Below are 104247 nucleotides of genomic sequence, written 5' to 3'. Positions count from 1 at the left end.
AGGGACTGGAGGTTGAGTTAATGACCAATCACGTCTACCAACAAGGTGAAGCCACCATAAAAATCCCAAAAGTAGGGGGTTAGGAGAGGCTGTACATTGGGGAACACATCCATATGTTCGGAAAGTGGTGTATCCCCAACTCTATGAAGACAAAAACTCTTGCTCCCTGGACCCTTCCTGACCTCGCCCTATATACCTCTTCATTTTGCTATTTATTATAAAAGCCAGTAAACCCAAGTGTTTCCCTGAATTCTGCAAGAATTCTAGCAAATTATTAAGTCCAAGGAGGAGGTCACAGGAACCCCAATTTGTAGCCAGTAGGTCAGAAGTACAGAAGACAACCAGTACTTATAATTGGCATCTGAAGGAGAAGCAATCTCATGGGACTGTGTCCTTAACCTGTAGGGTCTACACTAACTCTAGTTGGTGTCAGAATTGAATTGAATTGTAGGACATCCAGCTGGTGTCTCAGAGAATTGCTTGGTGTAAAAAAAGCCACAGACTTTGTGTCAGAAGTACAGGGAGTGTGACAGGAAAGGCTCATTCAGTCCCCTAAACAGGAGATATTGAAGTCCCAATCCCAGTCCCTCAGAATGTGACCTACTTGGAAACAGGGTCTTCTTTACAGAGGTAATCAAGTTAAAATGAGGTCATTGGGGTGGGTTCCAATTCAGCATGACTGGCGTCCTCGTGGAAAAAGGAAATCTAGAAACAGGACAGGCACGCACAGAGGGAAGACCGTGTGAAGACACAGGGAGACACAATGTGCAGGCTGCAATGATGCCACAAGCCAGCGAACATCTGGGGACACCGGGAGCTGGGAGAGGCAAAGAAGGAGCCTTCCCTCCAGGTTTCCGAGGGAGCACAGCACTGCTGACTTCTGGATCTTGGAATTTCAGCCTCCAAAGCTGTGAGACAATACATTTCTATTGTTCCCAGTTACCCAGTTTGTGTCACTTTGTTACAACAGCCTAAGGAAGCTAATATAGAATGTTGCTTGAGATTCAAAGTAGGTACCACAGTAAAGGACACAGAAACAGTATCAAATTGCAAATTAGGCCAGAGTATACATTTTAGCCCAGAATAGTTATTTTTCAGTTCCTGCTGTAGACAAAGGCGTGCCTGCTACTGTAGGCATGCTGTCTTTGGAAAACCATGGGCCCAGAGCTAGAAATCTGGGTTGAGGATCCAGCCTTGATCTCTGTTAGGCTCTGTGGTCTTTGGCCAGTAAGTTCACTTTGGGCGCTTTAGTTTTAACTGCCTAATGGGCATAATCTACTTAATCATGAGAATTCAATGAGAATGCATGTGTATGAAAATCATCGCTCAGTACAAGTGAAATAAATGTGTACTTTTAGGTGCTATTTGCAATTCCATTTCCTATTCCCCCCCCCCCCCCCCAATTTAAGCAATGATGAGATGGAGACCCAGAGGTAACAAAAACCTTTGTGAGGTCACAGAGCACCTTAGACATAGAGGGTGTTCAATAAATATCAATCTTATTTTAAAAAGGGCTTCTAAACATGTCACGTAATTTATTATTAATGCCCATTTTTACAGATGAAGTAACTGAAGCTCAGAGAAGCTAAGCTGAGCAAGGTTACAGAAAAGTAGAAATTCCAACTCAGGTCTGCCCGTGAGGGACATCCTGGCTCAATGGGAATGGGGTGAGCACTAGTGATTTCCTAAGGTGTTCTAGGTTCCTTTACTACTGTTATTTCAGGTAACTGTTATTTCAGATAGCTGTTACCTGCAGGCTGCCTTCCTTCAGGGTCAGTGCCTCAGGAACTGCTTCCTTGGATCCTTGGAACACTGGTTCCTGGCCACGGCCTCAGAAGTCTTAGGTCCCAGGGGCGCCTGGGTGGCTCAGTCGGTTGGGCATCCGGCTTCAGCTTGGGTTATGATCTCACGGTCTGTGGGTTTGAGCCCTGAGTCGGGCTCTGTGCTGACAGCTCGGAGCCTGGAGCCTGCTTCAGATTCTGTGTCTCCCTCTCTCTCTGACCCTCCCCTGCTCATGCTCTGTCTCTCTCTGTCTCAAAAATAAATAAAAACATTTAAAAAAATTAAAAAAAAGAAAGAAGTCTTAGGTCCCAGATCACACTGGGCCAGGTGATATTAATGAATCAAATCACCTCCCTGAGCCTCAGGCTGCAGACAGGCCAAAACCTCTTCGTTTGGCTTTTAATCCCCACCCTGCTCCCAAAATAATGTGGTGTAGCTTACAAAAATACATCTGGAACATCAGTCCGATCGTGAGAAAACTTGAGACAAACCCTAATTGGAAGACATTCAACAGACACTTGGCCAATACTCTTTAAAAGGTCAAGGTTCCTGGGTGGCTCAGTCAGTTAAGCGTTGGGACTTCAGCTCAGGTCATGATCTCGTGGTTCGTTAGCTCAAGCCCCATGGCAGGCTCTGTGCTGACAGCTCAGAGCCTGGATCCTGCTTTGGATTCTGTGTCTCCCACTCTCTCTCTCTTTCTCTCAAAAATAAATAAATGTTAAAAAAAAAAAAAAGGGTCAAGGTAGTGAAGGACAAAGAAAAGCCGAGGAACTTAGCCCCGGCTGCAGGAAAATCAGAGAAATAACCCAATGTTATCTGGAATCCTGGATAGGATCTTGGAACACAAAAGGGCAGTAGTAGAAAAATTGTAAAATTCGAATATGGTCTGTAGTTAATAGTAGTACATCAGTGTTAATTTCTTGATTCTGATCAATATACTATGATTAAATGATGTGTTGACATTAGGAAAAGCTGAGTGAAGGATATGGAGAAACTACTATCTTTGCAAACTTTAAGTCTGATGCTAGTTTTTAAAAAGTTAAGGGGTACCTGGCAGAGCTTGCAACCCTTGATCTCAGGGTTGTAAATTCAAGCCCCACATTGGTTGTAGAGATTACTTAAAAACAAAATCTTAAAAAAAAATGTTTAAAATAATAAACATTAAGGGGCCCCTATGTGGTTCAGTCAGTTAAGCGTCCTACTCTTGATTTCAGCTCAGGTCACGATCTCACTGGTTTGTGAGTTAGAGCCCCACATTGGGCTGGCTGCTGTCAGTGCAGAGCCTGCTTCAGATCCTCTGTCCCCCTCTCTCTCTGTCCCTCCCTAATCTCTCTCAAAAATAAATAAGCATTTAAAAATAATAATAAAAGTTAAAAAATTAGATGCATGTTGGGGCACCTGGCCAACTTGGTGGGTGGAGCATGCAACTCGATCTCAAGGTCGTGAGTTCCAACCCCACGTTGGGCATGGAGCCTACTGCAAAAAATTAGATTCATGTGGAACACCTGGGTGGCTCAGTTGGTTGGGTATCAGACTTCGGCTCAGGTCATGATCTCTAAGTTTGTGAGACCCGCATCGGGCTTTCTGCTGGCAATGCAGAGCCCCTTTCATATCCTCTGTCTCCCTCTCTCTGCCCCTCCCCCACTCATGTTCTCTCCCTCTCTCTCAAAAATAAATGAACATCAAAAAGAATTAGATACATGTAAACAATACTTTGGTCATATATATACTGACTTAAGAAGAATAACCAAAAGAGCCTTTAGGTAAAGGATCCATAACTGAATAAAAATATAATAAAGAGTGAGAAAAAAAAAAGTTAGTGGGTGGGAAAAAAGTTACTGCGGAGTAAGGAATAAGAGCAGGAAAAATAAGATGAAGGCACAGACAAGCAAGCCCTGGCACAGTTGCCAGAAACAGACTGCAAATTTGGCTCTGGGCTTCCTAACAGCAAACTCCAAGAAGAAAACATGATTGGTTACATGATTCACAATGTGTGTAATAGAGAAAGGCAAAATTAGATCAATACACAGGATCCTATGCAGCCCCTAGAAGATTTTATTATAGAATATGTGATGATATGGAAGAATATTCATAACATATTAACAACAATCAGCAAATCACAAAACAATACGGGCTATATGAAAACAGTAAGTCAGTGGATTATGCAAGTTAAAATTTCTTTCTGCATCTGCCTGCTCTCAGCACCAGCCCAGGACCCCTGAGGGTGTCCTGTCAACCATGCAGGCAGGGCTACAGTGTCTCCCACCTGGTGGAGACTTGGCTGTGGTTTTTTTTCGAGTTTTTTTTTTTTTTTAGTTTAATTTTTTTTTTTTTTTTTTTTTGAGAGAGAGAGAGGTTAAGCAAGTCAGATGCTTAACCATGGAGCCACCCAGGCGCCCAACTTGGCTGTGTTTTCATAGCAGCTATGCAATTTACCAAAACAGCAGCTTCCTGAGGTATTGACATGCACATTTTCTGAAATTTAGTTTTTTTAATCTTTATTTTTGAGAGAGAGCACGCAACACAGGGCTCAAACTCATGAACCACAATATCAGGACCTGAGCCGAAGTCGGATGCTTAACTGAGCTGCCCGGGAGCCCCTGAGATTATTTCAGTTTTAATCAAATACTGCAAACAAAATGAAAGGGGGAAATTGTTCCATTCATGCAGTAGCAAAGGAGTAACTATCATTCACTTGTTAGTTTAGCCAAACATTTTTGGGGCAGTGAGAGGGAGTTTGGGGTAAATTAGCCTTTATAAGATTTAGCAGTTTGTACTTGCACGTTTTATATCATTAACTGTAACTTAATTCTGCTGGGTGTTGCTATGGGTTTCTGATCATTGAAAAAGCCCGTTTTTTTTTTTAATTTTTTTTTTAACGTTTATTTATTTTTGAGACAGAGAGAGACAGAGCATGAACAGGGGAGGGGCAGAGAGAGAGGGAGACACAGAATCTGAAACAGGCTGCAGGCTCTGAGCGGTCGGCACAGAGCCGACGCGGGGCTGGAACTCACGGGCCGTGAGATCATGACCTGAGCCGAAGTCGGCACTTAACCGACCAAGCCACCCAGGCACCCCCCGTTTTTTTTTTTTTTTTAAGTTTATTTATTTATTTTGGGAGAGACCAAGAAAGTTCGAGTGGGGGAGGGGGAGAGAGAGAGGAAGAGAATCCTAAGCAGGCTCTGATTCGGGCTCAAGCCCTGAGACCCAAGCCAAAATCAAGAGACTTGATTGACTGAGCCACCAAGATGCCTCAAAAAAAACCCTTTGATCCTGGTTGCAGCCTTGGCTCTATTTCTAATGTCCTTGGTTGCAGTGCCATCGAGGAAACTGGGTAGAAGGTGTGCGTGGGGGAGGGGGCTGATTATTTCAAAATAAAACATTTTATTAAAACAATTTTTTTGTCAGAGGCACCTGGGTGGCTCAGTCGGTTAAGCATCCAACTTCAGCTCAGGTCATGATCTCACAGTTTGTTGAGTTTCGAGCCCTGCGTCGGGCTGGGTGCTGACAGCTCAGAGCCTGGAGCCTGCTTTGGATCTGTGTCTCCCTCTCTCTCTGCCCCTCCCCTGCTCACACTTAGTCTGTCTGTCTCAAAAATAAATAAAACATTAAAAAAAAAGATAAATTTTTTTTTGTTTCTCTCTGTTGGTATCAGTTTTCTATTGCTGTGTTTGCAAATTACCACAAATTTAGTGGCAATTACATTTATTACCTGACAGTGTTCATGGGTCTGGAATCCAGGCATGGCTTAGTATGATCTTCTGCTTAGGGTTTCACAAGACTGCAATCAAATTGTCAGCCATTTGCATGGTTCTCCCCTGGAGGTCAGTATACTCAGGTCACTCAGGTTGTCGGCAGAACTTAGCTCCCTGTGGTCGTGGGACTGAAATCCCTGATTTCTTGCTAGCTTTCAGATGGGGACCACTCTCCACTCCAGAGGCCATCGAGAGTTCCTTGCTCTGAGGCTGTATAGGCAGCTCACCACATGGATGTTTGCTTTCTTCCAAGTCAGAAGGAGTTCATTTCCTGGACTTCCTTTATCTCTGAACCCTAAATCTCCTTTTAAGAGTTCACCTGGGGGGTGCCTCGGGGGCTCAGTCGGTTAAGCATCCAACTTTTGATCTTGGCTCACAGACTATGAGACTGAGCCACACCTTAGGTTCTGCACTGACAGTGCAGATCCCTGTGTGGGATTCTCTCTCTCTTTCTCTCTAACCCTCCCCTGCTAGTGCTTTCTCTCTCTTTCTCTCTCTCTCAAAATAAATACATAAAAATAAAAACATTTTAAAAGCATTCATGTGGGTACACCTGGGTGGCTAAGTTGCTTCAGCTTCAATCTCTTGATTTTGGCTTGGGTCATGATCTCACGGGTTGAACCCCACATTGGAGTCTGCTCGGGATTCTCTCCCTCTCTCTTTGCTCCATCACTCGCTCTGTCTCAAAATAAATAAATAAAACTTAAAAAGAGTTCACCCGACACTACATTGTACATCTGAAATTAATATAACACTGTATGTTAACTATACTGGAATTAAAAAAAAAAAAAGAGTACACCTCATTGGGTCAGTGTCTACCTGGGATAATCTCCATTTTGATGAACACAACTGATTAGGGCATTATATCTGCAAACAATCCCTTTTGCCATATAAAGCAACATAATCACAGGAATAATATCCCATCATATCTATTTATCTTGCCAATGCCCAAGAGGGAGGATTATACAAGGCTGTAGATAAATGAGGGGTATTTTAGAATTATGCCTACATACTGCTTATGCAGTTTCCATTTCTTTTCTTTTTTTAAAGTTTATTCTATGAGAGAGAGAGAGAGAGAGAAAGAGAGAGAGAGAGGGGCAGGGAGAAAGGGAGAGAGAGAATCCCAAGCAGGCTTTGCCTTCTCAGAGCAAGGCCTGACAAGGGGCTTGATCCCATAAGCTGTGAGATCATGACCTGAGCCGAAAGCAAGAGTCAGAAGCTTAACTGAGCCACCTAGGTGTCCCTCCATTTCTTTTTTATAATGCATATGGATTACTTATAAGATAAGGAAAACACAATAAAACTTATTAAAAAAGAGAAAGCAAACCAGTCTCCCATGAGAAGTATAGGTGCTAGAGTTTAAGGGATATTTCTTTTGTGGGTCTTCATAGAAAGAGAGCTGTGTATCCCTTAGTCAACTAAATCTCTACTGTAAAGACAGAGTTCCACATGGTTGTTTCTTATCACATTCATGGTGTGGGATATTGGCTTCATGCCAACGTATAGTAAAAGTAATTCCAAAACCAACAAAGTCCAGTTTTTGGCAGACAGGTTCCAATCTAGAATTCACATGCAGCATCTGGTACAGGTTGATTCAAACCTTGGCAATGACTTCATTTAATCTGGGGCTCATAGATATGCTTTGGAGGACTCTTTCCATGAACCTTCTAAAACCACGTGCAAAATTTTGTGCATGCATGTGTGTGTTCCTTTTTTTTTTTTAATCTTTATTTTTGAAAGAGAGAGAAAGAGATAGAGTGTGAGTGGGGGAGGAGCAGAGAGAGAGGGAGACACAGAATCCGAAGCAGGCTCCAGGCTCTGAGCTGTCAGCACAGAGCCCGATGCGGGGCTCGAACTCATGAACTGTGAGATCATGAACTGAGCTGAAGTCGGACGCCCAACCGAGCCACCCAGGTGCCTGGGGTTGTGTGTATTCCTCTGTGGAGAAAATCCACTGGTTTCATCAGATTCTTGAAAGAGTATGAACAAAACGAAACAAAACAAAAACAATTAAAAGAATCATTATTGTAGAGCAGGATTTCTTTAGCGTGGCACTATTGATACTTTGGGCTGCATGTTTCTTTGTTGTGGGAGGTTGTCCTGTGCACTGTGAGATGTTTAACAGAATCCTTAGCCTCTGCTATAGTGTACAGGAACATCCCCTAGTTGCAATAACCAAAAATACAGGAACAACAACAAAAAATCTTTAGACCTTGCTAAATGTCTCCTGAAGGGAACAGACTTCACTTTGAGAGGAACCACTGATCTTCTGGAAGAACGGAGGAACGAAATATAACTAAGGTGACATCTAGTTTAAAACAGTCCTAAATGCAAATTGAACCACTGCTGTTAGGATCTTGGGTAAATTAGCTCATTTCAGCCTTAGCCGGTTTCCTCATGTGTAAACTGGGGATATAGTACCTACCAAATAGGGTTTCAATAAAGATCAAAGGAAATAAAGCATGCAAAGCCCTTTGTGGGGCATCTTATATGGTAAGCACTTAATATGTTGTAGCAATTAATATTGTTCCCATAGTTGAGACCATTCAGTATTTCCCTGTGTCCCTATTACCCTGTCATTCAACAGGTATTTATAAACCAGTGTCAATGTGCCAGATCTTTCTTTCTTTCTTTTTTTTAATGTAATCTCTACCCCCAACATAGGGCTCAAAGTCACAACCCTGAGATCAAGAGTCACATGTTATACTGACTGAGTCATCCAGGCACCCCTTAATTATTAAAAAAAACCCACAAAACTATATATATATATATATATATATATACACACACACATATATACATATATATGTAGTTGTTGATGTTGTTAGTACAATCTACCTCCCAATGTGGGGCTTGAACTCATTACTCCAAGATCAAGAGTTGCATGCTGGGGTGCCTGGGTGGCTCAGCTGGTTAAATGTCTGACTTTGGCTCAGGTCATGATCTCACAGTTCATGAGTTCGAGCCCTATTATCAGGTTCTCTGCTATCAGCACAGAGCCCACTTCGGATCCTCTGCCTCCCTCTCTCTCTACCCCTCCCCCACTCGTTTTCTCTCTCTCTCTTTCAAAATAATAAAGAAATAAACTTAAAAAAAAAAGTTGTGGGGCACCTAGGTGGCTCAATCAGTTGAGCGTCCGACTTTGGCTCAGGTCGTGATCTCACAGCGCTTGTGAGTTCGAGCCCCACATCGGGCTCTGTGCTGACAGCTCGAAGCCTAGAGCCTGCTTCAGATTCTGTGTCTCCCTCTCTCTCTGCCCCTCCTCCGCTCATGCTCTGTCTCTCTCTCTCAAAAATAAATAAAGATTAAAAAAATTAAAAAAAAAAAAAGAGTTGCATGCTATACCAACTGAGTCGGCCAGGCACCCCCACATCTTTCTTAATGAGCTCTGCTTGAATTATTCCTTCTCACACTCTTATCTGGTAGGTACTATTATCACCTGTGTTTATTCTTTGTGAATGGCACTTTTAATGCTAGAATAATATTCCATTACATCTATTTTTATTCCAGGTCCTGGCCTCCCTTCTGAGATCCAGACCCATGTGTCTACCTGGGTGTCCCCCCAAGAATGTTTAAATTTGGCATCTTTGGCCAATTAGCCCAGTGCCTAGCACCTAGTAAGCCTTCCATAAAAACGAGCTATTACTGGCCATCAATGTCATTTTGACCCCTGCTGTCTGATCTACATCCTCTTTCTACTCCTCAGTAGGATCCCAGAATCACCTATTTTCTGTCAGCAGTCTTGGCTCTGGGTTAAAGCCCTGATTTGTTGCCCCTGTGGGGAGCTCTTAGGAGAGTCCACCCTAGTTCTCCCACCTGCAGAGAACTGAAGCAATAAAAATGAAGACACTCTCACTCCAAGCCCACACTGCCCTGAACAATCATTTTGGTGGGGAGAATTTGCTTGCAGTAGACAGGACATAAAGTTCCCCCACAGCAGCTTTCCTGGGTGTGCTAGCAAATGCTGGTGATTCATGGCACCACAGGGGCCTGTGGGGAAGCGGGAGATTTGTGCTATTGTATAGTTACAGCAACAGTGTCTGCTGAGTGCTAGGGAACTGTGGTTCATGGTACTTGGGGCTACAACAGGCAGCAACTTGGCAGCCACAATCAGGGAAGCAGGGCAGCACAATGGTAATGCCATCAGGCTCTGGGTGGGAGAAATCTGGATTTGATTCCCATCTTTGCTTTTTCTATCTAGGTAATAGCAGGTGTCTCTGTCATGCGGCACCTCTTTCCCATCTGTAGGGGAGGTGATGCTAATGATGGTTAATATTTGTGGACTGCTTCCTGTTCAGTCAAAAGAGAAAATTGTCTCTACTCAATTATTATTTAAAAGCATGGTTTATTTTTTAAATACAGAAAGCTATATTCCCCCGCCTCACAGTACACCCATTATAACTTGATGACATCTAAAAAATAAAAACATGTATGTGACTCGAAAATGTAAATCAGAGTACAAAGTGAGAAATGCTTTCATGTTTCGACCATTTTGTATCTACAAAAATAGCAATTCCATAAGATTCAACCTAGTATGTGACCTGTCTACTATGTCCTAGTATTTACCCTAGATTATATGTATTAACTTCCTTAAATTCCTCAACAATCCCACGAGGCAGATACACTTATTACCCTTCCTTGGTAATAACGCTATTTCTCCTAAAGGGAAGCACAAGGGTCTGGGGGAATGCCGGCGATCTAAGCGGCCTCCACGTGATTTAAAAGTTTGAGAAACACAGAGGTCAGTATATGCAATTAAGTGCCAAGCTGGATTATCCGTCGGGTGTCCGGGAAACACGATTCCCTGGGGCGCCACACGGGGAGCGCATTTGGTTCAAAGTGCGGTCCCTTACCGACCAACCGCACCCGGCGACCAGCCTCTACGTGGTTCCCGGGGAAAGGCGCGCCGGACTCCGGTTCCTCAACCAGTCTTGCTAGAGTAGGCGTACTCCTTTCGAACAAAAGCGCTCGGAGTGACTGCCGCTATGACCACTCAACGCCGAGCCCAAGCCCGCGCCTCCAATCACAGCGGAACTTCCAGTTGGTGGAGTCGTTCTGAAGCCGGGCGAACGGAGGAGAAGTCCCGCCTCCCTAGGAGTGCTCAGCCAACTGCGGAGTCCGGGCGGTAGCCGCGGGGTTCGGTTGCGCTGTGTGTAATGATCTGGGGGCCTGAGGGCGGGGCGGGGAGCAGGCGGGGGTCTGCGGGGAGGGGACGCTTCCCGCAGGCGCGCGGAGCGAGGACGGTGACAGCCACGCGCGCACGTGCGCGCCCGGCCGCAGCGCTGCCCCGAGGCCTCTGTTGGCCGCTGAGAGGCGAGCGGGGGCTGGCCGGCTGCCGTCTAGGGGCCCCGTGCCGGGGCGTCCCCAGCGTCCCCGGCCCGAGTCCCTGAGCGCCGGGCCGTGTCCACCCCGTCGGTCCTGGCTCGTGTTTCGTCCCCGTGGCCGTAAGGGCCCGCCCCCCGACTCCCCTTTACGCTCCCGGGGCAGGGTCCTCACGGCCCATGCTGGCCGCTGGGGGCCCGCGTCGCCCAGACAGTTCCTCGGCCGGCCAGCCGGCCACCATGGTGGCCCTGAGGCCTGTGCAGCTCCTCCAGGGGGGCTAACCGGTCCAGAGCGCAGGTCTCGGGGCGCGAGGGTCCCGGGCCTGAGCCCCGCGCCATGGCTGGGGCCATCGCTTCCCGTATGAGCTTCAGCTCGCTCAAGAGGAAGCAGCCCAAGACGTTCACCGTGCGGATCGTCACCATGGACGCCGAGATGGAGTTCAATTGCGAGGTAACCGGCTGGCAGCCCCGACGGGCTGCGGTAAGGGGGAGCCGGGCGGAATCCGGTGGAATCCCCGCTCGCCGGGCCCTGCCACGGGTCTGGCACCGATCGGGGCGCCCCTGCGGCGGTGACAGTCCAGGTGGAAGCTTGAGGGATTCAGCTTGTATCATCTCTGAGCGTAGACAGAGTCGACCAGAACCGGAAGGAGCCATCTAGGCCCAAATCTTCATGTTAAGGATGATTGCTGCTCCCCCCCCTTCTCCCCCCCCCCCCTCCCCGCGCCGTAGGGTTTTTGGGTTTGGAAGCACTTCCTGAAGGTTCTCATTCATTGTTACTGCAAGAGGCTGGAACCATCCGTAGTGGAGAATTCTGGTTTTCATTGTCAGGCTTAAGCTCCAGCTTTATGGTCTTTTTTACTTCATTAGATATTATTATGTGCCCCAGGTATTAAAAGTTGCATTTTGTAGAGTGGAAACTCTATACCTATTTCCCTTTTCCAAAGCTACCATTTTCTGGGAAAAAAACTCTTTAAGGAAAGAGTTGATGTCTAATACTTATTTTTCATGCAGTTTATTTTACATCATGATGATAACAGTTAACCATTTGTTGAATACATTCTAAATGTCAGACGTTCATACATTTAATTCTCACAACAACCCAATGAGGTAGGTACTCCAAGCCATGTATCTAGTAAGTGGCAGAGTGGGATTTTAGGTCAAACTTTTAGCCAAAACAATACTGCCTTTCAAGAAATGCAAGTCCTTTCTAGTCCAAAGTGTGTTCTATGAACCAGCAGCATTGGCAACAGCGATCTAAGTCAGGAGTTGGGAACTTTTTCTGTAAAGGGCCACATAGTAAATATTTTCAGCATTGCAAGCCATGGGATCTCTGTTACAACTACTAAGCCCTTCAGCTCTACTAGTGTAGTACAAAAGCAGCCTTAGGATCGACTTCCAGCCTGACAGCGTGAGGAGCTCCATTGAACTCCCTGATAAGACTGGTGAAAATCACTTAAAAAAACTCAACTATTTAAACCCTCTGGAAATGGTTTTAAGCGCAAACATTCATGAAATGAATAAAAATCTATTCAAGGAAATCTATGAAAATTTGCTAAGAAAGGTGAGAGTCTATGGTGTTTGAACCAAGGCTACTACCTCCCTCCCCACTTCCAACATACCAAGGGGGAGATCCACTCCAGACTGCTGCAACACAGAACACAGGGCTCCCTCTTCCCCTGGGTCCCTGTCAGACCACTTTCTTCCCAGGAGGAGCAGGACTGAAGTGCTTCTTATCCTGTGCAAGGCTTCTTGCTGTTGAGACTAAGTCCCAGGTGTGAATAGTTGAAAGATGGGGCTTCTGTCTTTTATCCAGCTCCTACTTACAGAATGGGAGCTGTGCCTTGGGCATGGCATACTGAGACTACTGGGACCCCAGTTGCTCTTTTCCCAGCCCCAGCTTGTGCAGTGGTGGTTCTGTGCCAGGAGAGGCAAACTGAGAAAACCTCTGGCTGGTATCCCTCCCCCGCTGCCCCCCCTCCCCGCCCCCCCTTTAGAGATTTTACCTGTAGTGAGAAGAAGTCTTTAAAACCTGTAGCTCCTGCTCTCTTCCCAAAGGTAGTTAGTTCATTTGCAACAAAATGTGGAGAAGTTTATGCCTAAGGGAACCCTTACAAGCAGTAGAGGTTTTGGTGAAGGGCAATTGGGAGGAGATTGTAGATTTAATGAAGATGCTACCTAAACTATAGTCCAGCTAGTTTGCAGGAGAAAATCAGAATAAGACAGCTGGAAAGAACCCGCATGGGATTGAATAAACTGTTCCCTCAGAGGAGCAGCCTTTGATTGAATTACTTTGTAGAGCAAATTATGCCCCAGGGCATAATGAAATAATAGAATAGTAAAACACTATTAATGGAGTTTAACAGCTGGGTGCAATCAGGGGAAGGAGAAGGAGTCCTACTATACACTGTCACTCCAGGATGACTGTGGCCATAACCAAATTTGTGCCTTCCTGAGGAACAACATCATAGATCTTAATACTATGTGAAAGAAATAGATTTCACTAAAATATTCCAGCCCATCACTAAAGAAACAAACAAATAACAATAATAAGCCTTGGGGCTGGGTTGGGGAGAAACAGTCCAGTATCTATGTTATTTAGATAATATATTATCTAAGATGTCTGAGTTCTAACAAAAAATTATGAGGCATACAAAGAAACAGGGAAATATGACCCATACAGTGGAAGATTAGCAACAGAAATTGCCCGTAAGAGTGACCAGATGTCAGATTTAGCTGAAAAGATTTCAAATAGCCATTACAAGTATGTTCACAGAACTAAAGGAAAACATGATTAAAGAAGGAAGATCTAATGACATTTTTGCATCAAGTAGAGAATATCAGTAAAGTGACAGGAATTATAGAAAAGAAGCAAATGAAAATCATGGAGTTGAAAAGTACCATAACTGAACTAAAAAATTCATTAGAGGGGCTCAAAGTAGATTCAAACTGCCAGAAGAAATAATTACCCTGTTTGAAGAGAAAATTGTAAAGATTATGCAAGCTGAAGAACAGAGAGAAAAAAATGAAGAAAATGTACAGAGCCTCAGAGAAATCATTAAGAGCATATGTGGAAGAGGAATACCACAAGAGGAAAGAGAAAAAAAAATATTTTAAAAAATAATGGCAGAAACTTTCTGAATTTATGGAAAAACAATAGTCTTGACATCCAGGAAGCTCAATAAACTCCAAAGAGGATAAATACAAAGAGATCCACAAACGGAAACATCATAGTAAAAATGCTGAAAGTCAAAGACAAAAAATCTTGAAAGCAGTAAGAGAAAAATGACTTGTCACATACAAGGAAACCCCAATAAGATTAACAACTATCTATCTTATCTGCAGAAACTGTGGAGTCCAGAATATTCAAAGTGCTCAAAGATAACATATTCAAAGTGCTCAAAGAAAAAAACCTGTCAACTTAGAATCCTATATCCAGCACAGCTGGATATTTCAAAATGGCTATTTCAAATATGAAGGTGAAATACTTTATCAGATAAACACAAACTGGAGATGTCGCTCAAAGACCTGTCTTACAAGAAATATGAAAGGAAGTTCTTCAGGCTGAAAACAAGTGCCTTTAGATAATAACTCAAGTCTACATGAAAAAAAAAAAAAAAAGCACCAGGAAAGGTAATTATATAATTACAAAAGACAGTAGAAATGCATATTTTTCTCTTCTGATTTATTTATTTTAATTTTAGAATGAGTGCATGTGCAAGTGGGGGAGAGGAGCAGAGGGAGAGAGAATCCCAAGCAGGCTCCACACTGAGGATGGAGCCCAATGCAAGGCTTGATCCTACAACCCTATGGTCATAACCTGACTCAAAATCAAGAGTTGGATGCTCAACCAACTGAGCCACCCAGGCACCCCTTCTCCTAACTGACTTAAAGAGCAATTGTATAAAATAATACCTATATAATGTGCTGTTGGGCCTATTACTACAAACGTAATTTATGGGTGGTATACTTGCCAATAACAGCACAAAGGAGGTGGATCGGAGCAAAGCTGTAATGGGCTAAGGAAATGGCCACAAATGGTAAAGTAATAACTATAGCAATGTATTGTTGGGTTTATAATTTTAATAGAGGTCACGTGTGTGTGTGTGTGTGTGTGTGTGTGTGTGTGAACAATATGTATATTTATATATATGCAACAATGTGTATATATTTTATATATGTAACTATATATATAATTTTAGTAGATGTCATACACCCCCCCATATATATATATGAACAATAGTTTACAAAAAAGAGGGAAAGGACCTATATAGGAGTAATATTTCTATATATCACTGGAATTAAGATAGTATAGTCTGGGGGCTCCTGGTGGCTCAGTCAGTTGAGCGTCTGATTTCGGCTCAGGTCATGATCTCACGGTTTGTGAGTTTGAGCCCCGCGTTGGGCTCTGTGCTGACAGCTTGGAGCCTGGAACCCGCTTTGGATTCTGTGTCTCCCTCTCTTTCTGCCCCTCCCCCACTCACACTCTGTCTCTCTCTCCTTCAAAAATAAATAAACATTAAAAAATTTTTTAAAAAGATAGTATAATCTGAAGCTGATTTTGGTTAAGTCAAGATTATCTGGTAAACCCTAGAACAACCATTAAAAACAAAGCAAACCCCAAACACTTAAAAAGTATAGTGAAGGAAACATTAAATAAATTAAAATGCTTCATTAGAAAATATTCACTTAATGAAAAAGCAAGTAGTAAAGGAGGAATAGAGAAACAAAAAAGACATGAAACACATAGAAAACTAAACTAAAATGGCAATTGTACACCAAATAATTAGATAACTTAATGAAATGGACAATTTCCTTAAAAGATGCTATCTACCAAAATTGACTCAAGAATAAACAGACAATCTGAATAGACCTATAACAAGTGAAGAGATTAAATCAGTAATAAAAATACCCACAAAGGTCCAGGCTCTAGGTAGTAGAGGCGCAAATGGCTTCACTACTGAATTCCACCAAACATTTCAAGAACAATTAATACCAATTCTTAACATACTCTTCCAAAAAAAAAAAAAAAAAAAAGAAGAAGAAGAGGAGGGAATACTTCCCAACTCATTTTATGAGGCTGGCATTACCCTAATACCAGAACCCAACAAAGCTATCACAGGAGAACTAGAGACAAGATCTCTTATGAATATGGAAGCAAAATGGGGCACCTGGCTAGCTCAGAAATTACTTTAAAAAATACATGGAATGGGACACCTGGGTGGCTCAGTTGTTTAAGTGTCCAACTCTTGATCTCGGCTGAGGTCATGATCTCACATTTCATGGGGGGCTCTGCACTGGAATTGTGGAGCCTGCTTGGGACTCCCTCTGTCTGTCTGTCTGTCTCTCTCTGTCTTTCTCTGTCTCTCTCTCCCCTTCCCCTTGCTGGCTCTCTCTCTGTCTTTCTCAAAAAAAAAAAAAAAAAAAAAAAAAAAAAAAATATATATATATATATATATATATATATATATATGGAAGCAAAAATTCTTAACAAAACTATTAACAAACTGAATCCAACAACAAATAAAAAGAATCCTACATCATAACAAGGGAGATTTATTCCAGGAATTCAAGGTTGGTTTAACATCTGAAAATCAATTAATGTGATACATCGTATCAATAGAATAAAAAACAAAAATCATATGATCATCTCAATAGATGCAGAAAGAGCATTGACAAAATTCAGCAGCATTTCATGATAAAAAACACTCAACAAAATAGGATTAGAAGGGAGCTTCCTTAACCTGATAAAGAGTATCTGTAAAGAACCCACAGCTAACTTAGTGAAAGAAGGATGCTTACTTGCTAAGATCAGGAACAAGACAAGGATATCTTGCCACTTCAATAGTCTAGCCAGGACTATTCGGCAAGAAAATGAAATAAAAGGTGTCCATATTGGAAAGGAAGAAATAAAAATATATTCACAGATAACATGATCATGTATATAAACTCTAAGGAATCCCCTAAAAAAACTATTTGACCTAATAAACAAGTTCAGCAAGATTGCAGGATATAAGAGCAATGTACAAAAATCACTTGTAATTCTATATACTTGCAATGAACAATATGAAAATTAAGAAAATTCTATTTATAATAGCACCAGAAAGTATAAAATACTTAGGAGCAAATTTAACAAAAGAAGTATAAAACTTATACTCTGAAAGTTGTAAAACATTGTTGATGAAAATTAAAGATGATCTAAATAAATGGAAAGACATCCTTTGTTCATAGATCACAAGATTTAACATTGTTAAAATGGCAGTATTCTCCAAACTAATCTACTTATTCAACACCATCCTCATCAGAATTTCCATTTACTACTTTGTAGAAATTGATAAATATTCTAAAGTTTATATGAAATTGCAAGGGATCCAGAATAGCTAAAAAAATCTTGAAACAGAAGAGCAAAGTAGGAGAACTCATACTTCCTTATTTCAAAACTTACTACAAAACAACCATAACATAACAGTACATAACAGTGTAGTACTCACATAAAGATAGAGATGTTGATCAATGGGGTAGAACTGCGGGTCCAGAAATAGACCCATGCTCTATGGTTACCTGAGTTTTGACAAGGGTGCTAAGACTATTCAGTGGAGGAATGAATAGACTTACCAACAAACAGTGCTGAAAACTGGACAGCCACATGCAAAAGATTGAAGTTGAACCCTTATTCTGCACCACATACAAAAATTAACTCCAAAGACTTAAACGTAAGAACTAAAACTGTAATACTCGTAGAAGAAAATGGGGATAAATCTTCATGACTTTGGATTTGGCATATGATTATTAGATATGACAACAAAAGCATGGGCAACAAAAGAAAAAGTAGATAAACTTCATTGAGATTAAAAACATTTGTGCTTTGAAAGACACCATCAAGAACATGAAAAGAAAAAATATTAGCAAATCATAGATCTCATAAGGGTCTTATATCTAACACATATAAAGAACTCTTATTGCTCAGTAATGAGAAGCAAATAATTCAAAAGTGGGTAAAGGAGGAGTGTCTGGTTGACTCATTCGGTAGAGCATGTGACTCTTGATCTTGGGATTGTGAGTTCAAGCCCCACGTTGGGCATAGAGTTTACTTAAAAAGATGGGCAAAGGATCTGAATAGACATTTCTCCAAGGAAGATATACAAATGGCTAATAAGCACATGAAAAAATACCCTCATTAGTCATCAGGGAAATGAAAATAAAAAACACAATGAGTTACCACTTTACCACATTGAGAGCCAACCACTAGGATGACGAGAATAAAAAAAAGGCATATAATAACAAATGTTGGCGAGAATATGGAGAAATTGGAACCCTCATACACTGCTGGTGGGAATGTAAAATGGTGCAGCCACTTTGGGAAACAGTCTGGCAGTTCCTCAAACTGTTGGATATAGAGTGCCACATGACTCAGCAATTCACTACTAGCTATCTACTCAAGAGAAATGAAAACATATGCCTACAGAAAACTTGGACACAAATGTCCGTAGTGACATTATTCATAATTGCTAAAAGGTGGAAACAACCCAAATGTCCCTCAACTGATGAAAAGGTAAACAAAAGGTGGTATATCAATATAATGGAATGTTATTTGGCACTAAGAAGGGATGAAATACCAATACATGCTACAATATGGATGAACCTTGAAAACATGCTAAGTAAAAGAAGCGGTCACAAAAGAACACATATTGTTTCATATATTTCACATAATTATTCCCTTGGAAGGATATCTAGGGAAATAGAAAGTAGTTTTGTGGTTGCCTAGGGCTGGGAAAAGTGCAGGAATACAGAAATGATAGCCAAGGGGTACAAGGTTTTTTTTTGAGGTGATGAAAATACTCTAAAATTTACAGTGGTGATGGTTGCCCAACTCTATGAATATGCTAGAAACCATTGAATTGTGCACTTTAAATAGGTGAATGTTAAGGTACATGAATTATATCTCAGGCTATGTTAAAGAAAATGCAGCCTTTGGCAAAATGGAAACAAAAGACATGACTATTCCAATAAAACTATTTGTGAACATTGAAATTTGAATTTCATATAACTTTCACAAGTGATGAAATGTTATTTAAAAACTTACATTTTGTTAAAAATGTAAAAATTACTCTTAGCTCTCAGATTGCACAATAATAGATGGTGAATTAGGTTTGTGTTGTGGACTGCAGTTTGCTGATCCCTAATCTAAGTTTCTTTTTTTTTTCTTTAATTTTTTTTAATTTAAAAACTTTTAAAGTAATTTCTACACCCAGTGTGGGGCTCAAACACACAACTCTGAGATCAAGTGTCACATGCTCTACTGACAGGGCCAGCCAGGCAACCCCTGATCTAAGTTGCTAGTTGACAAATGTTGTGAGGAGGGGTGCCTGGGTGGCTTAGTCGGTTAAGCATCTGATTCTTGATTTTGGCTCAGGTCATGATCTCGCGGTTTGTGGGTTTGAGCCCCGCATCTGGCTCTGTGCTGTCAGTACAAAGATGCTCTCATGGGGTTCTCTCTCTCCCTCTCTGCCCTTCCCTCACTCTAGTGACAGTTATCTGTCTCAAAAATAAATAAACTTAAAAAAAAAAAAAGATAAGTGTTGTAAGAGATTGTGAGAGACTGACCAGTAAGGGAAAGGATTTTGTATGAGATTTCTTCAGCCATAGTTTTACCACGAAAATCTCTTCTTTTTTCTTTAAACAGACCCCAGACCCAAAGAGGATGTACAATATTATCAACTATAGCAGTGTTCTAAACACTGGCACTGTTGACATTCTGGCTGGATAATTCTTTGTTGTGGTGGGGGCTGTCCTGTGCATTGTAAGATGTTTAGAAGCCTCTCTGGACTCTATCCACTAGATGCCAGTAGCACCTCCCCGTGCTCCCCGTCATGTCAACCAAAAATGTCTTCAGACATTGTCAAATGTCCCGGGGGGGGGGGGCAGAGGGGGAGGACACCCTTCTTTCTGTCCCTCTCCCTGCCACCATATTGAGAACCACTGGTCTATAGAAGAAGATAAGAGTAGTGATATTCAGGGAGGCATAATGGTATAGTATAGTCTGTCAAACTTATATATGCCAGCAAACGGCCTAGCATCTTGGTAAAATGAGAATTCTCATTCTGTACTTATGCAGTAGGACTGAGAATTCTGCATTTCTAACACATTCTCAACTCTCAAACAGTGATGGTGCTGCTAGTCCAGAGAGTTTCAAAGCATTAGTGGAAAGTGCATAGGCTTTGAAATAAGTTAGACCTGGACTTGAATTCCAGCTGAACTTCTAGCTTGGGTAAGATACTGAAGCTCTTTGGACCTCAGTTTCCACATCAGTAAAGTGGAACTAACACTATTGACCCTGCAAGGTTTTATAGGGATTCCTGGAATACATAGTGCCAGACAGAAAGGAAGAACTAGAAGGGAGTATAATTGGCCTACAGTAGGAGGTGCAGGTCACTGTGGTCACTGCCCTGTTGCAATTTGTCAAACAGTTGCATCTCATTGACTTGCCAGTGGAAATACCTGTTTGTAAACGAAGATGTTCAGATACTCTGTTGAAAGTTATGGTAGTTTGACTTATGATGATAGAGCTCTGAGAAACTATTAGACTTTCTCCTGCCCTATTTTTATGTTGTACATTAACTGAGCAAGGTGCCGATACCAGGAGATGGCAGATGCATTTTGAAAAAAAAAAAGAAGAGGAGAGATGGTACTTGAGGAATTCTTCATTGAGGCATACAGGTAGGTGGTGGTCCAAGGAGGACTCAATTTCAGAACCAGTGTTAGTTAACATATGAATCATGTTACCTTATGCTAATAAGTTCAGACTTTTTTGCCGCAGAGGTAGGAAATAAATCTCTTGCACTACTTGCTGCATTGCACAATTGGCTTGATGTTTTAGAGGATTTTTCCACTTGAAATATTTGATATTTGTCATTTTGAGAAAGTGGGTGCTGAACGTAATTTGCCAGGAGGCTAAACGGTTATGTTATTTCTTATCTAGGCTGGAATTTTACTCTAATAATTCAATCTATCAGTAAGAAGAGCCAAATATGAAAAATTTCTCAAAATTGAGTTGTGAGAGATTCTAATACCATCTTACATTGGAAACAAAGCCGCCTTCTTCTGTTGGTTGTTGATATCCCAGATGTTTTCACATACCCAAATGGGATTGTGATTGGATTAAACACCAACATTACAGATCATTCCAACATACAAATGGACATAAAGTAGAAACTTTGGAAAGAGGAAAACAGAAAGAACAAACTCTGGTGTTTTCAGTAAGATGTTACATCCCAGACACCCCAAAATATAGGTAAATGCTTCTCTTCTAGGATGCAAATCCCCAAAGGGCAGTGGTGGTCATTTCATTGCTTAGTTGTATATAGTAATGGGACTCTATATGAGGGCACCGAGAAACTTCTTATTTCAGAAGAAAGGTTTCTGCCTTATCTGTGGGTTCTTCATGGGGGTTAAGCAGTCCCCATGGATGGCATGGGTGCCGCACATCTAGGAGGTGGGCAGTCCGAGGTGAATGATGGATGCAGTTGTGCTGGTGAAGGGTGAAAGAAGCAGGGTATATATACTGGCTAGTGCTGCCATCTGCTGGACCCCATATCTGCTCTTTTGTAGGAGGAAGGACTAGGGAATAGCAGCTACTGTGTGCCAGGTGCTGTGCTAAATGCTTTACAATGTACTATCTCACTTGATACTTGGAATAGATTCACTTACTCACTCAACAGATATTTACTGAGTACCAGTGTGGACCTAGTGGTGATCAAGACCTGCTTAGGATGGAGGTCCTGTCATTGGCTTCATTTTCAGAGTGGGAATTGGAGGCTCCAACAGGGCAAATAGCCTGCATAAAGTCCCAGCAGAGCCACTGTTTGTTCTGAGAGAGAAAGAAGAGGACAGTGGGAGAATCTCAATAATGACTGATGAGGGGCACGTGGGTGGTTCAGTGGGTTAAGCATCGTCTTTTAATTTCAGCTCAGGTCATGATCTCACAGTTCATGAGTTTGAGCCCCATGTTGGGCTTAGGAGCCTGCTTGGGATTTTCTCTCTCCCTCTCTCTCTACCCCTCCCCTGCTCATGCGTGGCTGTCTCTCTCTCAAAATAAATGAACATTAAAAAAAATAATGACCAAGAGGCTAGCAGTCACTTATTTGAACCTCACAACTAGGTTTTCAAGTCAGTTGGGAAGGTCTTAGCTCAAGTTCTAGTTTCCTGTCAGGGCTCTGAAGCAGCACAGCCTAGAGGTTATGAGTGTTGTCTGGGGAGAGCATGGTCTTAGGATCCTGATCCCTGGTTCTGCCCTAACCAGTTCAGCACCCTTAGACAGGTTCCTTAATCCTTTCAGATGCCTGTTTCCTCATCTGTAAAATGGAGAGCATAATAATTCTTCCTGTATGGGGTATTGGTACTGGGATTAAAACCGAGTCATTATTGGTAAAGTGCTTAGACTAGCACCTGGCACAGGTAAGTTCCATATACAGGTTATTACATAAAAGGAAGTAAATCCAGGGCCTCTCAGCATTTGGCTCCCTTTCCCAGGCTCTCCCACACTTCCTCACTTACCCTTTTTGCTCTTGGCCTGTTGTCCTGGTTGCTGTTTCTGGAAAGTACCTCTTTTCATACTGCTGTGCCTTTGCATAGAATGTCCTTCTCACTTGTCTGCTGGCACAGATGTTCTCATTCTCCTTCTAGGCTCTGCTCAAGTGCCCCCCCCCCCTTTTTAAATGTTTATTTTTGAGAGAGAGAGAGACAGAGTACAAGTGGGGAAGGGGCAGAGAGAGAGGGGGACACAAAATCTGAAGCAGGCTTCAGGCTCTGTGCTGGGGGCTCAAACTTACGAACCGTGAGATCATGACCTGAGTTGAAGTCGGAAGCTTAACCAACTGAGCCACCCAGGCACCCGAGTGTTCCCCCCTCTTTGTGCCCAAGACCACCACATAGCTACCAGTGATGGGGCTGAGATTCAAACCCAGGTCATCTCTCTTCCAGGCTGGCTGGCTCCTTTTCTGTTAAGCTATGCTACCCACATAGGAAGCTCCAAGTAGAAAAAGGAAAGAAACCATTAGAAACCTGGAGAGAACTTTGATATTTGGTAAACAGGAAAAAGAAAGTAGAAATAAGACATTTTACAAAGAACTTCCTAACTCAACTATTTGTCTATGGTATTATTTTATTTATTGCAATTGTTGTAAGATACCATTTCAAAACCATTTTGTAAACTTGCCAGTGGGCTTAAGTTTTTGGCTGGTAGATGATGTGACTGACAGCCTCTGCTAAATTGCCTCAGTGTCTGGTTTGTCTTTGAATCAAATGTACATTTTCCATAAGTGAATCCTTTTCACTTGCCATGATGTACTTGGAATTCCTTGCCTTTGGCTTAAGATGAAGCTTATTTTGCAACAGTTAAATATTTTCTAGTTGCATATTTAACAAGCTTTGTGGTCAGAATGTTCTTCCCTATATTCAGCCTGATGTCTTCTCTTAATATTTGGTGTGTCCACATGAATAACAATTGGTTAACCCCTCTATTCTGAGGCCTTTTCATGTACTTTGAAAAGTCAGTTATCTAACTTCTTTGAAGTCCACCTCCTTCTCCATCCCCTTTCCCCTGTGCAGCTCAGTTTTGGAGTACCTAATATTTAGGGGATTGGAGCACGTAGATATTTAAGAGGGAAGGTCCCAGATTTCCAGGGTGCTCATAATCGAGTTAGAGAAACAGGATACACATGAAAAGATAATGCAAAGGAGTCTGTCTATCTATCTATCTATCTATCTATCTATCTATCTATCTATCTATCTATCAGATGAGGATGTGTTCCTGTTGAGAGAGAGAAGAAAAACCCTGCAGTGGGGTAAATAGGGGAACAACTGCCCCCAGGGATTGAAGGCAGGTTTGTGTCCACAGATAAAGGGGAAGAGTGTACGGATCAGTGGATGTGACCTGAGCAAAGGCAATAGTATTGTTTTGTTTATTGCAATTGGTATAAGATACAATACTGTGGTTTGAGGTAGAAGAGAAGAGAGATGTGTTTAAATTCCTAGGTTCAGGACAGATATTAGAAGCCTTTGAAGGCCAGATTAAGGAGCTTGTATTCATCAGATGCAGCAGGGGAGCTTTGAGGTTTTTACTAGGAGAGTGATTTAAAGTGGTCTTAGGGCACCTGGGTGGCTCAGTTGGTTAAGCATCCGACTTCGGCTCAGGTCATGATCTCACTGCTTGTGGGTTCGAGCCTCGTGTCAGGCTCTGTGCTGACAGCTCAGAGCCTGAAGCCTGTTTTGGATTCTGTCTCCCTCTCTCTCTGCCCCTCCCCCACTCGCATTCTGTCTCTCTCTCTCTCAAAAATAAACGAACATTTAAAAAAATAAATAAAGTGGTCTCCACGCAGAATGATTTGAAGTATTTGGGGGTGGGGTTGGGAAGAGTTTGGAAACAAGGAGCCCGGTTAGAAGACAACCTCTCTGGGCTAGGTGTCACATGGAAACCTGAACTAGCTGGAGCCTGGGACAAAACTAGGCTGAATCCAAAGGCGTGGGCACCAGGAGGATGAGGCCAGGGCTCAGGGTCTTCTGTGACAAAGAGTGAGCAGGAGATCTATTAGGCCCAAGATTCAGGAGGTACTGAAGTCTAGAGCCAGTCCTTAGTTGTCAAGGCCAGCCAAGCAGGAGGCAGTTCTTGGGTGAGACGTGGCCAGCCTTGGGTTCAGGAGGTCAGCTCACTTTCCTGTGTCTGGTCCGGGGCTGTAGTCAGGGTGTTATTGTATAAAACCAGGGAGAGCCCTGAACTGGTGCTTGAACCCCTGGCTTCTAGGCAGAGCTGCTCTGTGTGATCTTGGGCATGTCTCTTCTTTCCCCCAACCCAGGCCTCAGTTCTTAGGGTGAAAAATGAGAGGAAAGAATTTGATTTCAAAGGCCCTCTGCTTTAACATCCTATTTTAGGTGATCTGGGCAGAAGCAGCTCATTGCACACCTCCCCCTTTCATATTTCCTTCTTAGGTAGGAAGCCATCTCAGGATTTGAGTATGTAGGTGTGAGAAAAATCTGCTGGAGGACAGGAACAATATTCCTTAGGGAACAAGAGCTGACATCCCGATAGAAGGGGTAAGTTGGTGTGGGTGAAAGCCCTGCCACTGCCACCTGCTGCCTGAGTGATCTTGAACTCCCTTCTCTAAGCCTCAATTTCCACATCTGTAATATGAGGAGAATAATAGTATTTTACTTACAGGATTGTTTGAAGGCATGCGTGCAGTGGACCTTTATAGAGACTTAGCCCAGGGCCTGACTGTAGTAAGCACTTGGTAGACATTAGCTTCTCATGTGATCACGAGTTGGGGGTGTGGGAGTAAAGAGGAAGGGTCCCACGCTGGAGGCACTACAGATTTTCTCCTTTAATCATTTTTATTTTCTTTGAATCTTCTTCAGGTTATCCACACCTTTGTAAATGTAGGCTCTCTTGACTCCAGAATTAGTCTAAATATAATGAGCTTTGTCCTACACCATATTTCTGTTTAAGGATCTTTTTTTGGTAATGTGATCTTTTTTTTTTTGTAATGTGCTATATGATTGATCTCTTGATGTCCACTGTGATAACAGGATTCTTTTCTGATTTCTGCCATATTTGTTTTCTGTTCTTTTGTCCCCAGTGTGTCATTTTTCTCTGTTCTTTGTTTTTGACGACTTCTCCAATTATTCATGCTAGTTTTGCATTTTGTCCAAGAACATTTTTGGCGCTTGTTTATTTTTAATTTCAGAAGTTAAAGGCATTTGAGGTCTTAAAAACCCAGAGTTGAGTTTTCTCAGAGCTGCTAATCTTTTTAGCCAGCTGGTGATGAGGCTTCTCTGGTTTGTTACAGGATGATGTGTGCCATCCTCCTGTCTTTGCTTTGTCTAATTTAGATTCTAAATCCACATGTTTTAGTAAATTTTTAGCACATAAAAATTTATTACCAAACTGGTGCTGACCTCAGGGGAAAAAAAAATCTTTAATCAGATCTTCAGTCACCAGTGCGGAGACTCAAGGTGCTTATCCCAGCCTAGAAATCACTCCGGCCACCACTAGGTGGGGTCAGAGAACATCATTTCTAAAGGCATCGGGTCCTTTTTCTCTTCCAGCCCTCAACACTATTTGACTTTTTGCTTCTTTGCAAAAAAAAAAAAAAAAAAAAAAAAAAGAAAAAAGAAAAAAGAAAAGAAAAAAGAAAAGAAAGACTGAGCTTTGGAAAAGTCACAAAAGCTCCCTGTGAGTTACATTACTTATGGTTCCCCCATCCACCTTCCCAGTTTCAATCTCCTAGTTTTAGGCGTTTTGATAATTTGACTTTCAGATAAAACTTAAAACTGAAGCCCAGAGTAATTACTGAACTTATCTGAACTGATCTGGAGTTTTAAATTCAGCAACAGTGTCTTTATCTAGTGTCCTACTCATATTGACTGGAGATTAAATCAGTCTCATAAATATGTTAAAGAAGTCTTCAACCCACAGTTGTCCTCATCCACCTGCAGACATTTTTACCAGCCCTGTATGCTCCTACCTATACCTTCCAGTGTTGTTAAATCAGTGTCCTAATCACTGACCACTGTGACAGGTCAAGCTAGAAACAGAACCCGAATGTTTACAATTTCTTTCTAGGCTAGAATTGGGGTTCTCCATGAGCTCGTTTGCACGGACGGATTATGCTCCAGCTGTTTTGCCAGGAGCTTTTTTGAAAGAGTGTGCTTTTAAATACAAACTGTAATTTTTGTGATATCCTGGGGCAGGAGGAGTTAATCGGCTGGATAATACTTAGTCATGGGTTGTGTTTCGGTCTTCTAGTTTGTTTGTTTGTTTTTTGATATTTATTTATTTATTTTGAGAGACAGCGCGCACATGAGCAAATGTGGGGGAGGGGCAGAGAGAGAAAGAGAGAAAGAGAAACCCAAGCGAGCTCCATGCGGTGAGTGCAGAGCCCGATGTGGGGCTTGAACCCACAAACTGTGAGATCATGACCTGAGCTGAATTCAAGAGTCAGATGCTTAACTGACTGAGCCACCCAGGCATCCCTCAGTCTACTAGTTTTACCTCATGTTTAGACATTTAAGATTTTGCTCTGTGTCTACCTGCACCAAGTGTTTCCTGTTTGTAGCTCTCTGCAGAATTATTATTCTCAGTATTTCAGCATTTTGTGATTATTGACAATTGCTGCGTATCAACAGTGTGCTAGGTGCTAAAAAAGTTATTTTTCAGTAACATTACAATGACCATTTTTGTTACATTAGAGAGTTTATTATTTTTTAAAAAATTTTTTTTTTTCAACGTTTATTTATTTTTGGGACAGAGAGAGACAGAGCATGAACGGGGGAGGGGCAGAGAGAGAGGGAGACACAGAATTGGAAACAGGCTCCAGGCTCTGAGCCATCAGCCCAGAGCCTGACGCGGGGCTCGAACTCCCGGACCGCGAGATCGTGACCCGGCTGAAGTCGGACGCTTAACCGACTGCGCCACCCAGGCGCCCCGAGAGTTTATTATTAATATAGCTCTTGATTATTAGGAGTAAGGAGCACAGTAGCAATGGCAAACCCTGAGTAAGGAGAAAGAATGTAGAAAGCACACATAAATTAAATGTTAAGTGTCATTTACATCCCTGAAAATGATTTTAAGATATAGAATGGAATGTTAAAGGATTAAAAGAAAATTATTATAACAGTGGAAAAAGTGCTACATGGTTTATACAAAACCATCTCAAGCTCATAGACTCAGAGGGTGTTAATCCTCAAAGACCACTTGATGATTGTGGAAGCTGAGACCCAAAGAGGTTAAGTGACTTTCCCAACACAGCAGGTTTGGGTGTTTTATAGCTATTTGACAAGGCTATGATTGCTCTCATGTTGTGAGCTAAATTCCAAAGATAGAGATTGTCTCCTTTGCTTTTGGGGGACTCTATTGCTTTTATAGCACCATAACTGTATTGTTTCTTTTTGCTCTGTCAGCTGACTTTGAAATGCCTCATCTTTTTTCATAGCATCATAAAATCAGGACCTTGCACAGAGGTCATAGGAGATTGACAGAGAAGAAACTGAGGCCCAGTGGAGTTGCATGGCTCACTCAAGGTTATATATAGGCTTGTGTATGGTAGAGGTAGAGTTTAGGATACAGATCCCTTCTCTGGGTTCACTGCTGCTCCCATACCCTCTTTCCACTGTAGTGGGAAACATGCCAGAAGCTACAAACATAAGGACTTTTTTCCCCCAGAAAACTATAATTCACTTAGTTTTGAAAGACTTAGAGTTTAAAACCTCCATTTTGTGGCTTCCCAAGGTGCTGTGATTTGTTTCTTAGTAGTTTCTTTTGTTCTATGGAAATTTTTCTTGGTTGGCTCTCCAAGATTTGGATTTCTTTGCCAAGGTATTTTTAGAGAAAAGAAATCAGTGTGTCACCAAAGGGGGAAAATGTATACCTTAAGGCCCAATTATGCAATTAGAATTTTAATAAGGAGTATCATAAATTCTTGCTTCATTGCAATCATTACTTAGAGAAGACTGTTCTACTCAGAAGCCTCATCTACTTATCATCATCATTATCATCAACATCATCAGCCAACCACAAGCACTTATGGAGTGGCCACAGGTTATGCAGTACTTGCTTGTGTTCTGGGAGACTTACAGCATGGTGTGTGTGTGTGTGTGTGTGTGTGTGTCTGTGTGTGTGTGTATGGTGTGCATACTAAACCTTGCCTTCAAGGAGTTTGTGATCTGTAAGACTGGAGGAAAGATGGATCTTGGAGAAAGACAAACACCTCATTTTCCCCGTGTATATAAAGTACATACTGACTCATGTACCTGGCGTTGTATAGGGGAAGGGGACAATGGTGAGATAAAGGAATGGACCTTAGTAAGGTCTGGTTCTGGATAAGTGGAAGCAATAGGTTTGCTGACTTGGGAGGGCACAGGCTGGGTTGTAACAGTCAGGGTAATTGGTTGGAGAGAGGAAGTAATTGGTGGAGGGCCTTTAAACCATTAATTTAAACTTTTTTTTTTCTAATTTTTTTTTAACGTTTTATTTATTTTTGAGACAGAGAGAGACAGAGCATGAATGGGGGAGGGGCAGAGAGAGGGGGAGACACAGAATGGAAGCAGGCTCCAGGCTCTGAGCCATCCGCCCAGAGCCCGACGCGGGGCTCGAACTCACGGACCGCGAGATCGTGACCTGAGCTGAAGTCGGACGCTCAACCGACTGAGCCACCCAGGCGCCCCTAAACTTTTTTTTTAAAGGTTTATTTATTTTTGAGAGAGACAGAGATTGAGAGCACAAGTGGGGAAGGGGCAAAGAAAGAGAAGGAAAAAGAGAATCCCAGGCAGGCTCCATACTGCCAGTGCAGAGCCCGATGCAGAGCTCGAACCCATGAACCATGAGGTCATGGTCTGAGCTGAAGTCAGACGCTTAACCAACTGATCCACTCAGGCATCCCTTGAAACCATTAATTTAAATATATTTGGCATACTAACAGATGACTGGGGGATTAGGAGAGGAAAATTACTGGCTGCGGTTGATTATGGCAGAAACTGACAGGCAAGAGGTTGGAGGTGGTCTTTTTTGCAAAGAGGTTTTTGCCCAGATTTAGATGAGAAATATAGGGGTTGTGTTTGGTAGAACAGAGAAGTTGATCTCTTTTTTGGAGTGTTCCCTTTTCCCTTGTGTTGGGAAATAATGGCTGATTAGGTGTGAGGTGTCCTTTAATCATGACAGGAAACGGCTCAATAGTTTTGCAATTTCGGTTCATGAGACACAAGAGCCCACTTCTGTGGTGTGATGGATGATACCACACCTTGAGTCTGGGCACGTCAGTTTTACACCTGCATTACTATACTTGTTTATCCTCTTTGATTAACCAGAATAGATTAAAAAAAATTTTTTTTTTGATGTTTGTTTATTTTTGAGAGAGAGAGACAGAGTGCAAGCGGGGGAGGGACAGAGATAGGGAGACGCGGACTCCAAAGCAGGCTGAGCTGTCAGCACAGAGCCCTATGCAGGGCTCAAACCCACAAACCATGAGATCACAACCTGAGCTGAAGTTGGACACTTAACCACCTGAGCTGCCCAGACACCCCAACCAGAATAGATTTTAATGGAGCCCATTATTCACTTACTGCACAGCAAAACCATTGTTACCACTTTTTCCATTGTGTTTATCTTGTAAGTATTTGGTATCTATTTGGTATTTGGTATCTATTTTTTTTCAAAATGGACAAATAGAAGTTATATTTAGATTAGCATCTTAAATTCTTTAGACTTTTTAAAAAATAAATGTTTATTTATTTTCAGAGAAAACAAGAGCGTGTGCCTGCACATGCATGACCATGAGAGGGGCAGACAGTGAGGGGAGAGAGAATCCCAAGCAGGCACCATGCTGTCACTGCAGAGGCCAACGTGGGGCTCTGTCTCACCAACCTTGAGATCATGACCTAAGCCAAAATCAAGAGTTAGACGCTTTACCAACTGAGCCACCCAGGCGTCCCTCTAGACTTACAAACTGGTTCTTGTAGGCCAGCGATGACGGCAGAAGTCAGTTAGGGGTAAATGCTAAGAGAGGAAATCACAGTTATCCTTGGTTTTCCATTTCTGAAATAGTGGTAAACACATGGCCCATGTCCTGAGCCTGGGGAGGCACAGTTCCTTCATTGCTCTATCTGCAAGGGGGCTAACTTTTTGACAGTTTTTATGGCAAATACTAGGGCAGCTTGTGAGTTAAACCCTAATAAGCAAATGCTGGGTTTGTCACTTCTCTTTCATCTTCTGGAAGAGACAGCTAATCAAATAGCATGCCTTGTGCGGCTAGTCCCCCAGACCTCTATGAAATGGAATGTTGTTTTCCCTGGTTGCTTTTTCCAGATTTGAGTCTTCTTTATAAAGCCAAAGTTTCTCTGTTGTCTTAATTCTTCAACACTTCACAGATGGTGGCCAAATTCAGTTCTCTTTCTTTAAGAAAGTTGTCATCTTCTAACTGTGGCCGTTCCCCATCATGCAGCTGGTTTCCTACTGACCCTCCCCGGGTTTATCAGTGAGTAAGTGTGATTGTTGGTGGCTGCATGACCCAGAGAAAGCAGTGGGATAAATGCAATGTGAAGTGTCGAAAGTAAAAAACAAATGGTAGTTTTAGGGTTGTGAGTCTAAACCTGGCCAAGGGATGTTATTCATAACATTTCCCCAGTTAATAGACCCCAATCAGCGCTGTAGGTTATTGGTGCCAGTTGCTTCCTACAACAGAGAAGTGCTATGTTCCTGCTGTGGAGGGTGAGTGCTTAGTGCTATTTACCTAAAACATTCTAGGTTGATAAATTACAAGCACTTCACTTTGGGTAAAGCTCATAAATCCCGCCCCTACAAAAAATAACAAGCTGACAGCACTTAGTCCCGTTTATAAAGTTCATACGCATCTATCTTTGATGCAGGCACAAGTATATATCTATGAAATAGCACTGCAGCCTGTTAAAGTAATGGGAGAGCACAGCCACAGAGCGAGCAGCATTGTCCTTCCAGGCTCACTACCATCAGCCCCTCTGCTTGAAGGGCACCTCGAGGACAAGGCTTGCAGAGCAGGAGCTTGCACACCATGGAGTCCAGATTTGTGCTTCTTCCTGCCTTCTCCCTGCAGATCACCTCTCTCACTCCTGCCGCCTCCCTTTTCCTGTCTGCAAAATGATCGTCTGCCTGTTAGCGTCCCTGCTCTTCATTAGGCCGAGATGAGGCACAGAGCTGTGCCGATGTGTGGGGAGCAGTTTGAACACTTAGGCCAGGTGGAGAGACATGGGCCTCAGTGAACACTAAAGCATCTGTTCTGGAAAAAGGACAGACCCTAACAAAAAGACCTTTAAGTAGTGTAAGGGCAAAGCCTGGAAGGCTTATGTGCTATCAGGTATCAGAAAAGGAAATATTTTAATAAAAAAATAAATATGAGACTCATCCCACTGGCCGTGGGATCTTCTTAGAGATCTGGCAGGTGTCATTATGGGATGCATGGCTGTTTGGAACCTGTGACTGAGCAACCTGCTTCCTAATCAACTTGTGGAGAGTCCGAAGTGTCACATGCATCGGGCGTAAGCTGCCTATTCAGTACCGCATTGAACATTCAGTACTGCAGATAGTGTAATTATGCTGCTTGTCAGATACTAGAAAAGTGCAAAGAACATTCCTTCACTTTGCAACAGCTTGGACCCAAGTGGCAGACATGCTGTTCCCTCTGGCTGGCATGACCTCCCTTTCTTCAGCCCCTTCACCAGAGTATCAACTACTGCCTGGCTTCCAAGACCCAGCTCAGACCGTGTCTCCTCAGGGAAGCCCCTCACCCCAGGCCCCCAGGCCCGAGCTGTGTTTCCACAGCACCGTGGTCTGTTAGCATTTACCAGGTTGCATTTTTGTTATCTGTTTACCTACCTGTCTTCCCTGTCAGACATGAATGGGGACAGTGTCTTGTCCTGAATTCATCATTTATCTCTTGTGCCGAACATAATGACTAGGATGTAATGGGTGCTCAATAAGTGTTTGTCAAATGAGTGATAGCATGGTTAGCTCGATGAGAATTGATGGTGCCCTTTCTGATCTGTCATCCATCATCCATGGAGTGAAACAGGACCAGGAGGCTTTACATGGCACCACTTGAGAATGTAAGGAGAGGAGGTGGGATTAGAATGAATAATGACCACCCTTTATTGAGTATTTACCATGAGCGGGGCACTATATTTACTAAAGTATTTAGGCTTTTAAAATATATTAATGTACTTAATCCTTAGATTAATCTGCTAAGACAGGGTCTGTTTATTATCCCCATTGCGAAGCACAAGGAAGTTCAATAACCTGCCCGAGGTCACACAGTGACAGCACGGAGATTCATACTGATGTTAGACAGCTATCTATCTGTGCCTCTTAGACTGGTTCCTGGAAAGAATTAAGCCCTAATGTACAGAGGCATCCATCTTAGGTAATGATTCGACTTCTGTATATCTGGAATGATACGGTTATGTTTTCTCCTTGGGGAAAAGGGAGAAGACAGTCACCCGGATAACTTTTTGGGTTCTGTGGTTAAAGTGAGAGAGGTGGAGTTAGTTGACAAAGAATTGGTGTTAGGTGGCAGTTTGGGTCCTTGCAGAAGCACAGCAGTATTCTCCAGTCAAACTGAACTACAGTGCTTTCATTTCCTACAAGGACCATCTAAGCTTTTTTGCCTCTAGACCTTTACATATGCTGTTCCCTGTGCTTGGATCACACTACCCTGTTCACTGTTTCTTCCTCAAGCCCGGTCTTCACTTGGCTCCCCTCTCCCACCATGAGAGTTAATTTAGATGCCATTCTTCCCTGCCCTCGAAGACAGTGTCCCTTCCTGGGGGTCCCTATTGTGGCACTCACAAGTGTTGTAGTGCTAGAAACCACGCTTGGAGTTGATTATTGTGTGTAGGGTGAGGGAGGTGACTGGCTCATGTCCTAAGCTCATTTTGTAAGAGCAGAGACTGTTTCTTTTGTTCCTTATTATCTTCTGTACCTTGAGTGGTGCTTGGACACAAGGTGTGTTCATGAAATATTTGTTGGAGGAGTGGATGCGTGGCAGCTAATTTTGCTTTACGTTTTTGAACCTTGTTTTTGTTTGTTTTTTTTTAATATTTATTCATTTTGAGAGAGAGGGAGAGAATGAGCTGGGGAGGAGCGGGGGTGGGGTGGGGAAGAATCCCAAGCACGCTCTGTGCTTGTCAGTACAGAGTCCAGTGTGGGGCTTGATCTCATGAACTATGAGATCATGACCTGAGGTGAAATCAAGAGCCAGATGTTTAACCGACTGAGACACCCACGTGCCCCGAGCCTTGGGTTTTTGAAGTAGGTGAGTCTTCTGTTTGACACCATTGTTTACTGTATCTTTTTAAAATTTTTATTGTTTTTTTTTTAATGTTTGTTTATTTTTGAGAGAGAGACAGAGACAGAGTGCGGGAGGGGCAGGGAGCGAGGGAGACACAGAATCCAAAGCAGGCTCCAGGCTCTGAGCTTGTCAGTACAGAGCCCAACATGGGGCTTGAACTCACGAATCGTGAGATCAGGACCTGAGCCGAAGTCAGAGCTTAACTGACTTGAGCCACCCAGGTGCCCCGTTTGCTGTGTCTTTTTTTTTTTTTTTTTTAATTTTTTAATGTTTATTTACTTTTGAGAGAGAGAGAGAGAGAGTGTGAGTGGGGAAGGGTCAGAGAGGGAGGGAGACATAGAATCCGAAGCAGTCTCCAGGCTCCGAGCTGTCAGCCCAGAGCCCGATGTGGGGCTCGAACTCACAAGCCGTCAGATCATGACCTGAGCCGAAGTCAGATGCCCCACTGACCCAGCCACCCAGGTGCCCCTGCTGTGTCTTTTATGTACAAAGTCAACTGGGCACTGTGGGCAACAGAGAGATGACTGATGTCACTATTGCTCTGAGGTGCCTCCAATCTTAGGAGACACTCATGTTCAGATCACGTCACAGCATCAGCACAATGCAGTGGATCACTGATAAAACTGTAAAAAGGGACACGGTCACATTCTGGTGAGTCATCTGGCGCCAAGGAAGCCCATTCACAACCCAAGACCTCCTTTTACAGAGTGCCATGGGAATCACCTGGAACAACTGTAACCAGTGGTTCTTGTTTGTAAAGAAGTAGAAACCCAGGGCTTCTGAGTGGCTTAGTTGGTTAAGCATCCAACTACTGATTTTAGCTCAGGTCATAATCTTACATTTCACGGGTTCAATCAAGCTTTGCGTCAGGCAGAGCCTGACCGTAGGGGGACTGCTTGGGATTCTCTCTCTCCTTCTCTTTCTGCTCCTCCCCTGCTTGCATGCTCACACACTCTTCTCTCTTTCTCAAAATAAGTAAAATAAAAGAAACCCAAATTAAGAGGACTAAACAAGTCTGCATACACTTAGGGAAGGGCTGTTGAAAAGTGGAACCTCATGTAGGTACACAACGTGTTGGAGGTTAGATTGAACCCAAAAGAAGAACCTTTTCTTCTTCTTTTTTTAATGAAATGTTGATTTATTTTTGAGGTGGGGGGTAGGGCAGAGAGAGAAGAGAGAGAATCCGGAGCAGGCTTCCACTGTCAGCACAGAGTCTGATGTGGGGCTCGAACTCCGGAACCATGAGATCATGACCTGAGCCGAAATCAGGAGTCAGAGGTTTAACTGACTGAGCTACCCAGGCACCTCCAAAAGAAAAACTTCTTAATTACTTTATGATAGAACATTTGATTTTATAAATAGAGCTAATAAATTGAGTTCAAAAATATTTATTAATTTTTGAGAGAGAAAGAGAGCATGCATATGCGTGAGCTGGGGAGGGACAGAGAGAGAGGGGGACAGAGGATCTGAAGAGGGCCCTGTGCTGACAGCAGTGAGGCTGATGCAGGGCTTAAACCCTCGAACCATGAAATCATGACCTGAGCTGAAGTCGGACGTTTAACCCTCCGAACCACCCAGGCGCCCCTGAGCTAATAAGACTTTAAATCAAATGTATTTAGGACATCTCTACCTGGTTTTCTCTGACATGGTAACTTATCCTAACAGTTGTTCACCTATTCCCTCTGAAACATGCTGCTCCTCCTGTATGCCATCTCTCCTCTAGTGGAACCACCTGCTGTTCAAGCCAGAAATGCAGGTGTCCCTCTTCATTCTTGATCCCTCAGTCTCTACCAGCACTCAGGTGCCAGCTCTGGGACTGCCTTCTTTCCAATTCTCAGGCTGTCTTCTCTCCCTCCCACTGCCTTAATCAAGGCGGGAGTTGGCCTCCTTTCTGCCCTTCTTGATTCTAGGCTCCTTTCCTCCAACTTATTGTCCGCCCTGTTGATGGAGTGCATTCTGGAATGCTGATCTGATCCCATTACTCCTCTGCCCCAGAGCCTTCAGTGACTCCCAAGACGAGCCACCTGGCCCCACATGGCGCCCCAGTCTCACCACGCCCCCTCTTGAGTTCAGGCTGTCTCAGCTCTACCAGATGACTTGCATTTCACTGAGATTATCATGATTTTCTTTTTTAAGAATTCTTTGTCTCTTTCGTCTAACCCTCATTTGTTCTCTCAAAGGTGTCTCAAGGACACCTTTTCTGACTTAGGTCCTTGCTTGTGTCTCCCATAGGGCCCATGCATCCACCATTTTGCGTCCTCAGTGTCTGGCATTTCTGGGCATATAGGATGTGCTCTGTAGTGCTTGTTCAAAGAATGAGCTGTAGCAGAGGCTTTAATTCACACTGAGCTGTAAAGGAGCAATATCTGGCTCTTCCCAAGAATGGGTTTGGTTTCAGGGCGGGAGAAGAGTGTTAAGACACGTTTCTTACTGGAAAAGGTGGTTGGGGAGTGCTGGTGGAAGGCAAGACAAATGGAAAGGCTCCTAGCAGGAAAAGAGGCCGTTGAGAAGCTGAGGAGGTTGCCTACCTTAGATCGCCAGGAAAAAGGCCAGCGTCTGCTTCAGAAGGCTGCTAAAGAATCTGTGACTCGGTTTCCTTATTTATACTTAAAGGGGAGGGGTCTACAGTAGCTAATGACTCCGGCTCACATCCAACACTGACATTCTATGATCCTTAGAGTCAAAGTTAAGAATCTAAATAAGACACTGTGAATTGGTGTGAGATTTCCCCCCCCTTCTCCTCACTTTTTTGCAAGCTTCCTGAAAACAAAGACGTCTATTTGCATTCAACAGGGGTCGTTTTGCATTTTAAAAACAAAGAAGTAGAAAGGAATGCAGGAAAACTGCTTTAATATGATACTATGTTTGAGAATTTAAACTCCACCCCCTCTCCCCCCAGTCAAGAAATTCACTATTCTCAGCTTTGGTTGAGATGTGCTGCACGTCCCACTTGCACCCGGGTCCTCCGTGGCAGAGCCCGGCCCCTCCGTGGCTGTGAGTTATGGCAGCCTGGGAATCCATACTGTGATCTTCCTGGCCCTTAGGTGTTCAACTTCTCCAAGTTAATGTCTGTTCTTTAGCCTTACATTATCTCCTAGAAAGGTAGTCATTTATAATTTATATACTATGTACCGGCTTAAAATAGAGACAAGAGGATAATCAGCATCCTGAAGCTCCTAGCTTTCCAAAATAACATTTCTTCAGTGAAGTCTGCCTGTAGGAATTAAAACCTGCCTTGAATTAAAAAATCCTTTGTGCTGTTGTCAGACTGGGGAATGGGTGTGCCCGCAAGCGTTTAGCAAGCCTTGCAGAAGGGGAAGGCCATCATTTTTTTTTTTAAATAAAACTTGTCATTTTATTTTATTCTACTCAAAATAATTTCTAAAGACCTCATCCTTTGTAGTGTTACAGGGGTCTCACTAAAGTCACAGAGAGGAGATGGGGCAGAGCTAGAAGGACATACAGGAGAAGTGGCCCCCGTGAAGGACAAAAGCCATTTCATACCTCAGCCACTTGTCTGCTGCGGTTTTGGTGCCCTTCCATCTGGGTCGCTACTTTGCTCTTTGACTGTAAACATGGAGAATGGATGGGCTTTCCTGCTGAGTACCTCCCAGAGAACACACTGTTCATTCATATATATTAAAAATAGAAGACCTACTTGAAAAATGCTCTGTACAATCAGGTTTTAGCAAGAGCCAATCAGATATTAGAGGTCTAACTTATTTTTTTCCTTCTTGCTTTTATAACCTGTCTCTAAACCCTAACTTTTTCTCCCATTCCTTTTCGTTATGCATCTTCCATGTGCCAGGACATTGGGAGAAGATTTCTAATGAGGGCTGGAGAAGGATAGATGCTTCTGCAGTCCAGTGGTCTTGTCCTTCGGGTGTCTGGCGACTTTGCATTTGAATCCCAAGATTATTCTTACTGTGACCTCCATGTCTGTGATGTGTCTCGTGTGCTCACAACTGTCCCTGGTGTACAGTTGAATGTCCACCTGATACCTGGGGGCCAGCAGGGGTGGGGCTTGGGGGCAAGCAGCAGCTGAGGGGCTTGTAAGGGAACACCCTGGGTGATTTAACTTGGAAGCCACAAGGTGGCAACATTTACCAAGCGGCTGGGCATTTTTTCCCCTATTAAGATGTTGAACTTGCTTTTCCATTTTCTGAGATTGAAAAGCCGAGAAAAGGGTTTAGCAGCCATTGCTTTAGGTCCTTTTGAAAGTGAAGCTGTAGGTTAAACATGCTGCAGTTTATTGGTGTCTGTTCATTCCCTGGGTTTAGATACCGAGAATTTGAAATTGCTCCATGTGACCATGGGTGAGTCACCTCTCCTTTGGCCTCAGTTATGCATCGGAATAGGAAGGATGTGTAGTTGGGCTGACTGTACGTGATTTATGGCTTGGGTTTTAACTTCCTCCCCTGTATTGCTTTAAAAAAAAAACTTTCAGTAAAACTAGTCTTTATAAAACAAAAACAAGAAAACACTAGCTTTTTATCAAAGGACACTGTCATGATTTAAAAAAAAAAATCAACGACTGTGGCTTCCGACTTCAGCTCAGGTCATGATCTCATCATTTGTGAGTTCAAGCCCTGCATCGGGCTCTGTGCGGACAGCTCAGAGCCTGGAGCCCTTTTTGGATTCTGGGTCTCCTCCCACCCCCACCCCACCCCTCAAAAATAAATAAACAGTAAAAAAATTTTCTTTAAATCAATGACAAAGTCTCAAAGAAATCAATGTCCCTAGAAGCTAGCCATCTCCCTGGGTTAACTCAAGAGGCTAGACTCTCCTAAATGAGGATGCTTATTTACCAGCTTTCCTAAATTAGCAGCTTTGGGGATATTAAGATCTGTAAGGAACTGTCCAAGGGAGGTATTGTGTATGCTTTGCAGTGATTAAGCCATTAAGCTCTAATTGGTATTTTCCCACTCATGGTTTTGTGTAGGAAGCTTTAAAATTATTTAGGAATTCTGTGCTCATCAGCCATCTTAGTGCCATCCCCACATTTTGGCACCTGAGAGTAGGGAGTACAGAGAAAACGTTTTTGTTCAAGTGGATTATGACTTTTTGCTCACGCTGCCCTTCCTTATTGGTCTGTTATATTGCAGATGAAGTGGAAAGGGAAGGACCTCTTTGATTTGGTGTGCCGGACCCTGGGGCTTCGGGAAACTTGGTTCTTTGGACTGCAGTACACAATCAAGGACACCGTGGCCTGGCTCAAAATGGACAAGAAGGTTGGGCTGGAACTTGATGAAACCAGTGAGGCTGGTGTGTGCTCTGGTTTTTCCCTGAGCATGTGCCTAGCTTCTTTACTCATCATGGGGCATTATGGATGCACAGTAGAGAAAGGGACATGTCCTGAGTAAGTCATGTAGAAAACAGGTTCTGGAGATGCCACAGGCTTTCTGCCCCTCACACGCTCTCCTAGGTGAGCAGAACCAACGAGCATAAAACTGTTGCCATCCCTGGCTTCTTTATTCATTGTCACCAGGCTGATTGCTTCTGGCTTTATGCTATTCAACTTACTGAACCACTAGTCAGGCTTTATGAATAAAAATTACTATTATATTATTATGCCCTTTTTTTTTTTTTTTTTTTTTTAAATACAGTTTATGTCTTTGAAAGATTTGCTTGGGACTCATGTTCTTTAGGGAATGTTTTTAAGTCTTTTCAAGAAACACTGTGGCCCAACTCAATTTAATCATTAACACGATCTAAAGAATAAAGAGTGCCCTGGTCCCTGTGGTGAAGACAGAATGACCGTTTTGTCTTAAGTCTTTATGATTCTCTGGGGCTTCTGAGGCCTGGATGACAAGTTGGGGCTCCCGGCAGTTCTAATGTGGCTTAGAAATGGATATTGCCTAGGGAAACTGCCTTCTGCGTGGATTCACATGTGCACACAAAGCCACACTTACCTACTTACCTGCCTATCTAACCATGAAGACATTTGGGAACAGGGCCATCTGCTTTTGTTAGTAACTCCTAAAAGACCCCTAGATCTCAAAATAAGTCAATGTCTAATTCTTACTCCAAATGGTACCCCTTGCAATTGATTTTATCATCTGCTGCATGGCATGATAAACAATGAACACCTCCTGTTTTTTACAAGTTTGACTCTAAGCTCAAGTGTTCAAATTGTGTTTCCATATGTACACAGTAATCTGAATCTTCGTTGTTGGGATCTCTGCTGGTTATAAATTTCATATGGTAATTCCCATGATCATGAGCATTGAAGGGCCACCACATGCCAGTGTCAGTGAGTGTCCTAGATCTGGTTTATTTTGGATCTCCTGGGCACTGCCACCTGGAATTTGGACAGGAGCATGAAGAATGATCTATCAAAGACAGCAGAACTTTGTGTATCTTTTTGTGATTCTCAGCAAAATAAGTTTTAAATCATATCTGAGTGTTGGCCAAATGGATATTAGATTGGGGGCATCAGGAGCCATGGAACCTGCTGCTCAAAGGAAATAAATTATGACACATGTTAATGGAGCCTTGTAGCCTGTCACATGGCATGTTTATGTCCTGAAATGAAATTCATTCTGGAGAGCAGATGGTTCAAGCTTTTCAGTGGGTGGATGAAATTGTTAGAAGATTAAAGGCAGTGAGGTTTACTGGCTGCACTCAAGTATTTTGTAGGGCATCTCTAGAGGTTCCTTGAAACAAGGGTTGCCACAACGGACACATTTCACTTTTGTTGCTCAGTTAATGTTCAGAGGATTTCACAAAAATAGAGTTCATCATCTCTAAGGTCCATCCTGATCTGGACCTAAATGTTGGGGGTTAGCAGTAACAAAAAGAATATAGGAAGAATCCACTAGTTTAGAAAATTAAAAAGCCTTCAGCCTACTGTAAAAGATAGTGCCCAAGACCTTTGAGTTATAAATTTCTACTTTTTAACTATCTCTGTGGCCTTGAGAACATCTGTGCCTTAATAATCTCAGCTCCTCTCACCCATTGGGGATATTGATTAATTTGGTTCAGAAACGCCATGTGAGGTGAATATTACCTCTTGTTATAGATGACTTCATGAATGCTTCAAACTGTAGGATCATAGCCTTTGGGAAATGTGATGAATTTAGAGAGGGAAAAATATTTATACGCTCCCTGCAAAGGGATGGTGGCAGGGGAGGAACAGGTGCCAACATACCTTGTTCTTCTTTTGCTCTGTAATTGTGCAGGTGCTGGATCATGATGTTTCAAAGGAAGAGCCAGTCACCTTTCACTTCCTGGCCAAATTTTATCCCGAGAATGCCGAGGAGGAGCTGGTTCAGGAGATCACGCAACATTTATTCTTCTTGCAGGTACACCAGTCTATGCTAGCCCTGTTTATTCTGAGAGAACTCACCCAGGGGTAGTTGCCGAGGCAGCCTGGATGACCCCCACAGTGTTGACCACAGAGGTCTTGGCATTGTGAAAATGTCCTGCCTCTGGGAAGTCAGACCCTTTGGTTCCATAATGGGAAAAGTCTTCAGAATAGAACTTGTACTTGAGTAAGGAGAATTGGTGTCAGAGAAGATTGCAAAAATAGGGTAGTGAAAGAACGGGTACAAGTAGCTACCTGGCTTGAAGTCTCTTTGAAGATGGATCCTATTTTCTTCTAAGTGAAAAGTACTTAATTGTTACAAAGGAAGTCCAAAGAGAAAGTCTTGGAAAGAGTAATTTTTCCAAAAGTTCAAAATTTGCTGTCATTAAGACAGGACTTCAGAACTCCAGTGAGTTGGAGTTTAACTCCATGTGACTAATCCCACACGTGTGGAACTTCAGGCATCGTGCTTCATGCTGCCCATTGTATGTAAATGTCTTATCCCTACTCCTTCATTAGAGTATAAGCCCTTTAAAGGCAAGGCTCACTGAATATGCAGGAGGCATTCCGTAAGTAATTGCTCAACCGAATTGAAGAGATGAGGAGCTCCATGATTATGGGTTCAAAGACTGCTAAAACTGACCATCTAGGGGCGCGATGAGTAGGGGTTTGTGTGAGGATGAAAACCCTGTCAGTTTTGCTTGTGTTCTTACCGCTTGATCAGAGTGCTGCCCCAGTTTCATGGTTAGTTGCAGTGATTGGTGGTGGAGCTGCTTGTGTGCCCAGAGATGCCCGCTGTCGGTAGATCGCACAGGGGCGTTAATTACAGGATTTCCCAGAAGTAGACATATGTATGGGCTGTCACATAGTCCTCCTATAATTAGTTTGAGCCTCAGATTGTTATGTTCAGTTAATATTAAGTTAAATGTAATAAAACCCCCAAATAATTTATTTTCCAAAAAAGGTTTGCCAAAAAAAGTGTATATAGATGTACACACACCTCCCCCATCCCTAACATTTTCCTTCAAAGGGAAACCCTTTCAGTTTTTCTGTAGTATGGCTTTTTTTTTTTCCTTTGAAAATAAATCAGGGATTAGAAAGTTACACTGCTTTGAATAAAACCACATAATGATCTCCTAGGCCCCAGAATGTCCTAGTGTTATAGAGATGACTTTCTTGTTAGCATTTAGAAGAAGTGCCCATCCCTCTTGTGACTTTAGCTTCATTTTTCCTCATATTGAAATGTTGGAGCGTTTTCGTGGCTGAACAAGGCAAAATTTACTACTTTTATGAATCTGGTGACTGTTGACATCTGTGAAAAGAGAGTTGGCTTTCCTGTTGTGTTTATTTCAGTGAGGCTCTCTTGCCTCTATGTCTGGAACATCACACGCTGCACCATTCTAAGAAATTAAATGCAATGAGATCCGTTAATTCAACATTATGGCTTAAGAATTATATTTCCTGGACCTCACATGTGCTTAAAAGTTTAATCGATCAAACTTTATTGCTTCCTTTTTCCTTAGAGCAGGCATTTGGAAAGTGATGGGTTTTTTTCCTGCAGTCATAACTCAGTGGCCTTGCTGACTTTTGTCTTGTGTTAAGACTTTAAAGTAGACTCCCATTTCCTCTGGTGCTGCGTGTGCTCAGCAAGTGGCCGAGGCCACAATCACCACCAGAGCTGCCCCTGACACTTCTGGAATTCACAGCTCCCCTCTGTCACGGTCCAGATATCAGTCTCTGTTTTAACCATGGAAGTATTTTTCCTCTTCAGCATTTTTTTTTTTATGCGTAGTCATCTTACCAATAACTTCTCAGTGACTGAACTCCCAACCTGTCTGCAGCAATAAAAAAAATTGTACCCTTTGTCAGAAAATCATTAACAGGCTGGTTTGGCAGGCCTCATTAGAACACCCTGCAGCCATCTGCTGTGACCAGCCTGCACAGCTCACTTCCACGCACACAGCGTCATGTCTCCCTTGTTGCCTCTTTCAGGTGAAGAAGCAGATTTTAGATGAAAAGATCTACTGCCCTCCCGAGGCTTCTGTGCTCCTGGCTTCTTACGCCGTCCAGGCCAAGGTAGGCTCAAAGAAGAAAAGTGCCTTCCTCCTTGGCATTAATGTGTGTCACAGGATCACTCCAGTCTTTTGTTTCTTCAGGTTTTCTAGGCTTCAGAGACACTTTCCCCAGAAAGGAAGTGTTTAGGACTTGGGCTGGGGAAACCACTGTCACTGTCCCAGGTTCTGTATAATCTTGTGAGAATGTGTGTGTGTGTGTGTGTGTGTGTGTGTGTGTGTACAAGTGTTAAGTGTACGCTTATGATGAATTGTCTGTGTAATCTCATTACGCACATGTGGTTTATTGCAATCACTGGACCAACCTTTCTTTTTATGAACCAAGGAAAATGAATTTACTGTCTCCAGTTTGGGCCAAACTATAGCATTTAGGTCAGAAAGGCCCAGGTCCTTATTCCAGACTCATCCTCTGAGGACCAGCAGCCCTGTGTGTGGGGACCCTGCTATAGCCTAGAGAATGCCCTACTTCCTTCACCCCTGATGGGCATGCTAGCTTTGCTCATGGCTGGTACTGCAGGCTGTTTGGCACCCCAAGCCCAGTTGAGCTGTGAGTGAATCATTCCTAGAGAAATCACTGCGGACTGGGAGGGGGGTGGAGGAGACCACCGCTCTTGTGTTTTGACCTCTCTGTTTTCATAAGACCAACTACAGGGTCAATCAGGAGTGCTTCATGTCCCTCAGATACCCCACTTCAATCACATAGCTTCTTTTCTTGGTCCTACTGCTTCCCACCCCTCCCCTGCAGTGTAGGAAGAGGCCTCAGAATTGGGGCATCTTCATTACTTTTATGATTTTGCGTAATCTTTTCAGTTTTTATTTTCCTTTTTCGTTAGAGGTGTCCATAAAGCCATTTCCCTGTAGTGTTAAGAAAATTAATAAGATACTCTTAACTTCTTAGCCCACTTTTCTGGGGGGTAGTTTAATACAATTTCAGATCAAAGCCAGGAAATGACTGGCCTATCATTTGGGAGGGAAAAAAAGTCTGTTCATGTTGGTCAGACTAACAGAAGTACCAGAATCAATTCAATCATTTGATGCCTCGGCTAATATTTGCTGAGTGTTCACCAGGCCTGAGGAGTGGGTTGTTGACTCTGTCACAGATACAGACACTACAGCGAGTATCTGCCCTTTAGCGATTTGCCCAAGGGCATTCGGACAATCTTGGGTAAAGCTAAGGGCAGAATTCATGGCTTTGGGATTGTGTTTTGTGCCTCCCCTATTCCACTGCCCAGAAAAATGAGTAATTGAAAAAAGCAGAAAATGGGCCTTGATTCAACTAAAACATATGCTTCCTTTTATGCTTTGATTAAGAATATTAATAACAGGAAAAATGTGTCCTTTCAATCAGTATTGCCCTGACAGTGATGAAGCAGTCATTGTCACTCTCATCAAATGTGAGTACTTCCTGGCCCAGAACCGAGTTCCTTTTTAGCACGCTTTCTCTCCAGCTGAGAGGAGACCCAAGCTCTCAAGGACACTACCTCTCTTTGAAGGGCTTCAGTCTCAAAGGCTACATTTCCTTTACATGGATTTTGGGCCACAAATTCAAAGGCCACCTGTGGAAAAAAATAACTTTTCAGGGAACCAGCAGATGTTTGCTTAAACAGATTTCACTGTAGGAAAGCCCTACTAATTTGGATCCTACTAATTTAGAGATGAAAGTGATTCACAGACAGCATATGTGGTTCATATGGAGGAGGATGTTCTAACTGTTTTTTCCGGTGTAAATTTTCATGATCTTACAAATAAAGGTAATCTGTGGCTTCAAGTCTGCATTCGAGAAACTAAGGATTATTATCACATGCTTCCAGTTTCTAGGACTGTTGGTTAATATTAAAAAAGATATCTCTGATTACAGTATTAATAGGATCTTACATGCCTGTAATGTTTTACAGTTCTACAAAGTGTTACACACGAATATTTTGTGCAATACTCAGTGTAGTCTTTTCCATGAGCCACAGCTTGAGAGGATTATGCCCGGTTTGCAGATGAGGAATTTAAGGCTCAGAAAGGATTAATAATTTGTCTGAAGTCCTAATACTTTATGTTAATTCTTTTTCAATGGAATTTATAGCCCACTTCTTGATGGACAAGATTTGAAGCAGAGTGGAACTGGAGACTAGAGCCGGGATGAGAACCCTACCATCCGGGACGCTTAGCTCAGCACTCCACTCTTGCCCTCCCCTTGTAGCGTGTGAGGGATGTCTCTGGGTAGCACGCACTGCCTTTCACCAAATTCCAGATTCATTTATAGGGTCTAATTTAGTCCAAACTTCTCAGTAAACCACACTGGTTTCCTCCATCATATTCAGTTTGTTTTCATCCTCAACCTTTCTGAAACAGAAAGGAACTTTAGAAGTATGGTGCGGAAAACGAATCAGGCTCATTAACACATGGAATGTAATTATGCACAAATGCATTCATTATGGTATTTCAGCTGTTGGAATGATATAGACAGAGCTAATTCCACAGCATCAAGAAACAATTACCCTCAAAGTATAAATACAAATATTAATCACATGGTTCAGTTAACAAGAACCATATTTCTTGGTTAGAGTTTGAGTTATGTTTGAATCGAAAGTCTGGGCTTTTTTTTTTTTTTTTTGTCGTTGTTGTTTTGTTTTGTTTTGTTTTGTTCGGTCCAGTCACGTGACATACCAGACCATCTTGCAATGTTTTAAGCCACCTGTTGGATTCTATACTGACAACTTGGTGTTTGAAATGTGTTCTTATTAAAAATGACTTTGGGAGATCGTGGTATGTAATTTACCAGTCTTGCAGTGCTGGCCTGCAGACTTCTAGTGTTCAGAAAGAGAAATGGATGGTGGGAGAGGAGGCTTACCGTTTCTTGGTACTCTTTGATGTCAGTTAGGGAAAAAGAGTGCCAAAAGGCAATTGAGTTGGGTATATGTACAGTGTAGGTGGAAAGTAGCAAGAGTTGACAGTAGCAAGCTGGAGGGGTATGTCTGTAGGATGCCAGATCAGAAAGGGTCTTGACTTTATTGTGTGGGTGGTACAGAGACAGTGAAGGGTTTATATTTTAGATAGATCCTTTGGTGGCTATGGGAAGGCCATATTGGAGTGAGACAGGTTTGGAAGCAGGGAGACCTGTTAGAAGGCTGTGGTGGTCATCCTGGGGAGAGGCTCTGAGGCTCACATCTGGGGCAGTAGTCAGTTGGATGGGAAGAGACCAACTTGAAAATGTCAAAGAGGCAAAAGTTGAATATAAATGATGTTGTCCTTCACACACCGCCCCCCTTTTATGGCTTATACTTTTACACATTGATGTTTTTTCCCACTCAACATTGATTTTGAGATGTATCATGTTGTATGTGTGGATGTAGCTTGTTGGTCCTAATTGCTGTATGGTGGCCATTGATGAGTAAACCTAATTCATTGATCCATCCCCCTTCTAAGGGAGAGGTAGGTTTAGTTTCTCTTTTCCCCCTTCCGTTATCAATAGTGTTTTACTGAAGATCCTTTTATATGAATCTTCGTGTACATGTGCAAAAGTTTCCACCTCTTTTTTTTTTTTAAAGTTTCCGCCTCTTAAGGTAGATTTCTACAAGCAGAATTGTAGATATATCCTTGAACATAAAGAACTCTTGAGTGTATGAGAAAAAGCAGAAAAATAGATACAAAGGGCATACATACTTTATAGAGGAGAACACGAGAATGGTCAGTAAATAGAAAAAGATGTTCAATCTCAGTAGTAATCAAGAAAAAAAAGCAACGCTAACATGCCATTTCAAACCCAGAAGGTTGACAACGATTAGTAAATAGGAGAGAAGTGTTGTCTGAGCTCACATACGGGCAGAAAGGGACTGTGAATTGGAATGATCTCTGTAGAGCAATGGGTGTGATAGGAGCCCATCAGGTGAGGGGGTACCCCTTCCCCGAAATTCCCCTTCTAGGTGGCTACCCCAGAGGACCTCCTGTACACCATGCCCTTTTTACTTAAAACTATCAGAACAGATCGTCCCACTTCATTTTTTTTTTTTTAATTAAAAAAAAATTTTTTTTGAGAGACAGAGCATGAGCAGGGGAAGGACAGAGAGAGAGGGAGACACAGAATCTGAAGCAGACTTCAGGCTCTGAGCTGTCCACACAGAGTCTGATGTGAGGCTCGAATTCACAAGGTGTGAGATCATGACCTGAAGTCAGATGCTTAACTGACTGAGCCACCCAGGCACCCCTCGTCCCACCTGATTTTTAATGTTTATTCATTTTTGAGAGACACAGAAAGGCAGAGTGCCAGCAGGGGAGGGGCAGAAAGAGGGGGAAACAGAATCCAAAGCAGCCTTCAGACTCTGAGCTGTCAGCAGAGTGTGACGTGGGGCTCGAATTCACGAACTGTGAGATCATGACCTGAGCCGAAGTCAGATGCTCAATCGACTGAGCCACCCACTCACCCCTTCCCGCTTCATTTTTAAACTACTGAACAGTATTTCCTGAAAAGGAGGGACTGTGGATTACTTCAATATGTCTTTATTGGTAGATATGTAGGTTTGTTTTTCTTTCTATTTAAACGAATGCAGTGAACATCTTTGAATATGCCTCTTTGGGCACATATGAACAATCTTTCACTAGGATAAATACCAAGAAATGGCATAACTGGGCTGAAGGATAAGAACCTTTAAAATTTAAATAATGCCAAGTGAAAGAAGCTGGACACAAAAGGCTGCCTATTGTGTGATTCCACTTATATGAAATGTCCAGAATAGGCAAATCCATAGAGACAGAAAGTAGATTTAGTGGTTGCTAGGGGCTAGAAGGAAGAGGAAATTAGGACTTAACTGCTAATGGGTATGGATTTCTTTTTGGGATGATGGAAATATTCTGGAATTAGGTTGTGGTGATGGGTGTCCAACATTCTGAATATACTAAAAACCACTGAATTGTATGCTTAAGATGGTGAATTTTTGGTATATAAATCTATCAGAATAAAAAACATTAAATATATATGGCCAAATTGTCCTCCAAAAGTCTTGTCCTAATTTAACTTTTAAGAACAGTGTGTGAGGGGCATCTGGATGACTCAGTAGGTTGAACATCTGACTTCAGTTCAGGTCACGATCTCATGGTTCTGGAGTTTGAGCCCTGCGTTGGGCTCACTGCTGTCAGCACAGAGCCTGCTTTGGATCCTCTGTCCTCCTCTCCCTCTGCCCCTGCCCTGCTTACGTGCACTCTCTCTCAAAAATAAACAAACATTACAAAAATTTTTTAAGAAAAAGAACAGTGTGTGAGAATACCTGTTTTTCTACATCCTCATCAATAGTGGATGCTATCAGTCTTTTAAATTTTTGCTAATCTGACAGAAAAATAGGTGTGTTTTTTTTTTTTTTTAAGTTTTTGTTTCCTGATTACCATGGGGCTGAGAATCTTTTCATAGATTTATTGGCCATTTGTATTTCTTTCCTCTGTGAATCAAGTGTTTACAGCTTGCCCATTTTTTTACTCTATTGTTTATCTTTTTCTTTTTTCTTTTTTTTTTTTTTTTTTTTTAATTTTTTTTTTTTTTCAACGTTTTATTTATTTTTGGGACAGAGAGAAACAGAGCATGAACGGGGGAGGGGCAGAGAGAGAGGGAGACACAGAATTGGAAACAGGCTCCAGGCTCTGAGCCATCAGCCCAGAGCCTGACGCGGGGCTCGAACTCACAGACCGCGAGATCGTGACCTGGCTGAAATCAGACGCTTAACCGACTGCGCCACCCAGGCGCCCCTTGTTTATCTTTTTCTAATTGATTTATAGGAGCTCCATATATTATGGGTGTTGACCTTTTATCTTTTTTTTTTTTTTAATCTATCAGACTTGTCAATCTTTTTATGTTTTGGGTGACTTTTAGAATTGCCTCACCAACTGTTGTTCTGCACATGTCCTACATTTTATTCTGGTATTTTTATGGATTTTCATTTATGGGTTTGAGCCTTTAATCCACCTTGAATATAGTGACCGGTGTTTTGGTAAGGAATCTATTCATTCTGTGTATGTATTGACCAAATCTGTTTTGTGAAATCCTGTTCAGAGCATTTGGTCGAATTTCCCATGTATATAGGCAGAGGCTAGTATTTCATATCCAGAAAGAGCCTCTGTTTAACCTAAGAATTGACTTCAAGAGTCCTCTAAATGGTGAATTCCCTTCTTGAATTTAAATTCAATTGGTTCATATCAGGGGTGGATCCAGGTTTTGTGGAGCCTGAAGTTTCTTTTTAATGCTAGAATACCAAATTTTGAGTACAAAATTAGTTCAGGCCCACACAGGTGCAGAGAGACCTGAACCCAATATATATTAGTTTCAAAGTAAATCCACTCCTGGTTTTGTTACCAGAATGCATCCGTACATAAAAGGATGAGGAACAGCCATCTCCATCTATGGAGTGGTATGACTTTCCTTTATATTCACTAACTGCCACAACTTAAGGATTTTCTTCTTCTTTTGTATTTTGAAGAGACATTTAAGAGCAGACACACGTATCAAGGTGGCTTTAATGTTGTAGGTGGAGTTAGTCCAGCGGTGAAGTTCTTTAAGTAGGGTCTTTGCTGCCTCTGCATTGCTCAAATGTGTAACATATTTGATCACTGAAGTAGCTGGGAGCTCAGTATGGTAATGTGGGTCGTTAATCTTACAAGCCTTTGGAACCTGAATTTACAACTTTAACTTTGCATATCTGCTTACTTCGGCATTTAGAGTCTGGTCAGCACCATTAAGAGGTCTGCAAATGCGACTAACAAGGCTTGCTTTAGCATCCTACCCCTTCAAAAATCAGAGAGGTGGGGGCGCCTGGGTGGCTTATTTGGTTAAGCATCCCACTTAGGCTGAGGTTCTGATCTCGTAGTTCGTGAGTTCAAGCCCCGAGTTGGGCTCTGACGGCACATAGCCTGGAGCCTGCTTTGGATTCTGTGTCTCCCTCTCTCTCTCTGCCGCTCCCCTGCTCACACTCTTGTCTCTCTCTCCTTCAAAAATATATAAACATTAAAAAATTTTGTATGGGTATTATTTCATTTAATCCCCATAAAAGTCCTATAAGACAAATACTGCTATTATCCCTATTTAACAGATGAGAAAACCAAGACACAAAAATTCCCAAGGTCACAGCTAATAAGTGGAAGAGCTGGGATTGAATTTTTAGCTGCTTGCTTCCAGAGCCAGGTTCTTACCTGTGCTCTGCAGCTGCCTCCCGAGAGAGTGCCCTTAAAACTCAGTCCAGTTACTCACTCATCACATCCTCAGGCCTTTGGAAGATCAAGAGAAGCCAGGTTCCTTCAAGTTTTTTTAAATGAAGACAGGGGTACAAAAACTGCATATTTTAAATGTTTAATTTGACAAATTAATTCCTTTAAAAATGCTCAAAAAACGCAGTACAATTCTACTATTTGCAAGATAATGATGAGATTCTTAAAAGACATTAATTTATGGTGTTTTTTAAAAATAAAGTTTATTTTGGGGCGCCTGGGTGGCGCAGTCGGTTAAGCGTCCGACTTCAGCCAGGTCACGATCTCGCGGTCCCTGAGTTCGAGCCCCGCGTCAGGCTCTGGGCTGATGGCTCAGAGCCTGGAGCCTGTTTCCGATTCTGTGTCTCCCTCTCTCTCTGCCCCTCCCCCGTTCATGCTCTGTCTCTCTCTGTCCCAAAAATAAAATAAACGTTGAAAAAAAAAAATTTTTAAAAAAATAAAAATAAATAAATAAAGTTTATTTTATTTTGAGAGAGAGAGAGAGAGAGAGAGAGAGAGAGAGAGAGAGAGAGAGAATGAATCCCAACCAGGCTCCACACTGTCAGTACGGAGCCCATCGTGGGGTTCCAACTCATGAACCATGAGATCATGACCTGAGCTGAAATCAAGAGTCAGATGTTTAACTGAGTGAGCCATCCAAGCACCCCAGTTCATGGTGCTTTTTTAGCAGGCATGGGATGAGACACAACTTAAAGTTGCTGATGAACATCGGAAAGAAAGGGATATTCATTCTTAAATCAGAACATAAATTTCCAAGTTATTGTCCCTAAATAAATACATTAAAATGCATTTCTGGCCCCATTAATGACTTGCTCTGCAGCTTTAAGAAAATCAGTTAACCTATTACTCATTTCTTTGTCTGTACAATGGGAATGACAGCCTTGGCATCAGATTTCTCCAAAGCACTTTTCAGAGCCTTGAATGAAAGGTATTGGAACTATTGCCTGCGTTATTCCCAGCTCCCAACCTAGCAATTGTCTCCAATTACCAGCCACTTAGAAGGATTTGTAGGTAAGACTCTTATCACACGTTGTTAATTACAACTTTCACAGTTGTGTTTTGTTGTTTCCTTTCAAAAGCTAATGTTTGGTAGTGACTGCTTTCTTTGGGTTAGAAAACACGGCTACATTTCCATACAAATGTCACATTCTTATTAGCACATTACCCATCCATCCCTCACGGGATTATACAACTCTGTTCATAGATATAATCAGCTTTGTATTTTCATTCAAGGGTAACAAACTAGCAAGGTAGAAATCTTGACTTGGCATCAGAACTGAATTGGAACTGAATTGCTCCCCGAGCTGGGAGGGGATAAGACAGAGTCAGTCTCCATTCAGAAATGGCAGTTGTCTCTAGAATCTCAATCGCTTGCTCTCCTTTCTTCTCCTTCCAGTATGGTGACTATGACCCCTCTGTTCACAAGCGGGGATTTTTGGCCCAAGAAGAATTGCTTCCAAAAAGGGTAAGAAGAAATCAATCCCCTATTTGGGAAGACACAGCAGAGATGTGCTCTGTGATAAAGCCAACTGGGGGGCTTGAAGGAATATTGGAAGTACATGACAGAAACATTTAAATAAATATTTTGTGATCAATCTTGATGAGTAAAGAATGTTGAATCTCTGTTAAGAATATTAAAAAGCCAAGGTTCGTGGAATTCATTTGCGGTTGCCAGGGCTGTAAATGTTTGTTTCCTTCAAGGTGGGTGAGCACCAGCGATTCCCAGGGAGGTGTGTGGAGCAGTGTGTGTTCAGCCCAGGGAGCTGAGCTATTTGCAGCTGGGCAGGGTGGATAGAGATGAATTGGGGTGGACATTGTAGTTTTTAATCCTCAGTGTTCATCTTGTTCATTAGCCACAAAAGCAGGCCCTCCCTCCCTTTTGCTGCTCCCGGTTTTATAGCTCCACTCATTTGTCATGTGTAATAAAGGCCCGATTCTCACCTTTACCTGACTTTCCCTGCTCCTTTGATGGCTTTTGTGCAGGTGGAGGCAGCAGCACACACAGCTTAGCCCTGGCCGACCCAACTGAGCTCTTCCCTCTGGGACGCGCAGCCCAGGAAAGAGGGACGGCAGCTGGGTGAGGGGTGCACCTACGCCTGAGTAATGGTGCACCCTTCTGAGTTGTGACTCAAACTGAATGGTGCTTGTCTGTGCGCACCACCTCTGTGCCGTGTGACTGGCTCCCTGTATGTGGCTTTTTAAAAATAGCTTTGCTATTTTGTAAAAATGATGCACAATTATGAAAATGGCATACAATACCAAAACTTTCTTTGTATGTGGGTTTTTTATTTTGCTCTACTTTTTGGTAGGTAATAAATCTGTATCAAATGACTCCAGAAATGTGGGAGGAAAGAATTACAGCCTGGTACGCGGAGCACCGAGGCCGAGCCAGGTGAGGCTGCTTCATTGTCGGTTTACATTTCCGTATGGACTTTTTTTTTTTAAGAACTATGAAATTAGGACACGCTCGTTGAACAAAATGCAGTACCGAGGTATATAGAAAAAGGGAGCGCTGGGAGTAGCTGGTCTTCAGTGTTGTGTGTGCTTCTTCTAGTGCATGAATACAGCCTGTCCAGATGTACAGGCCCACTGCACTCATTGGCAATTTAGGTTTCACGTTAAGGATTATAATGTATGGATATTCCGTAGCTTTTGTGTCCATTTCCCTACTGATGACATTTGGAGTGGCTATAGATTTTCACTTTCTGCAATGTACAGCCTAATGTTGTTATATAATTATATGAGCAGTTCTGAGGATACATTCTTTGCAAGAGTTGCTGAGTCCAAGGATATGAGCATTTTGTGTTCTGACAGGTGCCACTAAATCGCCCTCCGCAAAGGCTGGACCTGTTTACCTGCCTACCAGCAGTGTGTGCACGTCTCTCCCCGCCTCGTTTCTCTCCCTACCACTCATTTTTATCAATCTAATTTTTGTAATCTAAAAGAGGAGACATGTATCTTAAGTACTCATTAGCATTTCCCTGATCACTGTAGGAATTGATCATCTTTTCATTAGTCTTTAAAATATTGTCCTCTTCAAATCAACTTCCTAGCGTGCTCTTTTTTTAATACCATGTATACTGAAAAGTGGACAAGTCTTAAATGTACCACTCAATGCATTACCACAAAGTGAAAACACCGTGTAATACCAGGTGATGAGATAGCACGTGACCACCCCCCCCCCCCACTATCACTCCCCATCCTTCCTCCCCACAGCTAACCACTCTCCTGACGATGGAGTAGCAGTGCATGTTTTAAATTTTACTTACATGCGATTGGAGAGTCCCTATTTTTTGTGTCTTACTTCTTTTACCCAGAATCATATGGTGAGAATTGGTTTGTGGTGTGTAATAGCAGTAACAGTTTCATTTTCATTGCTGTGCAGAACTCCACTATGTTATTAAAGCATGAATTCCCCATTGCACTATTGGTGGATGTTGGGTATGTTGGGCTGTCTCTTCGTTTTTCGCTATTACAAATGACATCAAACGATTTTCCAAGGTAATTGTTTGTACCAGTTTACATCAGCAGTGTGTGTGTTTCTAGTTGTTCCACGTGCTTGCCAACACTGTGTGTTCTCTCAGGTTGAATTTTTAAAATTCCATTTGAGAGCATTTTGAGATTGGAGAGAGGGAAGAGGCAAGGTCATAGGGAGACCTAGTTAAAATATTTCAATATCGCACCTATTTGGGAGTTTCCTGCAAGTCATTGCTTTAAGATCTTAATCTGACTCCTAGCTTAGAAGTAGGTGACCTGGGTTGGGTTTTACAGCCCCGATAGCTCTTGACCTAATCTCTGACAACACCCACAGAAATAAAATCAGGAAGGTAGCTCTCCGGTAGGTTGCTGAGAGAATTGTTTCAATACCAAAACCTTGTAGGTGAAAAAAGTTCACAACCAGATAAAGCAACAACTTAAATCAAATTTGCATATCCAAATCCATTTGAGGGAAGAAGATAACATACCACGTGTTTTTCTTGAATTCCTTGAGACGGGTATCATTATTTATCAAGGGCAAAGCGTGAAATTGAAGCCAAGAGACACTGTAATGAATCTGTTCTCTGGCTTTTATGAGGCCGGGAAATTCTGCTTGACCTCGGTGCGTTTAATAGACTCAGGGCTGGGAAGAGCCTTGCTGGTATCTGCTCTGGCTGACATCTTCTGGCAGGTTCCAATGCTCAGGGTGGCGTGTGCCCGCCCTCCGTTTTCTCACTTAGTTCCCGTGACAGTGTCTTTCATTCTCTTCACAGGGACGAAGCTGAAATGGAATATTTGAAGATAGCTCAGGACCTGGAGATGTACGGTGTGAACTACTTTGCAATCCGGGTGTGTTGAATCCTCTTTGACTTCCCTGTGTATAAACAGAGGCTGAATCAGGGGCAAACTGCTTTCGAAAATGGGTTACTTCCTTATTCCAGGATAGCAGACTCTTTAATGGTTCACTGGAGGAGAAGGGAAGAGGAAGAGGAGAGGGTCTTATAGCCTCATTTTCTATTTCTGGACTTCAATTAGATCCTCCGTAGTTAAGTGTCAGTTGAGCCCCCGGGGGACTTGGGCCTGGTCCTGGGCTCTGCTCAGCAGAAACCTGTTTGAATGCTCTGAGTGTAATGTTTGATTATTTCTGGCTCTGTGAGATCTGGCCCACAGGGAGCACCTGTAAATACTTTCTTCCCCCAAGGCACAAGGAGAGTAAAGCTGCTTTTATAGATTACTGATTTGTTTGGGTGGGACTCTTGTTCTCTCTAGCAGGCTAATTGGTTTTCTCTTCAGACCGTTAATAGTCCCACTGCTGTCCCCTGGGAACCCACTGCTTCTGCACCAGAGGCTTTTGTTTTCATTCCTGGCTGGGTGGGCCTCTTGAGCATCTTTCTCCCAAGGTTCTGCTGCTGGTGCAGCATCTAGGAGCTCCTTCCAAAGGAATTCATGGGATTGGCTCTAGTATTCCATTGCTGGTTCCAAGCTACAGATAAGTAGATGTTAAAATAACCATCCACAGTGGTCCACCTTTATTATTATAGTTGTGGTGTTTTTTTAAATCTGTATTTATTCCTTTTGAGAGAGAGAGTGAGAGAGAGAGCAAGAGCGTGAGCGAACGCAAGCAGGGGAGGAGCAGGCAGACTGGGACAGAGAATCCCGAGACTCGACTCAACAACTCAACGAGGGGCTTGACGGGCTTGAACTCATGAACCGCAAGATCATGACCTGAGCTGAAATCAAGAGCCCTTAACTGACTGAGCCACTTAGGCATCCCTTATTGGAGTTATGGTTTACTTTCCTTTTCAGGGTTCTTATAAATTTTATATGAAATTTGGGTAAATTGTATTACATTTTAAGTAATTTAGGATATGGGGTGGCCTGGCTGGCTCAGTGAGCAGAGCATGTGGCTCTTGATCTTGGGGTTGTGAGTTTGAGTCCCACATTGGGCATAGAGAGTACTTAAAAATAAAATCTTTAAGTAATTTAGGATAGCTTTCTACCTGATTTGTTTTCTAAATACCGATTTTTAATGGATTTCATTACATAAAATTACACTGGCAAGTTATGTTATTTCGTATAGCAAACGAGTACCTAAAAGATTTTCTATAATCGTGCAAAAGGTTATTTTCTTTTTCTTTTTTAAGTTTATTTATTTTGAGAGAGAGAGAGAAACAGAGCACATGAGAGAGAGGGAGAGAGAGAGAATCCCAAACAGGCTCTGTGCTGTCAGTGCAGAGCTCGATGTGGGAATTGAACTCATGAACTGTGAGATCATGACCTGAGCCGAAGTCAAGAGCCTGACACTTAACCAACTGAGCCACCTAGGCACCCTATATATATATATATTTTTTTTAAGTAAGCTCTACACCCAACATGAGGCTTGAACTCACTATCCTGGGCTCAGGAGTCACATGCTCTCCTGACTGAGCCAGCCAGGTGCCCCGAGGTTATTTTCTAAAGTTTTATTAATTTGTATTTGCTAACTGTCTGGTTTCTTTCTTTTTTTAATTTTTAATTTTATTTATTGAGAGAGAGAGAGAGAGAGAGAGAGAGAGATTGTGTGTGTGCAAGCAACGGGGAGGCGGGGCACAGGGAGGAGAGACGGAACGCCAAGCAGGCTCTGTACCATCAGTACAGAGCCCACTGTGGGGCTTGAACTCATGAGCTGTGAGATCATGACCTGAGCCAAGGTCAAGAGTCAGATGCCTAACCCACTGCGCTACCCAAGTGCCCCAATTGTCTGGTTTCTTTAAGGTCAGACTAATTTAACACATTTCTGTGGTTTTGGCAACATCTTTCCTCTTGCCCCATATGCCCACCATCTAGATTCTAGAAAAGTAGTGTTTTACAATCCTTAAAAACCAGTTTCTCATTAGGGAATATTTCTTTTTTCTTTTTCTCTTCTCTCTTTTTTTTTTTTTTTTGAGAGAGAGAGAGTGTAAGTGAGTGAGGGGCGGAGAGAGAGAGGGGAGAGAGAGAGAATCCCACCAGCAGCATTGAGAGAAAGGTGAGAGAGAAGCAGGGCTCACCCAGAGTGGGGCTCGAGCTCACCCAATGCAGGACTCAAAGTCATGAACTGTGAGATCATGACCTGAGCCAAAGTCAGATGCTTAATCCACTGAGCCACCCAGGTCCCCGGGAATATTTCTGTAGCAATCAGACCAAAATACACTATTTTGTATGTGTATATGTTTTGTATAATGCAGTAGACAAAGCTAATGGATATTTTAGTATCATTTGTGTGCAAGTTTTTGTAATTTCACCATCAACTAAGGAAGATATGTGCTTAAAACAATTTAAAAGGGACTGCTTGAGTCGCACCTCTCTGTTTTTTCCCTAGGAATGTTGGCATCATGATAGGAAGCAGAGGGTAGAATCCTTTTTTTTTTTTTTTTTTTAATTTAATTTAATTTAAAGGAAATAGTCACAGGGGCACCTGTGTGGTTCAGTTGGTTGAGCATCTGGCTTCAGTTCAGGTCATGATCTCATGGTTCATGAGTTCGAGCCCCGCATCTCTGCTATCAGCACGGAGCTCTCTTTGGATCCTCTGTCCGCCACTCCCTGCCGCCCCTCCCCTGCTCATTGTGTGCGCTATCTCTATCTCAAAAATAAACTTAAAAAAAAAAGTCACAAATATAATGAAGTATCTCGTTTTCCAGAATGTACTACAGCTCTTAAAAGTACAAAGCCTCACTGTGTTAATGTAGTAGTTTTAAGAGCTTTGCAGACGAGGGAATCTCTCTCCTGGTTTAGTGATAGCTCCTGACTTTGGGGTGTTAGAAGGAGTAAAAAGATTTATCTTGGAGAGCTCACTTGTCCATCTGACACCTGCTGTTAGATTGGTCCTTCTCATCACAGTCCGAGCACCTTCTCACTTTGCAGATCTATTTTCCTGCCTTTGAGTCTGGTTCAATTTCCTTCTTGTCAGCAAGGGGTCAGGTGCTTTAGGTCCTTGTGCAGGGAGCTTCCTTCCACTACCACACAAGGGCCAGACCACACAGCACAGGTGGATGGATCTGTAGCCTGAAAATGTAACCCCAGGCCCACTGCTGGGTCAGTGACATGGAGGCCCAGGACACTTGCCTTCTGTCTGCTCTGCCTGCCAACCAACATATGTACCATCACATTTTCAAACAGCTTTATTGAGGTATAATTTATATACAGTTCACTTTGGAGTATTTTTTCCAGTGTTCTATTATAAAAATTTTCAGACATATAAGAAAATTGAAAAAATTTTATAACAAATACCCATAGATACCCACTGTCTAGATTCTATAACATTTGACTATATTTGCTTTATCATGTTGAGACTACATTTTAACATAAAATAAAACCATTTGATCCTAGCACTTAGAATTTTCTTTCTGGTAGTACAACTACCTTTTCTTTCTTTAAATTTTTTTTTTTTAATGTTTATTTATTTTTGACAGAGAGAGAGCATGAGCAGGGGAGGGGCAGAAAGAGAGGAAGACACAGAATCCCAAGCAGGCTGCAGGCTCTGAGCTGTCAGCACAGAGCCTGACGCGGGGCTCGAACTCACAGACCGTGAGATCATGACCTGAGCCAAAGTCGGATGCTCAACCGACTGAGCCACCCAGGCGCCCCCTACCTTTTCTTTTAATGTTTAATCCTATGGGTTTTTATTCTACCTCTGTGATAACCTGGTTATAGTAGTTCCCCGTTATCCATAGGAGTACTTTTCCAAAAGCCCCCGTGGATGCCTAAAACCATGGATAGTACCAAACCCTATCTATACTATATTTTTTTCTTGTATAGACATACCTATGATAATTTTAACTTCTAAATTAGGCTCAAGGTGTAAGAGATTAACAACACTAACAATAAAAAAGAACAGTTATAACAATATACTATAATAAAAGTTATGTGAATGTGTTCTCTCTCAGAACATCTTATTGTACTGTGCTCACCCTTCTGGTGATGATGCGAGAGGCTTAAATGTCTGCATGATGAGATGAAGTGAGGTGGATCACGTAGGTGTTATGATGTAGCGTTAGGCTCCTGTTGACCTGACAGTAGTTCAGAAGGAGGATCATCTGCTTCTAGACTGGGGTAACTGAAACTGTGGAAAGCAAAACCACAGATAAGGGGTGGGTGTGGGGCGACTACTGTATTTAATTGGAGGTAACAGTGCTTAGATTGCTGCTACTTTAGCCATCAAGCCAGTGACAGAAGCCCCCAGTGATCCCTCTGGGAGACACTGAGTCATGAGGATGGTATTTTGCCTCTGCCTGCCCCAATTCAGGAAGCTGGAGCCCCCTGGGTTACACAGCAGCTGTGACTTCTGTTGGGACCTGTTGGAACTCGTCAGATGTAACAGCATGTGCCAGGTTCTTTGGGAAGTTGAATAAAATCTCACACGTCTGCTGGAGCTGACGGTGGCTGATCTTTGTTGACTCCACAGAATAAAAAGGGCACAGAGTTGCTGCTTGGAGTGGATGCTCTGGGGCTTCACATCTATGACCCTGAGAACAGGCTGACCCCCAAGATCTCCTTCCCGTGGAATGAAATCAGAAACATCTCGTACAGCGACAAGGAGGTAGGACAGGCCCCGCATGCAGACATGCCAGCAGCCCAGCTGCCAGCCTGTCCCCATCTCTCCTCCTCCCTGGACTTCTCCTTGTTATCAGTAAAATCCTTTACTCCCCAGGCTTTGGGTTTTTGGTTGCTGTTTCCTGTTTACAGAGCAGTATTGGCATCCTATTTTCAAGTAGCATCACTAAACCCCCCCTGCTGACCAACAAGAGGCTGGGAAGCTCAACTTGTCAAGACTAAACCCCAAAGAACAGTAAACCAACCAGAAAGTAACCTTGTCTTATTACTTGCCTTTCCATTTCTGGTGAGAAATTCTGTTTGTGTTTTTCAATGTGGTATACATTAAACCCTCTCTCGGTGTCTAGTGCTTGATACGTAGGGTGGGGATATCTGTCTAAGTATTTATCCCCACATGTATATATACGTATGTGTATCTCTTTCTGTCTCTCTGTGAGGATATAAATAAGAATATCAGGCTAACTGCTTATGAGAATTCAAAAATAATGAAGTTTGAATAACTTGGCTGAGCACTCTAAGTTAGAAGTCAGATGTTCCTATACCGGATGGTGATCTTTCCCAAACACTGTAATCTTAGGTTTGTTCATTCACTCGTTTGTTCTCTGTTAATTTTAAAGGAATTATCAAGCATCTGCTTTGTGTTAGTTTTCGTAGGGGAAACGAAGATGTAGAAAAGCCAGTCTCGACCTTCAGGGAAGTTACAGTCCAGCAAGGACTGGACTGCTGTGAGACAGGCCTGTATCGCAAGGGACTGATGACACACGTGATAATGATCCGGTGCTTTTCTGCTTTCATAAGCGCTCTCAGCCCGACTCTGATTTCTCCTCCTGAGAACATGCTGCAAGAGTAGGGGCCGGGTTTGGGGTATCTGTGTCACATCAGGAAGTGAAGATGTGGAGGGATCAGGCGACTTGGTGATTGGTGAAGGGAATAGCAGGGGCTGAGCTCCATGTTCACCAAAGCCATAGCCCTGGGGGCACTTTTCCGATGCAGGGCGCTGAGTAGGAGTCCTGAGAGCACAGGGTACTGGGCAGAGGGCAGTAGGCCTGGATGGTGCTCGGTGACACACAGCTGGGACGCTGAGTGTGGAATGAGGAACAGTGACGGCTCGTGTTGCTGCCTGCAGAGCCCCCACCCTGAGCAGATTTCCTGTTTTCCCTTCCCTCGTAGCAACTTGAGAAAGGGAACACCAGGCTCCTGGTTTCAATAAGTGGTTGAGATCTACTCGGCCATGCTTGATGAGACAGATTGAGCTTCTTAATTCAAAACATTCTGGCTCTGAAATTTTTTGTTAAGTACCTCAGAAAAGGAGCATTTAACTATTGCTTTTTTAACATACTTAAATTGAAAGCCCCACATGACTTAAAGTAGTAGGTATGTTATGGCATGGTAGTTTTTCATCTCTAATTTCATAAAGTCTGTTTACTGCATATCCAGACATTTGTGTGCTAAAGGCTCCCAAAACACTCGTTCTTCACAGAACCCAAGGATTAAAGTCTCCCCTAGTATAGCCTGACACAATAAACTCTAATATACCCTCTCCGGGGGCAGGGCACCATCATGTTCCATCATGTCAATAACTTCGTGCAGTAAGAGGACCTCAAGCTGACTTGACATAATAGGAAGTAGTCTTAGTAGTTATGCATGACAGCCGTGCTGTCAAAACAGAAATGTTGGTTTATTTTAAGTGATCCATTGATTCTTTGTGCGCGTCCCGGCAAAGCCTGTGGTTTCCCCACTGTTTGTGGTTTCCCACTGACGGCTCCGGGGTTTGACTTCAAAGCCAAAAATAAGCTCAAGAAATTCACGAATAGCAGCCTACACAAGAGCAATAGTGCTTCTAAGTTAGCTTGACTGAAAGCTAACCAAAGGATCATTTTCTGTCCTCAGTATGCTAACCCCTCCTTCCTTGGACAGTATAATATGCAAAAGAAATACCCAAAAATACATCTTCCCAGATGTATTGATCTGCTTAGCACGGCTTTCTCGGGAATAGATATCCATTTTTTAAGTGCTTCTTTGAAATGGAACGGTCTAATCAGGAGTGGTTGAGAACAGCAATTGCCGTTTGTCCTTTATATGCTTCCCTGCCTGTGGTCTGGCCCTGGGATCTCCTACTTAGCTACCACCCTGTCCTTATCACTCATCCTTTTCTCCCCTTTGATTTCAAGAGCAGTTTCCCTCTGCTACCACGGTCTCTTCTTCGCACTTTATTCCTTTTATTAACAGCTTTCATCTGATAATCCCCACGTTCAGAAACCTGTGGTGACGACCTGTATGCTGTCACATCAAACCCAAACCCCTCCAACTGTCCACCCCCAGCCCACCCCTGCCTTCCTCCCAGTATGAGCCCGTGATATCATCTTAGTCATCAGAGAGCTAGTAACGTCAAACACACACGCGCGTGCGCGCGCGCGCGCGCACGCGCACACACACACACACACACACACAGTCTGCTCATTTCTCTCTCTGCCTCATTTCTGTCGCTTGCCCTGTCCTGAATAGCCCTCTACCCAATCTTTTAGGTCCTCTATCATATTCTCTTTGTCTATGACCAGCTGAAGTTCCCGCCTACTTATGGTAGATCTACTCTGAATCCCCATGACATTTGTGATTTTTGCCACCCGATGAGGTGCTAAGAGATGATGTAATTTCTTAAGTAACAGTTGAGTCATGAGTCTAGTTCCAGCTAGGTTATGAGCTTCCTGAAGGCAGAACTGGGCCTGGGATGCTGCAGTGGGCTTCCCAGCGTTGGCCTCACGGTCGGGCCCATCAGGGGTCCGTAGTTCAGGTTTCCAAGCCTGAGATGGTGCCGACAGCACCCCTTCCAGGATCCTGACCTTCCATAGCCCCAGACTCCATGCCCTCAGCTGCTTCTAAATCACAGTGGGTTAGTGCCCGGGCGCCGGAAGCCAGGACAAGGTGCAGCCTTGTGCTGGATCTTTGCCAGTGTGGTTGCTGCTTTTGTGGAATTTCCTGGTTGGTGCTAACACTTTAGGTTGTCAGACTGAAACTTTTTCTGCTTCTTTCTTTCAGTTTACTATTAAACCACTGGATAAGAAAATCGATGTCTTTAAATTTAACTCCTCAAAGCTTCGTGTTAATAAGCTGGTAAGTTGAGATCCTAGTTTTTGTTACTAATAACTGAAGTTTTTCTAAGAAACTGAGCGCCTTTTTTGAGAGAGTGACCTCTTGTGAGGTGTAGAATGATAGGTAGCTCACTTGCTACACGCTTTGCCGATAGACTTGAAAGACTCTTCTCTTTAGCTTAACCTAACAAGTCAAACCTGAATTTTGTGATGTGGGATTTTTAACAAGTATTTTTATGGAGGTAACTAATATATATAAAAGGATAAGTATAATGTGTATAGAAGGTATAAAGAGTGACAAAAAGGGGCACCTGGGTGGCTCAGTCAGTTAAGCGTCCGACTTTGGCTCAGGTTGTGATCTCGCAGTTCGTGAGTTCGAGCCCCATGTTGGGCTCTGTGCTGACAGCTTGGAGCCTGGAGCCTGGAGCCTGCTTTGGATTCTGTGTCTCCCTGTCTCTCTGCCCCTCTCTGGCTCACACTCTGTCTCTTTCTTTCTCTCAAAAATAAACATTAAAAAAAATCAAATATAAAGAGTGACAAAAATAAATAGCTATGTGGGGTGTCTGGGTGGCTCAGTTGGTGTCTGGGTGGCTCAGTGGCTTAGATCATGATCTCACAGTTCATAAGTTCAAAACCCCCACATCGGGCTCACTGCTGTCAGTGCAGAGCCTGCTTTGGATCCTCTGTCCCCCTCTCTCTATACCCTTCCCCTGCTGTGCTCTCTCTCAAAAATAAATAAATATTAAAAAAAAAAAACTACACACCCACTACCCAGCTTTAAGAAACCACACACTCCGATACTATTAAACCCCCCCATGTTAGCACCCTGCTGGTTTCCCCCATCCTCCTCCCTGAGGGCAATCACCATTCTGAGCTGGGTGCTCATTATTCACTCGCTTTTCCTCAGAACTTTATTTCCTATACAGAAAAATGAATGTACTATTAAGTTTTGTGTACTTTTGACATAAGTGCTGTCAACTGTCTATGCTCTTCACTTTTTTTGTACGTTATTTTCTGAGATGTGTCTATGTTTGATGCTTAAAGAGATGATCCCTTTATTTTCACTGCTGTATAGTATTCCATTGTGTGCAGATAAGTGTACACATATATACATATATCCACACAATGATACATATATATGTCTCCCTCCCCCTCTCTCCCCGCCCCCATATATATGTCATTTTCCTATTAGTGAATAGTGAAGTGCTTTCTACTTCTCTGCCATTTTAACAAAGCTGGTAGGAACATTCTCGTACCTGCCTCCTGCTGCACATGGGCAATAGTTTCTCTAGAGAGTATCTACTTAAGAGTACAAGTGCAGGGCTGTAGTGTATGTCCAAATTCAAGATTAAGCCATGTTGTTTTCCAAAGGAGATGAATTAATTTACAGATGCAGTGCAGTGGGTGTGACTTCCTTTTGCTTTATGTCTTCTGCACTCATAATATCAGCCTTTAAAATTTGTTTGACATGTGTTGTGCATATGAAATGGTTTCTCAGTATTATATAAATGAGCATCTTTATATTTACTAATGAAGTTGAACATCTTTTTGTATATTTTTTAGCCAGGCTTTTTGTCTCTTTTGTCAAATACTTATTTCATGTCCTTTGGCCATTTTTCTCTGGGTTGTTTGTATTCTTTATTGATTATATCATCTCTCAGCTTGTGGCTTATTTTTCCTCCTTTTTAATGTCTTAACAAACAAAGAATGCTGGATTTTAACATAGACAAATGTATACATCTTTTCCTTAATCATTTGTGCTCATTGTGTTTTGTTTGACATCTTTCCTTATCCTCTGATCATAAAGATATTCTTCTAGGCTTGATTTTGGCTCAGGTCATGATCTCACGGTTCCTGAGTTCGAGCCCTGTGTTGGGCTCTGTGCTGACAGGATGGGGCCTGCTTGCGGTTCTCTCTCTCTCAAAATAAATAAACTTAAAAAAAAGATATTCTTCTATATTCTTTTCTAGAGATTTCAAGGGTTCAATCTTCGTATTTAAGTCTTTAATCCTTCTGGTGTTGATTTTGTGTGTGGTGTAAAGGAGGGATCCAGCTTCTTCAGCTTCTTGTGTTTTTTTGTTTTTTGTTGTTTTTTGTTTTGTTTTGTTTTTTAAAGTAATCTCTACACCTAACATGGGGCTCGAACTCATGACCCCAAGATCAAGAGTAGCATGCTCCACCTACTGAGCCAGCCAGCTGCCCTCAGCTTATAGTTTTTTCATGTGAATAACCTGTTATCCCTATTGAATGAACTTTCCTATCCTCCCTCATCTGTAGTGCCGCATCTTAAATTCTTATTTATTTATTTATCTATTTATTTACTTATTTAGAGAGAGGGGCAGAGAGAATCCCAAGCAGACTCAGCACTGTCAGCACAGAGCCTGTTGCAGGGCTTGATCACTTGATTCATGAGATCATGACCTGAGCTGAAACCAAGAGTTGGACACTTAACCAACTGAGCCACCCAGGTGCCCCTATAGTGCCACATCCTAGGAGAATAAGATGCATCCAGAAGACGCACCTCCCTTCACCTGTGACTTTTGCCCCCTGGCATACTGGAGGCCTGTCTCCAGAGCCAAGAGCCCTGGAGGCCATTAGCAGGGAAGGCCTTGCTGTTTCACTCTGTGCTTTGCTCTTTAGGTTTCCTGTTGCCCCCAAGAGCCCTTAGACAAAGATGCTGTAGCCCTGGTGAGCTGGTAGGCAGTGAAGTACATTTGGGGGTTTAACATTTCTCCTGCTTCCATGGCCACAGATTCTCCAGCTCTGTATTGGGAACCATGACCTTTTTATGAGGAGAAGGAAGGCTGATTCTTTGGAAGTTCAGCAGATGAAAGCCCAGGCCAGGGAGGAGAAGGCTAGAAAACAGGTGAGAAAGACCATGTCTGTACCACTGTTGTCACTGCTTCTTGGTCTTGGCTTGGGAGGTAAGGAGCAGTCGTAGGCTGACAGGTGTCATTTGGCAATGGACATACCTTCTCTTATTTTATCCCTGTTGGATCTTTACTGGCCAATGCCCAGCTGGTGTGGTGTCGGCTCTGGAAATGAGGAATAAATTCTAAAAGCATATACAAAAGAAACATCTCTAGTTATTTCCCCACTTAAGTGAAGTGGGAGTAATGCAGGTTTGGGAAGAGATAGTCAAGCCTGGGTCTGTCTGTCCATCCATCCATCCATCCATTCACCTAGCTAACTCGCTTTTTTTTTTTTTTTTTTTTGCCTGCCGGTCTCCTTTGCCCAGCCTTGTCCTTTTCTAATTAGAAGGTGATAGAATGCATGACAGCATCTCATGCTTACCTCGGGAATGCTAATTAGACTTCGGCCACACTTCCCCACCACGGGTCAGCCCAGGCGGCATATTGCCTGTGGTGGGAGGTGCCAGGAGAGCTTATCAGCAGACTGGACAGTCCGCATCATTGTTTTCTACTCATAAACTATCTCGGCTCACCGAAATCCACACAACTAATCTGAGCCTCGCTGCTGAGAATATCCACTGTGGCTTTGGACTAACTCCTAGACAGAGTAGCAGCAGCTGCAGTCAGCTGCCCGCAGGACTCACAGGCTCGGAGCAGTGATCATTAGTCTGTGCGCAGCTCTCTGATGTGGGTACTCTGGCGAGGCTGGCTCCCTGCCCTGAGATTTACAATGAAATGCCCAGTTTGATCCAGCATGCTTTTAGGGCTCCCATCTCTTTGCTCTCTGAGATTGCATACTATAGATGTGCTATTTGGGATGCTTTGGCGGCCAGGCTGGTGGAATGGGTTTTGTTGGACAAAGAAATGCTCCTGAGCCAGCAAGGTCTAAGTGGCAACTTCAAGAAGAGCCTTCTTTGACCTCTTTTCAGCTGAGCAAAGCTTAGAAGTGAGAGATCTGAAGACGGCAATGAGTGTGTAGGCCTTGAGATTGTGGCAGAGAAGAGCGTGCATATACCCCACACCTGCACTGCCTGTGGAACAGCAGAGGCAGGGGCCTGGCACCTGCAGGCCAGGCTCCATGGCCCAGTAGTATAGACACTGACCTTGGAACCAGATGTGAAAGTTAGTATGTGACATTAGTAGATGACTTATCTTCCAGATCTCAGTTTTCTCATCTGTTAAGTGGAGCTAATGGTATGCCTTCTCTGTCTCAGATCAAAGGACACATTGTACCTGAAAGCCTTTGTGAACTTAAACCACCTTGCAAACAAGAGGTCCCTTATTATCCGGTGGAGGTCTAGGGGGAAGTGCAGTGCTGGGAATGGAAGGTGGTTGCCTGGGCTTTTGTCAAGGGGAGAATAATAGAGATACAGTAATCCACCTAATGGAAATTTGTAATGCAGTGGAAATTAGAGAACAAACTGGCCAAGTTTTTCACTGACCTGCAAGGGAAAAATTAGAGAAGAATTTACAGTATTTTATTGCTTGTCTTTGCATTATTCCTTCGAGGCCCAATGCCTTTTTTTTTTTTTTTTTTTTTTTTTTTTGGCTCAGTATTTACAAAAGGCAGCAATCTTAAAAATCTTGGGTTTGGGAGAAAATTGAAGCAAGAAGTAATTAAATGTGCTCTATTTAAGGAAGAAAATAGTGCAGTGGTCACTTCTGGCTTCTGCTTTCTGAACTCAGTTAATACCCTAGGATCACAGAGAATAGCACTTGTCCTGTGCTTGTTCCCCTTATTAAGCTCTGCATGTGGCCCAATTAACACAGTGATCCAGAAGGCATGGGAGGTGGCGGCAGCTTTGTACCAGTGCCTTAAGGACAGGGGGCCGTGTTCCCCGCTCAGCTCCCTCCTGTTGCAGGCCTGGCCAGGAGCTGCCTCTGCGTGAGGCTGGGCGTCTGTGCTGTGGGGCTGTGGCTTCCCCCTGTGAAACACAATGTGTGAACTACACGATTCCATCTTCTCTGTGGGTCAGAGGCAGGAGTGATTGTGGATGAAATTAGAGATGTGGGAGGGGTCGTGTGGGTGAGAAATGGTGAGGTGGCTCGTCCAACCAGAAGAAAGCTGTCTGTTTCTGGGGCTCCATCTCAGGGAGAAGGAATCTGCATTGCGTCCTGTCCGCTGCTGGGCGGAGCCACGTGAGGTCTTCCAACAAAAAGGGATATCGGCAGGGTAGCCATTTCAGCACACAGTGTGTAAGAATGCCTTCTTCGATCCAGGTGGACTTGGCAGGGCTGGCTTTTTTGTTGTTTTGTTTGTTCCCTCACCCCTAGATGGTTTTTCAAGGGACACAGCTTTTGATTCTCCAGCTGGTTTTGAAGGACAGAGGGTGGTAGGTGACAAGAATGACACTGCCAACCTCTAAAGTAAAGGGACGAAGAGGGTCTCCCTGGGCATCTCCGGACACTGCGTGTTCTAGGACCCTTGTGGCAGTGTAGGTCGTGAGCCCCATGACTCTCGTTCCCCCCCCCCACCCCCCAGATGGAGCGGCAGCGCCTTGCTCGAGAGAAGCAGATGAGGGAGGAGGCTGAGCGCACGAGGGATGAGTTGGAGAGGAGGCTGCTGCAGATGAAAGAAGAAGCAACAATGGCCAACGAAGCACTGGTGATTTCTGGGGGACTCTGGGTCCCAGGAGGCTACACGGGGATTCCCTTGGGTTTTGGGAATTAGGTAGGCCTCCTGAGGACCACAGATAAGTAACATTTGCTTTGACATTTCCGCTAAAAAAAAAAAAAAAAAAAAAAAAAAAAAAAAACGGTGCCTTTTCTTTCCACCCATGTTGGCAGGAGATCATGTGTGGCCAAGCCCCACTTTCCCTAGGGCGCCTTTAAAGCAGGGCCTCTCTGCCTGCCCGGGGGTCAGATCACCCTCTGTGATGAAAGTTGTCCTGTGCCTCATAGGACGGTTAGCAGTGTCCCTGACCCCTACCCACTAGATGCCACTAGCACCACCTTACCCTTGATTTGTGACAATCAAAAACATTGTTACCTGTCTCCCACTGGTTTGAACCACGCATTTAAAGGGAAAAGCCTTGGCTCAAGTGGTACTCAAAAAGGTGCTTTCTTGTTGTTCCCCATGGGTGGGACTTTCTGAAAAGTTGAGGGTGTGGCCGTCTGGCCCTTGCCAAAGTGTCATCTGATGGGGCATTCAGTGGCAGGGCCCCGGGGAGTCTGACGCTCTGGTTCCTGCTGACCTGAATTTCTGAGGCCACATCTGGGAGGGATGACAGGCATGTGATCGATCCCCATCCCAGCTGATAGCACCCTTCTCTCCAGATGCGGTCCGAGGAAACGGCTGACCTGTTGGCGGAAAAGGCCCAAATCACTGAGGAGGAGGCAAAACTCCTGGCACAGAAGGCTGCGGAGGCCGAACAGGAAATGCAGCGCATCAAGGCCACAGCCATTCGGACGGAGGAAGAGAAGCGCCTGATGGAGCAGAAGGTGCTGGAGGCTGAGGTGCTGGCGCTGAAGATGGCTGAGGAATCGGAGAGGAGGTTAGAGGTGGGGAGTCCAGGGCACTGGGGCCCAGGCGAGGGGCTGTTCAGTTGTAACCTGGCCCTGAGGCAGAGCTTGACCGCACTTGTCCACAAGCTGCTTCAACTTCTAGGATGGTGGGGTGGGGGGAGGCTCCTCCCTTGATAGGTTGGTGAGGACTGGTACTTAAGCCGGTGTGGGCTTTGGGGGCTGGGGTTAGTGGAAGGGCTCAGGAACACGGTTCTCTAGTCGAGTGGACCTCTGGTCATGCTTGTGTCTGTGATAAATCGCCGTCCCTCCGATAGCCATGTTTGCAGGAATGCCATCAAGCACGTCTGCAGACCGCTTTTAGCTGAGGAGCTGTAAGGAGGCTCTTCTTAAGTTTAAAAAATGTGGTTCTTTTCCCTTTTCATTTAGGGGACATGTGGGGACAGAGCAGCTATTTACCTTTAACGTGGTAATGAGGAACCCACTTCCCTTCAGCCATTCTTGGTGCTAAGGCTCCCGAGGCAGATAGGAGGGGAGGGCCAGGATCCTGTCTGTGGCCAGGATGCGCCAGCTCACGACCAGGTTGAAGGATGGAACTGTAGTCTCCACTTTTCAAAGAGTATTCTAGCCTCTGGATTGTTCTGGTCCTGCAGCCTTCAGATAAACACTGGCACATTCCCCACAGCATTTGGCTCTATTGACCTAGAACACTTGAATTTGGCTTTTTGCTACCAAGGTGCATTCACTACAGTTTCCTCTCCGCTTTCTGCATGTTTTTCTGGGAATATGGATCTTTGTTTCCTGCCCTGTCTCGGGCCCCTTTCTTTCTGTGTGTGGGTCACTTCCCCCAAGACCAATGTTGGGCCTGGTCCCTGGGTCCTGTGTCTTGCAGGGTGAGGCACGAAGACCTCAGCGTTGCTGCTCATCTTGCCTGAGGTTGGCCCTGGGCCTGCAGTTGTTTTCCTTGGGGGCTGTGAAGAATCGATTCTTTCTCATCCTGTCCCTCGTGATCCGATATAAGATCTTTGATTCATGCACTATACCTTTGCCTAGCTCACTCTCACCCACAAGTTAAGCAGAGGAAGCTGTTGGCCCCTCCCCCCTCCTCTCCCTCTACCAATTGCAAAGGTTTGAACTTGACTCCTTCCCAGCAGCTTCCCTGCCCTTCCCATTTAGATTTACCATTGCAGTGAACAGTACTCAGGAATGTTATCCTTGCTTTGAAGTTCTGATGTTCATGTCAGTGTCCACCCCCCTCTCCCCACTGGCCTTGTTTGCCTGATCTGGTGCCATCATCAGGGTTAACTCAGGTCCCTCCTCTCCAGGGGGACTGTGGGGAAGAGGGCTGTCTTTCTTCTACCTGTCACCTTCATGGACCTGACATCTCCTACTTTCCTTGCAGGGCCAAGGAGGCAGATCAGCTGAAGCAGGACCTGCAGGAAGCCCGCGAGGCAGAGCGAAGAGCCAAGCAAAAGCTCCTGGAAATCACCACCAAGCCCACATACCCGGTGAGCCGGGCTGGGAGCTGCCAGCCTGCAGCTGCTTCAGACCTTGTAGCTTTCTCTTCCCTCCAGCCCTTCAGTTCCGCTGGTGGTGCCACAGCAGAATGAATGCTGCAGAGGGCCTGAAGCTGGGGAAGGGGCAGAATGTCTGGTCTGCCATTGGCCTTGGACTGGTCACCTCTCTGGTTGCCTGGATAGCAGGCAATGGGGCCTTTCCTAGCTCTGAAATGTTTTTCTTCGTCTTTTTTTTTTTTTTAAGTTTATCCATTTATTATTTCTGAGAGAGAATGAACAAAAGCAGGGGAGGGGCAGAGAGAGAGAGGGAGATAGAATCTGAGGCAGGCTCCAGGCTCTAAGCTGTCAGCACAGAGCCCAACCTGGGGCTTGAACTCATGAACCGTGAGATCATGACCTGAACCGAAGTTGGATGCTTAACCGACTGAGCCACCCAGGCACCCATGTTTTTCTTATTCTAAGTAATATAGTCCCAAATTATTTTTAAGAGATGATAGCTGCTGCTGCTGCTGCTTCTTCTTCTTCTTCTTCTTCTTCTTCTTCTTTTTTTTTTTGAGAGAGTGAGGTTGCAAGTGAGCAAGGGGCAGAGAGAGAGAGAAGTGGGGCTCACTTGGCACTCATGTTTTACCTAAAGTGAGGCTCATGTTCACCCGAAGTGGGGCACGAGCTCACCTGAAGCGGGGCTCGAGCTCACCCAATGTGGGACTCGAACTCACAACCTGTGAGATCATGACCTGGGCTGTAGACAGATGCCACCCAGGCACCTGAGACGGTAGCTTCTTGATGCCAAGCTGAATGTAATCTTCAACTACCTTTGTGTAACGTATACCATCATTGCAGTTCTGGGCAGGGGTACCGTATACCTCAGGGTAAACTATAGCCATGTAAGAACCATTTTCCAAACTCAATTTTGGGACAAGGAGGCAGACTTCAATTAAACAGGGTCACACCATGAGTAGACAAGCCTCTTCCCTTCCCTTCCTCTGTGCATTCAGTTCAGCAAACTGTTCTGTTCCATATAACACCAGGCAGTTGGATAGTTCAGTTGATTAAGTGTCCAACTCTTGGTTTCAGCTCAGGTCACGATCTCACAGTTTTGTGGGTTCATGCCCCGCACTGGGCTCTGCACTGGCAGCATGGAGCTTGCTTGGGGTTCTTTCTCTCCCTTTCTCTATCTCTCTGCCCTTCCCCTACTCACACTGCCTCTGTCTCTCCCAAGTAAATAAATAAACTTAAAAAAAATAATAATGCCAGGCAGATGCAGAGTCTGTATACAGACAGGGTGCACAGAGGCCTGGAGGGGAACATAGCCCAGCTTGTAGGGGCAGGAGAGGCATAGGATCATGCCTGAGCTGGCTCTCAAAGGCTAAGGAGGAGCTAGCCAGGCGAGAAAGAGACTGTAGGGTATTCGCAGCCAGTGCACAGATGTGCACATGGCACAGTGTGTGCACTGCACACTCACAAGGCATGCAGCCAGGAGGCACACAGGGCACAGCGGCATAAGCTGCCCAGGGTTTGAGGTGGAGAGAAACGTGAGCGGTTTCCAATTGTCATCTGTTCTGGTTATCTATTACTATGTGACAGGCCACCCCCCAAGCCAGCCATATAGCTCAAAACAGCCATTTGTTATTCTCTCTCATGGCTTGGTGCATTGATTGGGCTGATGGTCCTTCCTCAGAATCTCTGAGGCAGTCGCAGACAGCAGCCAAGACTGGAGTTGTCTGAGGGCTCATCTGGGCTGGGCACCTGAGATACGAGTGATTTTAAAATATATACTGGAATGGGGTAGCCTGGCTAGCTCAGTAGGTAGAGCATGCAACTCTTGGTCTAAAAATAGATGGGTAGGTAGGTATGTAGGTAGGTAGAAACAAAGGGAGGGAGGGAGGGAGGGAGGGAAGGAAGGAAGAAAAGAAAGGAAGGAAGGAAAGGAGGGAGGGAGGAAGGAAGGAAAGAAAGGAAGGAAAGGAGGGAGGGAAGAAGGAAGGAAAGGAGGGAAGGAAAGGAGGGAGGAAGGGGGGAAGGAAGGAAAGGAAAGGAAGAAGGGAAGGAGGAAGGAAGGAAGGAAGGAAGGAGAGACACTGGAGCAAACTTCATGTGCTCTTCAAACAGTAAATACATAAGTCCTGGAGGAGCTCATTCATATCAGCCTTTTACTCATATTTCATGGTATGGATGGATTGTAATTCATCTAAGCAGTCCCCTATGGATGGGTATTTAGTTTGTTTTCATCTGCAGTTGTGAACAAAACTGCAGAAAATATCCCTGAGCATAAATCTTTGCACATACGGTGAATGTACTGGTAGAATAAATTGTCATAAATAGAACCGTGGGGTCAGGTTTTCCATCGAGATGCTTTCCACAGAGGTTGTCCCAGTGTCTGTTCTCACCCACAGTGCAGCACTCAGCGCCCATCTTTTTGGAGATTTTGATGAGGTATAACATCCATACAGGGAAGTGCCCCAAATTATAACTGTACAGCTTGATGCATTCTCGCAAACTCAACACACCAATGCACCCAGCACCCAAATCAGAAAACAGAACGTTCTAGTACCCCAGAAGCCCCCTCTCAGCACCACCTTCAACACCCACGCAGACAGTCTGCCTCAAGCCTGTCATCGTCTCAGATGAGCGCTCTGGGCCTCTGCTCTTTCCCAGACGCTGTCCCAGACTCAGCCAAGGATCCAAGGGTGAAAGAGAGGCAGATCCTGCCCTTAGGAAACTTGCCAACAGTAAAAGAAGAAGACACAGCCAAAAGGGATTTTTTACAGGGTGGAGTTAGGGAAGTGCCACCACAGAACCAGAAGCACCATGTATAGCAAAGAAAAGAGTTGCCATCTGGCCGAGAGGGATCTAGAAAGGCTTTGGTGAGAAATCCTAGTATTTGGGAAGGGCCTTGAAAGTGAGGTGGCATGTAGCAAAAGGAATAGTTTAAGCAAAGGAGCAGAAACAGTGATGTTCATGATCTAATAGGGCAAACAGTAGGAAACACAGGAGAAGTAGATCGGGGCCATATTTGAGATGACCCTTTGTTCTGGGATGAGAAAGTCCTCAAGTCTAATTGCTTTGCCGTCTGCTTCAAGCCCTGCTCTGGCTCTGTCTTCCAAATCCAAACCCTCAGCATGGAGGGCAGCCCTCTATGGTCTAGTCCCGGCCCCCCCCTCACCACACCGGTGCCGCAGACCCTCGGCTTTCTCGTCAAGCATGCTCTGCCCTGCCCAGTGCCGTGCCTCTTGCCTGGCATGTCTTTTCCTCTGTCGTATCCTCTGCTGCCAACATAGCACACCTTCTCCAGCTCCCCGGCCTCTGTTCACTCCCTGGCTGTAGTGTCTACCTTACTTAACCGGGATGATCTTTAAGCACCTTTGTTTACTGAACAATACTGTCAGCTTCTCAGAGCCAGGGACCCTGTCTTGTTCTCTGCATCTCCAGCTCCTAGCCTGGGGCTTGAGGGCTTCCTCAACAAAGAAGTGAGTGGGAGTAGTGTTTAATTTGGCTGAGCGTGAAAAGCTGGCAAAGGTTCGAGGGAAGAGGAATGATTTGTCTGGATTTGTAGTCTTTGGGGCCAGTCACCTGGGAGCAGCCAGTGTGGGTAGATGGGGAACAGGATAGACTGGGGTAACATGAGGCCATGGTGGTGCTGGGAGGCAGGGCCTGTGCTGTGTGCCCATTTCTGTGGCTGCTGGAGGATCAGTGGTTAACACAGCAGTGCCCCCTGTTCCCATAGAACCCGAACCTCCTAACCAGACATTTCTCATTCATAGCCCATGAACCCAATTCCAGCGCCATTACCTCCTGACATGCCAAGCTTCAACCTCATTGGTGACAGCCTGTCTTTCGACTTCAAGGATACTGACATGAAGCGGCTTTCCATGGAGATAGAGAAAGAAAAGTACGTGGTTTCTTGACTTCCGTGCCCCCAGCCAGTGAGCTAGAGTGGGGCCATCTGGGCTTGGGAAAAGTGGAGGGTTATCACAAGCATCTGTCACTAGCCCCTGCAGGATTTGCTCTGTTCCCATCCTCTAGAGGAAGAATTTCCTCATCAGAACTGAATGAAGGACGTCACACCAGCGTCCAGTCTTCCAGGATAACAATGATACTTGATTGGTGACCTGGAGTTTACAGGGCTCAAAACCTCACCTACAGTCTCAGACTGGTTTTCCGGGAACTCTGAGTCAGTCAGACTGCTGTTCACGTGGCGATAGAGCACGTGATAGCGTTCTAACACAGTAACAGAACATGCTTCCTAGTTGTGTCCTCTGGTGGCTGAGATCTGCGGCACTTCCCATGTCTAGAACAAGGGTCAGAGAAGAAACTCGGGCTCGAGGCCGAGGAAGGCAAACGTCCAGGTCAGGCCGGCCCTGCTGTCCAGGGCAGCCCTGAGCTGAACCCCCACATGCCCTGTTCACAACAGCTTCTGCTGTCATGGTTGGTGGAAGTGGAGCTGAGGTGGAAAGGAGAAATCTAACTGAGGTTCCCCTGGATTCTCAACCACAGATCAATTGGCCACTCATGCCACAGCTTACTGGAGAACCAACACAAAAGCTGCTGGGTGCTGGGTGCATCGGTGTCTAGTCTTTTTTTTTTTTTTTTTTTTAATGTTTATTTATTTTTGAGAGAGAGAGAGAGGGAGAGAGAGACAGAGACAGAGTGCAAGTGGGGAAAGGGCAGAGACAAGGGGAGACACAGAATCTGAAGCAGCCTCTCTCTGAGCTGTCAGCACAGAGCCCAATGCAGAGCTTGAACTCAGAAACTGTGAGATCATGACCTGAGTTGAAATCCCACACTTAACTAACTAAGCCACCAGGTGCCCCCCTGGGCCTTTTTAATGTTTATTTATTTTTGAGAGAGAGACAGAGCATGAGCCAGGGAGGGGCAGAGAGAGAAGGAGGCAAAGAACCCGAAGCAGGCTCCAGGCTCTGAGCTGTCAGCACAGAGCCCGATGGAGGGCTCGAACTCATGAACCGCAAGATCATGACCTGAGCCGAAGTCGTATGCTTAACCAACTGAGCCCCGCAGGTGCCCCATGTCTGGGCTTTTTAGCTTTGTCTCATTTCATTCCCACTAACTAGCCTCAAACATCAGAGGTAGGTTTTAGTGTGCCATTTATAAATGAGAACACAGATCTGGAGTGTTTAACGAACTCACCCAGCATCACACAGCTGATGAGGGACAGAACCGGGATTCAGCTTCAAGCCCATCTGAGGGTATGTGCTTTCACCTTGTACAGTATCCTTGGAAGAGCTGTCTCGGGACAGTGCCTCTTTGGAGCTCGGGGTGAGCAACCACGAGCCTCTCCGTGGTATCTGCTGTCCAAGTTCATCTTCAAGTCTTTCTCCATTGACCAGGCATAGTAAGCATTTCGTGGTTGTGATCAGGGAGAGGCTACATCCTGTTCCGTGTTCTGCTTTTTTATAGTTTGTATTTTCTTATCACCCATGCATGTGACATTACCATCACATGACAGACTCCATATACTAGCCATGGGAATCACTACAGAATTAGCATTTATATTGCATGATTTGCCTGGCCATGACATTATAGTTGGACACTTTGAGAATGATTTCCAGATTTTCACCATTGTAGATACAGTATATCTACCTGCAGGTGGTGGTGGGAATCTTTTTCTTCCTGATGTTGGCTGAGCAAGCTTCCATTCTATTTAGGAGATGATGTCCCAAAACAAGTAGGGATGTGGCCACGGCCTAGCAGAAGAGGTCACTTGAATAGAATCACTTAACCAAGAAGGGCCAAGACGAGGAGATTGTTTTGGATGTCAGGAGTCTTGATTCATGTGTTGTTGCTTGTGCGGAAATAAAAACTATCTACTGTAACTGGTATTTGTAGAGCGCTTTCAGAGAGTTTACCAGAGGGCTTTCCTACCCTTTATTTTGCTTAATTCTGACCACAGCCCTGTGATCATTAGCCCAACCTCATGGCCAAGGAAACAGATTCAGACCTATTTAGTGATTGGCCCAGGCTCCCACGGCCTGGGAGTGTCTGAGCAGAGATGTGATGAACTCCATACAGGCTGCAGACCCTAGATCCCATGTCTCACTGTTGCCAAAGCCATAATACACCATGTCCTCTTGCTGGCAGAGTGGAATACATGGAGAAGAGCAAGCATTTACAGGAGCAGCTCAATGAACTCAAGACTGAGATTGAGGCCTTGAAACTCAAAGAGAGGGAGACAGCCTTGGACATTCTGCACAACGAGAACTCTGACCGGGGTGGCACCAGCAGCAAGCACAACACCATCAAAAAGGTACCGAGTCTCCCGTCTTTCACTGATCAGGACAGTCATTAATGAAATGGAGGTTGGCATCTGGTTTCCTGAGTAGCCAAGTCATTAGACTGTTATCATTTTTTATACATACTTAGTTGAGGAAATTTTTTAACTCACGCCAGAAAGGGAATTTAATCTGCCAGTGACTGTGAACCCATTGGCTTGATGGAAGGGGAGCCTGTGTTAAAAGCTCTGATGAAATGAATCACTGTTATGAGACAGGTTTTGATCCATCATTTAGCAGTAAAGCGATTCTGTCTTTTAAGCCAAGGGGAGTTCTGCCCAGGGAGCTGCCTTACTTCATGAGAAAGCAAAATGAAACAGAGGCTTTTGAGAATGGACTCTCCCTCTAGTCTTTTTGGGTTATTAAGTGGCAAGGACTGTTTAAAAAATCCTGTTCTTACTTTAAAGAAACCAAATTCTGAATTTTTAACGTTTTTCATACTTAAAAGGAAGTGTCTAGAAGAACCTTAATGTTTTAAAAGATGAAACTTCATTTATGTTGCTATCAGTTTCAAATTGTTCTCTACTGATATTTTGAGCGTTCAGGTTTTAGAGAAGGTTAAATTCCATAAATATCAGCCCAAGAGTGTGCTTCTCTCTCGGACAAAGCACAAACGGCCCCTCCTGCTGGTTTGTTCCTGACTTATAGCCCAGGGTCAGGCTAATACCTGTAAAAGAGGTGTCATTAAGATGAGACTGTTCATTGAGTTTAGATCATGATGGTTTACCTAAGTTTAATTTTTTACTCTTTACCTTATTCTTTAGAGTGGTCTCCCAGGTTAAGGAATATCTGTTTTCAGTAGTTAAGCTGCATCTGAAAACTCCAAGGGTTCTATAGCTACTTGCCAGTGCTAATGGGTACAGTCGGGAGCCTCAAATTCCTTCTCTGTACTCCAGTTAGTATTGGCACCGGGTAGAGAATTCCTCTTAATAGCATAGCTGAAAAGGAAAGGCCTTTCCCCATTCCACATTCTTCTTCCCTCTGGCTTCCGTTATTTACTGGGTTTCACTTCCAAAACTAAATTATTGAACAGTTAGTGAAAGGGGAACTAAAGTGAGGCCTCAGCCAGTGAGCCGAGAGGTAAAATGATGCCTGGGCCAGGGAGCCAGTCAGCCCTCGAAGGAGCTTCCTCAGGCACCCCACCCCCAACCCCCGCTCCTGTCCCCAGGCTCCTCATCTGGGCACACTGAAAGGTCTCGTCTTTGCTGTTGCTGCCGTGAGCCAGGCCCTCAGGAAAGCCGGAGGGACCTGTTTCCAGGCCATAAAAACAAACAAATGAAGTCACTTGTCACCATTTCAGGCCTGTCTGAGCATTTTGCAAATGGCACATGTGGCATTTGTTGATATCACAGGGTATGTTTTTGTTTTTCTTCATTTTATTTTGCTGGTTTAGCCTCAAGCCCAAGGCAGAAGACCTATCTGCATTTGAGCCCTCAAAGTAGGTTATCCCAGGTACTCTGTATGTGGTGATGGTACTACCCTCTGTGATACTAACCCATGCATGAGCTTGCCTGTCTCTGTCCCTGGGCCATGCCGAGCCCTCCCGAGGGCAGGTGGCACTGGGTACTGGCCGCAGCATGCTTTGAGTCTGAGAGCAGGCGTCCGCCCTGTGGGGCCAGACCAACCTCCGGGGGTTCAGAAGGCTGCCTCGTTCTGAAGAGCATGTCATGGGGCTGTAGGACCAGCTGTCCATCACATTTTGTGTCATCGTTGGGCTGGGGATGGTCATGGCTTCTCGTCCAGTGAGGTCTGTCTAAAATCCTTTGTCTCAGTGGCATAGTCCTTAGATAAATAGCTCTAGCATGGAAATGGGATAGATCTGGGTGTCTTTAACTCAAGATCAAGACCTTTCATGTGGTGACAGCTTCTGAAGACCCATGGTCATACTTGGTCGCGGAATGAAGGGGCTGTCCTCACTCACTCATTTGCCTTTAGAGCCTCCCCTTTCTGTACACATCCACTTTCTTTCCAAGTCAAGCAAACCAACAGTACAGCGGTCTGATCTGTAGCCCATCTAAGTGGACCATCTATCTGTCTGTTGGTGCTCTGAAGACTGTCTCTGCTCAGCTCCTCCACAGCCTGGGGCAGAGTTGTGGTCAGCATGAACTCACATTGGGACAGTCGCTGGCACCCAATAGATGAGCAGTCAGTGGTTGTTGAGTGAATTAATGGAATGATTGCTCCTTTCCTTCTGCGATAGTTCATCATCCTCCCAACATGCCTCGGCAGCAGGGAGAATTTATTATGCCCGGTAATAACATAACATCCTGCCTCTGCTCCTTACCTAATCCCCAGCGGTACGCCAGCCAGTGGACCCACCGACACCTGACAGTCGCGTAGGATGTGTCCTTTGGTGTCCTCACCACAGTTTCTGCTGTTAGAATAAAATAAGCTCACTGGAAGCTTTCTACCAAAAAGTGAGATCTGGCATAAGATAGACCTTATTTGTGGTTGTTATCCAAGCAAGAGAGGTTAGCTACTAAAGTCCCAGATGGATCTCATTATAAGATGGATTCTGTCTGTCAGTGGTTCCAAGAGCCCATACCATGAACCCCAATTTGTGTGTGACACTTTTATTTAGCGGGCTCCTATTTCTTCAGCTTTCATGCCACACATTGGCATCAAACGCCCTGACACCAAGCAGCGCGTGCTCTGAGCAGGGCAGTATGACCAACGCTGGAGTTGGGCAGGCCAGGGGGATCATCTGTCCAAGTGGAGACCCCACGGTGCCCAGAGGACCCTGGGGTGGATCCACTTTGGTTTCCTGGACTTTGTGACTAGCACAGGGTCCAGCAGAAAAATCCCTTTTTGTGTCAGCCTGTGCTGTCAGGCATTCCTGCATATGACGATACCATTCCACCTTGATACGATTTCATCTGTCTTTTTTCTGTAATGATTCAGAATGTTTCGATTCTTCAGGGACCTGATTTTGACCGCCAGTTCTCACTGAGCTCTTATTATAGACAAATGAGGTTTGATTTGCAGTCAGATTTGTACTGCTCCGAGGACATTTACAGAAGTCTTTTTTTTTTTTTTTTTTTTTTTTTTAATGTCTTGATGTGAACTTGTTTTCAAAGCAGGCTGCCAGATTCCAGTTAATCAAGAATTCTGATTACTCGAGGGTTAACAGAAGAATGGGCTCGGCTTTTAATAATAGCTGGACTTATCTCAGCATTACTAGATTAAATAGTGGCAGTTTTTGCTACACCTCACGTTTGATTCTCTTTCCATTTTCTGGACTTTGCTGGTCCCTGGGGCTAGTGACTGAGCATGATGAGTAGCCACCTGCCTGTGCTGGGGCAGCCCTGGGGCTGTGCCTACTGTAGTCTGGGCCAAAGTAAGCCTAGTAAAGAGAAACACCACTGTGGGCTTTGGAAGTTTGGGCACCTAGAGTGTGAAGGTCAGAGCTCCATCTACAAAGTCTAGGACGAGAAATGCAGAGACTGGTGGTGACCTGGAGAGCTTCCAGTGTCCTGAGAGCCCATTAATCTTGGTAATCTTGGTTCAAACCAGGCTGCATTGATTTTTGTTTTGTTTTTAATGTTTTCTGATCATAGATTTCTTCAAGAAAAGAATGGTTCTACCTACCTCCCACAACGCAGGCATGTTCCTTCTTCTCACCTTCAGTACTTTCCTGCCTCACTGTGAGGTCCCAGTGTCCTCTCCGAAGTACTCTCACTTAAGCTAATTCCAGGGATTACCCTTGGGTTCAGGGCTTAGTTATAATGTTCCCTTGGGAATGCCAAGAGGCTGTCCTGTCTGGCTAACCGAGGTTACCACTACTCTGCCACTCGTTTTCTCTGTAACTCTTACTTTCTCTTAATGCCCAGTGTCCTCACCTGTAAAAAGTGAACAAAACAGTTCTTAACCCCCAGGATTGTTAGGAGGATTAAAAGAGGTAACACACCTCTTTTACACAGGAAGAGCTCAGCAAAGAGTTTCCATGAGTTTGGAGGTAAAAACTTTGAAGAAGCCAGAATTAACATCACTGGTTCTTTTGCTATCCGATTTGAGTCTGCAAGGGTATATTTTGTTCCTCCTGCCAATCTTAACTGCCCACATTTCCACTTCGCTCCCCCCGCCCCCACCCTGCCATTGATAATCAGTGCAGCTGGTTTGGCATTTGCATGTGATTCAGAGTGGCACCTAGTTGTCAAGAGTCGCTCTTAAGAACCTAGATTCATTTCATTCTCAGGGGGAGCGACAGCAACACATACTTCTGGCCTCTGAGTCTTTTGAGTGAGGGAGTGAGGTCCGGCAGTGAGGCTGGAGTGAAGGGGACACAGGTGCCGTGGGCTTCAGAGCCACAGTGCCAAGGAAGTGAGCTGTGGCTGGCTGTGCTGCACACTTTGGAGGTGAAGATGCAGTGCCAGAGCTTGTACATTTCGGGGTCTTGCTCTCATCCCCTCTCAGGGGACAGTTTTCACTCCCCGATCCTGAGCTGGTCTGAGTGCCAGCAAACTTGTCATCATTTTTGTGCCCATGATCTCCAAGGGAGCACAGGGTTTCAAAGGAAATCGACAGAGGACAAATCATGAGGATCATGGAGCTTAGAAAGTTTATTTTATTAGTAAATGGTTTGAGCCATCAAGGTCCAGCTGTGGTTTCTGCTGGTGGAGGAACAGGAATGAGTAGCCTTGACAGTTCTCTGAAGCTCTAGCTGCCGCTTGGATCCAGAAGACATAAAAGTCCAATGTCATCTTCAATTTGCACTGACTCCCCTTGGAGATGCAGGGCTGGCGAAGTGAAGTAGAACACTTAGAACACCAGGGAAGTGATAAATCACAGGGCAGGATTGAGTATGCGTGAAAGGCTTCTCCCACAATTAACACCAACGGCCAGAGCCTCCCTGGTGACCTCTGGTCGCCCGCCTCAAAGAGGGCTCTGGTTAGTTTCTGATGCTTGTGTGTAGTTAATGTGTTCAGCCCTTCCATGACCCCGGTCACTGGACCCGAGCTGGCAGTTGGCTCTGCCTGCTTTGGAAACTGGGCATCGTCTGGTGCGGCATCCTCTGCCCTGACTTAAAGGCAGCGTGCACTGGCTCCCAGCTCCAGAACCTTTCTTTTGTTGCTGTTGAAGGGTGGCAGAGGCAGGAGGGGGGAGGAGAAGAACGGGGGTGGGAGCAAGGATTAGCAAGGAGCAGCAGCACTCAGGTGTGGATAGAAAATGCGTGGAAGAGATTGCAATGGTGAACTCTTCCCTGCTCTGTGGGAAGCACAGCGAAAGCATTGGGAAGCACAGCCTGGTCTCCGGGAGCCTGCTCTTCCTGGATGCGATGCCTGGGCTCATCCCCGAAGGCCACTCTTACCTTAACACGTGCACCAGCTAGATGTCCAGGTGCCTCTCAACTGGGGAGGGCTTACCATTCTCTTGCTTGTTTCTGGTAGCTCTCTAGATAGAAGATTCTGCCAGCCTCTTTTCCGAAAGACCACGACCTAGTTCCTCTTCTTGGTTGGGAGACTTTACCCAGTCAAGCAGTTGCCCTTTGGGGAGGCGTTGAAGATCCTACAAAACCTGCTTTGCCCTCTTAGGATGTTTTACAACCATTTGGAAGTGCCTGGGGACATTATTGGGCCTTATTTGATGCAGTAAAACATCCCATTTGGTCCCTCAGCACTGAAGATGTGTTTCAGTGCAGCCTTCCTCCGGCACCTGATTTGTTACTGCAACAGTGGGAGGGAAGAGATGGGATGCAAACTCATTCTGCGGGCTTGAGGTTCTGTTCTTATGATCCTTGCTGTGATTTCCCTTCTGATATTGGCAATTTGAGAATGACATCAGCGTGTCTGCACCTTTTTGCTAAGGTACTCAGTGCTCAGAGAACTCTGTAGCTATGAGTTCGTCTCTACCTGCCCAGTGAAGTGAATCAGACTGATTAGTCCATTTTCCAGGTAGAAGGACGGAGTAGCAAAGGCCCCTGCCAGCATCTCACGGGCAGCTCAAGACACAGGCACACACCAGTTTCCAGGCATCTTCCTACGTTAGGTCCTTAAAAGATTAATATACAAAAGAGACCCTCTGGGCTTTCCCTGAATTGAATTCATTAATTGGGATGGACTTGGCCTTTCATCCCACCCCTGCTTAGGGATAAGTGTGCGCACAGCTCTCTCCCCGTACACATCACCAGATGGCATTTGGGTGCAAGCCGTCACTAGCAAGACGGCAGAAGCGCTTAATCTGGCCAGTGTACAGCAACTATCCCCCTTCACTGGCCTGCCCCCTCCTTGGCTCTGATTTGGAAGGGGGGATGTTGATCACACCCTAAACCAAAGATTATGTTGGAATTTGCTGCTGCTGATTTGGCTGTCACCTTTCTGCTCCAGAGTTGGCTTTCTCCTCGTGGATCCCAGCGCCAGAGAATCCGCATGTCCTTTTGAATCCGTGCCCTCCCCCGCTCCTTCATTTTTGATATGTAGTGGCGGAAAGGAGGTGTAACATGATTTTAGGGCTTGCATTTCAATTCCGCTGCATTTTTATGGGACAAGCAGTCTCAGCGCCTGGACTTATTAGGTTAGTATCTAAAATGGGTTCAGCACTGTGGGTCTTATTGTTTAAAATGAATTAGACGGCCCCCCTCCCACCTTCCTTTCTCCTCCCTCGGGATGAGTGGATTGAGGCAAGGCCCCCAGAGACTAGTTGGAGGAATCCTGGCGCTCTGATTAGTTTTGTTCTCCCAGCTTAATTGTAGAGCTTCCTTTCTCTTGTCATTGATAGCCCAAGTGGCTCTGTGTCCTGCCCACCCCCACGCCACCCCTTTTTGCTTTAGGAACAAGATTATCACAATGCGGCCTTGTGAATCAATTTTCTCTATGTGCTGATGAAAGTGTAATTCATTCTTAATCAAGCAGCCTTGCTGCTGCAGGCTCTATGCCGGAATACATTTAGTTACCCTCCCATCACTTTGGGAAATGATTCCCCCAAAAGGACTTTTAGAGGAGAGCTGGAAGGAGAGTTGGCAGCCAGCCTGGTGCTGTCTTTTTCCAGCAGGGGGCACTCTTGAGAATGATGCTGGAGGATCCTTTGTAGCTGGCCACATTCCCCACTGCCCCCAGCCGGGAGGGATTGGGGAGCCTGGTGCTTGTCACAGGTGCCTTCCAGGCTTGCTGTCTCTAGACCCTGGAGCCATTTCTTAGGACTGGGCAGGTGCCAGATTGTTGTGTCTTGATGGGCTGCCTGAAACACTTGCCCAGTGAGCAGGAGCTGGTTGAACCTGTGTACGGCGTGCTGCCTGGGTTAGGTCCTGTGTAGGCTTGAGAGGAGCCAGCCTCCTGCCTTTTTAAGGAGACAGATATGTCTCCTGGATCTGAACTGGTTGAGATTGGATGGATGTGCCCATGTGGTCACACCACACACAGTTGATAGCTCGAAGAGGTGTAGCTCTGCCAAGTAGCTCCCTCTCCTGCCCTTTCACAGCCTGGTGGCCGTCACAGACAACTGGCAGTTTGATGGACAAATGCGCAGGAAGAGAGGTGACTGCCAGGCTTGTGGCTGTTGATGCTGGGCAGGATGAAGGGGCCAGGCCCAACAGGTGGATCGGAGCCCCTCGTAAGATAAAGACCAAGCTGTATAGATCTGCAGCAGAGAAAGCAAAGGAAGTTTGTCTTCTCAGAAAGGAATTGGATTAGTGACAGACTTGAACAGCCGGTTCAGTCAAGAGAGAACTTAATTCCTCCTGTATTATTCACACGGCTGATTTTAATCAGATGTGAAGAGACAGCTGGAAGAGAGAAGCGGGTCAGCCCAATGCCTGGTGAGGAAACTTCATGTTCTTTTAGTCATCTTTAGGGAACTGGCAAGAGCACTGCAGGATGGAGGCTTTGTGCAGGGCCTCTGTGGTTTATGGCTTCCCGAAGGAGCTGGCGGGACTGCCGGGAGCCCCAGGGTTGGCCCTTGTCTGGATTCAGTGTGAGTTTTGAGCGGTGCGTGGCAGACACAGTCACTAGTCGTGTCCAGGCAGAGCTCTAGCTGTTTGTCCTTACAAGGAATCAGAAAGGTGGACCAGATTCAGCAGGTCCCAGAATGATGTAGCCATTGTCTGCAAGGCCCTCCTTGTCTCTCCGCGTCCCAGGCTTTTCCGCTTCACCACCTACTTAAATTCAGAGGAGACCTTTTTTCCGACAAGCTTGGAGATAGGCCATGGCAGGGTAGTCCCCCCCCCATGGCAGTGTAGGACCCCACACCATGTGCCCTCGGGGAATTCCCCTTTGTTCCCAGAGGCGCTGCCTCCCCAACCCGGCAAGTCGGGCCAGAGGGCGCAGAGGGTTATTGTCGATCATCAAACAGAGTGCAGGGTTGGGGGGGGAGGGGGGGGCGACTGGGGAGACTGGCTTCAGTTCTCACAGTGTGACCTGCAGGAGGTGAGGCCTTTGTCAGGCCATCTCCATGGCACCTTTGCTGTGCTGTGAGCAGAGAGCCGGGCCTGTCGCTGAGCAAGAAGGCAGACCAAACACTGACACGGGTTCGTACACCTTAAAGCATGGGAGGGCGGCAGGGAAACCAGGACACTTGTTAGCTGATTTTCATGAGCACACAAAGACCCACAGAGCCAGTTTGTTTTATGAAGGGCTCGCTTTGTGCCATTTCCTCTGAGCCTTCCCCTTCTCTCTTAGGAATACCCCTGCCTGTAGCTGTACTGTAAACGTGACAGTTAGTGAGCTTTCTAGAAACAGCAGGTGGTGACAGATCCCACAGGTGAGAGGAGCCAGGCTGAAGGCAGCTTGATAGATGCTATCGGCGGTGCCCCGGGGGCCCTCCTGACCTCTGCCCCTGGGCTTCTGAGTTCTCGCCCAGTGCAGACCCTCCTCTTACCGCCTGCTTCCCCCACCCGCTTTCCTTCATGAGCACAGGGAGAGCTGGCTGGCTCCAGAGGAGGACATCTTGATGTCTAAGATAAAGGATGCTGCTGAGGGGGGGGGAGCAGGCAGAGGCCGTGGTGGGAACTGGAAGGGTTCCAGCGGCAGACAGTGCACTTGTGCAATAATTTCCCCTGACAGCAGGGTCCCTAATGGAATTAGGACCGCCAGGAATTACACAGTAAAGGTAAAAGGCAGGGGCAGTGGTAGCCAGATCCGCCTGTGGGCCACAGCAGGAGACTCCCAGTGTCCTCAGCGTCCACGGTCACGTCAGCCACCTCTGTCTGGTGGGTCTGCCTGTTCCTGTAGCAGCCTGGTGCCTTATGGAGGATTGTGGTACTCTCTCCTCTTGCCGAGGCCACATGTCTGTGGTGCTTTCCTACTTCTACATGGCCAGAGTATTTGACTTTGCTCCAAACCTTTCCTCGGGCTGGGGTACCACTTGTGCTTTTGTGAGATAAGAGGTCAGGCTGAGCCCCTGTCGTGCAGCGTGGGGTGGGGTGGGGATCCAGGGAAGCATCTTGCCCACCCGAAGAGGGCTTTGCATCCCAACAAACACATGCTTGAATAACTGGAATCTGGCACTGCCAGAGCTGCCAAAACCTTCCCCTGGCACCTCGAGGGGACAGCCAGCACGCAGCTTGGGTAGAGGATCCAGGAATTCTTGGAGCCAACACTGTACAAATGGGCAGAAGGCTCTCGGAGGCCCCCACAGCCTGGGCTTCCTGCCTGGGGAAGTGGCCAGGCCTCTCGGGGCCATCCTCTCGCCCTGCCTTGGAGGCCACGAAGGCCAGCACAGTGCATGCCCCTGCCTTCTGTACCCCCTCTAGCCTACACTCTGCCCTGCGCCCCCACTGGAAGGAGAGGAGCCAAAGCTGGGGTTAGGGGAAGAAATGTGATGCTGCGATTGGTGCTAACGGCTGTTGGGTTCTCCGTGAGCATCAGGCATGGTGCTGACTGCTTCGCAGTGCTTCCCATTTACCCTCCGTGTCCCCCTGTGAGGAAGGGGTGCCATTGCCCCGCTTCACCGTAGGGAGCTGAGGCCACAGTGAGTGAGTGACCTGCCCAGGACCATCCAACTGGTCAGCGGCTTTAGGTCAGGCAGCCTGGCTGGAGCTGTCTGTGACTCAGTGTGTGGAAGGGCTGTGGGCATCTCCCTGTCCCCTGTTGGTGCCTTGTCCCCCCGAGGAGCCAGCCAGAGGTCTTCTCTGGGAGTGTGGAAGAAATCTAAGTGGAGACATTGGGTTTCACACCTTTTGATTTAAACTCTCCAGTAAGAGGATTTTGTCTCAGTGATTCTTAGGTTCTCTTTCTTTCCCGGTTAACATCATGAGTCCCATTATCACAGAGCACATAACCCGCAGCCGTTCTCCTCTGACTGCATTTAGGGAGAAACCCATCCAGACTTGGCTCCCTTCTAGAGGGAGTTCCATTTAAGCAAAGAAATGAAAGCCCTCTCCATTCCCATTAGAGCTGGGCTTTCCAGAGGGCTTCTGAAATTGGTTCCACTGACGAAGACAGCCCAGACGCGTCCCTGCACTCAGCTTGTTAGTCAGGAACTTCAAGGCCACAAGATTTGGCAGGGTTTAAAGAGCCAGCTCTCAAGCTGTCTCATTTGAGCACACTGACGCCGCCTGTGTTTGATGGAGAAGGGATCGGTTTTGAGCTTCCCTCCCCCACCCTTTAGAGAGGCAAGATGGTACCAAGGACTTTTCAGATTTAGAGACTGCCAGAGGTCCAGGGAATGGGCCAGACCATCCAACCCACTTCCATGGTTTAACTCCAGAGGAAAGAGGCTCAGAGAAGTCAAGGGTGTCCACGGAGGCCACACAGCGAGCTGGTGACGGAAAAGAATTAGTGTCCGGGCCTTCTTAGCCTCATGTGGAGCTCTTGCCTTTCCCATGCATCACACCATTTCCTTAAGAGCCTACATCTTACTCATTCAACAAACATTGTTTGAGCTGCTACTAGGTGTGAAGCAGTAAGCTAAGTGGGTTTGGGGGATATGAAGATGAACACTGTGTGCTCTGTGTCCACCTTCCCTGGAAACCCTCCTTTATGAAGTCCAGGAGCTGGATGTGGAATACACAGTCTCACCCAAACTGGTGATTTCCGGAGGGGGAGCAGGTGCTGGAAAGTGTCCGTGCCAGATGCTTCTGTTTGGGGAGATCCTGGGAAGTGGCCTACAGAGTCTCAGGGGCTGAGGGTTCAGCAATTCCGGAGGGTCACAGATTCTAGTGCCTTTTCTACCATGCCAAGAGCTCAACCCCTGATCCTGCCTGTCTGCATCTTCCCAGCCCTGTGCTTCTTAGGGCAGCATCCTTCCTGGGAAGGCCTTAAGTTTCCAGACAGAGGACTGCCCCTTGGGGACTGTCCCCCTTGCCCGAACCAGCCCCAACCAGAAAGCTCATTGCCTCCCAGCTTGTAGATGCAAACCCCCTGTGAGCTGCCAGGTCATGGGCAAGTCTGCTATAGGGCTACCTGGGGAGCCAGGAGTGGGAGGGACACTCTCCTCCTTGTCTGACACAGGCCTGCCTTGCCTGAGGCTTGTGTCGCCAAGCCGGTCCTCTGAGCCCTGGAGAGGACGAGCATCCCAGGCTGGCGCCACCGCAGACGGAGCCCCACAGAAGCATCTTAGACACTCTCGTAGACGAGAATGTGAGAATCTCTTACAGTGTCCAGGGAGCTCCTGCCCTCTGTGAAAAGATGATGTTGATGACATTTTCCTGCTGACATGCTTCTGTCCACCAGCCATCCCTCCTGGCATGTCCTCATTTGTCACTTCCTAATTTGAGTTCTTGGGCAAATCTGGAAACTTATTTGGGATTGGCCGCCAGCTCCTTGAATATCTGTCTGAGCAGCCTTCCCTTCCACTCCAAACCAGCCCTGAGGTTAGTCCCCAAGGCAGGATGGCACCTGTCATAAAAGCAGAAATCCAGCGCCCTTCAACTTCTTCTCTGCTTCCTTGCAGCTCACCTTGCAGAGCGCCAAGTCCCGAGTGGCCTTCTTTGAAGAGCTCTAGCAGGTGCCCAGCCAGCCCAGGATCTGTCACACCTGCTGCTCCCGGCACCAGAGGGATGGGTCAGACACCGTGGGAGTCATCATAGGTGGGCTGGCTGGGGGCTTCCACGGGAGCTCTGGAACTTTCCCCAGCTGAGTGGAGAGCCCAGCCCCCTTCATGTGCAATTGCCTTGAACTGTGACCTGCAGAGAGCTCTCTCGTGGGGTTCTAGTTCATTTTAAACATTTTAAAGAAGTATTTGTCTTTCCTCATCTAATGTGGGGTTCCAAACTTCCTTTGTCAAAGGCACCCTGGGGTCTATGTCTCACTGTCCAGTGCTGACCTCCCGAGCCCCGGGGAGTGAAGTGTGCAGGAGCCCTGGAGACAGGGAGCCTGGTACCACCGCCCCCACCCCACCCTGGCTCCAGAACGTTCATCTCCTCCACTGGTGAGGAACTGGCATGCGAAGAAGTGTGGCCCACCCGAGCGCAGGCCCAGAGCGGCCTGCCTGCCAGCCTGCCTGCCTGCTACATATCGTCGGTGAGCTGGCCTGTGGCTCCTGACAAGCCACGCGATGTGTCCTCAGCCCGCCACCCCCCCGCCCCCCCGCCCGAGGCTGCGCTCTGGCTGCCAGCTGGTGGAGAATGGGAAAGGCAGCTGTGACTAGGGGAAGACTTTAGGCAGGAGCTGTGATGAGGGGTCGGCTGCCAGCAGAGGGGCCAGGGGCCCAGCAGAACTGAGTAGGAATCTGCTCCATACAGAACGCTCGCTGCCTTCCTCTTGCCACCGCAGACCAGGGTTCGAGAGGCAGGCGGGAGCTGCGTGTCTTTCTCACCGCCCTTCAGCCTTAGTCTCTCCTGCCTGTGGCGGGCCACCGGGGGACTCCCCGGTCACGCTGTAGTCAGCACCTGGTAGCCTGGCTGGGACTCTGTGGCCCCACAAGTACTTCTCACTGTGGCCTCAGTCTGTGTTGCTGCCTGAATCACCTTTCCTCCTGGGCCATATGCCAGCAAGCCCTTCCTAAGCCTTGATTGTACCGGGCCTCCTTTGGGTGTTGCCCTTTAGGGGCAGACAGCCCTTTATTTTTTTTCCCCCTTGGGCCATGTGGGGTCCCGTGTGCTCCTCCCAGCACAAGCCAGATGCACAAGCCAGGTGTCCACTCGCCATCGGTGCTCTGCACCTGCTGGTGCACAGCCCCCTTCCACTCGGGCGGCAGCGGGTCACGGAGCCCCTCCCATAGCACCATGCTCCTTCGTTTGGGGCCACTTTCTTGCCCTTCCTTTTCTCCATGGTTTGGTGGTGCTGCTGTGACCTGCCAGCCATTCGGATCCTTCCAGTGGGGCTGTTATGCAGAGCAGGAGATAAAGTCAGAACCAGTGAAAAGAGGCTTATTAAGTGAGGACATGTGAGGGCCTGGAGATGTCCTGAGAGCAGAGGTGTCTCTGGCAATCCTATGTGGTTTTGAGAAACTTAGAAGTTCACGGAGATCCTGCCTTTTTTCCACGGTCAGGCTGACCTAACGGTGTCCCGGGCTGGCCAGCCCCCTTTTGGGCCCCCTTGCCCTGAGGAAGCCAGCCCTGTGTGTCACTCAAACCCCTTAGGATATACAGGGTGGGACTCCACATCTGGATGCTCAGTGTAGATGGCTGTGGCTGAGAGAGTTTCCTTATGTCTCCCTGTCCCTCAAAAGCCTCTTCCCCTGAGATGTGGTCACAGTGAGGGGAGTCTTAAGGCATCTGTAATGTAGGGCCTGGCTCTTGTGTTGAGGCTTTGTCTCTCCAGGCACACCACCCATCCCTGAATTTCCATGACGAGTTACTTTCCTCCTGACCTGTAAATTTAATCTGTAACAGTGGCTGTGAGCACAGGAGCATGGTGGTGGTTTATATAAATGTTGTCGGGCTTTGTTTTTTTTTTATTATTTAACTGCTGTGTGTGTGTTCCAAGTCCGGGAAATGCCGAGCCATGTGGCCACGAGGGAGCCAGCTGGCATCTGAGCTGTGGCAGGAGCACCGTCGGGCCCGAGAGCCGACTCAGGAGGGCCAGCAGAGCCTCGCTCCTCCAGGAACACTTCAGCTCTCCTTGGAGGCGGGAGCTGGCGCGTACCTCCCAAAGACGGGTAGGCGGAGAGGATGGTGGCCTTTAGAAAAGTCCTGCGCCACAGTGGAAGGAAACAGAATAAAAGAGGAGCTTGGTTTTCAGGGACTTGTGCCGAGGCTCAGGTGACTGTGTTCTTTTCAAGTGAACATTTTTAGGCCATGGGAGCTTATCAAGTCAGGAAGCCTCCACTGAGGGCATGGCCTGGCCACAATTATTTCATTACAAGTGCTTCTGATGGTTCTTGGGCTGCCCAGCTAGTGACACTCCATAAGGCTAGGGTGTTGGCCCTTAGCGGTTCTGTCTACACAGACAGACCTGACCGTTCACCCTGACTGAGGCCCCACCTCAGTCCCAGCAGCGCTCTGACCTGTGACATCAGCTCAGTTATTCATGTACCCACCAGGCCCCGCTAGACAATACCCCATGGCATTACATAACACTTCTTAAGTGACTGTGTTTTGTAAGCTTGGGGACAAGCTTCTCTCTCCCTCTTTTCTCTTTCAAATCAAAACAGCAAATCCAGAGTCTGACAACCAGGACGGTGACTAAGTGTTGCTCGCTGACAGGGCTAGGGCCTTGCAGCCCCCGGAGGGTCCACCTCAGTGGGGAGACAGCCTCTTCCAGCTGCCCTGGGGCCAGGCGAGCCCCTCGTGGGCTTCCAGAGAAGCTCCATCCGTTTTCAAAGATGTCAAACCTCACTCGTTCCAGTGGGGCCTGGGTCTTGCCTCCTGTCAGGGCCAGACCATGGAAGGCTATTTTCTATTCCGGGGATTGTTGTAATTTAAATGATTGTTTTAATAAAAATTCTAAGCTGTCAAAAGTGTCTTGGGCTTCCTTGGTTTGCTTGATGCCCTAGTCACTGAGGCGGCAAGCTGGGCTGGGTGGTAGGGCTGACTCTTGGGGGCTCTGAGGAGACGGGACCTCTGCCCTCCCTGACTGCCCAGCACCCCAACTCCGGCCCCGTGTCACTGGTGATAGAAGGATCACCTTTTCCAGGCCGATGACAGCACCCCTTACTCTACCTTCACCTGGGAACGCTCTTCTTTTGTCCTGTGGGCACTCAGGGTCATGGAGCAGTCCCTGGACAGGGTCCCAGTGCCAGTTTACTCTTCACACCCCCTGCCTGTCCTCAATTCCAGACCTGAAAACTAGGGTGCTGGACCAGGCAACCCTTCAAGGTGCCTATGCTTGCTTCCAGGTGTCCCCGTTCTGGGCTCTGGAAGGTGGGGGGGGGGGGGGCTTGCAGAGCCAACAGGGCGCTGGGCACTGGCTGTGGGACAGATGAGGCCAGCTATTGCCACAGGGCCACACGACTCACACTTGGGGTTGGGAAGCATTGCTGTGGAGCTTACATTTTTTTGTTCTGTTTCTATTTTTTCAATCAATAAAAATCCTTTAAGACCACAACTACTATAGGATAATTCTATCTCAAATCATGCAGCCTAAAATGAAAGATTCCAGTGGCACAATGTGTTATCAGGACTTCTCAGGGACCACAGTGCTGCCTGCCACGAGTCAGAATACATTTCAGGTCTCCATTGTACAGGCCAATCACGAAAATAACCTATCAGAATACGCAAAAATTTCCAGGAGTCAGAGGTAAATACAGCTTTTTTTATATATTTTGGAAAGATATGTTTGAAATTGTAAAGTTAGAAAATTGCAAAATTTGAGGCACCTGGGTGGCTCAGTTAAGCATCTGACTTCAGCTCAGGTCATAATCTCACAGTTTATGGGTTCGAGTCCCGCATCGGGCTGTGTGCTGACAGCTCAGAGCCTGGATGGAGCCTACTCTGAATTCTGGGTCTCCCTCTCTCTCTCCCCCTGCCCTGCTTGTGAAGCTCGCTCTCAAAATGTAACCATTAGCAAAAAAATTTTTTTTAAATTGCAACATTTTATAGGTAATATTTTGTTAGTTTTCAATTTATAGAATTGATAACTAATTAGACTATTAGATAAATAATATGAAGCTGCTTCATTTCTTAAAAATGTAGATTATGGGGGTGCCTGGGTGGCTCAGTTGGTTAAGCATCCTGACTCCTGGTTCGGCTCAGGTCATGATCTCACGGTCTGTGAGTTTGAGCTCCATCGGGCTCTGCGCTGTTAGTGCGGATCCTGCTTGGGATTCTCTCTCTCTCCTCCCTCCTGCCCCTCCCCTGCTCGTGCTTGTGCTCTCTCTCAAAATAAATAAACTTTTTTAAAAAATGTAGATTATGTTATCTTCAGTGATTGGAAATTCCTATGTAGTGTGAGCCAGAGAAAGTAATTCATAAATACTGATCACTTGAAGATGCCCGGACAATATTTTTACTTGACTTTTTAAAACCAACCACTGACTGCCAAAAGATAGGAATACGTTCATACAGATCCCAAGGTCTCCATCAAGTGGGGTTAGAACCAATAATGTTGCCTGGTATTTTGGTATCGAGGAGACCAGTTGAGTTCTCTGCTTTTTTAAAATTTGTTTTGATGGTGCTGTAAACCCAAAGCTGCTGGCCAGACCTGCATGTTTAATGTTAGCGTTTGCAGCCTGGTCCCATGGGGTCCCTGAGCGGCTCCTTCTGACCTCCCTGCCGGCACTTGGTCCTTTGCGTTTGGTCGTCGCCTGAGAGCTGAGTGCCTGGCAGCTGTTCCCAGGGCTGCCCACCTCAGAAGCCTTTGCTTTGGAGGAATGGATAGGGAGCCACCCACGGAGAAGGATGAATCCTAGCAGTAGGACTCTGGGTGGAAAGGTATTGGTGTAACCGCGTCGAATCCAATTTCTTGCACGTCTGAGGAAGAGAAAGTTGAGCCATCTGCATATCCAGTGTCTTCCCCTCAGACAGCCCAGGCCAGAGATACCAAGGGCTCCTCTCCCCTCTTGGCTGCGACGGGGCTCCCTGGCAGCCTGTCATTACTGCATTATGGCAGGTTGCTGTGGCCACAGTCCCGGCTCTGGTGGGGAGTCCGGAGCTCGCTTACGGGGAGCCAGCTCAGGGCCCTTCATCAGCACTGCGAGCACCTGAATTGACTCACTCAGAGAGGAACCCTCGCCGTGTTCTCTCCCGGTTCCCACTTGATGCCCGTCTCACTGGGGCCATAGCCCCAGAATAGCACCTGGCATGTTGCCTGTGAGCCGAAGAAATCAAGACATCTCTTGAAGAGTGCCGCAGTCAGAGCAGCAAGAGCCTGCCTCGCCCTCCGCTAAGCCGCACGCTCGCTCCTGGCTCCCCCTTTCCTGCAGGGCCAGACACTTTGCTCCCCTCTCTGAAAAGAGGGTGGACAAGAATGTCTCTGGGTACCTCTGGGGTGTTGTCAGAATAACGTGAGGAACAGATGCAAAAAGTACTCTGATTTCTAAGAAAAAAGGGGTGAGGAGACGTGGCAGTATCGCCATTATTCACGAGCAATAGGAACGGCGCGCGTGAAGAAACCAATTTTTTCCCTTCCACCCAGCCGTGGAGAAGGCTAAGGAGACCACACAGCTGAAGGCTTCAGTCCTTTCTGACTTGCAACTCAGACCTGGGTTCAAATCCCTCCTCAGCGACTTGCCAGCCCTGTGACCCGAGGCAAGGGTTTTGTGGGAATCGATAAGAGAGCTCTAAGCACAGTGCCACTTGGTGACGGTGGCTCTTTATCTGGCTGCTTCTTTGTGGGGGTAAGGGTGGGCGGTGCGGGAGGAGGCAGAGAAAAGAGCAGTGGTGACCCAGAGGAAGCCCTGGCTCAGAAGGGTCAAGCCCACTGGCGGCCCCACGTGGGCCCCATCCCTCCACCTGCACCGGGAGCTTAATGAACCTGTATGTGGCCTGTTTGTCCTCGCTGTGTTTGCCCAGTGCCAGCTGCAAAGCCCCAGAGATGATAGATAACCCAGGCTGGGGCTGCATGGAAAGGATGTTCTGGATTTGTCACATTAATACCCGCTGCTCCGGTCAATAATTTACTGGAGGCTCAGGGTGGGAGAGGGGCTGGGTGGGCAGTGCTAGCTCTGCACCTGGAGCTCTTCCCGAGCCTGTGGGTGCCTGGGCTGTAAAAACCCAACCTCAGACACCAGGGAGGCATGACAGTGACCTAATTTTCTCTTATCAGGCATAAGGAAGAAGTCCCCATGGAGTCTTGCCCATTTCCAATATAAATAATGTAATTCCCCCGCCTGCCTGCTAGGGGAGGAAGGGGCAGTCTTTGATCTGAAGGAATTAAGTCAGTAAACAAAAGGGAAGAAGGCTGCGGAGGTGTCTCCTTACGAGCACCTGCTGTGCCATTTGCCCTGAGAGACCGGAGTGAAATTCAGACAAGTAGAAGTGGATCCGTGGGCGTAGCCTCGCTCCCACCCACTGTCCCCCTGGATCTCCCTGAAGACTCCCTTTGTCCCCAGCTGAGCCCAGAGACACCTTCCCAGGGCCCCTGCTGCAGGCAGCCCCGTGCAGTGCGTGATGTCCCCCACCCCACCCTCCCTGGACTGGCCCAGCTGCGACCCTGGGCAGTTTTCAAAGGAGGATAATTCTGGGGGAAATAGGTGAGCCAATTGGGCTTGATCTGGGTTAGGCAGCTTAACCCAAGGACCTCGGGCTGGAGAAGGGCACTACCTCTCCTCCCATGGGATGAAGGGGCCTGTGGCTGGCAGAGCCACCCGGACTGTGTCCCACAGAGGACCACTCAGGCTCCCAGCCTGCACTTCAGGAGAGCAGGCCTTGGAGTCTGGTCCCTCAGAGGCTGTCTGCTTGCAGCTGGGCAGCCTTGAGTAAGTCTCTCCACTTTCTGGGCTTCCAAGTTCTTGGCTATAAAAGGTCAGGTTTGGACAAGAGGAACTCTGGGGCCCTTTCTTGTTCCAATCGTCTCCGAATATCATGTTTCTATTTTTTTTAAGATTATTTATTTATTTAGAGACAGAGAGAGAGGGAGGGAGAACGAGTTGGGGAGAGGCAGAGAGAAAGGGAGAGAAAGAATCTCTAGCAGGCTCCACAGTGTCAGCGTGGAGCCCAATGCAGGGCTTGAACTCATGAACCCTGAGATCATGACCTGACCAGAGATTAAGAGTCAGATGCTTTGCTGACTGAGCCACCCAGGCGCCCCTTGAATATCATGTTTCTAAAGGAATTCCTCAGGCTGGTCTCCCCAAGGCCCTGTCAAACCAGTTTCACCCCACAAGGAGCCCAGCAGCCATGGGCCGCTGGCCAAGACCTGGGTGAACCAGGTGCCCTGCACAGACAGCCAGGTCCGCCCTGTCCCTTCTCTTAGCCCCCACGCTCCTCTGGCACAAATGATGGAGCGGCCAGTGGTGGTGCCAGCACCTGAGTTAACGTGAAGGGCAGGCCATGGGCACCAGGACGGGGCTGGCATCGCCACCTTGGGCTTTCCTGCTGCATCCTCTCGAGCAGTGCCCCGGGGAGAGGATGAGGTGGCAGGAGCCTCACCATTGCACCGTGGCGGCTGCTCTGCCCCGAAGCCCCGTGGGGACCTCCCTTCTTTGCCCACGCCTATATCCCTCCCCCAGCCTCCTGCTCCCAGCCTGAAGTTCCTGAAGCTGAATCTATTAAGTCCTTCATATTAGCCAGCAACGGGGGAAACAACCCTCTTTCATCTTAACTGGAGTGAATTTGCATTAACACCTGGGGAGTTCTGTTTGCCTTGAGAAAGCACATTGCTATTCTGAGCTGCACACGCTGCGGAGTTAGTCGCAGTATCCTATTCTTTTATTAATACGGCTTTTCTCTCCTCCCTCCTCTTTCCCGTGGAAGGGGGAGAGCGGCTGGGGATGCCAGGGCTCCCCGCCCCACGTAGGAACATCCCGGCAAACACGAGAAGGGGGAGCATCTTTTCCCAAGGCAGGCCTGTGAGCTGCCCGCTGTTCCTAGAGGCCATCCGGCTCCAGAGACAGCCCCCTCCCCAGCCCAAACCCAGGACCCCCATTTGCCAATCTCTGCTGTGGCCTGTCCCGGCTGTGGAGAGGCCCGGTAAGGCAGTGGTTGCATAGATGCGGCCCGCCTCAGGGAGCTCCTTGGGCAGCCGTGGGGGCCAGGAGATGCAGAGAACTCGGGGATGGCTCCCACAGGGCTGAGGGGCCCCAGCAGTCACTCTGTGAGAGTCACAGCATTATAGGCAGGCCTGGCTCAGGGGCTGCTGTGTGTCTGCCCCAGGGGCACTGCTCCAGACCCTCCGGCAGCAGGACTGGCATCAGCCACCGCACGTCCTGTCAGCCAGTAGCTCATCCGTGCCACTTAGGGTGGTTACACCTAGGAGATGTTGAGTCTAGGTTGGGTGTGGGTTGGGCAGATCTTGGTCTTCAGAAGGAGGTTGCAGGAGAGAAAGAGGGCACAGGGGAGGGAACAGCCCTCGCCCCTCGGCCCTTCTTGCTTCCTAGTCTTTCAGGAGGCCCACCGCCTACCCAAGTCCAGACCTAGAATGGACATGTGCCCCCTGTCTCCCTCCCCACAGCACTCATGGGCCCAGATTCGAAGGCTGAGGGCTGCTGAGAGTCCAAGATGAGCAGAGGAATGGCCACACCCCCAGACTACCCCCCACCCCACCTCCTGCTTCCTGGCAATCCCAGGAGTTGGGGAAGGGGAGGCAGATGCAGGGAAGACAGGTGGGCCAGGCCCCATCTCCTCTGGGGTGGGGAGCTGAACAGAGACAGGGTCCCTTGAGGACTGTAGGTGGCACAGCAGAGCTGGAGTAGGGGTGGGGGTGTCCCGCTTCCAGTACTGCCTGGAGGAGAGGGCTTGGTCTCTCCACCCTCACGCTCCTCCCCTGCATGATGGAATCAGCTCCCACTGACCACAGGGTGATCATGGGGGAATGAATGGGGTCACAAGATACCAGGTTCTGAGCCAGTGCCTGCCGCAGTGAGAGTTTATTAAACAAGGCCGGCCGCTGTGCCGTTATAGCTATTAGCTTGTTCCTGACTCAGTTATCAAAGGAGACAGCTCAGGGCAGCAGGGGCTGTCCTGGGCCAGGAGGGGATCTCCCAGAGCTCAGCCTCCCACTTGTGTGCCCTGGGAAGCTGTGCCTCCCTCCAGACCATCCTGAACTTACCCCAATGAAAAGAGGGGTGGGATGTGGCCCATGGTGTGCAGAGACCTCCCAGCACTGGGGCTCAAGCCTTTGTGGATTGACAGCCAGAGAGGGGCTGGTGGTTGCAAATGTCCCTGAGTGGGTGACAGCTGCAGCTGGCTGGCACAACCCCTTGGGACTTGGGGGTGGGGAGTGTCTGGAGGGTCTGGGAACCCTGAGCCAGCGTCAGCATTCCATGGGCATCCCCAGCCCCTCTGGCAGCCTGCCCGCCCCTACCCTCGACTGGGCCCATGCCAGGTGCCACGGCTACTCTCTCCAGTGACATTTACCAGCTGGGAAGTGGCCACTGAAACATGAAATCAGTACCAGCCTGGGGCTAACCCACTTCATTACAGCCGGCTCTGCTCCACTGGGTAGGTCAGCATAGGCCAAGCACTGCCCCTCCCTGAGCCCCCCAGCTTGCTCTGGCCAGTCCAGCACCAGGCCTGGCTCAGGAGAGCAGGCTCTAGCACCCCACCCCAGCACCAACCCTGTCTGCCTGGGGTCGGGGCCACAAAGTCCCCTGAACACCTGCTCTGACCAGGCACTAAGGAGTGTGAAAATAATAGCAGTGATGTTTGCCTTGGGATACTTGGTCTCTCTCTTTGATCCTCAGCGGCCCCAGTAGGGCCGCATTCACCACAATACACACCAGGGCCCCATTCGTGGCGGCAGCTCCCAGGTAGATCCTTATCTGGTGGCATCTCGAGGCCCCACGAGAGCCCCCCGTGCCGTCCCACTGCCCTCATGTGAGCTGGTGGGAGACTGAGGCTCAGGAGTGCCCATCCGACCTCTCTGCCTGGGATCGTTCTGCTTCTCAGCTTCAGAGGAGAGTCTCTCCCTCTGGCCCAGCTCAGAGTGGATGAAACAGAGCCCCCCCCCCCCCGCCCCTTACATTACCCACGGGTGGCCACAGACCTTCTGAGGGGCTCCGCAGTGGGACCAAGCCCAGGGCAGGACAGGTGTGGGAGGGGCTGTCTGAGGAAGGGATCAGATTCTGGGAGGAGAGGCTATAGTCCTGGCCCTCGCCCCTGCAGCACAGGAGGAATTGGGGATTCTGGGTTGGGCTTAGCTCCACTGGGGTACATGTGCCCATTCATTCCTGAGCCCCCAACTTGGCAGCTCCTCATTGAACCATACCCAGCCAGGATATGTGGCCCTGTGAAGGTGGAAAGAGCGCAAGTCCTGGACGTACATGTGGGCTCGGCCTGTTCCCAGCTGGGGGTCTCCAAGCCAGTCACCTTAGCGCTTAGCGTTTCTTGAAGCTAGAAAATGGAGTCACTGATGTCTGCCTTGGAGGAGTAAATGAGACAATGCACCTTCAGTGCCCAGCACTGGGCCTAGCACCGAGTGTGCCCCGTGACTGCCAGGGAGCATGCACTCCCCGAAGGGATGCTATGGTGACATATCCTTGTTTATGCAGCACGTTGGGTGCAAAACTCAGTCCTGATCCACCTGCAACTTCCAGAGTATCTGGGGAAAGCAGGCGGCCCAAACCTTCTTGTCTGATTTCCCCAGCACAGAGTCTGGCACTGAGTAGGTAGGTGCTCAGTACATATTTGCTGAATGCAGGAAAGGGTCTCTGTTTCCCCCTCCATGGTGTGAGGATCTTAATGCCCCCAGGATCTTACTCCACTCCCTAGGCTATTGTGCTAGCATTTGGGTGAAATGCTAGCTCAGAAAGTGTTTGCTTTTATAATTAAAATGCTGAGGGGGGACGCCTTGACTTCCTGCTGGGAGAGAGTCTGGGGCGGCCCCCCCCCCCCCCCCAGCTGGTTGGGTCAGCTGAGCTGTAATCACCAGGGGCCTGTCATCACTCAGCCACACCCTCCCCCAGCCCCTCTGGCCCAGAGGAGCATCCATCAACGTCTCCTTCCCCCTAATGCCCAATGAGCCAGTACCCCCTGAATCCGCTGGCCCTACCACTGGCAGCCCCTGCTGCCTCCTCCTCCCCTGCCAGCTGGAGGAGCAGAGGCCAGGGAAGGGGCGCATGGAGCCTCGTCTCCACGAATACTCTTCTGGGCGAGAGGGCACGGCTGTGTCCCCGTTTTATGAATGAAGACACTGGCTCCCAGAAGCCAGAGACTTACCCAGGGTCACAGAAGTGAGTCCCAGAGCTGTCACTCAAACACTGGTTGGTCTGACCCCAGAGTCCCCACTTTTAATTCCTGCCACCCTCCTCCAGACTTCAATTCCTCCCCCGCCCCCCCTACCGAGCATGAGAGAGCTGCAGACTTCCTGAAGTTTCGGGCCCCACAGGGGCTGCCAGAGGGGTTGCCGCCTGCTCTTCCCATCCCAGCATCCCAGGGACAGCATGATGAATGAGGATCTCATTGGGGGCAGGTGCGACACACCCACACACCCGCAGACCAACCGGTTGGGTGATGGATCTTTCCTTCCTCTCCCTTCCCCAGGGGCTCAGCTCCATCTGGTCAGGCGCAGCGCCAGGCTGATGGATAGGCCACCCACTGGGCCACCCTAACTGCAGCCGCCACCCACATCCCCGCTGCTGCACGCCAGGGTCAGGAGGGCAGCTCTGCAGCCCCTCGTTCGGTCATTCAACAATCACACACTTACTGAGGGCCTACTATGTGCTGGAACACAGAGCAAGCGAGACAAACCGGGAAACCAGCTGTCACCCTCCAATGTAACAAAATGTGGTCGGGGGGCAAATAAAGGGTGGCTATGAAGGCCAGAGGAGGCCTCTGGCCAGACCTGAGGGACCAGGGTGATGGCAGAGGCAGCACCTTCTACAAAGTCCTGGAAGCGAGGAAGGGCAAGACATGCTCAAGCAGCTGGGACAAGTTCAGGACACTTATGGCCTGGAGCTGGGATGGGGGCAGGGGGCCAGGGGAGGCGGAGTGATAAGGAGCCAGAGTCAGGTCGGCACTTCCAAAAGACCCTGTTGCCTGGAAGGAGGGGGCCTGCTGAGGGTCTGCAGAAATTCAGGAGAAGAGAGAGTCCCGGTGGTGGGACTGGAAGAGACAGCAAAGGGGAGGATGTGAAAGATGCCAGAGCCAACAGCCAGGGTGACGGTATTAGCCCCACTTCACAGATGGTACTGAGCCTCAGTTTGGGGAAGGACTCGTCCAAGGTCACGCAAGGAGGGAGAGGCAGAGCTGGACTAGAGATGCAGTTGCATGATGGCCAGTGGTCCCCAAAACCCCGGCCTCCAAGCCTTGTCCCCAGGCTCAGCCTGGCCGGGTGCTGTAGCCCGAGGACACCCTCCACCAGCACAGGCACCACCTCATTCAGGGAGGCAGCTGTCCCCTTCGTGCTGCCACAGACCAGAGCCAGGCAAGAAATATCACATCATTAAAATGACAAATCCCTTCACTAACTGAACTGGAAGGCCCGTCTCCCTGCCTCAGATCCCTTCAGCCTCCCTCTCCCCACAACCCCCGGCTCATCTCCCCTCCCAGACTGGCAGGAGAGCACGCTGGGACCACCGCCTCGTCCCTGAGCTGACCTTGGGTCTCAGCCCTCCAGCAGCCCTTCCTCCTCCCCTTACCTGTCCCCTGGCCCCAGAGGAGCTGGGGAGGCTGCTCTATTCTATAGGTGAGGAAGCAGGCCCCAAGGAGGGGACAGTGAGGCCCTCCAGCTGGGGCTCCCTCCTTCACAAGGGTACTGGCCATCAGTCCCCCAGTTAGCAGCAGAGGGCTGCCCCAAGTGACCCCAAAGGCCCATCCAACCCTGGGATTCCATGATCCCACCCTGTCACTACGCAGAAGAACAAGTCCAGAGCAAGCCTAACATTCCAGAATAGGGCCTGTGATCTGGGCAGAGCCTTTCTTCAGGGCCAAACTCGTGTCCCACCTTGTGAGGTGGACAGGGCAGGGGGTGTTCTCTTGGATTTACAGGCAGGAATCCCGGTAGCCTTAGGCAGGCAGCCGCCCTGTTTCCCCACTGACAATGGGGGGCCAACACTGTCCCTTTTTTATATATATAATTTTTTTGTTTATTTATTTATTATTGAGAGAGAGACACAGAGAGGGAGCACAAGCACAAGCTGGGGAAGGACAAAGAGAGGGAGACACAGAATCCGAAGCAGGCTCTAGTCTCCGAGTTGTCAGCACAGAGCCCAACGGAGCTCGAACTCACCAACCGTGAGATCATGACCTGAGCTGAAGTCAGACTCTTAACTGACTGAGCCACCCAGGCGCCCCGACACGATTCCTTTTGATTAAAGCTGAGACCGAGCTTGTATAGGACCTGGTGGGTGTTGACTGAGCACATGTCTTTCCTCATACCCACTGACATATGTCAACATCTCATCTATGCCCGAGTGTACAGAGAGGCCCACATGTGCAAAGTGCACTGCCCACATAGATGCGTGCAGTGCCCACACTGCTCTGCCCTGGCCCTGGGTTCTTGGGGCCCAGGCGTTAAGACCTCTACATGTGCATATCAGCCTCCACACATGTGCACACACCAGGTCTGACATGCCCACATGCACCCGTGCATGCCCACGCCCCCTCACACATCCACCAGACCTGTCCGTGTACATCTGCGTCACATGCCCATAGCCGTTGGGAGACCCACGTGAAGTCCGTGCTCCTCTGGGGAGCAGGGCAGGTGAACAGATGCCAGGAGACGCCGCCTGGCCCTGCAGGCAGCCCCGGTTCCCAGAATGACCCTCCCCCCTACTCCCCATCCCTCCTCCAGGACCAGCCAGCAAGGACATGCCGTCCGCCCGCCTGGTGTCCTGGTCTCCTTGGATGCAGACAGAGCCCATGGCGGTGTCTGGCGCATCCTGACTTGGCCAAAGCAACCACATTGCACCCCTGTCCCCCAGTCCCCTTCCCCGTGCCCAGCACTGTCCACCTGCTAGGCAGCTGCATGGGCCCCCCACTCCCCACCCTCCCAGGTCCACAGTGGGGAAGGCACTTCTTTCAGCAATCACCACGAGGGGTCTTAACAAGTCCTCCTAACTAACCTTGAGCAGGTTCTTCTCTCAAGACCTCAGTTTTCCCCTCTGGAAAATGGGAGTGAGGTCGAACAGAACTTTGCCAGTCCATCTCTGGATGTGCGATTCTCCCAAAGGCCAGGAGAGGGAAGATGGGGGAGGGGGTCAGGTGGGGAGATACAGGAAGAAGGAAGCAGAATTTTAGGGACCACCCCTCCCTGGCCAGCACCAAGCCTAACAAGGCTGAAGGTTGGTGATTAGAGCACCCCTGAGTCTGGGGACTCTGCTTGCTGTGCATTCTCTCAGTTGACCCTTCCTGCCACCTCCCAGTGGGTGCATCATTGCCATTTTACAGATGAGGAAGTTGAGGTCTGGAGAGATGCCCTGAGGAGCCAAGAGCCCCCCAGCTCCCTCCACTTCCTCACACTCAGGGCCATTGTGTGGGAGCCATGTCTGAGACTACTCTGGTACTCCCCGTCCTGCCCTCGGTCAGGGAGGGTGGCATTCCGGGAATGGCTTTCTCTGGAGCCAGGCACCTCCCCCCTCTCTGCTCTCTGCTCCTGGCTCTGAGCCCACCCTTCGGCACTGCCCATCCATCTGCTGTCACTTCCTGGCAGGCCCAGTGGGCCATACATCACCTGACGAAGCTTAAGGCAGTGGGGCCAGGCGGGTGGGCAGGGCATTATTGAGAACTCTGGACCCCAGTGCTGGGCCCAGGTGCAAGCCACCTCAGTGCTGGTAGTGGCATTTCAGGCACTGTCTCCTGCTTGGGAACAGGGAGATAGGGCCAGCAGAGGAGGGGTCTCCTTAGAGTCCCTGAGAGTAGCCCAGAGGTAGCCAGCCACTTCCTGTGGGGGGACCAGGAAGCAGGCAGTCAGAGGCCATGGGATGACCTGGCAGAAGGGGAGAGGAGGTTGGGTTGATGGCCATCAGGTGGAGGGCACTGAGGTGGACATTTGGCAGGAAGACACTTTCATTTCCCCCCGGCCCCCGTCTGTCTAATTTGCTGATATAGGTCGCCAGGCACTGTCTCCTAACTGAGCTGCTGCAGGAGGTGGGAGCCAGGTCAGCCAGAAGGAAGGGCTCACAGGTAGGGGTGCCTCAGCCACAGTCCCTGCCCAACATCTGCCTCCTGCCCCCTCAACCTGCACACTTCCCACAACCCGCCCTCACCTCCCAGGGCTGCCTCTGTAGGGACACTCCCATTCATTCATTCATTCATTCATTCAACAGCTATATATGAGCACCTACTATATGTCACAACACTAGGGATGCAGCAGTGAACAAAACCCAGTACCAGCAAGAAAGGAGAATCAAGGGACGCCTGGGTAGCTTAGTCAGTTGAGCATCTGACTCTTGATTTCGGCTCAGTTCACGATCTCATAGTCTGTGAGTTCAAGCCCCGCCTCAGGCTCTGCACTGACAATGTGGAGCCGGCTTAGGATTCTCTCTCTCTTTTTTCCTCTCTCTCTCTGCCCCTCCCCCACTTGCATGTTCTCTCTCTCTCTCTCTCTCTCTCTCAAAATAAACTTGAAAGAAAGGAAGAGAGAGAGAGAGGAAGAAGGAAGAATCCATGTGTGTTACATTGTGGTATGTTCAAGCCAGGACAAGCAGGGCAGTGGGAGAACAGGCACCATTTGTCTTTTGATGTGTGTTTTTAAACATAATTTTTAAAGCTAGGGTGGTCAGGGAAGACCCACTGGGAGGGTGATTT

General features: G+C 46.5%; 1 protein-coding gene across 6 annotated transcripts; it reads left to right on the top strand.

Annotated features, from left to right (window-relative positions):
- Positions 1–9900: 9900 nt before the first annotated feature.
- On the top strand, positions 9901–91421 carry NF2 (NF2, moesin-ezrin-radixin like (MERLIN) tumor suppressor). Of its 6 annotated transcripts, none has more exons than XM_047827377.1 (17): positions 9911–11309; positions 38826–38951; positions 40902–41024; positions 43019–43102; positions 51731–51799; positions 52644–52726; positions 54585–54660; positions 59234–59368; positions 62419–62493; positions 65224–65337; positions 67866–67988; positions 68660–68877; positions 70248–70353; positions 74124–74251; positions 76459–76624; positions 78043–78087; positions 88473–91421. In XM_047827377.1, the coding sequence occupies exons 1-16, from the start codon at positions 11196–11198 to the stop codon at positions 78076–78078; spliced, it is 1776 nt and encodes a 591-aa protein (XP_047683333.1). In that variant the 5' UTR covers positions 9911–11195; the 3' UTR covers positions 78079–78087; positions 88473–91421. The 6 variants fall into 6 exon arrangements, with proteins under 6 accessions (XP_047683337.1, XP_047683336.1, XP_047683333.1 ...); XM_047827378.1 differs by having other exon boundaries at positions 78043–78101; XM_047827376.1 differs by lacking the exon at positions 78043–78087 and having other exon boundaries at positions 9912–11309.
- Positions 91422–104247: the final 12826 nt, after the last annotated feature.

Source organism: Prionailurus viverrinus, chromosome D3 (genome assembly GCF_022837055.1).
Source record: "Prionailurus viverrinus isolate Anna chromosome D3, UM_Priviv_1.0, whole genome shotgun sequence".
Lineage (NCBI taxonomy): Eukaryota > Metazoa > Chordata > Mammalia > Carnivora > Felidae > Prionailurus > Prionailurus viverrinus.
This window is presented reverse-complemented; position numbering and strand designations above follow the sequence as displayed.

What these genes read in the sequence shown, in the direction of transcription:
- NF2 (XM_047827376.1), top strand. Translation starts at nt 11,196, where the DNA reads ATGGCTGGGGCCATCGCTTCCCGTATGAGCTTCAGCTCGCTCAAGAGG. An exon ending in TGAACTACTTTGCAATCCGG is followed by an intron (nt 54,661 to 59,233) that starts GTGTGTTGAATC and finishes TTGACTCCACAG; the next exon opens with AATAAAAAGGGCACAGAGTT. An exon ending in CAATGGCCAACGAAGCACTG is followed by an intron (nt 67,989 to 68,659) that starts GTGATTTCTGGG and finishes CCTTCTCTCCAG; the next exon opens with ATGCGGTCCGAGGAAACGGC.